The sequence below is a fragment of the Pinus tabuliformis genome, chromosome Q (assembly GCF_031772625.1).
Source record: "Pinus tabuliformis cultivar Carrire ecotype Pingquan chromosome Q, CPIR1, whole genome shotgun sequence".
NCBI classification, from domain to species: domain Eukaryota; kingdom Viridiplantae; phylum Streptophyta; class Pinopsida; order Pinales; family Pinaceae; genus Pinus; species Pinus tabuliformis.
The window spans coordinates 1012570695-1012714873 of record NC_142296.1 but is presented as its reverse complement, the minus strand read 5'-3'; positions in this window follow the sequence as shown (position 1 = coordinate 1012714873).

Below are 144179 nucleotides of genomic sequence, written 5' to 3'. Positions count from 1 at the left end.
GGGTGGAGAGTCCTTGTACCAGAATCAGGGTCCCTAAAAATTCAAAGATTAGTATCTGCTTATGCTTGTCTATCTGTTGATGAATCATGATGCTTTTATGATTGTATTAGTTTTGGATTGGGACTGCATTTGCGTTGTTAATGTCTGAACATGTGGTTACACCTCCATGGGGATATGGCAATGATGGATATGTTAAATATACCTATGTGTGTGTCGCTACTATGAAATGAATGACACTGGTAAATAAACTAAGCCTGAGCTTTTGAACAAGAAATAAAATGTTGTGTGAATAGCTTGCTTGTGTTGCTCACAAAATATCTAATGCACAACTGTGTAATAAACCAAATGACAATAATGAATAAGATATAACATTGAGTTGAATTTTGTTCTGCATGAAATGTTAAACTATGTGGGAAACAACACTTAAATAAATAATATATAGGAATCAGGCCATGTTACAGGTCGTAGAAGAATCCATGAGAACTTGGAATGAAACTTGGAAACCATAGGCTCAGAGGCCCTTTTATTAATATGAAATAGTTACATGGAGGACCATCTGCTTAGCAAGGTCTACATTCACTTACATTAACTTATTTGCTTGAGTTACAAGTTGTTGTGCCGCATGACAAGAGTTGCATTAACGTTGAAGGGTTTGTTTCCCTTGGGGTTGTTCAAAACCCATATGCTTTACCCAAATGGCCTCTCATCCATGTATCAACAGTGCCTGGATATCTTCTCGCAACACCCTAGTGTTGATGGTTATGCACTTGAAGGCTCTATGTAGCACCATAGGGCCGCTTGTAGGCTTGACATGGATTCTGGCACCGTTGGCATGTGGTAGGCAAGGTGGGAACCTTTCAAGAGTTCATGCCAAGCCTTTGGTAGGTAAGGGTCACAAAAGCACCTATTCCTCCATTCATGGAATTCCTTGTATGAGCATGGGGAATGTAAGCAGGCCAAGAACCCATTGGAGAATCTATTTCCCAAGCTTAGGAAGGGTAGCACCACAGAGCACCTTAACGAATCATTGGCGTTGCTATGGATTTGTGGTGTCAATATGGAGGTTTGATGAACCTCCTAGCTAGAGCCCCGGTCCAAATGACCAAATCAAGGAAAACTATGTAGAAAAAAAACATGTTGTTGGGATGATCACGAAGATCCCCATATGAAACATCGCATAAGGCAGGGTCAAAATCCCTTAGTCAATCCATGGCAGAGAACGAGATAAAAACTTGTCACAACATAGAGGGGTTGAGCCCTGAACTTATAAGAAATGATTAAGCAACCTTTTCCTTTCATTGATCAAAGCCTAATTGTGGAGGCCTTCCATTGGCGTGGCCAGACTTATCGCTAATGTCATCGAATGAGGAAGGTTGATGTGGCCCAAAAGGTTCATCCAAGAATATTACGAGTGTGAAGGATAATGAGGGAGTCATGTTGGAGTGTCAGGATGATATGACATGTTGACGAGAACTTGACATTAACACCATTTTCCAGAAGGGTTGCACACTAGCCACGTGGCCTAGAAGAATAGAAGGGAGGCACACTAGGAAGTTCTAGGAGCACAAGGGTGAGATGATGTAAGGAGGGTATGTGGCTGGGCCCGCACCATTGTCATGGTGTTATTGGTCAGGGACTGGCCCATTTTCCAAGTCAACTTGATGAGTTCACCCTGATAGGTTAAAGTGGGGAGATGATCGCAATTGCTAGAAGGAAGCTTGGCGGGATGATATAATTCATACCACGTAGTTAGTATGCACATACCTAGTTGGTGGAGCAAGGGTTATGCTAGCTAGGTCAGCTTGATGACATGGCCCGAAAAAATAAGGAGGAGCCACAAAGGAGGCTCCGGGGTAAAGGAAGTAGGATGAAGAGGCATAAGTTGTGGTGGTAGCTGAGAGTTGTCACAATGGACCAATAGGAGAAGGGACCATATAGTCCCACCATGCACACAAGCTTGGTAAGAGAGCCCCAATAGTTGATAAAGAGTGTTCTCTAGAATGCGTCGAGAAGGACTTGATGAAATTTCATAATCTAGTTGTGCTGGCCATACACTCAAGCCCAATGGTGTTCTAATTGGTGGGAGGTGGGACCACTACTAGGTCATCCCAACGCTGTGAGCCTGGAGAGATAAAGCGATGTCATAAGAGAAGGCATTGGGTTATTATGACCAGAATGACGTTGGCCATAACAACGGTAATTGGTAGCTAGATTGCAGACCAATGAGGAGACAAGGAGGAGCCCAATCTCCATGTAAGCCTGGTATAAGGAACCCGACAAGAACCAAGCACGCAATTTTGACTACGCCGAGAGATGGTAAGTGGAACCCACTCGGAAGGCATTTGGTTAATGCGGGGAGTGAAGGCTCGTTGGGTTTTCGACAAGCATAGTGAATCTCTCTCTCTCTCTCTCTCTATATATATATATATATATATATATATACATATATACACCCCATTCCTTCCTAATGACAACTTGAGGGGTCGGGTATGTTACAAATTGGTACCAGAGCATCCAAGTTCAACATTGGGCTTGGATGGGTTTCTCGTAAGAAGGAAGTCAGAGCCATCATTGGACTCTATCATGATCAAGAAACAATAAATACTCCCTAGGGGGGAGGGCGTCATAATGAATTTTACAAAATTAATAAAACAAATGTTTAGGTGTTAAAAGCTAGTTGTAAATGATTATGACATGCATGATTAATGCATTTATATTCTGATCTAGTAATGTGGCATGTTTGAGTATATGATTGCTTTCATGTATCGTTGTTGTTAGTCATATGCCGAGCATTTTATTTCCTGGTAGAATATGTATGAGACTATTAATATGATGCAAGGAACCTTAGGAAAACTCCCTGTGTTGCTTGCATTATGTATATTTATGAAATTTTGTATTTATGTGTATGTTAGCTAATCGAGATGTGTGTGCATGTGAATGCTTGCATGATTCCGTGATTGCTTGTGTTGCATAGCATGGTTGCTACTATTGATTTCATATATATATATACAGATATGATAATTAGATGGGAACATCCAATGGCCTGTATACGATATAGTGCCTCAAGAGATCAAAGGTATGATGTTATGCAACTTCTAGAAAGCAAAGTGGATGATAACTACTTGGTTACATGTATTTGTTATAAAAACAAGTATCATGGTTAGTTATGGAGTAGTCACATGAGCATAGTGCACACTGACTAGGACAATGTTATAAATGTGTTAACTTGAGTGCATGCATGATCAAGTGCTAAAAAAATAGCTCAAAATTCAAAGTTGTCAGATTAGTGTGGAACCTGAATGACCACGTAGTGCTCATTATCCTGAATCTGACGCAACTCTTTTCATGCAAAACAGACACTGTATGCTCCCAGAATCATGTTCTGTTCACTTTCCCAAATAAACAATTTTTTGCAAAATGTGACAGCCCAGTCAGCAGTCCGTACTGATGATGTGGCGCTAACTGTTTATGATGACGTGGTAGGGTTTACTAGTCAATGAGATCCTTCAACGAATCTCCTTCGGCGAATCATTTGGCAGAATTTAATTGGTTGGAAGGTGGCCAACCCCAAGTTGACATGTGTCCCAGCTAGAGGCCGCCACATGGCAACCTAGTGGCCACCAAAAATTCGGTCAAGGTGTGGGAAACAGTGACAAGGGTCGAACCCGTGACCTCCAAGTGACAAGCCAAGCCTCCTACTAACACACCACACATATGGTTCTTAATAACTATGGGTGTCAACATGTATTTAAGGCTGAAATTGTGTGCACTCCGAGGAAAGGGCCAACCACGAGGTCCAGCCCTAGGGCACGTGCCACCCCATGGGATCACCATCGGAGCGGAGTGGGGGCCCGTCCAGCGGTGGCAGGCCATTGGGCTTAGCCCCAGGCACATGGCCCCCCACATGTCCTAAATTATTAGATTTAAGGGCTTATTTGAAATTTTACGTGTCCAATAATTTCGCTCAGAATTAGGTGAAATCGGTGCTCGGTTAGCACAATTAAGGGTAGATTTGTAGGATGGTGCTGGAATTTGGGGAAATTGAGGTGTCATTAGTAGAAAGACTTGGGGAAGCCATCACTTCTTCAATTTTTGACCAAATGAAGAGCATAAAAAGGCTAGACAAGCATTTTTGGGCATTCTGGAGCCATTGGAACAATTTTTAGAGTTATTTGAGTATTGTAAACTAATGTATTCACACTTTTGAGAATAATAGAGAGGTCCAAACCATTGGAGGTTGGACCAAGGAGACGTAGCCTAGGCGGGGTGAACTCCTTCATCATGTGCTATTGTGATACTGTTTTGGTGATGTTCATGTCTGTTATATGCTACTGTTCAGTGATTTGTTTATGTTAATTTTTACATGAAATTTACATAAAAACACTCAAAAATGCATGTTTAAACTTGCAATTAACCTCATAATTACTTAAGCACTTTTACATATTTTGAAGAGGAATTTAGCACAACAAAACTAATTTTCCCATTCATATTAAGTTTAGTATCATAGCTCTTGGTTTTCTTTGTGCAAAGAGGATTTAACTATTTACAAGTGAATCTGATTTTTACAAGGTTGAAGCTCACGAGAGGAGAAGGGAAGTTGGTTGAAAGTCTTGAGTTGGGTCAAGGAGAAAGAGTGCAATATTGCCACAATATCCACCACCAGTTCTACCTCAAGTTATAGTTGAAGCTTCAGTGAACATGTCACATGAAGGAGAGCCTACAAATATGACATAGGATGAGAAGGTTTTTAGGAAGGCTTTCTTTCACATGAAAGAGATGGTGAAAGTCCTCTATGAAGAGAAGAATACAATACTGCAGGGTGAAAGCTCCAAGCCTCCAAAAGGAGAAGGTTCTTAAGGAGAAGGAGGTAATGGAAATGGAGGTAAACCTACAAGGAAATGGAAATGGAGGTAGACCTCCACCCTCTACACCATCATATTCATCTTCATCTTCACAGGCATCTTCACCCTCTTCCACTAATACAACCCTTACTCATACTCATCAATATACCTCAAAAGGAATTGGTAAAACACCCTTGTTAAAACTTGATGCTAAATTTGAACTGCCCATGTATAATGGTGAAGTGAATGCAGAGAAGCTTAACATTTGGCTTCGTCAGTTGGAGGTTTATTGCAGAATTCAAAACCTTCAAGATGATGACATAAAGATTTAGCTAGCTTTATTGATGTTGGAGGGTGAATCACTAGTATGGTGGGAATCGAAGACAAAAGAAGAGATAAAAAAACATGTTAAGATCTCAATATCTTGGTCTGATTTCATTGCTATAATTAAAAGAAAATTTTACCCTTTAGCATATATGCAGAAATGCATCATGAATTGGCAGAACTTTAGACAACTTAAAGGTCAAAATGTGTAATATTACACCCAATAATTTAGAATAAGGTCTCTAATGTTAGGTGTAGATTTTCAATCACAAGGCACATTGTTGAAGTATATAGGGTTTACATAGTTACCTTAGGCATACTATCCTTATGTTTGATCCCAATAATCTAGATGAGGTGTGTGTGCAAGCCACTCATCTTGAGGCAAGAGGGAAAAATACTCCAAAAAGGGTAGTAAAAAGCCATTTAAGGGTAAAGGAAAAGAAAAGGGTTTCCAAGGAAAGAAAAATGCATCCATTAAAAAGGAAGGAGAGAAAACAATATGTAAACATTGTTCCAAAGAGGGTCATGATGAAGCTCATTGTTGGAAGCTTCATCCTGAGATGAGGCCTAAGAAACTCAAAAACAAAGGAAAATAAAAGATAATTGCAATCATTCAATAGGATTTGGGATCCAATTCGGGTGATGAAACTAAAATTACAGCCATGGGTATAAAAGGAAAATAATCCATTGCTAGCACTAGTATATCAAATTGTCACAACAACACTCCAAATGAAGAAACAAAGATTGAATTATTTCATTTGAGGGTAATCTCAAAACATACAAAAATTGACACACTATTTGATGGTGGGTCTCAAGCCAACTTGATATTTGAAGACTTAATCAAGAAACTTAATCTTCAGTTTGCAATCATAACAAACTTCATTGACGAAGTTGAATTAGATGTTGTACCGCTTGATATTTCAGGTATTTTTTTGGGTAGTCCTTACCTCTATGATAGAAAAAAATATTCTATCACCATGAAAACAAGTACCACTTGTTCAAAGATGATGTGGAGTATATTGTGAGAGCTCATCACAAGAAACACAATCTTTCATTAGTTGATGCAGGGAAAATGAAAAGACTAGTGAATTTAAGCAAGAATTTAGTGCTTCTTATGATCAAATCCAATATTGATGTTGATTATGAAGCGTTTGATGGTTGTAATTCAAAATTGAAAACTGATTTGGTTGATGTAGTTAACCATGATGACGAGGTGTTTCAGAAAGCAAAGGGATTTCATCCCAAGAGGAGAATCGAACATGAAATACCATTGCAACCAAAGTATCTTCTTCCTAACATTGACATGCACCGGATGTCAAGAAGGGAAAGTGCAGAAATAACAAAGCAAATCCAAGGGTTGTTGAACAAAAGGATCATCCAACCATCTCCTTCACTATGTGGTGCACTTATTTTTTTTCTGCCCAAGAAGAATGGAAAGCATTTCATTAAATGGGACTCAAGAAGTGGCTATCATCAAAGTAGAGTTGTTGAATAAAACATATGGAAGACAACATTTAAAACCAAGAAAGGTTTGTTTGAATGGCTTGTGATGATTTTTGGTCTTTTTCATGCTCCTACTACTTTCATGGATATGAAGAAATATGTATTGAAGCCATTTATAGACATGATAGTATACTTAGATGACATTTTCATTTTTAGAAAATTTCATTATGAACATGTCATGTATAAGATAAAAGTACTTGATGTCGTAAGTCAAGAACATTTGTTATTGAAGATGTCAAAGTATGAGTTGGGTAAAACTTCTTTGATGTACTTGGGCCAAAATATTGGAGAAGGTGAGTTGAAGTTAGACTTTTCCAAGATTGATGCCATTATGGATTGGTCAACGTTCAAGGTAGTCATCTGGATAAGAGGTTTTTTGGGGGCAGCCCAATGTTGGAGGAAATTTTTTGTTAATTTTTCTTCTATTAGCTCCTTTGCATTCATTGGCAGTTGTGCAAAAGGTCTTCCAATCGGGAGGCAAACAATAAGAGGCATTTGATGCTTTGAGACAAAATCTTAGTTCAACCCTGTTGAAGTCTCGAAAATTGGGTCTACAACAAGGGGGATACCCACCCGGTCCAGACCTTGGTTGGCAGCTCCTTTTCCGTTTGGTATAGTGGGTCTGACTAGGGATATGGGACCAGTTTCCCAATTTAAGTGTGTGTGTGAGAAAGATTGATATTTCTGATATAACGGTTTCTAAATGGAATACTTCTACTCTAATTCTAATCCAATAATAAGGAAATTATATTCTAATAAGCAGAAATATCTAAATCTATACTAACCCGGGGTGTAATCTTTCTTTTATGCGATCTAAAATGATTTCAAATAACAACTGGTAATAAAGATCATTCAATTGTTATGAGAAAAGAATTCAATAAAGATGAACCACTTCGTACAAAAAGTTAGATGAAACAGTTGTGAGAAACATATCGCATAGTAAGCTACTCATACATTAAGCATAAATAAATAGCCATCATCGTACAAAAGTGCCAAATGATAACTTAGGCATTCATACATCAATATATAAATAACTGAACATGAAAATCACTCTAACACAAGGGCAAAAATAGTTAAGAGATAGAAATACAATTTATAACTAGTTCTACTCATGAGCTTCAAGCGATAAAGATTTATCTCTTCTTGATCAAATATCCACTAAGAGTAAAAAAGTGCAACATCAGTAGCAGATATCAAATGAAAACATCAATAAATCATGTTCCATTCATTCATCAAAACCTCCTCATAGGGTACAGAAGTGCATGTTCTTGGGATAAGTATTTGATAAATTTCAGGACCCTTCTCTAAATGCATGAGAAGGGTTTAAATACTACTAACTAAATCTAAAAATAAATTATTACAAAAATGTAGGATGCGGTTTAAATGAACATCCTCATTTCAGGAAAATAAAACAAAATTAAAACTAAAATTGAATCTAAAATTAAAACTACTTCTGTATTTGGTCCTTGAAATCGCACGCATGAAACATCTGTTTGAGAAGAGTCGAGTATTCGACTTCCGATTTTAGCCGAGCTGAGAAAACATAATCGAAAAGAGCTGGTGCCATATTTTTGGCCGAATTGATGATACACTTAAGAGTCATCCACTGGCTATGGGGCTTTACCAAGTATGCCCAGTAATAATCCCAATTCAACTTGGTTAACCCTTGGATTTCTGGTGCCTGCTTCCATTCTTTCTCTATCGTTGCTTTCATGCAATTTTTGGAACTTGTAGGTGATTGGGCAACTAACAGCTTGCCATTTCAAGAAATTTTCCTTAGCGATGCGTGATTAGCGCTAGGCTCTAGGTGCTAATCGCGCATCGGAAACTGCCTCCGTTTCTTGGTCTGGATTTCCTTCATGCATTTTTCGCCTTTTGTGCTTTTTTCTTCCAGGAGATATAAAGTTCAAAATTTGTAAAAATAATACTTCCGTAAGCTCTTGACCCTGAGTCTTAAACTATCTATTTTTGATATCAACGCTATTCAGTATCCACTTGACCATGTCCATGTATGGGAGAATTTTGGGTCTTGCTGCTATTCGGTGTAAGAATGAGCAAGCTAGCTCTGTGATGGATGCCTCAGATGAACTATTTGAGCTCGCAACAGTAACAACTTCCATTACTCTTGGATTCTCCTCTTCAAGTAGATTATACATGCCTTCCCACGTAGCAATTCCCGCGTCTCTGTTACAGGCCGTGTCTGTATACAAGGGTGCCATTTCTTTTTCTTTAGAGCTCAGAGCTTTGCTTTTCTTTCCCATTTTAACCTACATATTGCTTTGTATCGTCCTCTGTTCTCCGTTCTCGCAATTCACAAGTGAAGTGAAAATAATGACAAGGACGAGTGATGGGAAAGTTTTAAATGTCGAAGATACATCAAATATACCACCTTACGTGAGATGATTTTTCGATAAGAACAAACCCATATTCCATTAATAACTGGCAACTACCTCATTTATTAGCATTAAAGCGCATAACCAGGTGTCAGCTTATGGAAAATACTTTTCTTGAATAACGCGCCCGAAAGATCTGCGATGGAGCGATTTTGCGATTTGCTTTGCAATATTGCTAATCTCAATATCACGAAATGACAATGTCGCAGAATCGTAACATCGCATTATCCCATTGTTGTTGTATCGCGAAATTGCAATATCACAGATCGCAGGAATGTTATATATGATAAGCTTTGTTAACTTGTTTTTTGCGAAATGCGATTTGCGATCGGTGTCATCGCATATCGGCAAATTAAAGTGTTTCAATGTAAATTGTGCTTGATGTATGCGATGTGATACTTTATTATCGCATATCGCGATATCACAATATTGGAATTCGGTTTGTAAGGAAGTCTTTTGTCATCTTTTTTGCGACGTGATTTTCCTAAGGAAAGATTTTGTCTTACCTTATCATAAAACTTAGATTTTTTAGATTTTCCAAGGGGGGCTTCCTAAGCTTATGATGGTAAGATTATTCAAAAAAGGAAATTTAAACACTACTTTTATTTTTAAATTTTTTGCTAAGGGTCCCCACTTATTTAGTATTAGGAATTACACTAAATAAGAAGGGGGGTTGTTGCTGGCCACAACAATTGGTGATTCACTTGGAAGAACCAGTTATCTTTGCTGCTCTTTTGAATTTTCAAAACTTCCAAAACAGAAAATTTTCCAGAAAATTAAACTTTACTATAGAAAAACTAAGTATATTATGCTTTTTCCTATCAATGATATTTTGTTTCTTCTTTATCCCAACTTTGATTATTTATTTCCTCAAGCCAGTCCTTGTATCTACATCAGTCATTACTTTGTTTATAAAGATAAAAACAAAGTCTTCTCTGTAAATCAGTTTGAAATATGCTCATTTGTCGTAGGTAGAGCCTCTACTGCCAGCAAGCGTTTATAGCTTCGACAGGGTTACCTATTATCCAGCAATGATCCTGTGTCCTACTTAGAGAAATTTAAAACTTTTCAAAGAAGAATCCATTTCCACACTTTTTGTTTTCATTTTATTTTTATTCTTAAAGAGCCATGTCTTGGTTTGGTAGCCAATTCATGACACAGTCATTCACTGATTTATAACTTTGCTGAACAAGCTGGCTCGTGATGAGACCCCTTGTCTTTTGATTTTAACAATCTTGAGTCATTTCCCTGTTGTGGTATGCAGTATTGGCAAAGTCAACAAGCTATAGCATCTATGATCATGATAAGTCGACTCGTGATGAGACCTCTTACTCTTTAAGTTAAAGTGTATCTTTGGTTTGTTCTCTGAATATTGTAGTTTCGTAGGTGGGGAGGAAGTCATTGTTTCCTTAAGATATCTCTGGACGACAATGATAGAGTTTTTGGAAAGAACCTTTCTATAGCGAATCTTCATTTTGTTATTGATACCTTTCATTGGACTGATATAAAACAATTTCTAACTAAAGGTGTTTTTTCATCAAAGTTTATACAGTTGAAACTAGTATCATTTCTAGGCATATAGTCTTTAACTGTATCTTTCAATAGTAATGATTAATTTTTCAGAAAGAATTCTATTTATACAAGTGAAAAACAAAATCTAGAAGAGAATTTGTGTCTTTTTCATGAATCTCAAAAGTAACCATTTACAACCGGTGTTATTATGAAAAGAAAAACAACTATTCTACAAAAATAGAAGAATGATCTTCTATGGAAAATATTTCTTAAGAATCTGACCATTAACAGGTAAATAATCTCTTCTTCCTGTTAAATCTTGTAACATGAAGGTAGATGGACCTATGACTTCTATGATCTGAAAAGGACCAAGCCACATTCTTTGAAATTTTGTATGTTTTCCCTTTTCCTCATGAGCCTTGTCCCATTTTAAAAATAGATCTCCCATCTAAAAATCTTTTCTGGATATCATATTGGAATCAAAAGAGGCTTTCACCAATGCTTGATGATGAGCGTGAGTTATTTTAGCATGTTCTCATTGTTCTTCTAATTTAATCAATTCCAGCTGCCTAAGTTGTAAAGAAGAAGTTGGTGCTTCATCAATATATTGGTTGGTGTAGGATCCTTCAGATGTGAGGAAACTCACGATATCAGGATTGTCATTGAAAATCCTCCAATTGGTAATGTTATCAGGAATAGATGGTCTAAAAATTAACTCAATTGAAAATCGGTCAGGGCTAAAATCTTATGAAGGAATGAGCTTGGAAGCTATGTTGGCTAAGAGGTCTGCACTAGCATTCTGGAGTCTGGGAATTGATGAAATATTAAATGCTATAAAATGTTCAGTCAGATCTTGGACTAAAGATTGGTAATGCTTTAAATGACCTGATAAACAATGTATAGTATTACGTACTTGTCTGATTACAATTTCAGAATCTCCGAAAACTTGCAGGTATTTGACGTCTAATCCGATTGCTTTGTATAACCCTTGGACTAGAGCCTCGTATTCTGTGGTATTGTTGGTGCACTCAAATTCGAGTCTGCAAGTTAGCATGGTTTTATCTCCCTCTGGGCTTACTAATACGCATCTTGCTCCTGCTCCTTCGTTAGACTTAGAACCATCAAAAAATAATTTCCAAAACAAAGATTTATTTACAGGACTATCTATAAAATTAATGCATTTAGAACTATCTGTTTGAGAAAAAATTTCTACTTGAGATAAAATAGAATGTTCTAAGTAAGGTGAAGTATGAGCATTAAAATTTCCTAGGAAAGAATCTACTGAATAGTTGCCAATGATGTTAGAATTATATTCTATTGGTTCATTTTCTCCCTCGAGTTCTGTTACTATGTATTTCTGATGTTTTTCGCACTCAACTTTTATTCGGTTTGGCTTACCATTGTAAGGCAGCCACATGTGCGACCAGTCAGTTGCAAAGTATCCATGAATTTTTGCTGACCAATCTCTGCTAAGGATTAAGCCATAAAATTTAGGAATATCGGCAACTAAAATGTCAATAACTTGACATACCTTTGGGTTGGATGACAGCCTTATGGTAACCTGATTTAATTCGCTAATCACTTCGACTTGCGATCGATCTAGCTGGACTATGCGTACAACAGATTTCTGTGGTTGAACGTTCAATTTTGCACAAATTGATCTTGGTAAAATATTTGATGAAGCTCCAGAATCAACTAAGCAATTATGCACATTTGTATTGAAAATTTCATAAGGAGAAATGGGGGAATATGCGATCTCGACCTTCCTCCAATTAATGCGATATCATTTGAATCAACCTTATTCATCGTATTAATTGGAGGTCTTCCCATATCATGGGAAGCTTGAGAGATTACAGTAGCTGGTAAAGGTGCAATTGGTACAACATGTAATTCCTTCAAAAGTACTTTCTGCTGGTGTTTTAACTTGCTCAATTCAAAAAGAGTAATATTGGCCCTAGTCTTTTTCATATCTTCTATGATATTATACTCCATTTCATCCAAAACAATTAGTGTTTTAGATGGAGTTGATGTGTCTGTTTGGACTAGGCTAGTTTGAGTCGCTTTAGGTGATGTTTTCTTGGCTGCGACTTTATCCTTAGTCATCGAGCTTGCACTATTTGGCTTGAGTGTAGGCTGAGGAGGATCAAGTTGATTTCTGCTGCGAGTACTAACCGAAAATGCCTCTTGATCCTCTTCATCTAGGAGATGAAATCCCACATACCTTGTAACTCTACAACTTCTTCTTCATCAGTATGTTCTTCAGTAGCGTTTTCCTCTTCTTCTTCTTCTGATTCAGCATTTGAAATAGTGTTAGGGGGTTTGGAATTAGTTGAAGTAAAAGGTCTGTATGGCTTTTTAGAAGAAGTTTCTGCCACTTGTTTTTTAATGTCTACCATTTCGTTAGACATGGTCTTCAAAACTTTTTGTAATCCTTCTAAATCAAATGGATCTTTCAATTGTTCTTTCTTGGGATATTCTTTGAAAGATACCTTCTTAGACTTTCGTTCCTCTATCACGTTTTTCTTTTCTAGAGCCATAATTTTCTCTACTGCTATTGCTTCTTTCATATTTTCAACTAGGGTTGTTTTGCTAGCCCTATCAACAAAGATTGCTAAGTTTGATGGTAAAGCAGTAATGTACCATTCACTTCAGACTTCTTCACTAGGCTGAGAAGCAGTAGGTATTTTGTTTAAGATTTTATTTAAACGTAAATTGAAATATTTGATAGGTTCTCTTGACTCGGCCCTAAGGTTAGACAAGTCATTGATCAGTGTCGCTGTAGACCTGTCATCACCAAACTTGGTCAGAAATTGTTCTTGGAAGATGTCCCAACTAGTAATAGATCTAGATGGTAATGAGAAATACCATGATTCGGCTATTCCTTGCAGAGTATAAGGAAAAAGTCGAACAACAACATTTTCATTAACAACTCCATTGAGATTTATGGATAACATAAAGTTATTTATATGTTCGTCCGCTAGCATGCCTGCCTCAGGATTAAACTTAGGCAACCATTTTTCAATGGGCCAGTAACTGACTCAAGGGTGATGGCATTAAGACTGCCCCTGGGTTATTCCATGGAGATTGGGCCATCGCTGCACTACTAACAGAGGAAAGTGTAGAAGATGATCCTTGCGGTTGAGAGGATGAGGATATTATGACTCCAGATGGTTGAGAAGGAGTTGAGGAAGTTCCAGTAGGCTGATGGACAATGATCTGAAGTGGAGGAGTGGATGGTTGACTTCGCGGTGAAGAGGTTGAGATGGATGATGATGATGAAAGAGTCTCACTATCAGATTCTTTAGAAGACTTCCTTGCTCTCTTCCTAGTACGTAGAGGTAATTTGGTTGGCTGAACACCAAAATTTTCACTCTTTAACCTGGTAATAGGATGAGCAGGGTTATATTGCGAAGTCATGCTGCCTTTAGATTTATCAGATTTTTGAGGAGATATAGAAAATCGCTAAAGTTTGTGAATCAAAGATTCAACTTCAGGAGGTTCAATAGTAGATTGTTCTGAAATGTCAGGGTTTGTAGCAGCGGCTGTTGATCCAATGGCCTCTGACTCTGGATTTAAAGATTCTAAATGCAATGGAGAAGTCGGGGGAGATGGTGAGGGCGATTTACTCTCCATATGGTATTTAGATTTAGATTTGCTTGCCATTCACAGTTCGGGGCCCTCCTTCTAGTGCCAAATATGTTGAAGCCCCGAAAATCGGGTCTACAACAAGGGGGATACCCGCCCAGTCCAGACCTTGGTTGGCAGCTCCTTTTCCATTTTGTATAGCGGGTTTGATGGGGGATATGGGACCAGTTTCCCAATTTAAGTGTGTGTGTGAGAAAGATTGATATTTTTGATATAACAGTTTCTAAATGGAATACTTCTACTCTAATTCTAATCTAATAATAAGGAAATTATATTCTAATAAGTAGAAATATCTAAATCTATTCTAACCCAGGGTGTAATCTTTCTTTTATGCGATCTAAAATGATTTCAAATAACAACTGGTAATAAAGATCATTCAACTGTTATGAGAAAAGAATTCAATAAAGATGAACCACTTCGTATAAAAAGTTAGACGAAATAGTTGTGAGAAACATATCGCATAGTAAGCTACTCATACATTAAGCATAAATAAATAGCTATCACCATACAAAAGTGCCAAATGATAACTAAGGCATTCATACATCAATATATAAATAACTGAACATGAAAATCACTCTAACACAAGGGCAAAAATAGTTAATAGATAGAAATACCATTTATAACTAGTTCTACTCATGAGCTTCAAGCGATAATGATTTATCTCTTCTTGATCAAATATCCACTAAGAGTACAAAAGTGTAACATCAGTAGCAGATATCAAATGCAAACATCAATAAATACTGTTCCATTCATTCATCAAAACCTCATCATAGGGTACAAAAGTGCATGTTCTGGGGATAAGTTTTTGATAAATTTCAGGACCCTTCTCTAAATGCATGAGAAGGGTTTAAATACTACTAACTAAATCTAAAAATAAATTATTACAAAAATGTAGGATGCAGTTTAAATGACCATCCTCATTTCAAGAAAATAAAACAAAATCAAAACTAAAATTGAATCTAAAATTAAAACTACTTCTGTATTTGGTCCTTGAAATCGCACGCATGCAACATCTGTTTGAGAAGAGTCGAGTGGGTGATTTCCGATTTTAGCTGAGCTGAGAAAACAGAATCGACAAGAGCTGGCGCCATCTTTTCGGCTGAATTGATGATACACTTAAGAGTCATCCACTGGCTATGTGGCTTTACCAAGTATGCCCAGTAATAATCCTAGTTCAACTTGGTTAACCCTTGGATTGCTTGTGCCTTTTCTTGGGCCTTCTGCTTCCATTCTTTCTCTATCGTTGCTTTCATGCAATTTTCGGAACTTGCAGGTGACTGGGCAATTAGCAGCTTGCCTTTTCGAGAAATTTTCCTCAGCGATGCGCGATTAGCGCTAGGCGCTAATCGCGCATCAGAAACCGTCTCCGTTTCTTGCTCCGAATTTCCTTGATGCATTTTTCGCCTTTTGCGCTTTTTCTTCCAGTAGATATAAAGTTCAAAATTTGTAAAAATAATACTTCCGTAAGATCTTGACCCTGAGTCTTAAACTGTCTATTTTTGATATCAACGCTGTTCAGTATCCACTTGACCATGTCTGTGTATGGGAGAATTTTGGGTCTTGCTGCTATCCGGTGTAAGAATGAGCAAGCTAGCTCTGTGATGGATGCCTCAGATGAACTATTTGAGCCCGCAGTTGCAGTAACTTACATTACTCTTGGATTCTCCTCTTCAAGCAGATTATACATGCCGTCCCACGTAGTAATTCCCGTGTCTCTGTTACAGGCCATGTCTATATACAAGGGTGCCATTTCTTTTTCTTCAGAGCTAAGAGCTTTGCTTTTCTTTCCCATTTTCACCTGCGTATTTCTTTGTATCGTCCTCTGTTCTCCGTTCTTGCAATTTACAAGTGAAGTGAAAATAATGACAAAGAAGGGTGATGGGAAAGTTTTAAATGCCGAAGATACATCAAATATACCACCTTACGTGAGATGATTTTTCGATAAGCGCGAACCCATATTCCATTAATAACTGACAACTACCTCATTTATTAGCATTAAAGCGCATAACCAGGTGTCAGCTTATGGAAAATACTTTTCTTGAATAACGCGCTCGAAAGATCTGCGATGGAGAGATTTTGCGATTTGATTTGCAATATTGCAGATCTCAATATCACGGAATGACAATGTTGCAGAATCATAACATCGCATTATCGCATTGTTGCTGTATCGCGAAATCGCAATATCGCAGATCGCAGGAATGTTATATATGATAAACTTTGTTAACTTGTTTTCTGCGAAATGCGATTTGCGATCGGCGTCATCGCATATCGGCAAATTAAAGTGTTTCAATGTAAATTGTGCTTGATGTATGCGATGTGATACTTTATTATTGCATATCGCGATATCACAATATTGGAATTCGGTTTGTAAGGAAGTCTTTTGTCATCTTTTTTGCGACGTGATTTTCCTAAGGAAATATTTTGTCTTACCTTATCATAAAACTTAGAATTTTTATATTTTCCAAGGGGGGCTTCCTAAGCTTATGATGGTAAGCTTATTCGAAAAAGGAAATTTAAACACTACTTTGATTTTTAAATTTTTTGCTAAGGGTCCCCACTTATTTAGTATTAGGAATTACACTAAATAAGAAGGGGGGTTGTTGCTGGCCACAACAAGCCCTTATACTTTCTCTTTTAGAATTGAAAAATTCTTTTGAGTTTTAGGTTGATGTATGTGACTATGCCATGGGTGCAGTCCTTATGCAACATGGTAAGCCCATTTCATTTCATTCAGAAATTTTCAATGGTGCAGTGATTAAGTTGCAGCAACAAAGGAATTTTCATTGGATGAGTTTTCTTCTACTATTCCACTTGGTCAAAAACAATAAGAAAGGTATAAGTGATAAGTTTGTTGATATGCTTTCTAGGCCTATTTTTTGTGTAACTACTTTCCTCAAGCATCATTTTGTTTTGCATGAAAGTTATGATCATCAAAATACATACTTTCAAGATGTACATTCAAGCTCAAGTCAAAGAAATCAAGTAGAGGAATTTGTTTACCATTTGCATCATAATATGTTCTATCATGTTGGTAAGAGGGATGTTGTTATTGATGGTAACATGGAAGAAGCCAAGGAGTTCATTGAACGACTCCAAATGGTACATCAAACAGTGCAAGATTAGCTTGAAAAGAGCAAAGGCAAGTACAAAACAAGGCATGACAATCATCGTGTAGATCACAAGTTCCAAGTTGGTGATGAAGTTTGGATTCACATTAGCAAAGAGAGGCTCCAAGGAGAAGGTAAAAAGCTGAAACCAATTAGATATTTTCCATTTATAATTCTAGAAAAGATTGGTGAAAATGCCTTTAGGTTGGATTTGGCTTCGTATAAGAAAATTAATGCTGTTGTTAATGTTGAGAACTTAAGATTGTATGAGCCTCCTTTAATTGAAGATCAAGGATAAAATGTCCAGATTCCTTCCATTGAGGATTTTTCTCCTAAATACCTTGATGAACTACATCAAGATACCATTCTTGACTGAAGAACAAGGTCTTCAAAACGAGGGAGTGTGGACTACCTTCGGGTGGGGCTCAAAGGAACTAATCCTTCCAAGGCCAAATGGATCGAGATTGGAAAGGTAAGGGAACTGTACCCTCACCTACTGAACAACTAAAAGTGATCTTTTGGTGTCTAAAAGGCTTCCAGTGGGGAGGAATGATCAGGTGCTAAAAAAATAGCTCAAAATTAAAGGTTGTCAGTTCGGTGTGGAACATGAACGACCGCGTAGTGCTCATCATCTTGAATCTAGGGCAAATCATTTCGCGTGAAATAAACACCGTATGCTCCCAGAATCATGTTCTGTTTGATTTCCCAAACATGTGATTTTTTGCAAAATGTGACAACCCAGTCAACAATCCATACTGCTGACATGGCGTTGACTGTGTATGATGATGTGGCAAGGTTGACTAGTCAACAAGATCCTTTGGTGAATCATTTGATTTTGAGTGGCAGTTTGTCATTGGGTGCATTTGGCGGAATTTAATTGGTTGGAAGATGGCCAACCGCATGCTGACATGTGGCCTAGCGAGAGGCCACCACGTGGCAGCTCGGGGGCCACGAAAAATTCGGTTAAGGTTCAGGCAATAGTGGCGGGAGTCGAACTCGCAGCCTCCAAGCCTCCTACCAACACACCACACATATGGTTCTTAATAACTATGGGTGTCAACATGTATTTAAGGTTGACATCATGTGCACTTCGGGGAAAGGGCCAGCCATGGGGGCCAGCCCTTGGGCGTGTGCCACCCCAAGGGACCACCATCGGAGTGGAGTGGGGGCCCGACCGATGGGGGTGGGCCATTGGCATTAGCTCGGGGCATGTGGCCCCCCAAATGTCCTAAATTTTTGGATTTAAGGGCTTATTGGACATTTAACGCGTCTGACAATTTTGCCCAGAAGTAGGCGAAATCGGCACTCGGTTAGCACAATTCAGGGTAGATTTGTAGGATGTTGTCGGAAATTTGGGGAAATTGAGGTACAATTAGTAGAAAGACTTGGGGAAGCCATAAATTCTTCAGTTTTTGACTAAATCAGGAACTGAAAGAGGTTAGACAAGCATTTTTGGGCATTTTGGAGCCATTGGAATAGATTTCATAGATATTTGAGCATTGTAAATTGATGTATTCACACTTTTGAGCATAATAGAGAGGTGCAAGCCATTGGATGCTGGACTAAGGAGACGTAGCCCAAGCAGGGTGAAATCCTTCATCATGTGTTGTTGTGATACTGTTTTGGTGATGTTCATGTCTGTTATATGCTGCTGATCACTCATTTATTTATGTTAATTTGTACATGCACATAAAAAAAACTAAAAAACTCATGTTTAAACTTGCAATTAACCTCATGAATCCTTAAGCACTTTTACATATTCTGAAGAGGAATTTAGCACAACAAAACTAACTTTCCCATTCAGATCAATGCATGCCCTATAATGCATATTTGTGAACATGAAAATTACAAGTATGATAAATATTAATATAATCTGAGATTTCTCTAATTAATCCTTTTAAATTGCAGATGCCATGACTGCTATTGACCTTAATAAGAAGGATGAATTATTCTTGTGTTTAAAAGTTGATTAAAAACAATAATGTGGCCTTAGTAGAAAGGATGATTTTAAATAATGTTGTTAGTATGGTCAAAGATTGAACTCTAATTGTTTCTTTGGCATAATAATGATCATGAATAATATTAATACACATGTGTTGCTAAGTTTTGAAAACAAGCTTATGTATGTGATAACTGGTGTCCTGGTTTATGACATGTGGATTGATGATGATCTTAAGGATGTGTCACAACTGCAGGATTCCATACTTGGCCTAATATGTAAAAGATGACAACTAACATATGTGTCGTTAATTTACTTTATGAACTAATAGCTGAGTGTATATGGCAACACATAGCAAGACTCAGTGGAAGAGGAAGGAAATAAGTATCATGGAATTGTGCAACAGGATATAGACCAAGCCCATTGAAAACGAGAAGGAGGGAGATTCCTCTAAGAGAAGAGAACCTTTAAAAATATGGAGGTTAAGCTCAAGGACTTGGAATATGAGTTAAATATCTACAGGGTAGAACTTAGAAAACTCACCAGGAAACAACAAGAACTAGCTGAGTGGAATACTGAGTTACAAAGATAGTTACGAGAAAGGACATACCAGGCTGAATCCTCCAAAAGAAAGGATGGTAAAAGCAAGAAGAGGCCTCATGAGGCTGAGAAGGAGGAGAAGATAATATCCTGTTGGAACTGTGGGGAAGGACATCAAAAAAGGGACTGTCCCCACATGCATGAGAAGAAAGGAAATAGCCCCTATGAGCCATGGGGACATGCATCAACGATGCAGGATGCCAAGAAGGAGGAGGGGGAATTCCCTCAAGCTCCTTGACATATATATATATATATATATATATATATATATATATATATATATATATATATATATATATATATGTGTACATGTGTGTTGAAAAGGGTCCCTTGTGAACTTTTGGGGAATATAATACTTCAAGGTTGCTGTGAGACTTGTGAAGAAGTCTTGAACTGATTTTGGTACGTGAATGTGCATATGTACATATGTACCTATGTGCATTATATGATGGCTAAGAGTGCCATGAATGTTGGACTCATGGAGATTGAGTTGATTTTAGGGACTGTTTATTTTATGCTTATGTTCTATGGCTTAAATTATCGAATTCATGATTTGATATCATTTTGTTTTAGACTTGTGCATGGTGATACCGGTTTTGGTCTTGTTGTTATAGACATTTTTGTGCCTTACAGCATTGAGCATGAAATGTCAATAATCCAAGGGATCCAAAGTCCCTAAAAGATTTGTTCCTACCCCTAAAGGAACAAGGTCAACCAATGACAGCTTCTCCCAGAAGTTCTCCACCAAAAACTCAGAAACAGTCAATTCAGGATCAATTCAGATGCTCTACTAGCTGCCTGCGTTGCAATGCACCCCAGTACACTATCTAGGTGCGTTGCAATGCACCTAAAAGCACTACCAGGGTGCGCTGAGCCGGAAATGACAAATGGCAAGCTCATTCAATGAGGTGGAAAGACCATGGAAGCTTCCAGAATCTTCTCCAATGACACTTGCCTCAATGAATTCGACTAGTGATGAGTAAGAGGCTCTCAACCTCCAAGTGGAAGCAAGAACTGACAGAGAGAAGCCACAAGTCAAAACATAAGCTGACTCATCCTCTCTGCTTAAATCTATATATGGATCCCTCATCCCAGAGATCCAGAGGCTGGAATTTTGTACTTTGCATAGAATTGCTGTTGGTTTGAGATTGAGATTAGCACATTGGGTGATTTATGCTTTGTTGGAGGAGAGGAAGGGATTCCTTTGCTGTGAGGTAGATGCTGGATCGGGACTCACTTGGTTGTATCTACTCTTGGACTTTCTTATCATATCAATAAAACTATCTGAGTTTCTCCTATATGCTTGTATATCAATGATGCTTTGTTAGATTTGCATATTTAGTTTATATCTGATCCTAAACTAGTTATGAATGTAAATCTATGTCTTTTGTGTAGTTTTCCTCTCTTGTGATCTTGCAGGAACTTGGTGAAGCTGGACCAGTGAAGGAGCAGGCAGCGGGAAGCGAACAAAGGAGAGAGCGATTGGATCGACAAACTAGCGGAAGACACCGGTTAGTTACATCCTTCTTCTCTATTTACATTTCATAAAGAAGAATACGAAAATAGTTTTCCTTGTTTGTTGCTAAGGCACTATCACACCTTAGAGTGGGATAGGGGCATTCCGAATGGATACTTTTCCCAACAAAAAATTGGCGACTCCGCTGGGGATCGTATCTTGTTAGTTTATTTGTGTTTCTATTGTTGTTCTTCTCATAAACTCAGGAGTGCCGAATCGAACTGCATTTGCCATTCACAAATGCAAAGTAGAGATCTACTACTCTAGTCCATTCGCTGGGCTTGTTTATGATCTAAAAAGCTGATCCACAAGTGCTCTAACAGCCCTTTGTGATAGATCTTAGTCCTCCTTTAAATCATCCCTCTAATTGTACCTTATTGATAGCTTTTATCCGGCCAAAAACCGTAGATTAAACTGCAAACCGTGACCCAGAACCCAGAAACAATTCTCGTTTCTGCTTCAGCGCAAGCTCTGTGAAGAGGTTCTGCATTTCAACGCAGGTCCCGAGAGGGCTACCTGCGCTGAAGTTCAGTTTCTCTGTGCTGAGGGTGCGCTGATCAGCCTTTGCCTTGTGCAGCTGTGGTTCTCTGCTTCTTTTTGCTCAGTTTTCTCTCTGATTTTTGCAGCCTGTTATCAGTGTGTGTACATATCTGAAACCCCTTTTCTTTGCCTCAATTACGCCTCAGTTGTATAAAGAAACTGTATTTGTTTTTGTGTATTTGTTACATCATTTGCAGTTTCCCATTACAAAAGTAAACTAGTCATAATGTCGCCCTTAGATCTAGACCTGTCGTAAGTGTTGTTTTGATCTTAGGAGTGAGTTTGTTTGCTGTTCACAGTTGATTAAGATTTTACTTTTGTCTTTTGGTTTGAATTTATGAATTTCTAAGTGTCGAAACAAGTAAATAATAAAGTGTCGTAATCGTCTTTTTGATTTCGAAAGAAGCTTGTTTTTGTTTTTCACTTGAAATCGAATTCAAATTTGTACAACAGCTTTCTTTTTAGGCATCAATATTAAGAAAGTGAAAACAAATACATGCATATGTGCATTTGCATTTTGACAGTTTGTATGTTGATTTAGGAAAAGTGCATTTACAGTGTGCTCTATGCTCTTTGAGAAAAGATGGTGTCTTTCTTTTCCCCTTGTAGCTAGGATTTTCATTGTTGAAAAGATATAAAAGCTTGCTTATCATCTTTTAGACTGCATTTAGGAATTGTATCATACATCTCGTGGTGATCCAAAAAGGCAAACTTCTAAGAAAGATCAACCTAAAATAAATTGAATGAACTTAACAACGCTTTGTAACTTAACGCACAACATAGAGGTCTAGGCTAGAGACGTGTTCCGGCGTCGTAAAACCTGGTCACTGGTCGCCTCACTGATGGTTGGGTGATTCCTCCTGAGAGACGATAAGTGCCAGTACGGATTGTGCTCCCACGTACCGTCGAGTATATATTGGGAGACCCCTATAGGCATAAAACCTTTATCCATAGGAAGCCGTGTCGGCTGCCCTACTGATTGCAATGCACTGAACACAACATTCGGGAAGATTGACCGCCCGTACCCTAAAAAGTATTCTGCAGTTTTGCGAAAAGTTTGGCACACCCTCTACCTAGAACTCTAGAGCAGTCCCTTTCATTCCTTTTCAGACTCCTTAACGAAAAGGTCCATCTGAGCACTTGTCACTTCAGGCTCATTAAAAACGAAGGAGACTAGAGTCATCTTTTGCTTTTTCTCGACTCTTTAAAATTGAAAAAGCAAGTTGTGTCTAAGCGTCGTTAAAATTTATTTTAAACGGAATATTCATACCATTTTTCCTGCATTGATCTTTAGGTTGAGAAAATGGAGCCTAACAACCAAGGATTTCCCCTTGGTGGAAATCCTAGTCCCTTCTCCTCTTGGGGAGATGTTGGTGCGCCCCATATGGCCACATTGTCGCTTCCAGGACTGACAATTCGCCTGCCGGTCTGGCTCTTCTCAACCAATGTCGTTCAGAACACCACTACTCCTGAACAGTCGAATCAGCAGTTAGACGAGTCCATAATTTCCCACCAACCTTCTACTTCCTCTAATTCTTCCTCTCTTCCTTCCTCTTGGCGTGATGGAACTGGTAAAGCTAAAAACCAAGTTCCTAAGGAGAAGAAGGAAAAGAAGAAGAAAGAGAAAAAGAAGAAGGAGCCGAAGTCAAATGAGGGAAAACAAGTGGCGTCTAATGAAAATCCACACACAGCACTGACTAGGCCTAAATCGCCATGTGTCATTTGCAAGGGAGACCACTTTCACAGAGATTGTCCTTGCATCCCTCGGATACTAAGGGACTGGTCTCCCCGTTTGCACAATCCGGCGTCGTCAACCTCTGATAACCATGTTGAAAGTACACCGTCAACTAGCGAAAGTGAAGTCCCAGGACAAAAAGGGAGGGCTAGACTTCCCTGTAGACTGTGGGAAGGCGACCATGCCCTCCACCATTGTCCCTTCTTAGACGAGGCTAAAAGAGTCTTGGAAGATCGTCCGGTTTCACCGTTACGACTTCCTCCTGGATATAAAAAACTCTTGCCGAGTCCTTCGTTAGTTGAGAATCCAGCTGGCCCGCTCAAGTGGTCAGCTGAAGCGCCTGTCATTGAAGATGAACCTACTGAATCCATACCCGATGAAAGTCAAAAGGTCGAGGCGACAGTTGATCCAGTCTTGCCTTCAGAGGTTTTATCTTCTAATGATACAGTCACTGAAGAAGATAAGGATGACACCATCCAGATTCTTTTCATCAACACAGACTCCGACGAACACGGGGGCAATCCACCCATTCCTTTATCGCAGGAAGGAAGTTCGTCAGAGCAATACCCGGCCGTCTACTCGGTCCCACCACCAAGCAACCTAGTTGTATCCTTCGACTGGAATCAACTAGGCAGACCCCGTTTGCCAGCAAGCATACCATTCCAAATTATCGTTCAAATATACAGAATGGTCATGGCTGGCACCATCATTAATGAGGGGGCATCTGTGAGTATCCTTTCCTCTATTGCTTGGAAAGTGCTTGGTTCTCCATCGCTTTTGCCTGAGATGAGAAATATGACAGGCTTCGATAAAGGAACCAGTCGACCTTTAGGGATCCTCCCCAATGTGCCCATAACATTGAAAGGGAAGACCGTTCAAATGAACGTGATGGTCGTTCAAGGACCCTTGGATTATAACCTACTCCTTGGATGAGACTATATATATTGCATGGGAGCCATCGTCTCCTCACTCTTTAGAGTAATGTGTTTTCCGCACGAAGGAAGAGTGGTCAAGCTCGTGGACCAACTTTCATTTCCCGGATCACGCATCGCAAATAGTCATATACCATCCCTAAATGGTCTCTTCACGCAAGAAATGTCTCAACCTACGGTCCGTCCTCCCAATGAGCGCGAGTAATTCGGAGGGATATGATTGGAACTCAGGGGGCATGCGTCCTAGTCTGCTTCGGCAGGAAAACTTTGGGTGTAGGGTAGGTTTCCGCGGGAGAATATGACTAGTCCGTACCCGGTCTGTGATTGGAAGAGGGGTTATTCTAGAATAAGATTCTTTTGTCAAAGTTATGTGTTTGATAGAACATAGTCACTCACCTTTGTCTATCTCGGTAGATATCGCCGAAGAAGTGTTTTTATTTGCTGTGTGATTAGAACAATCTTTGGGTAACCTGTAAGAGGTAGTACCCTTCCTGATAAAACGAATGTTTTGTCAGCTCGAATAAAGGGTGACCCTTCCTGATAAAACAAATGTTTTGTCAACTCGAATAGAGGGAGACCTCGAAACTCTGTTTTATACCTGGGGGCATGCAAACCTTTTGGAATGCAAGCAAAGAGCGGTTATTTATCCATTTTTGGGATTAGTCGTTTCCTAACTTGTATAAAGAAAGGATGCGGGGCAAAGCTTTATAAGGTGCAAGCTGCATAAAAAATGGCATCTTAAATGAGACATTCTTATCATATGACTGGATTAATCGAGCAGTTTTAGCACATAGTTCATGCTCGTTAAAAAATAAACATAAGATCGAGCAAGTGTTTCAATCCGCGTTTAAGCTCGTTAAAAAATGAACTATCCTCCGGTAAATAACCACCGTGAATGTAAATTTATCAGCCATTAAAGCCTTGGTCGTGTTTGCACCGTCACCTCCACTTTTCCATTGGCCGATCGTTCACCTCCATTTGATTGTTTACCCATTTTGAGGAACAGCTGCGAAGAGTGATTTCACTAGCCATCCTTGTGACACTGCCGTGATTGGAAAATTCCAACCCTTACCTGGAATCAACTGCTACCCGTTTATCACTTGTTCCTCAAAAGACGAGTCTTCTTTAAGCTCTTTTCATCTGACTCGTAAAATATGAAAAGATTGCCAAGTTTTGGCCTTCCAGCTCGTTAAGCGACCGGAAGTGCTATCCCTCCTCTAGATTTTAATCTTTTTGGACCTGAGGGATTATTGCACAAAAAGATCGAGCGCTTGTTTTGTTCGGCTCGTTAAAACTATCGAAAACTCATCCCTTCTGTATTGTTTTATACTTTTTCGGACTTAAGGGATTAGATGTCGAAAGAGGACTTCCGGAGTTATCTTTACGTACCTTTTTAGACTCTCTAAAAATGAAAAGGACCGAGTTATCTTTGTCGTTAGACTCGTTAAAAAGATTAATAGCGACAAACTTGTCTTTAGAAGAGAACGAGTTTCACTATCGCTAGGCTCGTTAAAACATAGCGATGGGTTTGCCCGAAGGGAAAATTATAGAACAAGCATATGTTATCCTCCTCAAGCTTGACAAAAATAAAGAGGTACTGGTCAGCAATGACTGGGGAAAAATTGGGAAGAAACTCAAAGAACTTTTATTGGTACCAAGTCGCTCTTGAACATGAAACTTCCACTCCGTGCCTGAGTCGGGTTGGGTTGTTTCATTCACTGGTTACATCACCATGGTCTCGTCATACCATCCATCTTTGGGGTAAATTCTACCAATCCATCACATAAGTGTCACCGATATGTTCAAGAGAAGTCATCCAGAGAAGTCAACCGTGTCCCATCCACTACCATACATTATCCTTCATTCTTTCATGACCGCCAACCTGAACCATATATCATCAGATTGTTTTCACCTCCATCAAAATCATTTGCTCCGTTTCGTGTCACTGATGTGGGATACATTAAGTCCCTCCTTTGACGGATCGCTTCTTGTCGACATCAGCTCATTATCCAAGAAGTTGATCTAGGAACACCCCCTTCAGTACTTTGAAGCTTGCATGCCTCAATGGCAAGTTTCTCACTTCCGGCGACAGGTATACATCAATGACCTTCGACCGAAAGATTTGGCGTGGTGTTCGATGCTAAGTCCTTTATTCAAACCACGTGAATTGTACTGTAGTACCTTGAGGGTCATTAGCATTATCGGTGATTCCTCTCGCGCTTTTTAACAGTTTACATCATTGACTGGTAATCAAGCGATGTCTTTCCATGTTCGACTTCATAACATTTCTCACATGGATCGACTTGTACTTAGAGTGAAGATCGGACGAGATTGAAGACCCCGGATCTAGTTTCATCCATCCGGGCTGCGATATATATTCAGGAAAAATAAAGACATTGACATGTACAGCGTTGCAACACAGATAATCATCCTACCAAAAGGATGATGATTTCATCAAAATCATCAGTCTACCATCAGACGATTGTCTGTTCTATGTACAGAAAAATGAATTTATAACGCTGAGCATGGGAATGCCCGCCTCAGCTAGATCATGAAAACAGTATGGAAAATAATGTATTGTATTGTATCTTATTACAGGTCTCCTCCCAGCATTGAAAGAACTTCGGATCCTCCTAATAAAGCATTTCACCCGATAAACGGCCTCATACTTTAGGGGGCAACTGTTATAGACATTTTTGTGCCTTACAGCATTGAGCATGAAATGTCCATAATCCAAGGGATCCAAAGTCCCTAAAAGTTTTTTTCCTACCCCTAAAGGAACAAGGTCAACCAATGATAGCTTCTCCCAGAAGTTCTCCACCAAAAACAACTCAGAAACAGTCAATTCAGGATCAATTCAGATGCTCTACTAGATGCCTGCGTTGCAATGCACCCCAGTACACTAGCTAGGTGCGTTGCAACACACCTAAAAGCACTAACAGGGTGCGCTGAGCGGGAAATGACAAATGGCAAGCTCATTCAACGAGGTGGAAAGACCATGGAAGCTTCCAGAATCTTCTCCAATGACACTTGCCTCAATGAATTCGACTAGTGATGAGTAAGAGGCTCTCAACCTCCAAGTGGAAGCAAGAACTGACAGAGAGAAGCCACAAGTCAAAACATAAGCTGACTCATCCTCTCTGCTTACATCTATATATGGATCCCTCATCCCAGAGATACAGAGGCTGGAATTTTGTACTTTGCAGAGAATTGTTGTTGGTTTGAGATTGAGATTAGTACATTGGGTGATTTATGCTTTGTTGGAGGAGAGGAAGGGATTCCTTTGCTGGGAGGTAGATGCTGGATCGGGACTCACTTGGTTGTATCTCCTCTTGGACTTTCTTATCATATCAATAAAACTATCTGAGTTTCTCCTATATGCTTGTATATCAATGATGCTTTGTTATATTTGCATATTTAGTTTATATCTGATCCTAAACTAGTTATGAATGTAAATCTATGTCTTTTGTGTAGTTTTCCTCTCTTGTGATCTTGCAGGAACTTGGTGAAGCTGGACCAGTGAAGGAGCAGGCAGCGGGAAGCGAACAAAGGAGAGAGCGATTGGATCGACAAACTAGCGGAAGACACCGGTTAGTTACATCCTTCTCTATTTACATTTCATAAAGAAGAATACGAAAATAGTTTTCCTTGTTTGTTGCTAAGGCACTATCACACCTTAGAGTGGGATAGGGGCATTTCGAATGGATACTTTTCCCAACAACACTTGTTTACGATGTTTCTTTAATTTTTGTTTTGTGAACGAATGTTGTTGTGAATTTCATGTCCTTTTGAAATAATTGCCTTTGTTTTCCTCTTGCATTGGTTTTTAATTTTTAAATTTTGAAATTGCATGCTTGGGGATCATGGACTAAGGAGGTTGGAGTAGCAGGAAGGCCACACAACCCTGAAAAAGGTCAAGTGATTGATAGGAAAGAAGGGGAACATGCTGAGTAAAGTTCCAGGTGAGATGGAATGCTATTGGGAAATGGACATGAACATAACAACAAGAAAGAATGAAAATAATAACATTTTGAAGAGACTATATAAAACATGCTTGGCCTCAATCAAGGAGTCATTTAAACCTGGGATCTATTTGGGCACAAGAAAATGGCTACTGTGAAACCTTGGATCTATTTTGAAGAGACTATATAAAACATGCTTGGCCTCAATCAAGGAGTCATTTAAACCTAGGATCTATTTGGGCACAAGAAAGTGAATTTGATGCTTTATGATGGGAAACTAATCTAGTGTGTGTATGTGGTCAAAGTGAAGAGAATGCATGACATGCTTGCCGAAGGTCAACCAATCTGGTGTGTTTACATGGTTAAAGTGAAGAGAAGGCACTTGATTCTTGCCGACATGCAACCAACTGGTGTGATGTACATGGTCAAAGTGAAGAGAAGGCACTGGATGCTTGCCGACGAGCAACCAATCTTATGTGTGTATGTCGTCAAAGTGAAGAGAAGGCACTAGATGCTTGCTAACGGGAAACCTATTTGATGTGTGTACATGGTCAAAGTGAAGAGAAGGCACTAGGTGCTTACCCAATGGGCTACAGATTAAGTGCATGCAAAGAAATCAACAAAGAAGCAAACCAAGATAAGTATCAATATTTCATGACTTTTGAGATTTTGTTTTATGAATCTAAATTCAATGATTTGATCTATGATGGTTTGGGTTATGATCTAACTTGGTTTTCCATGACAAGAATTAAAGGAGAATTCCAAGTTCACTTCATGAACGAACTATTGGTGAGGTATGATTTAAAATTATTGCATTTCCTTAATGATGGAACTTATGGAGGCATATGTGATATGATGCAGGAAAGCATGAAATCACCTAGTTGGGTGGATGGAATCAACTACAAGATAAATAGTTTCAGTTGAAAGATATCAAATGTGCAGTGGTACGTTGATTAAATATTTCAAGAATGGGGCCATTGTGATACACTAACATTGATGATGTCAATTGATTTCCATGAAGCATGCTATGACCATATGGTAGTTTTGAAGGCAAGGATGTGCCTTGAATTTGAACTCCTTCCGATGCGAGGAAGCCTTGCTAAGGAATGGATCGCCCGAGGGACTAAGAAGCAGAGAAGGGGATGCCTGAACTTGGAAGGTGAGTGACTGCACGGAACGAGAGTAACCAGATTTCTCAAGGGACTGAGAAGTAGAGAAGGGAAGGCCAAAATATAAAATTTGGGTTTCTTGGTCATGAGCATAGTTGATTGGAATCATAAGCACATTGGGGTTGTATCAGGAAGCAATGAGCTGGGAACTATTCGCTAATGGAAAAAGAGTGCAAAGAAATACAATGTTGGATATTGGAGGCATACTACCCTTCAGAACAAAGGAAAGAATCTCGGCTAAATTTTGTGCAGCAAAAGCACTAGGAAATTACAAAGAGTCATAGAAAGTGGCTGATCTAATGTAATTTTTCTTTTATATTTGCTTAGCTATTGGGCACACAACTATGAATGTGTGACATGTAAATATATGTAAATTCTTTAAAGAGTTATAAATATAAATCTCTAAATACAATACATTATTGTTTCTCTATTTAGCATGTTTCCTCTCTGTATATGGACAAAGGAACACTGAGGGCAGTGTTCCTTCAAGGGGGAGGGATATGTGACAACACCATCCATGGATCCCTCATAAAATGCATTGTAAATATTTTTCCAAATATGTGAAATTTAAAAAGGGGGTTGAGTCAAAGGGACACATATTTTAGAGTTGGGGATGAGGTCCGATTACTTGCTTGGGATGAGTAAAGTTTTCCTGTGCAGAGAAGAAACTTCAATGGTTTGGAAAACCATTAAAGGCTAGTGGGTGAATAATTTTAAGGGGATGGTTCTTCAATTAAAGGAGATGCAACAAGAAAGTACTCAAGCCCATGTGCTTTAGAGCCTTAGCAAGGAAAGGAGGACATGAAAATTTATGGAGGATGAGACTAGCCACAACAACAAAGACGACGAAGGAAAATCCATGGAGAACAAAAAAAGAGGGCAGTAGAGGCATTCAAATGCATGTTGTTAGAGACGAGAGGGGATACCCATTTGAGCATTAAATGGGGAACATTCATCAGAGGCCGAGCATAACCAAAGTGAAGAGAAGGGGATTGGTCCTTGGGTCCCTTGGAGGCTGAGGTGTTGGTGGAAAAATAATAGAAGGGTTAAGACACCGGGTTCAAGCACAATGACCAACAAAATATTTGTTTTATTCTAGCACAACATTGACATTTTCACCTTATCTTGGATAGATAAGGCATTTCACAGAGGCATGTCACGACCATAGTTAGTTAAGGGTTGGAATTCGGTATCAGGAATAATCATATTAAATAGATCAATGCCAGTGAATCTAGAACTATTCCCATGAGGAACTTCATCGTAACAGATCAAACACATGAAGAGAAAGAACATAATACAAATGAAACCATATTAAAAATTTTAAAAGCCACACAAACTCACATGCATAGTACTAGTGTATCCCTATAATATCTTCTTCCATTAATATCCATCATCATTACAACATGACATCTGACTCGCAAGCCTCATAGACAAAACTAAATGCTAATATGAAAGAGAAATACACAATCGAGATCATGAGAATTAGAGCAAGCTCGAATGTCTCCACAACAACATTTCAGTATTGTCTCCCTCTCTTTTTTTAAAAAATTTCCTTCTCAACCTTCTTTATATCCCTATGCTTGCCTAGATTGCCACTTCTTCCTTGGATGCTCCACATTTTTCCTCTTTCGACTGCTTTCTGTTGCTTGGTTGTCAATATTCCTTTCCACTCGGCTGTGGCTGCCTAAGTCCTGACTTATTTGGCCATGTTTCCACAGTTATTGGTCTTCGACGGATTCCTTTCTCTTCTCTAACTATATTCTTCATAGCTTCCCAATGGTTATATTTTGCAAAATGTGGTAATTATTCCAACCAGTCACCGTGTTTCTCAAAATGAATTGGTGCTATCGCTGCTGCTAGTGCTACTGGCGTTGCTTCTCCTAAGATGAATACTTCACCTTGATTAGTTACTTGAAAAGAAGGACCCAACTCAGGGAAAAATTCGATTGCTGCATTCTAGAACTGTGTGTATGCGTCAAGATCCTCCTTCCATGTACCTATGAGGGTGCCCGCATGAGCAAGAAACTATGTCATAAGTTTGATAGGTGTTGGGCCAGGGGGTAGAGGTCATCAGTACAATATTCCACTGTGTGTCTGTTTCTTTAGTGCTATGCTACAATGTTTCTAGATGAGACTTTGCAGGTGATTGAAGGTCCTAGAGTATCTGTTTGATCTTGGCTGATTCTTCTTCCATGTGTTAGATTTGGGTTTCGAGGTTGTCTATTTGTGCCAGAAGTTCCTTCCTCTAGGTCTTATCTTAGGTACCCATGGTTTTATTAAACAATTGATTAGCGTAGTTGCACATAGGGTAAATAGGTTGATTCTTTCTTGATATCCACCCAGACCAATCATGAACTTGTTACAAAAGGCCTTGGGATTCTTTCACAACCTTGATGATCGAGGCCTTTAGGTCAACCACTTTTGCCAATTTATGCTCAATTTCACTTGCATATTGGGTGGTAGTATCTGGAAGGGCACTATGAGTGGCATCAATATTTCTTTTAAGCTCCTGATTTATTGAGTCTAGGTCTGTGCAGGCTATTTTGATGTTATCACAACATTCAACAAGGGTACAGTGAAAAATATTATGGTGCATCGTTCATAATATTGACTACTGAGGGCCATAGTACCTAGAAATTTTTAGTAATCTGGTCAAGTTGACCCTGAAGGTTCTGCTTCTCCTGGAGAAGATGGTCACGTTCTGCTATAAGGGTTAGGATCTGCTGTTGCTACTGCTCGATAGCTAAGACATTGTACAACGCCTATGCTTGGTGTGCAACCAGTTGAATGAAATTAAATAATTAGGCTAAGGACCAACCCTATAGGTCATCAAGATTCATTAAGAAGGGTCCAGGAAACTGACTCTGCAATGGATTTGCACTGGAAATTGATTTCTTAGAGTGCCCCTATGGAGGTGCTGCTCTCTCTGAGGGTTCCACTATTTGTGGATCAATGTGAACCGTGGGGGAGTGTGGTGGTGATGAGATAATAAGGTCAATGTGTAAGGGTACTATGTAGAATGTGGTGGGGTAGTAAATTGCTCAGTGATTGTGAGTGGACCAAATTCGAAAAATAAAGACAACATGGACATTTGAACGGTTTCCGTAGTTACAATTTGGGCTATAAGCGCCCCATTCGTATTTTCAACATTCAATTAGATAATGGAGTCGACCTCCATTTCCATCTCGGTACCGATCATAGTCCCATATGGCAGAATGTCAGAGATGGTGGCGGAAGTGGAAGTTGTGTGAGGTGATGGATTTTGCGACTACAGTGAGTTGGCACAATGGAGGGTGGGTTTTCTTCTGTGATGGGTGTGGTAGCATGAGAGTGGGGCTCTTCGTCAGTGAGATCAACAACTTGGGTGGAGGTGGCACTAAATTTTTTATTGGGACCGGATGGTGGCTTAGTGGTAAACGGGCGAGGATTTGGAATTGCAGGTTCCGACTGAGAGTGGGGTCGAATTTAGGAATTGAAGCAACTAGATGATTGAAAATCAAAGAAAGAGGGAGTATTGAACTATGAAATTTTGAAAAGGTTGGGAACGGACTTAATGAGGTGCCAAGATTCACCATTGTTTCTTGTAGGGACTACATTTGCATCTCGAGATTTTTGATGACTGGGTTCAGTGTCTCCTCGACCATCCACTTCCTTGATGCCATAAGGGTTTCTCCTGTAGTGGTGGGGGGAACCATTCCTCTAAACAAATAGATATGCCTCCCCTATTGAATATCTCCAACAATTCCCGTACCAGAAGAAAATTCAATATGGAATGCTTCTTCAATTAAAACAAACTTTTGCGCCCACAACTAAAATGTGTCTAGATGAACACACTTTGGCCGTATCCAGGTGGTGCCATGACTGATGCTGAACCAAATATCCTATGAATAGTCATCAAGTAGTGACTTCAGGATCCTTTATGTAGCCTTGAAAGCTTCCATCATCTTCTTGTATCATTTGGAAAAGGAGGCCTCATTGATTTCTTTGTTGTTGGGGTCCCCGAAATTCCTCCAAGGTACATACCTAAGAGCAAGTGGTTGGTCTTCAGTAACCATTTCCATCTCTCGGCCCTTGGGTGGGAACCATTTCCACATGGCCAATGTCACTACGATATATCCATAAATAAAGTGGGTGGCTATTTTATACACATCCTCGCAGGCATCAAAAAGTTCTTGTAGGAGAAAGCTACACCAATTCAGCTACGTGCCCTGCATGCAAGCCTATGCAACTGAGATGGTGTTTAATGTGCATTCACCTTACGAAAAGTGTCAAATAAGCTTCCCAATGACCATGTAACATGAAAACTTGATGTTAGGCTTATTGATAGGCTCTATCAGAGCACCCTTGCCTCTTCGCTGGGTTCCATATTTGTTAGAGTAATTATCGTCACCTATTTTATTTCCTCTCTTGGATGCAGTCTAGAAAGCAGTTGATACGGTAGATTTGGTAGCTAACAACCCTGTAAGCCTCTGAATATCGACAACATGGATGGGTATTCCTTATCTATCCATAAAAATTCGCCATGCATCCTATTGATGATAAGTTTTGTGCATGACATTGCTGCTCCTTATGTGTTGAAGAATTCTTAAATTCAACAACGTCGACTGATGAATTCCCCTAATCTTCAATGAATTTCATGGACTGACTCCCATCAGCTTTGGTAACAGGCATTGTGTAAAACTGTTAGGTCCCTATACTACTACTGTAACCCCTTACTGTTATTAGTACAACCCCCTTATTATATTTTTGTGCCCATGTAGTCCCCATATTGTTATCATTGTGCCCCATAGAAGCCCACTATTGTTATTATTGTTCCCTTACATTATTATTGTTATGTTAGCTCTGATTATATTATGACCCCTTAGAATCCTATATATCGAAAGGAGGTATTGTCATTTATATCATCTAAGAATTGTTGATTTGTGTAATGTAAAGGAGGTTTCCCCCTCAAAGAGGCTTATTTCCAAGGCATTTATCTATCTTTTCTATCTTTTTGTGAGTTGGTTTCATAACATTTGGTATCAGAGCTTTGGATTTTAGGGTTTCGATGCTCCAAATAGGTCATCATGGAATTTTCTCTATAACTTGTTTTCTACGACATTTCAGAAGCTAAAACAAAAACCCATTTGAGATGAAATCTTGCTAAACCTCGGCTCTGAATTTTAGATCTTGTATAGCTATATTTTAGGACATATGATCTGAAGAAGTTAGGGTTTTTGCAAGCTCCAAAATTTAATCTAAAATAGGTCATCATGGAATTTTCACTATAACTTTTTCACTATGAAGTTTTACAACCTAAACAAAAAACCCATTTGACAAGAAATCAGTTTGAACCTCGGGTCTGAATTTTAGATCTTGTCTCGCTATATTTTTGGATATATGATTTCAGGAATTTAGGGTTTTTGCAGACTCCTGAATTACATACTATAGAGGTGACCTTGGGAAAATCATCATAAATTTCTCTCTGAGCATCAAATTGAAATTTCATAAGATGTTACAGAAAGAGGACGGACTGTATTTTGTTTCGGTATAATTTTCAGAACCTAAGGTTGAAACAATGACATGTGGCACGCCGTACAAGTTCACTCTACTAAACTAGTATATAATTAGGTCATTGCGGGAGATTGGGAATAAATATTTCTTCAGGAATCCAATTGAAATCAGACTTGTGGAGTTAGAAAGAGGACTCAGAGGGCTATTACAAATCAAAATTTCAGAACTTAAATATCTTAAAGTACAAAGTTACGGTTGTTTCAAGATCGAGATCCTAAAATCAAGAAAAGCGAGATGAGGAAGTTTGATGGCAAGAATCCGGTAAATTGGATACTACAGATGGAGAAATATTTTGATCTACATGGTGTACCACTGTTACAAAAGGTACGTATTGCATCTAATTATTTAGAACCAAATCAATTTTTATGGTATAAAGGACTTTGTTCTCGTAAACCACTTGTCACATGGTCAATTTTCACGGAGGAAATGATAGCACATTATGAGGATACAAAAGAGAAACACCTTCTTTAGCCAATTGATAAATATCAAACAAAATGGTTCAATGACAGAGCACATTGAGGGCTTCTGAAAATTGAATATAAGGGTAAATGATATTCTAGAGAATAAAATGGTTGATGTCTTCACAGGGACTTTAAAGGATAACATTCAACACGAGGTTTGTCTTTGGGAACCTAATTCATTGGAGAAGGCATTCAGGTTGGCAAGAAAAATTGAAAGCGAAATTATGGAAACAAGGAATGCCACCACTCACAACTATAATTATGGAAGTTATTTTTCTCCTAGCCTTCCACAACCTACAATGTTTACACCACAGCAATTGGAAGAAAAAATAGAAAAAGGGTTTTGTTACAATTGTGATAGAAAATACACTAAAGTTCATAAGTGTGCTGAGAAGAAATTATTTTACATAGATTATGAAGAGGAGGAAGAAAAGGATCAAGAAACATCAAAAGAAGAGGATATACACCAGGAACCCACCCCAGAGAAAGAATAAATGAATCCGACCATATCTTGTAAAGAATTGGAAATAATTACCACTCCTCAAACTCTCAATATAGAAGGACATATCAAGAAGAAAAAGGTTCAAGAAGTGAAAGATCACATCGAGAAAGAAGAAATGAATATGACCATATCTTGTAATGCATTGGCTGGAATTGCCACTCCTCAAACTATCAATATAGAAGGACATATCAAGAAGAAAAATGTTCAAGAAGTGAAAGATCACATCGAGCATCAAGAAATGAATCTGACCATATCTTGTAATGCATTGGAAGAAACTATCACTCCTCAAACTATCAAGATAGAAGGACATATCAAGAAGAAAAAGGTAATAGTGTTGATTGATTCGGGCAGTACCTAGAATTTTATTCATTGTAAGATAGCCAAGGAATTTAATTGCTTCCTATATCTAGCACCAGAGTGTCAAGTGATGGTTGCAAGTGGAGGAACCATAAATTTCTTTGGAAAGTGCCATAATATCAAGCTATCCATGGGAGAATATGTATTGATGTTGGCATTATGAGACAAGTGTTGTCCTTGATGGCAAATCACACAGATGACAGATCATAGTACAACAAATCAATAGCAAGGATTTGATGATCAGACTACAAGGATGAAGAGAAAATATATATACGTAGGTTCATCATGACCAAGCCGCGTATACACGCGGGTTAGATATTACAAAGGCGCGTATGCGTATACACGCACTTTCATGCAAGGAAAAGCGCATATATGTTGGAGAACTTACTTTTGGTCCGTGGTAGTTAGTCCTTGGTATTTGAACCTATGGTTTTGGACCATAGTATCTCGTCAGATGTGTTGATCCCAAGTATTGGGTCCATGGTATTGGTTTGTTATGGTTTTGGACCATGGTATTGAGCAAGGCCTAAGACTATAAAAGGAGAAGAAGATCATTAGGCAAGTGTATCGAAAAAGTCTTGAATATTTGATGAAGTATGAGATCCAGTATGCAGGTTATGGGTTGATGATGCATTGCTTTATCTGAGCTAAGGAGGGATCTCACCGGTTGATGGAGAACAAGATCTAAGGATAGATCGGGATCAAATGGTTTGAAATAAACTATCTCTATATGATTGATTATGTTTATTCTAGATCTGTATACTGACGCATGTAATGATCTGAACTGGGTATAACTTAAGTTTGAAATCGTTGCAAGTCATGATTGAATATTTATAGATCTGTACGCGGGTTGGCTTTGATGTAAGAGCGTATGTACACGGGTTTGGTTCATTGTAGTAGCGTATACCATTTGAGCTATGATGTTTGAAGTTACAGGTGGTTCTGGTTGTTTATGAGTTCTGATGACAGTTTAATGGTGTCAATATTCTACATATCCTGGTTGGTTGATTGTGTTTAGCTTTAGTATTGATGGATGAGAACTAATATTGGATCAGGATCATAATGACTCATATTTATGTGATCTGATGGACTAGATCTGGGTGCTAATACTCATATTATCCTTATATATGTAATAATTTGGATATGTCTAAAGTCAGGAAGTACATTAAGTTATAAGTAAGTAATTGATGACATATACACTGGTTCACCTTAGTGAAGTTGCGTATACACGCAGGTTCAGCACTTCCAAGTAGCGTATGCACTCTGATGCATGATTTTGATGATACAGTCGGTTCTGAATATTGTTACAGAGTTCAGTGTTCTGCTCTGTGTTCTGGTGATTGTGTTGTTGACAGGGTTTTAGTGTTTCAGTGATTCAGAAATTGATGATGCTAGTACTGATTGTTTTGTGCTTCAGTGATATTTACGGGTCCAGTATGAAAATTTGATGAAACGTGGCCTTCATATTATAGTGTTGTGCTTCAGGAGTATCCAGTCTGAAAATGTATGAAATGTGGTCCCTGGAGGATGAAAGGAGATTGTAGGCGGGCGCCTATGTACTAGTACATTAGCTAGTACAAGTGCAAAGGGGGTGGTAGCTCCCTTCTAGTAGCAGTGAGAGAACAAGTGAAGATTGGAGCATTCAGTAGGTAGGCACCTACGTACTAGTATATGGATCAGCTAATACAAGAGCTAAGGGGGTTGTATATCCCATCCAGGAGAGTTTGGAGAAGGAGAGAAGGTTGTACTTCTGCAGGTAGAAGCCTGTGTACTGGTATAAGACCGCACCAGTACAAAAATATTGTAAAATGAAGTTTCTTATTAAAGGAAGATAGAGATGACTTGCAGCAGGTGGTTTTCACCCACATTGGGTTTCCACCTTATATCATGGTGTTCATGTGTGCTTCTTGTGTGTGATGATCTGTTCTGTTTTACTGCACCTGCTTACTGTTTATGTGGTTAATGAAGTTCTGATGCACTAACTAAAGATAAACATTTAATGGATTAACTGAATCATAAGTATTCTAGATATACGCTAGTTGCATTAGACACAATTGTGTATACACACGAGTTCCATTAACTGAAGTAGTGTATATGTATCTAAGTATGGAAATGAAAAAGTTTTATTGATTTGATAATACTGATTCACCCCCCCCCCCTCTCATTATTATTTCCAACAATTGGTATCAGAGCAGGTCCTTTGGTAGAAGCTTGATCACTTGAAGGAGATCCGTGGAACTATGGGAAAGAAGCTTAAGAAGAAAGCACCTAAGAAGAAGAAGACATCTCAGAAGATCTATGACAGTGGGTGTATTGATTGGGGAATATGTGGAAGGAGCACATCAGATTCAGAATCACTTCAGAATGAAGATGAACAAGATCTATCAGGTATGAATTTGTTATCCTCTGGTGATACACCTATTTATCCTCTTAAAGATGATGAATGTGATAGCGAAACAACTGAATTTTCACTTATGGGTGAGCAAGAAAGATATCAAATAGAGGCAGAATTTAAAAGGCTTACAGACAAAATTAGAGATCAACAAGATCTATTGAACACAAAGGAGTGTGCTTTCAAAGAAGAAGCTACCAAACTAAAAGCTCAACTAGAGGAAGGAAACAAGGTAAGGAAGTTGTTCAAGAACAAGGAAGTTCAATGTCAAAAGTTGCAGGATGAAGTGACATCATTAAGAAATGAAGTCAATGAAAGAAGCACAATCATCAAGAAACTCAGAGATAGATCCAGTTATTATGAAAGACTTGGAGCTACGATCCGCTTGCTAAAGGAAGATCTTGAAAAATCAAAGAAGCAGAATAAAGATCTAATCCAAGCTCTTGAAAAACAAGAAAATGAAGTTCTTGAATAAGGCATCAGTTGGAAGAAGGAAGGAAAGCTGAAGAAGACATGAAGAAGCACTATCGTGAAAAGGAAGAGCATCTTCAGGTTGAGGTAAATATTCTAAATGATAAATTAGAAGAAAAGGATAAGCTCTTACGATTTCAAGATAGTACTAAGATCTTGGATGATATTCTTAGTAGTCAAAGGTCTCCTGCTATCAAAACTGGTCTTGGTATTTATGAATCCACTGAAAGTGAATCTAGCTCACAAGGAGAGGCAAGAAACTCTAACGAGAAATCTGAAATGCACAACGAAGAGATGAGAAGAAAACCCCATCAACAGCCAAGGAAAGAAATTCTTCAAAGGGAATCTTTTACTCCAATGCATAATGTTGAATTTTATGTATGTCATAATCTTGGACACGTTGCAGCTAGATGTAGAAGAAGAATGGTTCAAGATCATCACACAGAAAGATCATCACATTCAAGGTACTTTCAGGGATATTGTTTTTCTTGCAATATGTTTGGTCACAAAGCTGTTGATTTCTACAGGAGGAATATGAAACATATGAGATGTTATGCATGTAACAAGCTTGGACATATAACAAAGGAATGTAGGAAGAAGGTTCGGGCACCACAACAAAAGGAGAAAACATCATCACACTTGAAGATATGGAAGAAGAAGGAAGTATAGTCAGAAAGATGTGACACAACACAATATACTCAGACACAGCACAACACATACATAACAAACTCAGGGGGAGCTGAAAGTGTAAAACTTCAGTGTCCTAAATCTCATACGCAAGTTTCATAAAGTGAAGTCACGTATATACGCGAGTTAGACACTGCAAAGTCGCGTATATGTCAGTCTGAGGAAAATCAGTAGAGATAGGCTCAGAAAAAGGGTCTGATATGACTTAGTCCATTATATGCTCTATTGGTTAAATAGTTACAGTCTACTGAGGATGTGTGGAAATGTCTTGATACTTATAAGACGTCTAGAAGTGTTTTGATCTTAACTTAATGATGATGATGTCTTGATACTTATTGCTGAGATATGCATGATCAGATCTAACAGTAAGCAGATGGCACAGGTTGAGGGGGAGCATATGCCTTCAATAATGCATTGTTGGCATTATGGTTAATAGTCCTTGGTGATGATGCTTATATGGCTAAATTATATATCTTGCTATGATATGGTTATGAGTTGTCCATGATAAAATCTCATATGATTCTTGGGGTTACATAGTTGATGTTCAGATCATAGTTGTGGATTGATTCTCGGATGGTGCATATATGATGCTTACATGGTGATCTTCATAAGGATAAGGAAAAGTACAAAGATTGAATACACAACTTCATTACTTGATGATGAGTCTCTCATATGCTGCTGTCATCATGTGCATAAAGATAATCTAATATAGTTATGATGCAGGATTCCTATAGTTCTTGGTGCGCATGTGGATGAGGATTGTTGGTGTTGATGATATTGAAAAAAGATCTTGAGCTCAAGATACATAGTTGCATTGTTGGAGACATGATGATGATGAGTTCTTACTTATATGTTGATAGGTCAATACTTACATATGTTAATTGATTCAGATATTCCCAAGTGATGATACATGGATGATCTTGTTGATAAGATGGCTATGGTGTTTTACACATATGATATAATGTGAATGATTTTATTATGATGAGTTGATATCTATATGCAGACATACCCTGTCATAGGACATTTATAGGTTGCTGATCTGGAAATGGTTGTATGCGAGTTTCATAAGTAGTATCCGCGTATATACGCTTGTTTCTATGGATACAGTCGTGTATATGTTAACTTGAAGGAAATCAGTGGGCCAAACTCAGAATGAGAAGAATTTGATATGGGCTGGATAGAAACCATCTGGCACAGATGGAACAGGTACAGAGGGAGAACATGATTGCTGGTCTAAATGTTGTTGAAAGATGCTTATGGAGCAGATCATACATTATGTATGATAGTTTCTAATGACTATCATGGTCTTATTTAGATGTTTGGTCTCATGTAAAGGTCATATCAAGACTCATGATGTAAAAGTGTGTCTCTATCTATTGTAGTCATTTGATGATGAAATATTTAAGTCATGTATCAAGGTCATGTAATGGCCTATGTTGGTTTCCCCACTATGCCTGGGATGAATGATGTTATACTCTTATTATCATGTGTAAACTTTTGGTATATCCCCACTTGGTTGGGAGATGGATGTATGCATGAGTCTTTGGTGCTAGGAAGGTCACTTATGATGTATAGAGTCATATTCTTCTTGTAGAACATCTTTTTGCAGACCTTGCTTACAGTCAGGAGGAGCACGAATGACACACTTCAGCAGAGCAGAAACTTCAACATGTACTCAGAGGGAGAATCGTCAGATTGGTACACCTTGGCATATACAAAGGGGGAGATCACTCAGAGATTTCAACAGGTACTCAGGGGGAGTATGAACAATGGAATGTTTACTAAAGAAAGAGAATATCTTGGTCCGTCCTTTGCCCTTGATGTCAAAGGGGGAGAGTGATTTGGTGTTGTTGCCATCAAGTCCAAAGGGGGAGATTGTTGGCATTATGATGCATGTGTTGTACTTGATGGCAACCCACTCATAGAAGAACATCTCACTTAGTTATAACTAGATGAATCTTCAAAAGAGATATCAGATGTGACTGAATGCATGGGATGCAGGACAACTCAAAGGAATCAAATGATAGTTCTAAGTGTGACAAGTTAGCTTTACCATCAAGTCCAAAGGGGGAGATTGTTGGCATTATGAGACAAGTGTTGTGCTTGATGGAAAATCACACAGATGACAGATCATAATACAACAAGTCAACAACAAGGATTTGATGATCAAACTACAAGGATGAAGAGAAAATATATATACATAGGTTCATCATGACCGAGCCTCATATACACGCAGGTTAGACGTTACAAAGACACGTATACTTATACTTGCACTTTCATGCAAGGAAAAGTGCGTATATGTTGGAGAACTTACTTTTGGTCCGTGGTAGTTAGTCCTTGGTATTTGAACCTATGGTTTTGGACCATAGTATCTCGTCAGATGTGTTGATCCCAAGTATTGGGTCCATGGTATTGGTTTGTTATGGTTTTGGACCATGGTATTGAGCAAGGCCTAAGACTATAAAAGGAGAAGAAGATCATTAGGCAAGTGCATCGAAAAAGTCTTGAATATTTGATGAAGTATGAGATCCAGTATGCAGGTTATGGGTTGATGATGCATTGCTTGATCTGAGCTAAGGAGGGATCTCACCGGTTGATGGAGAACAAGATCTAAGTATAGATCGGGATCAAATGGTTTGAAATAAACTATCTCTATATGATTGATTATGTTTATTCTAGATCTGTATACTGACGCATGTAATGATCTGAACTGGGTATAACTTAAGTTTGAAATCGTTGCAAGTCACAATTGAATATTTATAGATCTGTACGCGGGTTGGCTTTGATGTAAGAGCATATGTACGCAGGTTTGGTTCATTGTAGTAGCGTATACCATTTGAGTTATGATGTTTGAAGTTACAGGTGGTTCTGGTTGTTGATGAGTTCTGATGATAGTTTAATGGTGTCAGTATTCTACATATCCTGGTTGGTTGATTGTGTTTAGCTTTAGTATTGATGGATGAGAACTAATATTGGATCAGGATCGTAATGACTCATATTTATGTGATCTGACGGACTAGATATGGGTACTAACACTCATATTATCCTTGTATATGTAATAATCTGGATATGTCTGAAGTCAGGAAGTACATCAAGTTATAAGTAAGTAATTGATGACATATACGCTGGTTCACCTTGGTGAAGTTGCGTATACACGCCGGTTTAGCACTTCCAAGTAGCGTATGCACTCTGATGCATGATTTTGATGATACAATTGGTTTTGAATATTGTTACAGAGTTCAGTGTTTTGCTCTATGTTCTGGTGACTGTGTTGTTGACAGGGTTTTAGTGTTTCAGTGACTCAGAAATTGATGATGCTAGTACTGATTGTTTTGTGCTTCAGTGATATTTATGGGTCCAGTATGAAAATTTGATGAAACGTGGCCTTCATATTATAGTGTTGTGCTTCAGGAGTATCTAGTCTGAAAATGTATGAAATGTGGTCCCTGGAGGATGAAAGGAGATTGTAGGCTGGCGCCTACGTACTAGTACATCATCTAGTACAAGAGCAAAGGGGGTGGTAGCTCCCTTCTAGTAGCAGCGAGAGAACAAGTGAAGATTGGAGCATTCAGTAGGCAGGCACCTACATACTAGTAAATGGATCAGCTAGTACAAGAGCTAAGGGGGTTGTAGCTCCCATCCAAGAGAGTCCGGAGAACGAGAGAAGGTTGTAGCCTTCTGCAGGTAGAAGCTTGTGTACTGGTATAAGACTGCACCAATACAAAAATATTGTAAAATGAAGTTTCTTATTAAAGGGAGATAGATATGACTTGCAGCCGGTGGTTTTCACCCACATTGGGTTTCCACCTTATATCATGGTGTTCATGTGTGCTTCTTGTGTGTGATGATATGTTCTGTTTTACTGCACCTGCTTACTATTCATGTGGTTAATGAAGTTCTGATGCACTAACTAAAGATCAACATTTAATGGATTAACTGAATCATAAGTATTTTGAATATACGCTAGTTGCATTAGACACAGTTGCGTATACACGTGGGTTCCATTAACTGAAGTAGCATATATGTATCTAAGTATCGAAATGAAAAAGTTTTATTGATTTGATAATACTGATTCCCCCACCCCTCTCAATATTATTTCCAACAATTGAATCGCCCAATGCTTTCCATTCTAATGGGTGATGGTGATGTTTTACTAGGAGTCCAATGGCTACAATATTTGGGTACGATAGCTTTTAATTTTCAAGAACTTTTCTTGAATTTTTTTTGGGAAGGAAAGGAAGTTGAATTGAGGGGTATCGAAGGGAAACCGAGAAATATAATCAACTCTAATAGAATGACAAAGCTTCTAAATAAAGAACAACGGGGCATAATTGCACAATTATGTTCACTAGAGGATCCCACCATGAAATCATGTATTTCTCCAGATCTACAAAATGTTTTGGGCAATCATTCCAAGGTATTTGAGACTCCCAAAGGCCTCCCACCTATTCGTGATCATGATCATGCTATTTATTTGATTCCGGGAAGTGTTCCTCCAAACATCAACCCTTATAGATATCCATATGCCCAAATGAGTGGGAACTCATTCAAAAGTTGTAGAAGATCCCAGTTGAAATAGTATTGTGAGAACTTGACAAGGAAGGAAAAATCATATTGGAACCTGAAGCAGTCACAGAACCAAGAAATTGACAGCTACAAAATAGGTCAATTTCAGAGTATCTCATCAAGTGGAAGAACTTACCCACTGAACATTCCATATGGGAGGATAAGAATTTATACAGAAGCATCAAGAACTACTCAAGCATTGAGGACAACACTTTTTGAAGGAGAGGGGTATGTTAGGTCCCTATACTACTAGTGTAACCCCTTATCGTTATTAGTACAACCCCTTTATCATATTGTTGTGCCCATGTAGTCCCCATATTGTTATTATTATGCCCCATAGAAGCCCACTATTTTTATTATTGTGCCCTTACATTATTATTGTTATGTCGGCTTTGATTATAGTATTACCCTTAGATTCCTATATATAGAAAAGAGGTCTTGTCATTTGTATCATCCAAGAATTGTTCATTTGTGTAATGTAAAGGAGGTTTCCCCCTCAAAGAGGCTTATTTCCAAGGCGTTTATCTATATTTTCTATATTTTTGTGAGCTAGTTTCATAACAAAAACTCCCACTTTAGTGATGGAAACTGGAATGAGTCGGAGAGGTCATTGTCGACAAGCACAATTTTATCATATTTTTCGTAGAGAGGCTCTCTCTTTGTAACTATGGAATTTAGTTCAACTTATGGAATAGAAGTTATGGTTGTTTTCGTTGTGGTAGAGTGATTTTGGTATACAAAGAAAACAGGGGGCTTGGACTTGGGATTGGAATAAAGAGAATGAGAGACAAACTCCAAACTTGGAAATTTGACCACCTCAGATTTTGGTTCTGAGAAATTTATCATTGCCATGTAGACTAAATAGAAATACTTGACATGATGTTTTTGATTAGACCACTTAACTAATTAATATGGTAAATTTCCCCACTTGGTCTCAACCATGGTAGCAGTAAAGGCGATTGAGCTAGACCTGACTCAGATCACTCAAAACTGAAAAAGGAGGGTGGAATAGATGGGTAATTATGATGAAATGATGGCAGATGCCTAGAATTTGATGACAGATCATGCCAGGGGTATTACAAGAAAGATTTAGCCCAATTCTAATTGACATAAGGAATTATTTCTTGATTATGGAAGATATGACTGCTGACATGTGCGACTCCCCAACCATAAGCAATTGCGAAGGGGTGGAAGTAATTCCACAACTAAAAGACCTGATGAAAGTTTATTCTTAACTGACTCTGACTAGAAGAACAAACCAACTAATCTTAACTAGTGCAACTGATATAATAAAAGAACTAACTGACTCTACCTAAACCTACCTACAATCTCCTTACGAAGATTCAATCAATTTGGTGCATAATTTCTCAAGCCATGGAAAGGTTTCAGGTGTGCACCATTTACCCATCCTAGCAGTAGGACACCGTCCAATTGTGCAAGCTTGAAAATTCTTGATTCCTTCACTTCTACAACAATAAAGGGCCCCAACCAATCAATTTTCAACTTCCTAGGAAACTTTAATAATTTACTGTCATATAACATAACATTTCCTCCAACTGTAAAGGATTTCTACTTGATATGCCTGTTGTGCCATGCCTTCTGCCTCTGCTTCTCGATAGTTTTGTGGAAATATTCCAAAAACCTCACCTCGTCCAGTTCACAGATCTCTTCCAACTACTTTGCAATTGAGTCTTCCTCCGTCATGTGAGTGGCCTGCGCGATGAAGAGGTCGGGAATGGTAAATTTGACAGGTACTACAACTTCTCATCCATATACTAACTAGAAGGGTGTATATTTTTGTAAATGCTTGACAATTGTAAGATAAGCCCATAGTGTTGTTGGAACCCGTTTATCCCAATCATCTTGATTTGCCGAGAAGATCTTAGCGAGTCCCCTCTCTAAGATTTTGTTGAAGGCCTCTACAATACCATTTTCTTGAGGGTGATACAGACTGCTCTTATGGTGTTGTACCATGGAGTTCTAAAGTAATGAGGTGAAAATTTAATTTATGAAATGGGTCCCCCGGTCATTGGTGAGGCTTTGGGGGCACCCAAACTAGATGATGATATTATCAAAAATGAATTTGGTGGTAGTGTCTATAATGAAATCCTTAACTAGTGTTTCTTAAGTCCATCTGGTAATATACTTTGTAGTAGTAATAATTTACCGGGTGTATGAGTGCCGTGCCGGTGGGTTGATAGGTCCTACAAATTATATTGCCCATTTCTTAAAAGCATGTATTTCTTGCATTGGTTGCAATGGTAACTCATCCCAGTGAGATGGCTTTCAAACCCTTTAACATACATCACACCTCTTGGCATATTCCTTTGCATATAAAAAAACTATGAGCCACTATAGTGCCGTTTGAAATACTTTCCTTGCGGTGGCCTTCTCGCTAATGTGCCCACCCACAACTCCTAAATGACACTCCCACAATACATCTCGTCTCTCATGCTCAAGGACACATTTGCGCAATATCTGATCAAGGCCCAACTTGTACAATTGTCTCGCAATAAACTGGTAATCTACAACACGAACCACCATGTACCTTCACTGTGTCGTCATGTACTCCTATGGACATTTACCTGTGGCTAGATAAAAATGCAATATCCTCCAAGTAGTCTGGTATGGCTTCAAATCGAAACAAGTCAACATCCGGTAGTTTATCATTTACTAATCCCCCAATTTTTCCTAAATCTAATCAAGAAAGGTGATCAAGCCCCACATTCAGTCTTTCAGGTTTGACAGTTACTTCAAAGGTGAATTCCTGGAACAATAGAAGCCATCTGCAAATCCTCGCTTTAAGTATAGGCTTATTTACTAAGTATTTCAGGGCATAATGATCAACGAAGAATTTGAACAGATCCCCTAGAGATAGTGCCAAAACTTTTGTAAAGAATATACCATCGCAAGTGCTTCACGCTTAGTCATGGTATAATTATTTTCTGTTGTGGACAATTTTCTTCATGCTCAGTCATGGTATAATTCTAATCTGTTGTGGATAATTTCTTGCTAGTGAAGTAAATGGGGTGGTCAAGGTTTCCATATCTAGGCTGAGCCAGGACAACCCCCAAAGCGAAACCTAAGGCATCAATTTGGACATGGAATTGGTTGTTCCAATCGAGATAAACTAATATTGGTGCACTTGCTAATTTTTGCTTGAACACATTAAAAGTAGCTTCACATTCATTTGACCAGAAAAACTTTTCAGCTTTCTTCTGTAGCTTCTCTAGTGGATCTTAATTGTTTCATAGTTGTTGGTGGCTCCATATTCAGGATTACTGTGACCTTAGTGGGATCAACACATACTTCGCCCTTGCAGATTATATAGCCCATAAGTGTCTCGAAAGGAACAATGAATATGCACTTCTTCAGGTTTAGGGAAATTTGCAGCTGTCTACATCGGTCAAACATCACTCTGAGTAGACTGGAGTGCTTCTTCAACAAAATATAGATGGCCGACTCATCCATGTAAACTTCTAGAAACTAGTGAATATAATCTCTAAAAGCAGAAATTAAAATCCTGGAGAATACTGCTCGCACATTTTTTAGTCCAAAGGGCATAATGTGGTATGCATAGGATCCCCATTCAGTGGTGAATGTGGTTTTCTTCTTGTCCTTCTTTGCGATCTGAACCTGGTAGTAACTAGAGAATCCATCTGTAATTGAGTAAGCATCATTTATGGCCACATTGTCTAGGACTTCATAACTGAACATGGTAGGAAAGGGGTAATGAAAACAGGCATTGTTTAGGCTTTAGAAATCTACACATATCCTAATCTCTTTAGTGTCCTTCTTATTATGTATGACAATTGGGCTGACCCATTCGACCTCACCAACTGGGAATATAAGCCCTGCCACATACATTTTATCTATTTCCTTCTTCACTTTCTCTTTGACTCTTGGATTCAATCTATATGGCCAATGTTTCACCGAATTTTCAGCTAGTTTAAGCATGATTTTCATCTCCCCTAACCCCCCCTTGATCCCCTTAAGTTCTGCAATAGACGTGGGGAACAAATATTCACACTCCCTTAGGAGGTTGAGGATTTCCTTGGTAGTTTTCTCATCCCAGAAATCTCTGATTGAGGCCAGTTTTGACTTTCAATTAGTGCCGATGTTATGTTTCTGCAACTTCAGAGGTAATAGTCATGAACCATTAGTTACAGACCCATCTTCAACATTTGATTCCCCCTCAGTTTCTTTGAGCTTCAGTTGTCTCAATTCCTCCATGTCACGCTCATATGGCTCCCGTTTGATCTTTCCATAGCCCACAACTTCATAGAATCTGGATTCATATAGATGTTCAAGGGTGTCCTGGTCTATACATCCCTCTATCATTTGTCCGACCATGAGCATAACCCATTTAAGGTCTTGCAAAGTAGCCACAATTTGTTCTTCATTATCAATAAAAGAAAAATATGTTATAAATTCTTCTTCCATACAATCCCAATTATCGGTCTTCCTCCTTATTTCCTGCTTCACATACCATGCCTTCAGAAATGGATTTAAGACTTTCACGCAACTATCCAAGCATCTAATCCCACTAAGGTCATGGTAATCCTGAATATGGAGCCACCAACAACTATGAAACAATTAAGATCCACTAGAGAAGCTACAGAAGAAAGCCGAAAAGTTTCTCTGGTCAAATGAATGTGAAGCTACTTTTAATGTGTTGAAGCTACAGTGGATTTAAGACTTTCACGCAACTTTCCAAGCATCTGATCATCATTCACAATTTGAAAAAATAACTTGAACCATTCCAATATGAGTTGACCATTGGACGGTGGTAGGTCTATGCTACCAAATTTTGAAAATATTGGTTGTTCTCTAAGAGGTCCATCGATTGAAGTCAATTTCTTAAAGGTCTCCATAGCCTCTTTATAGTACCACTTTTGCTGTTCAGAGTCATATGAGCATTTTGGTGAGGCCGATTTTATGATTCTGGGTTGTTACGTGGCTCCAATGTCGGTACTAGTCTTCTTTCATCCATGGATGACAATGTTGATGTTTGAGAGGGGATTTGTCTCCAACAACCTTGGATCAACATTAATTAAATTTTCTCCCCTTTGTCGGTTGTGCTCTTCCCATATAGCGATTAACTCTGGACAATATTCCATTGCATTTGTGTTAACTCTGCATTGAGAGTACCAAGGTCTCCTTGGTAGTGGGAAATCCCTTGTGACATGCCCCTTCTGATCATATTTGTACAAACAGACAAGACCTCTACCTCTTATTCTTCACCCCCTTGTTCCTTCACCTCCTCGTACTTGAGGAGTCTCATTGATTTAGTAGGTCGATCGAGCCAATCGATCTGCTAAGGCATCCAACATTATACACTAATCTATATAGTGAGTTGGCGAAGCACAAAATTCACAAAAGGTGTTGTTTGGACCATTGTAATACTTATGAAGTATTGGACATAGATGAGGGAGATGAACATACGTTCTGTATATTTCACAGTTCTCTGATGATGTTGTACTCTGCTGGTTTGGAAATGCATGAAATTGAGTGCGTCCTATGTATAAACCTTTCATATCTATCTACGCAACTCCTACAACTGGTAGGGATGTGGATGACCCTGTTGGTGTGGGAGTACTTGGCACCTGCAATATTAGGCATTTTATTGGATGATCCCCCTCTAAAAGGAAGTTGGTGCACCATACATGTGACCACGTAGGTCATGCTGGTTGCAAGTCCTTTAGATTCTTTGTTAAATATGCGATTTGATGCTATAGACCTAATATAGAGAGGTCATGCGATGCTTCTCCCCCTAATATTCACATGGGTATCCTGCCACAACCTCAATCCTAGTCGCTTTCTCTAGGGCATCCTACAAAGTATCAATTTTCTGTTGAGTCAACAATGTGCAAGTAAGGAGTAATAATGATTTAATGAACTAATCCCGTTGATGATTTGGGTCAAGCCAGTACCTCAATTTACTAATCACATCCTTAAACTTCTTTGCATTAGCTTCCATGTAGTTTCCCCTCCTCCTTGCTTGATTTCTCATAATTCAGACAATCCCTATTGGTTAGTTTGGGGAAGCTTAAATTCCTGAACAAATTCCTGTTTGACTTCATCCACCATTGGGTTTTGTTGTAAGGAAGACCATTTGATGAACCATCTCAATGCCCTCTCCTGAAGAGTGCTTTGGAACTCAATCAAATTTGTGGCATCCGGGTTCTAGCAAGCTCTCTAGATGGCTTCGCATAAGTACAAATGTTGTTCTACATCCTCAATCCCTCTTCCAAAGAACCCGGGATATCAAGTAAAGGATACCACCATGCTTGATTGACTTTGTGGAAGGAGTATAAATCCCTGCGACCCTAGCTGTGATGAACCTTGGAGACCTAAACTATTATTACTATTTTTATTACTACTAGCATCGACCTTGTAGCTAGCGTGCACACTGTGAACTTCTATGAATTTGATTAACTTAGATAAAAAATTATCAGTGTTGAAAATGCAACAAGATGATGGAGCTTAGTGGAAAGGAGTCGTCTTCACTAAGTGGCCCGCAGGCTATTTTTGGCGCAAAGTCTATTTTTAGACATATGGATCATGTTATATGAGTTGTAGGATGCTATTTGTGGATGATTGGTCATGTTGGTAAAAATATATGGACTTCTATTTTTAGACATATGGGCGGTTTCTATTTTTAGACTGTCAGGCTAAAAATAGAACAGTCGAATATTATTAGCTCATAATAATATTTGGACTATAAACATTATCTTATCCTCTTGGAGCACTTCAATTTGAGCTACAAATGTGGCACATGCAGCTGTCAGAAGGAAATCCACTTTTCTTGTGGGTCAGTTGAGCTATTGCATGGTGGACTTCAGTTAGAACTCAAGTGGTTGAGTTTTGGTGGACTTGATTGTGGAGTTGATGGAGTTGTGTTCAGTTTGACTTGGTTAAACTAGTTGTATTTAGTCTAACTGCAAAATACACTAGTGATGAGTGACATGAATTTATTTTTAATTAATTCACTAATTATTAACTCATAAAGCAACTAAAGAATACATCAGTTAACTCAGTGCATGGACAGTTCAATGGAGACAGGTGTTAGAGGTTGAGATTGCTATTAGTTGTGCATTAGATCTTGCACAATCAATGAGATTGAGTAATGCCAATGAGGAATGCGTGGTTCAACCAAGGAAATATGATTTTTCTTCAGCAATTCTCATTCATTCTCATGCAGGATTGCGCAGTGGAGGCAGGAAAGCAGCGGAGGAGATTTGAACCTGTGATTGATTCAGATCTGAGCTAGTTTTGTGTGTAACAGGTGGAGATAGTACTGAGTACTTGTGAGGAGTATTGTACTATGTATTGTTACATGTTCTCAATCATTATAATATACAGATAGTGTGGGGTTTTCAGCTGTATGCTTTCCCCAGGTTACATACTGTGTTAATGTGTGCATGCGATTGATGTTTCATTGTTTTTAATGCTGCTAAATTGATGATAAACGTAGAGGAGGTTATGTATTATGCATGTATTCTGAAATAGTGTATAATCGGGATAATATCTGTGAATAAGTGTGATATTATTCAAAATTTCTACATGGTATCAGAGCTGTTGATCATCAGATCTGTTATTCAGAAAGTGTTTACATTTATTTCTTCAGGCAGAGTATGTAATCGGGCCAGGTAGCCTCTGGATTTATCCTTCCTTTGGAAGGTGAGATATTCGGTAAAATCCCATACATTCAATCTCTATACGAGAAATACTTTGTTCTCACGAATTTTATATCAGAAGCGGTTGAGTTTTGAGCTGGTGGAATTCGAATTTGCAGCAGTGTTTTCTTGGTGTCAAAGTTGAAATGTCTTTCAACGGATTGCGATTGGAGTATGCTCTTGAATGCAGCTCGAACTATATTGCATGGAAAGACAGGATGGAGGCGGTGTTAGATGACAATGGGTTGAACGATTTCATAGAGGCTGAAGTCCCAAAACCTACTGATGCTGCTGAAGCTGTGGTTTGGAAAAAGAAGATAGCAAAGTGTCGAAGGATTCTGTTGGAGGGCGTGAAGGATCACATTGTGTCCAGCCTACATGGAAAGGCTTCTCCATACTTGATGTGGAAAGCGTTGACAGATCTATTCCAAAGAAAGAGCGACCAAAGGAAGTTGGCGCTCAAGGATAAACTCAGAAACATTAAGTGTGAAAATGGAGACAGTATGCCCAGGTATCTCACGAAGTTCACCCAGTGCCGGGATGAGCTGGGAAGTGTGGGGGTGACTATCGATGATGAGGACTTGGTGAGCTTGGCTCTCATTGGTCTTCCAAAGAGGCATTCCTATCAAGACTCTATCAATGGTCGGGAGAAATTGCCAAGATGGGAGAGACTTTGGTCGGATCTTGTGCAAGAGGAGATCAGACGGAGCACCAGAGACAGTTATTCATCCATGCATGATGAAGAGAACTGTGCCTTAGCGAGTAAGGTGAAGAAAGGGAAGGAGAAGGGTTCTATTTCTGAATCTAGTTCTTCCAATGATGGGAAGAAGGTTGACAAGTCGAAGGTGAGATGCTTTCATTGTCATGAGTTGGGCCATTATGCTACTAATTGCCCAAAGAAGAAATCCAAGAAGGGATCCGGGGAAGGATCTGAAGGTGAGGCACTTACTTCACAGTTTGAGTTGGATTTCACACTCTTCGCATGCATGGTTTCATCCATGGTGGGAAGTGGTTGGTTTCTTGACAATGGAGCTTCTTTCCACATGACCAGTGACAAAAGTTTGTTCAATACTTTGGAGGAGAAAGATCTCCAGATACTCATAGCGATGGGTAATGATGAGAAGTATAGTGTCTCAGGTGTAGGCATGGTTATTTTTTAGAGGGAGCATGGAGCTTGCCTTACCTTGCCCGATTTCAAGTATGTACCAGAATCGAAGAGAAACTTAGTGTTGATCACGATGTTGGAAGACAGAGGCTATGATGTAGTCTTCAGTAAGGGAAAGGTTTTCCTTAGACACATCATCACTAGATAGGTGAAGCAGATTGGTTCATGGGTCAAGAACTTGTATGCTCTTGAGGTTCAAGATGCATGCAAAGCCTTGAGCAACAAGACAACTGATGGAGACTTGGTGGTTGATAGGGAGCGTATATTACCTCTCAACATGCAGAGCCAGAAGAAGTCTCAGATGATTGTGGAGGAGCCACGATTGGTGCAGCAGCTTTAGTTGGTTGTGGAGAAGCCACAACAAGGAAAGCTGAGAGGAGATCAAGTAGAGACATCTACTCATGCAGAGACCTCTAGTAGGGGGAAAATTCGAGCCAGGTGGGTTGAGGGATCACATGCAGCCATACCTCCAGGTAGGAGGTGGGGTGATGTGGATTGATTGTCCCAAGGAGGAGGGGTAGGATCCTTGAGGTACCCAACCTCTTGGATGAGACCTTGCTATGGGAGCCCCGATGTGGAGTAGCAGGAACTGACTGATTGGGTAGAGACAGATGTGGATGGAGTAGCAGAGAGAGCGACAGTGTAGGGAATCCTAGGACAGCGCATAGCTAGCAGGCTGCAACAATGCAAGAGGCACAAGTGTTTTGCACAGTGCTAGGTGGCACAGAGATGTGTTCAATGGTACAAGATGCATGGAGATGTTTCAGTAGCACAGATGTCAGAGAGGGAGCACTTTTCAGCAGCAGGTAGAGCTTCAGCATCAGAGTATGTTCCTAGCCCAACAGAGTGGTCAGTTGGGAGTGTTTTTGTTCCAAGTGTTGTTGGAGCAAGTGGACCGGGCAAATGTGTTGCATGCAGAACATTCCAGATTTGCAGGATAGGGGTTGCAGATAATACATATCTTGTTGAGAGGGAGTGTTGAAAATGCAACAAGATGATGGAGCTTAGTGGAAATGAGTTGCCTTCACTAAGTGGGCCTGTAGGCTATTTTTGGCACAAAGTCTATTTTTAGACTATGTCTATTTTTAAACATATGGATCATGGTCTATGAGTTGTAGGATGCTATTTTCGGATGATTGTTCATGTTGGTAAAAATAGATGGACTTCTATTTTTAGACATATGGGCGGTTTCTACTTTTAGACTGCCAGGCTAAAAATAGAACAGTCAAATATTATTAGCTCATAATAATATTTGGACTATAAACATGATCTTATCCTCTTGGAGCACTTCAGTTTGAGCTACAGATGTGGCACATGCAGCTATCAGAAGGAAATACGCTTTTCTTGTGGGTCAGTTGAGCTATTGCATGGTGGACTTCAGTTAGAACTCAAGTGGTTAAGTTTTGGTGGAGTTGATTGTGGAGTTGATGGAGTTGTGTTCAGTTTGACTTGGTTAAACTAGTTGTATTTAGTCTAACTGCAGAATACACTAGTGATGAGTGATGTGAATTAATTTTTAATTAATTCACTAATTATTAACTCATAAAGCAACTAAAGAATACATCAGTTAACTCAGTGCATGGACAGTTCAGTGGAGACATGTGTTAGAGGTTGAGATTGCTATCAGTTGTGACTATAGTTGTGCATGAGATCTTGCACAATCAATGGGATTGAGTAATGCCAATGAGGATTGCGTGGTTCAGCCAAGGAAATACAAGTTTTCTTCAGCCATTCCCATTCATTCTCATGCAGGATTGCGCAGTGGAGGCAGGCAAGTAGCGGAGGAGATTTGAACCTGTGATTGATTCAGATCTGAGCTAGTTTTGTGTGTAATAGGTGGAGATAGTACTGAGAACTTGTGAGGAGTATTTTACTATGTATTGTTACATGTTCTCAATCATTATAATATACAGATAGTGTGGGGTTTTCAGCTGTATGCTTTCCCCGGGTTACATACTATGTTAATGTGTGCACGCGATTGATGTTTCATTGTTTTTAATGCTGCTAAATTGATGATCAACATAGAGGAGGTTATGTATTATGCATGTATTCCACAATAGTGTATAATCGAGATAATCTCTGTGAATAAGTGTCATATTATTCAAAATTTCTACAATCAGGGCTGTGATAAAATACCAAGGGAAGGTTGGGGAAGATACTACCTGAGTTGCGGGGAGGCGAATCATTACTCCTGGTTGAGCTTTGAAATTACACCTCTCCTAGACATTTTCCCAGACTTTTTCCTCTCACCAATACTCCATAAGCTATCAGAAATCATTGCATATTGATTCTAAAAGAGCATTCAAGTGGTTTTCTAACTATGTTTTTGTGTTTGCTGTTTGAACTAGATTTTGCTCATTAGCTGCGGAATCCAGTCACTTTCCGCAGCTGATTCAACTTTTTGCAACTGTTTTTGTTAAACTCTAGGTTGCAGGTGTCATCAGGAAAAACCAGCCACATGGGAAAGTTAGAAATGACCTAGACATGGATCAGGTCCTATTGGTTCAGACAGATTCATCAAAGAAATCCGTGGTCAACGGTGGTCAAGCGGTGGTCAAACAGAGGAGTCCTACAACAACAAGACTCCGTTTTCAAGCACATGAATGATTCGTGGCCGTTCCTAGATCCCTGGGGACATGCTGATAGCTATAGACTGCCCCACGATGTGAATCCAACAACCACAGTTGATAGATTTAATAGTCTCGGCAACCATTATGCTAAATCCATGGATGCTGTCTTTTACGTGTCTTCTGTTGATGTAGTTTCACAGGAAAACAGTTATGAAGTTTTTGTTATAAATAGCGCGTTTCTATACGCATAGAAATTAGTTTTTTGTGAATGTATTTTCGCTGTTAAAGTTTATTGTGCCATGACATTAGTCCCACTTTGGTAACGAGAGGATTATTCCTCTGTTTTGAATTATAAAGAAGACTCTGTTTTTATATGACTGCGTGAGCACGATTTTAGACTGATAGCCTGTTGACCAAGGCCGTGTAGAGGGCCCCTGCACGTTGAGGTTTTGTTTCCTTTTTGCTATACAATTTTTATGCACTGTTTCCTTATTTCCATTGCACATGTTTCATAGTTATCCACCTGTGTATATATTTCATCTGTTATGGTACTAACATTTCATTCCTGTTTATGATTTTACAAGCTTTGTATATTGCTGTTAACGCTGATCAGTGTGTGTATGTTTGAGGATAGAGTAGGCCCGGGCATTTTCATATAATTTTCGTAATAACTAGTGACATGGAATTAGCCTCTCTGCTGACTTTGCTTTTCTTAGTTTTTTTTTTTAAATTCCAGTTCTGTTTTGTTGATTTCAGTCTTATTCACTTGCTTTGTTAGTTAGCTTAGATATTAAATTTCTCATATCATTGACAATTATCTCCGAAAGCCATAGCTTAGACTAACTGGCGAGGAATCGGATTATGAATGATGTAATTTGATTTTAGTTTTACTTTTATGCAATTAGAGATCAACTTGCTCATATCATTGACGATTATCTCCGAAAGCCATAGCTTAGATTACCTGGTGAGGAATCGGATTATGAATGATGTGATTTGATTTTAGTTTTACTTTTCTGCAATTAGACATCAACTTGCTCATATCATTGACATTATCTCCGAAAGCCATAGCTTAGACTACCTGGCGAGGTATTAGACTATGAATGATGTGAATTGATTTTACTTTTACTAGATTCCAATTTTTGATTTATTTGAGTGCAGTAGCTTAATTCATTTTTCTGTATTTAGACAGCAGTAGAGATAATGGTTTCATGATCAGTAGTTCATTATTTTCTTGATTTGAATAGTAGTACATTTTTGTTCAAATATTAATTTGATCACTAGTATGTTCTAAGACCCTCTGAAGTGTTAAGTTCTGGAAATCATTATAGAGGACATAATTGCCTTAAAATCTATATCCATACTTGCCTTCAAGAGTATTTTTAAAACTCAGGGATAGGATTTCCATTCATATTAGAAAATAAACGAAGATAAAAACCACCAAAACAAAATAAAAAATTGAAAACAACAAAAAGGTAAGAAAGAGGCTGTATGGCACATAGAGTGCGCCACACTTCATCAGTCTACGACTCCCAGATTGATAATTAATGTAGCAATTTAGGACACACTAAATTGACTAAACATTTTGGCGCCGTTGCCGGGGAAGTGTAACAAGGTAGTCAATCTCTTAATAAAAAAAGAAAGAAAGAAGGGAAAAACTGATAACTTCTTGAAGTATGCTCTCCTCTTGCACCTAGTGTGATCTGGAGGATCAGAAAAGAGAGTTGTTAGTTCAATAATTTCTTGATTATGCTCTCTTCTTACACCTAGTGTGACCTGGAAGATCAGAAAGAGAATTATTATCCCAACTTGAAAAAAAAAAATGACATGCATAGAGCAAGAGATTCTAGGGGAAGGTTTATAGCTAGGGCCAAAAGTTTGATTTTCACAACTCCAACTACTTCAAGGCATAGACAAGATACACCTCCATCATCTCCGACTCACACTCCCAGCCTTAGGATTCCTGGAATTCAAGGGGAAACAACCGAATTAGGAGACTCTCCCACACTATCCATTAAATCTGACCTAGGAGAAGAACCTTTCTTCACTTCTACAGGGGAACATATTGTAATCAAAGAAGTAGAATCACCTGAAGAAGAGGAGGGAGAAATTCTTCCTCATTCACCATTAATAGAAGAACCAGAGGACTCTGAGAACTCCGAGGAAACTATCATGACAGAGGAAGTAGTGAATGGATTTGGAGGGGGGGTAGAGGCAGAGATAGAGGAGGAGGTAGAGGTAACAATGGGGGAAATAGGGATGGAGATAACTCATTTGGATCCCTATAGCCGATGAGGAAACCCATACAACAATGAAAAAATTTCACCATATGTCCCCCCAAACTTTTATGGGTTGCGAAGTGAGGATCCTAAAACATTTCTATTTGAGTTTGAAGTCTTGTGCCGAACCTATGACTATATGGAAGACTCTCAAAAACTCAAACTGTTTCCTTCAACATTGAAAGGAGCTACTTTGAAATAGTTCATGGGATTAGTCACTCAATCCATTAGGACTTGGAATGATATGAAACAAACATTCTTGGATAGATACCTGGATTATTGCATGCCCACCAATCATAAGGATGAGGTATTCAAGATGATGCAAAAATAAGATGAAAACTTGGAGGATTTACTTGAAAGATTTCAATACAACTTAAAGAGAGAAAAAATGAGTAATTTAGATGAGGAAACCTTGAAAGCCATTCTATTGAAAGCCATTACAGAGGAATGGATAGATATTTTAAACATGATGGGGAAGGGAGATATTTCTCAACTCCCACTCCATGACATAGCAGAACTATGTGTCCATCTCTCAAGGGGAAAATCTAAAACTGGAAAAGGGCCTAGAGATCCTTCTCTTCTTAGAGCAAACAAATCTGCAACTGGATCAGTAAGTAGGGCAGATATTGGTAATATGCTTGATGAGTTCAAAACTGATATTCTAGGGAGCCTTAGTGAACAACTAGACACCCTTAAAATAAAAAACAAACAAAAAGCAGAAGTCGAAGCCTTATCCATCTTTTGTCCAAAATGTATAAAGAAACTTGCTTTAAGGGAATGTCCTTTGGATGCAAAATTTGTAGAGACATGTGTGATTTGCTCAAAAAGCCATGAGACCAAGGATTGTCCTTCAATTCCTGGGCTCAAAGCTGTCTTTCAAGAAGATCCAAATTCAGTTGAGTCCCTTTGTTTTGTTTCAAGAAGACCATGGCAGGGGCCACAAAATCAAGGATTTAGCAATCCTATGAACTTTCAGCTCCCACCAAATTGGAATTCTTGGCAACAACCTTGGCCCCAATCTCAAAATCCATATCAATCATGGGCACAAGGGATGCAAAATCCTTATGGGAGATTTTCTCAATTTTATCAATATCCTCCATCTTTTCAAAATCAACAAAATCAACAACTTCCAAATCAAAACCCACAACTTTCATTACTATGTCCGCAACAACAACCTTCTCAAAAAAATTCAAATTCTCAACTCTTGCTTCCATTTCAACAAAAGATAAATCAACTACCAGCCCAGCCATTGCCAAATCCCAATAACAAAAATCCTCAAAATTCTTACATGGTAGAAGGACAACAATTTCATACCTATATGATTGTTCCTCTCAATGATGTACAACTCAGGTCTAGTAGAGTTTTAGAAAAACCTTCTATAGATGTTCAAGAGCAAGATACCTCTAAGGAGGATTCTCTTAAAGCCAATAAAGGTTCTAAGGAAGCATCTCTTCAAAACCCAAACATTCAAAAAGAGAAAGAAAAAGAGTCAACCCCCACAACTCCTGTAGTTGAGCAACCTGCATCTTCATCCACACCTCCTTTCCCTAAAAGATTACAAATTGACAAAGGGGTGGAAAAACAAATCTTGTTGCCTGACTATGATTTTCTAGATGAATTAAAGAATGTCTGTATCAAGATTCCCTTGCTACAAACCATTAGAGAGATTCCTATTCTAGCAAAAACAATAAAGGAGTTGAGTCTCAAAAGACCAAGAAGGAAACCAAGAGATACAAGAAGAATCCACCTGGTAAGAAAAATTGCAGTTATTATGATGGGAAAAATTACCATGCACAAATATGTAGATCCAGGTAGTCCAATTGTCAAGACACATATAAATGGGATAGAAATTCAAAATACTTTGATTGACTTAGGGGCTGCTATCAACATTATGAGTAGACAGACTATGGAACAGCTTAAACTCCCTAATCTTCTTTTTACACCCACCTTACTGCAACTTGCAGACAGATCAATAATCAAACCAGTTGGTGTATTAGAAGATATTTCAGTCTCCTTAGATTCTTGGGAATATCCAGTAGATTTCATGATTTTGACTCCCAAGAGTAATTTAGGAGGGCACCCACTCATCTTAGGAAGACCTTGGCTAGCCACAGTTGATGCTTTCATTAGTTGTAAATCTGGAGATATGTACATTTCTGATGGTAGTTCGACAAATAAATTCAATTTGTATCCTCCAGCAAAAGCAGTTATAGAAGTAGGAGACAATGAATAGGTCGATGATGAGGACAATATACAACCCGTCTTTACCATTTCTGAAATTAGTGAAGATAGTCAAATTCTAAACACATTAGAAAATTTTGAAACACCTTCAGAATATGACCACACACAATTTCAGTTAGAATCTGATATTGAGTATTTATCATCAAGACAAATGTTTCTTTACTCTATGGAAGAGTTTGATAGTTCTACCATTGAGATTCTTCCAGGTAAAACATTGAATATCAACAAAAATTTGAAAAAATCACAACAGGAAGAGCTGACCAAAATCTTGCAAAAACATTCTACTGCATTTGCATGGGAGTATACTGATATGAAAGGTATTGACCCTAAGACTTGCATCCATCATATCTATATCGAGAAAAACAATAGACCAATCAGAAAACCTCAAAGAAGGATGAATCCAAATCTTAGGGAGATAGTGAAAGAACAACTCCAAAATCTACTCAATGTAAACTTCATTTATCCAATTTCAGATAGCCGATGGGTTTCTCCTTTGGTTATAGTACCCAAAAAGAATGGTAAATGGAGGGTATGCATTGATTACAGGGAATTGAACAAAGCAACTTTGAAGGATCACTTTCCTTCGCCCTTTATCGATCAAGTATTAGATACATTAGCAGGCAAAAGTACTTTTCATTTCTGGATGGTTTTAGTGGTTATAATCAAATTCGGGTAGCACCTGAGGATCAGGATAAGACCACATTTACCTATCCATGGGGAACTTTTGCTTATCGAGTGCTTCCTTTTGGATTATATAATGCACCTGTAACAATCCAAAGAGCAGTGCTAGGAATTTTTTCTGATCTAATCCAAGATTGTGTAGAGGTTTATATGGATGATTTTATAGTTTATGGTGATTCATTTGAAGAGGCATTAGAAAATTTGGAAAAAGTCCTTATAAGATGTAAAGAGACAAACCTTTCATTCAGCCATGAAAAATGCTTTATGATGTTTACTGAAGGTATTGTTTTAGGACATCATATTTCAGGGGATGGGATTAAAGTTGATAGATCAAAAGTTGAAGTCATCTCCAAATTGTTAGAAATAATACTGAGAGGGGGGGTGAATCAGTATTATCAAGTCAAATATTTTCTTTTTCAATTCCAGATGATATACGCTACTTCTGTTAATAAAAACCACATATATACGCAACTACAGATAAAGAAACCCGCGTATACAAAGCAGACTTATAATTTGATTTATCTTTCAGATGTCAGTTATTAATCTATGTATCAGAAGAAAATAAACAGTACCAGAAACAGAGAAGAAGACAGTCACACACAAGAACACAAGATATAAGGAGGAAACCCAATGTGGGTGAAAACCCCCTGCTGCAATCTGTCTCTATCTTCTTTTTAATTAGAAACTTCTCTTTACAATGTTTTGTACTGGTGCAGTCTTTACCAGTACGCAGGCTGCAACCTGCGGAGAGCTACAACTCTCTCTCATTCTCCAACTTTCCTGGAAGGGAGCTCCAACCCCCTAAGTTCTTGTACTAGCTTGAGATACTAGTACGCAGGCTCCTACCTGCAGAAGGCTGCAACCTTCTCTTTGCTTTCAGGGACCTCATTTCATTAATTTCAGACTAGATCCACAAGTAACATTAATCAAACATCAGGAATTTCTGCATAACCCAAACTCCTTTTCACCAATCAAAAGCTGAACCAAATAAACACTTCTCTGATCGCTGTACCCAGAACACAGTAATTGTAATCAAACACCAATTCTGAACCCAGAACACTGCAGTAATAAAATAGAAGCAGCTAGAACATAAATCAAGATATATACGCTACTTCACTGTTCAACAACCTACGAGTATACGCCTCAGTACCACAACCAACCTGTGTATACGCTTCTTTCACTCACAGAAAAAGCGTGTATACGCACCTACAATTCACTGAACCTGCGTACAGATCTATAACGGATAATTTATTCTTTTAAGCATTCAGACATCAGTTAACCCAGATTTCTTCGAGCAGACCTGTGGGGTTGCGATGGGCTCACCCCTTTCCCCTGTTGTTGCGAACCTTTTTATGGAGGATTTTGAGTCCAAGGCTCTGAAATCTTCCCGGCTCTTGCCCAAACTGTGGAGAAGGTATGTGGATGACACCAATGTCATTTGGTCTCATGGCCAGGATGAGCTTGATCTCTTCTTTGATCATCTCAACAAGCAATCCTTAACCATTAAGTTCACTAAGGAGCAGGAAGTTGATGGATGCCTTCCATTCCTTGATATTCTTATTTCAAAGAATAGTGATGGTTCCCTCGCCCATCAAGTTTTTCGAAAGAAAACTCATACGGAATAGTATCTTCATGCCAGTTCCCACCATTTCCCGGCTCAAAAGATGGGTGTTCTCAATACCCTTGCTACTCGGGCCCTGAGGATCTCGGACAAGAAGAGATTTGAGAAAGAAAAATCCCATTTGCTTGATGTCTTTGTTGAGAATGGTTATAGTAGATACATGGGTCAGAGGGCTTTCCTTAAAGCTTCCAAGAATTCTCTGTCTAAAAGAGAACCGAAAGAACGAATTCCTGGTGTCCATCTTCCGTATGTTCAGGGGACCATCGATAGAATTGGAAGGATTCTCAGGAAGCATAGTATCCCTGTGACCTTTAGGCCCCTGAACACCATTCGTATGTCCCTCAATTTTGTGAAGGATCCGATCGACCCTAAGGACATGAAGGGAGTTTATCTGATCCCTTGTTCCTGTGGGACCCCCTATATTGGGGAGACTGGTTGCTCCATTAATCAAAGGATTAGCGAGCACGCAGCGGATCTTAGGCATAGGAGAGCTAAGTCTTCCGCTTTAGATGAACATGCTGAGAAAACCAATCATCATGTTTGTATTGAGGAGGCTAGTGTTATTGCTAAGGTCTCGCATTTCCATCATCGAAAATTTAGGGAAGCGCTTGAGATTGAAAAGAGACCAAGCAATCTCAATAGAGAGGATGACTGGAAAGTCAGTAGGTGTTGGGTCCCTACACTCTCTACCTAGTCGTTTTTCCGCCCTCCTCTTTAGGTTTTTTCTTTTATCTTTATTTTTAATTATTATTACTTTATTTCATTTTTACTTATTTATTTATTTACTTATTTATTTATTATTTATATTTATTTATATTTATTATTTTATTTTTATTTATATTTATTTATTATTATTATTATTTTTTAATTAATTAATTAATTAATTATTTATTTATTTATTATTATTATTATTATTATTTTTTTAACTGACATTATTTTGCACTGTTTTTATTTATTTAATATTATTTAATTATTGTTCCCTTTTATTTATTTTAAAATTTTATTATTACTTTTTTCCAATTTGCTTTTAACTTTGATAGTACTTAGAAATCAGCTCCCTTTTCAATTAATTATATATATATTTTACATTACCTTAAGGTCCTTTATGTAACTAATTTTACGTTGAAATTCTAATCTAATTATTTTTAACTAATTTTCTAACTAACGTAACATCTTTTGAATAAACTAACCCTTAAATTATGATTGAATAAAAATACTCGTCAACCTATTATTATGATTTTAAGTATAAAAATATTTATATATATATGTATAATACCAATATTAATTATTAAATAATTTAAATAAATAAATAAATTTTCTTTTCTTTTCAAATCAACCATTGAAATGATTAATCCTAACTTTTAATAACCTAGTATTATAATTATATTTATTAATTTTTATAAATAAATTCCTTTTTAAAACCAACCATTTACCTAATTTAACTTATTTCCATAGAAAAATAATAATAAAAATAGTAAAAATATTAAATTAATAAATTATAATTTTGACCTGGCTCCTAAGGTCAAAATTAGCCGTTAATCAATCTAGCCGTTGGAGACTCTACTCAGGCTATTTATCATGCTAAGCTGGATCTGTTCTTCAACTTGTCCTGACGATGAACCACACTAGTTGGTTCGAAACGCGTCGACAAATGATACTCCATGTGATTTTCGCTAAAAAATCTCTCACAATCTTGATATGGATCACAAAAGCCTGAACTCTATAATTGAATCCCTGCATGGAGATGCCATCGCACACAAGGTTTGTCGTTTTGAACGGGCTCGCTTGTAGGTTTCAAGGTTGAAATCAGATCTAGCTTTTCTTAAACGTTGCAGAGACTCCTCCATCATTCCTATCTTTACCCAGATTAAGCACCGCCTTCACACTCCACGAAACCATCAGGTTTTCCTTAAGGCGAGTTTGGCATTAATAAGGGCGGAAATCAGTAGGGTCAGAAGATCCTTGAGTCAGCTTTCTCGGGTCCTTTTGGATTTGCATCTGGATCTTGGAAACTTATTTTCGGCCTCCCTTTGGGCCAGAATAGATGCCTGTTCTGCTTTGAAGTCTCTTCGGTTAGAGGAGATTCAGAAGCAGAAGCAAGCTTCTAAGTTTCTAAGACTAGCTGGTAATTCAGAGTCTCTTGATAGAGCCATGGGCGCTGCTTCCCATAGCCGTATCTCATCTGGGCAAATCTCTGCGTTGAATGACTGGTTATCTGGCCGCTCAGATGGAGTCTCTGGTTTCCAATCTCTGGATACCTCAGCGCACGTTGATGAAGCCGTTTCGTTCTCTACAGACCTGCATTCAGCTGCAATAGGTTCTGTCTTACCGGATGGGAGTAAGCAGGGTCTTCTCTGCGCAGAGCATGAAATAATGTTTGTCTCTCAGGGCAGCGTTATTCCTGGGACCTGCGTTACGGGGAAATGCTTCGATCCTGTTGCCGGGGATCCTAAACACGTTTCTTTAGGTAGCAGCCGTGGTGTTGTGCCTGATTTCGACGTTTCGGATCCAACTGCGATATCGACCGACGCATCCTCCGCCTCCCCAAACCGGTTGAGTTTGGTTAACGTGGTGCCTTTTGATTCGAGGTCGCCATTGGATAATTCCTCGTCCCCGTCGCCTGGTAAAACCGTGTTCCCGGTAAGCGTTAGCAGGTTTGATGCAGCCAGCAAAGGAGAGGCTATCGATGATTCGATCCCCATCCCGTCCCCGGCTCTTCGTTCAATTGTGGAGATCCCACGGGGGTTGCTTCGCCTGAGGACAGCGCTGGTTTCGTTGATAGGAATCTTAATTTCATAAATAAGCGGAGCAGCTCTTATTATAAGAGTTATAATAACAGTAATGAACGCGTGATGATTAAAGATATTAATGTTATTAAGGATAACAATGATATGAATAGCACTCATAATAATGATATTGATAAGAATTTTAATATACGTAATAAGAATTATAATATTGACTGTAATGAACGCGTGATGATTAAAGATATTAATGTTATTAAGGATAACAATGTTATTAATAACACTCATGATAATGATAAATTATTTAATATTGATAAGAATTTTAATATACGCAATAAGAATTATAATAGTGACATAAAAAGTAATGAACGTATTGGTAATAACTTTATTAAGGATGATAATAATAATAACACTTATAATAATGGTAAATTCATTAAGAATCGTAATAATGGTGTTATGAATCATAATAACAATATGAATAATAAAAGTGACATTATTACTTATAATAATAATTATAATAGTTATTGTGTTAATAATAATAATACTCATTTTAGTAATAATGATATCAATAATGATAATATTTTTAATAATAACTGGATGGACAAGACTAACAGAAGCTTCTTGAAAAATGATAGGAATAAAAGGGCTGCTAGTATTTCTCCTTCTAGTAACAAGGTTATTAATCTTTCCAGTTTTGTTTTTCCCCCTTCTGTTTTTGAAGTTTTGGGCAAGGGCTTAAATTTTGCCTTAGCCCCTAGAAAAATCCCTGTGGAGGACATTATCTGTGATATTGAGTTTGGGATCCGAAGTTTACCTGATAGGATCAAAGATACTATTAGGCAGGATTGTGCAGTTGCCTTGAGAAAGGCTAAGCCGCCTAAGAGTAACATCAGCAAGGAAGAATCTTTAGCTCTCAGATCCTTAAACCAAAACAAGGATATCATTGTTCTTAAGGCAGACAAGGGTGGGGCTACCGTCATTCTTAATAGGGATGATTATCGCAGCAAGATGTTGGATCATCTTCATAATAGTGGTAGCTACAAAAAGCTTCCCAAAAATCTTTTGAAGAAGGTGGCTCGAAATGTGGCTGTGGCCATTAAATCCATTGGCTCATTGAGTTCCTTGCACCATAAGCTCATTGAAAGCAGCCCTATTACCCCCAAAATCTATGGCCTCCCCAAGATTCACAAGGAAGGTGCCCCCTTAAGGCCCATCGTCAACACCATTGGAGGCCCTACCTACCTTCTTGGCGAAGTTCCTTGCGTTAAAGCTTAAGCCCTTAGTTGGTCGTACAGAGTCCTTCGTAAAAGAATTTGCTTCCTTTATTGAAGAACTAAAGGACATTAAGCTTGATCCTGGGGACATTCTTGTTAGTTTTGATGTTGTCTCCCTGTTCACTTGCATCCCTATTAATGAGGCCTTGGATGTGATCAACCGCCTAACAGATCCTGACACGGCCAGGTTGGTTGAGATCTGTCTCACTTCCACTTTCTTCAGTTTTGAGGGAGAGTTCTTCGAGCAGACCTGTGGGGTTGCGATGGGCTCACCCCTTTCCCCTGTTATTGCGAACCTGTTTATGGAGAATTTTGAGTCCAAGGCTCTAAACTCTTCTCGACTCTTGTCCAAACTGTGGAGAAGGTATGTGGATGACACCAATGTCATTTGGTCTCATGGCCAGAATGATCTTGATCTCTTCTTTGATCATCTCAACAAGCAATCCTCAGCCATTAAGTTCACAAAGGAGAAGGAATTTGATGGATGCCTTCCATTCCTTGATATTCTTATTTCGAAGAATAGTGATGGTTCCCTCGCCCATCAAGTTTTTTGAAAGAAAACTCATACGGAACAGTATCTTCATGCCAGTTCCCACCATTTCCCGGCTCAAAAGATGGGTGTTCTCAATACCCTTGCTACTCGGGCCCTGAGGATCTCGGACAAGAAGAGCTTTGAGAAAGAAAAATCCCATTTGCTTGATGTCTTTGTTGAGAATGGTTATAGTAGATACATGGGCCAGAGGGCTTTCCTTAAAGCTTCCAAGAATTCTCTGTCTAAAAGAGAATCGAAAGAGCGAATTTCTGGTGTCCATCTTCCGTATGTTCAGGGGACCACCGATAGAATTGGAAGGATTCTCAGGAAGCATAGTATCCCTGTGACCTTTAGGCCCCTGAACACCATTCGTATGTCCCTCAAATCTGTGAAGGATCTGATCGACCCTAAGGACATGAAGGGCGTTTATCTGATCCCTTGTTCCTGTGGGACCCCCTATATTGGGGAGACTGGTCGCTCCATTAATCGAAGGATTAGCGAGCACACAGCAGATCTTAGGCATAGGAGAGCTAAGTCTTCCGCTTTAGCTGAACATGCTGAGAAAACCAATCATCATGTTTGTATTGAGGAGGCTAGTGTTATTGCTAAGGTCTCGCATTTCCATCATCGAAAATTTAGGGAAGCGCTTGAGATTGAAAAGATACCAAGCAATCTCAATAGAGAGGATGGCTGGAAAGTCAGTAGGTGTTGGGTCCCTGCACTCTCTATCTAGTCGTTTTTCCGCCCTCCTCTTTAGGTTTTTTCTTTTATCTTTATTTTTAATTATTATTACTTTATATCATTTTTACTTATTTATTTATTTACTTATTTATTTATTATTTATATTTCTTTATTTATATTTTTTATTATTTTATTTATATTTATATTTATATTTATATTATTATTATTATTATTATTATTTTTTATTTAATTAATTTATTTTTTGTTATTTATTTATTTATTATTATTATTATTATTATTATTTTTAACTGACATTATTTTGAGCTGTTTTTTATTTATTTTAAAATTTTAATATTACTTTTTTCCAATTTGCTTTTAACTTTGATAGTACTTAGAAATCAGCTCCCTTTTCAATTAATTTTATATATATTTTACATTACCTTAAGGTCCTTTATATAACTAATTTTACGCTGAAATTCTAATCTAATTATTTTTAACTAATTTTCTAACTAACGTAACATCTTTTGAATAAACTAACCATTAAATTATGATTGAATAAAAATACTCGTCAACCTATTATTATGATTTTAAGTATAAAAATATTTATATATATGTATAATACCAATATTAATTATTAAATAATTTAAATAAATAAATAAATTTTCTTTTCTTTTCAAATCAACCATTGAAATGATTAATCCTAACTTTTAATAACCTAGTATTATAATTATATTTATTAATTTTTATAAATAAATTCCTTTTTAAAACCAACCATTTACCTAATTTAACTTATTTCCATAGAAAAATAATAATAAAAATAGTAAAAATATTAAATTAATAAATTATAATTTTGACCTGGCTCCTAAGGTCAAAATTAGCCGTTAATCAATTTAGCCGTTGGAGACTCTGCTCAGGCTATTTATCATGCTAAGCTGGATCTGTTCTTCAACTTGTCCTGACGATGAACCACACTAGTTGGTTCGAAACGCGTCGACAAATGATACTCCATGTGATTTTCGCTGAAAAATCTCTCACAATCTTGATATGGATCACAGAAGCCTGAACTCTATAATTGAATCCCTGCACGGAGATGCCATCGCACACAAGGTTCGTCGTTTTGAACGGGCTCGCTTGCAGGTTTCAAGGTTGAAATCAGATCTAGCTTTTCTTAAACGTTGCAGAGACTCCTCCATCATTCCTATCTTTGCCCGGATTAAGCACCGCCTTCACACTCCACGAAACCATCAGGTTTTCCTTAAGGCGAGTTTGGCATTAATAAGGGCGGAAATGAGTAGGGTCAGAAGATCCTTGAGTCAGCTTTCTCGGGTCCTTTTGGATTTGCATCTGGATCTTGGAAACTTATTTTCGGCCTCCCTTTGGGCCAGAATAGATGCCTGTTCTGCTTTGAAGTCTCTTCGATTAGAGGAGATTCAGAAGCAGAAGCAAGCTTCTAAGTTTCTAAGACTAGCGGGTAATTCAGAGTCTCTTGATAGAGCCATGGGCGCTGCTTCCCATAGCAGTATCTCATTTGGGAAAATCTCTGCGCTGAATGACTGGTTATCTGGCCGCTCAGATGGAGTCTCTGGTTTCCAATCTCTGGATACCTTAGCGCACGTTGATGAAGCCGTTTCGTTCTCTACAGACCTGCATTCAGCTGCAATAGGTTCTGTCTTACTGGATGGGAGTAAGCAGGGTCTTCTCTGCGCAGAGCATGAAATAATGTTTGTCTCTCAGGGCAACGTTATTCCTGGGACCTGCGTTATGGGGAAAAGCTTCGATCCTGTTGCCGGGGATCCTAAACACGTTTCTTTAGGTAGTAGCCGTGGTGTTGTGCCTGATTTCGACGTTTCAGATCCAACTGCGATATCGACCGACGCATCCTCCGCCTCCCCAAACCGGTTGAGTTTGGTTAACGTGGTGCCTTTTGATTCGAGGTCGCCATTGGATAATTCCTCGTCCCCGTCGCCTGGTAAAACCGTGTTCCCGGTAAGCGTTAGCAGGTTTGATGCAGCCAACAAAGGAGAGGCTATCGATGATTCGATCCCCATCCCCGTCCCCGACTCTTCGTTCAATTGTGGAGATCCCACAGGGGTTGCTTCGCCTGAGTTTAGCGCTGATTTCGTTGATAGGAATCTTAATTTCATAAATAAGCGGAGCAACTCTTATTATAAGAGTTATAATAACAGTAATGAACGCGTGATGATTAAAGATATTAATGTTATTAAGGATAACAATGATATGAATAGCACTCATAATAATGATATTGATAAGAATTTTAATATACGTAATAAGAATTATAATAGTGACTGTAATGAACGCGTGATGATTAAAGATATTAATGTTATTAAGGATAACAATGTTATTAATCACACTCATGATAATGATAAGTTATTTAATATTGATAAGAATTTTAATATACGCAATAAGAATTATAATAGTGACATAAAAAGTAATGAACGTATTGGTAATAACTTTATTAAGGATGATAATAATAATAACACTTATAATAATGGTAAATTCATTAAGAATCGTAATAATGGTGTTATGAATCATAATAACAATATGAATAATAAAAGTGACATTATTACTTATAATAATAATTATAATAGTTATTGTGTTAATAATAATAATACTCATTTTAGTAATAATGATATCAATAATGATAATATTTTTAATAATAACTGGATGGACAAGACTAACAGAAGCTTCTTGAAAAATAATAGGAATAAAAGGGCTGCTAGTATTTCTCCTTCTAGTAACAAGGTTATTAATCTTTCCAGTTTTGTTTTTCCCCCTTCTGTTTTTGAAGTTTTGAGCAAGGGTTTAAATTTTGCCTTAGCCCCTAGAAAAATCCCTGTGGAGGACATTATCTGTGATATTGAGTTTGGGATCCGAAGTTTACCTGATAGGATCAAAGATACTATTAGGCAGGATTGTGCAGTTGCCTTGAGAAAGGCTAAGCCGCCTAAGAGTAACATCAGCAAGGAAGAATCTTTAGCTCTCAGATCCTTAAACCAGAACAAGGATATCATTGTTCTTAAGGCAGACAAGGGTGGGGCTGCCGTCATTCTTAACAGGGATGATTACCGCAGCAAGATGTTGGATCATCTTCATAATAGTGGTAGCTACAAAAAGCTTCCCAAAAATCCTTTGAAGAAGGTGGCTCGAAATGTGGCTGTGGCCATTAAATCCATTGGCTCATTGAGTTCCTTGCACCATAAGCTCATTGAAAGCAACCCTATTACCCCCAGAATCTATGGCCTCCCCAAGATTCACAAGGAAGGTGCCCCCTTAAGGCCCATCGTCAACACCATTGGAGGCCCTACCTACCTTCTTGCGAAGTTCCTTGCGTTAAAGCTTAAGCCCTTAGTTGGTCGTACGGAGTCCTTCGTAAAAGACTCTGCTTCCTTTATTGAAGAACTAAAGGACATTAAGCTTGATCCTGGGGACATTCTTGTTAGTTTTGATGTTGTCTCCCTGTTCACTTGCATCCCTATTAATGAGGCCTTGGATGTGATCAACCGCCTAACAGATCCTGACACGGCCAGGTTGGTTGAGATCTGTCTCACTTCCACTTTCTTCAGTTTTGAGGGAGAGTTCTTCAAGCAGACCTGTGGGGTTGCGATGGGCTCACCCCTTTCCCTTGTTATTGCGAACCTGTTTATGGAGAATTTTGAGTCCAAGGCTCTGAACTCTTCTCGACTCTTGCCCAAACTGTGGAGAAGGTATGTGGATGACACCAATGTCATTTGGTCTCATGGCCAGAATGATCTTGATCTCTTCTTTGATCATCTCAACAAGCAATCCTCAGCCATTAAGTTCACTAAGGAGCAGGAAGTTGATGGATGCCTTCCATTCCTTGATATTCTTATTTCGAAGAATAGTGATGGTTCCCTCGCCCATCAAGTTTTTCGAAAGAAAACTCATACGGAACAGTATCTTCATGCCAGTTCCCACCATTTCCCGGCTCAAAAGATGGGTGTTCTCAATACCCTTGCTACTTGGGCCCTGAGGATCTCGGACAAGAAGAGCTTTGAGAAAGAAAAATCCCATTTGCTTGATGTCTTTGTTGAGAATGGTTATAGTAGATACATGGGTCGGAGGGCTTTCCTTAAAGCTTCCAAGAATTCTCTGTCTAAAAGAGAACCGAAAGAGCGAATTTCTGGTGTCCATCTTCCGTATGTTCAGGGGACCACCGATAGAATTGGAAGGATTCTCAGGAAGCATAGTATCCCGGTGACCTTTAGGCCCCTGAACACCATTCGCATGTCCCTCAAATCTGTGAAGGATCCGATCGACCCTAAGGACATGAAGGGCGTTTATCTGATCCCTTGTTCCTGTGGGACCCCCTATATTGGGGAGACTGGTCGCTCCATTAATCAAAGGATTAGCGAGCACGCAGCAGATCTTAGGCATAGGAGAGCTAAGTCTTCCGCTTTAGCTGAACATGCTGAGAAAACCAATCATCATGTTTGTATTGAGGAGGCTAGTGTTATTGCTAAGGTCTCGCATTTCCATCATCGAAAATTTAGGGAAGCGCTTGAGATTGAAAAGAGACCAAGCAATCTCAATAGAGAGGATGGCTGGAAAGTCAGTAGGTGTTGGGTCCCTGCACTCTCTACCTAGTCGTTTTTCCGCCCTCCTCTTTAGGTTTTTTCTTTTATCTTTATTTTTAATTATTATTACTTTATTTCATTTTTACTTATTTATTTATTATTTATATTTCTTTATTTATATTTTTTATTATTTTATTTTTATTTTTATTTATTTATTATTATTATTATTTTTAATTAATTAATTAATTTTTTGTTATTTATTTATTTATTATTATTATTATTATTATTTTTTAAGTGACATTATTTTGAACTGTTTTTATTTATTTAATATTATTTAATTATTGTTCCCTTTTATTTATTTTAAAATTTTAATATTACTTTTTTCCAATTTGCTTTTAACTTTGATAGTACTTAGAAATCAGCTCCCTTTTCAATTAATTTTATATATATTTTACATTACCTTAAGGTCCTTTATATAACTAATTTTATGTTGAAATTCTAATCTAATTATTTTTAACTAATTTTCTAACTAACGTAACATCTTTTGAATAAACTAACCATTAAATTATGATTGAATAAAAATACTCGTCAACCTATTATTATGATTTTAAGTATAAAAATATTTATATATATGTATAATACCAATATTAATTATTAAATAATTTAAATAAATAAATAAATTTTCTTTTCTTTTCAAATCAACCATTGAAATGATTAATCCTAACTTTTAATAACCTAGTATTATAATTTTATTTATTAATTTTTATAAATAAATTCCTTTTTAAAACCAACCATTTACCTAATTTAACTTATTTCCATAGAAAAATAATAATAAAAATAGTAAAAATATTAAATTAATAAATTATAATTTTGACCTGGCTCCTAAGGTCAAAATTAGCCGTTAACCAATCTAGCCGTTGGAGACTCTGCTCAGGCTATTTATCATGCTAAGCCGGATCTGTTCTTCAACTTGTCCTGACGATGAACCACACTAGTTGGTTCGAAACGCATCGACAAATGATACTCCATGTGATTTTCGCTGAAAAATCTCTCACAATCTTGATATGGATAACAGAAGCCTGAACTCTATAACCCAGATTTATAGATCAAGAGTGCGCCACATATAACAGATCAAAATCATACATAGATACCAATGTTCAAGCCTTGAGATTTTGATCCATCAATAGTCCTTATCCTTCTTGCGTTCAGGTTCCTCCTCATTCAGATCTAGATCTGCACCATAACCCAATCACCAGTATTCCAGATCTCATACATTATCAGATATTCAATAATAATTCAGATGATCCCTTGTCACATGATCTCCTTCCTCTTTTATAGTTTTAGGCCTTCCACAATACCACGGTCCAAAACCATAATAAACCAATACCAAGGGCCCAAAACCCGGGATCAACACTTCTGATGAGATACCATGGTCCAAAACCATAGGTTCAAATTCCAAGGACTAACAACCATGGACCAAAAATAAGTTTCCCACCATGTACGCGCTTTTCTGTGCATAAAAGTGCGTGTATACGCATACACGACTTCTGAACGTATAACCCGTGTGTATACGCGTGTTTGGCAAGGTGAACCTGCGTATACAAGATTTCCTTCATTCTGAGCGCCTGAACTGAGATTTGTCACCAAAAAGAGTTGCCATCAAGGACAACACCTGTACCATAGCACCACTCCTGTGCCAAAATGCCAACACAAATTGCCTATTCCAAATTTTCAAAAAGATGTTAGAAGTTTTCTACGATTTACTGGATATTATAGAAGATTTATAGAAAACTTCACGAAAATAGCATCTCCACTCTTCAAACTGCTTACAAAAGATTGTGAATTCAAATGGGATCCTAATTGTCAATCAACATTTGAAACTTTGAAAACAAGAATATTTGAAGCGCCTATCTTGAGAGGACCAAATTGGAAACTTCCTTTCCATATTTCTACAGATGCTTCAGATATATCTTTAGGAGCTATGTTGGGTCAAAAAGATTTAGTTCCTTATGCCATTTACTATACCAGTAAAAATTTAACTCCCACTGAGTTGAACTATACAATGACTGAAAAAGAGTTCTTAGTTGTTGTTCATGCAATCAATAAGTTCATACATTAAATAACGGGCTATGAAATTTTTATTCATACTGATCATTCTCCAATTAGATATCTAATGAACAAACCTATTACTAATGGTAGAGTTACAAGGTGGCTCCTACTTTTACAAGAATTCAATATTACTGTGTTGGATAGACCAGGGAAACAAAATACAATAGTTGATTTCTTGTCTAGGATTCAGAATACTAAAGAAGACTCTCCTGTAGAGGATAAGTTCCCTGATGAATATTTATTTGCAGTAACTAATAAGACCCCTTGGTATGCAGATATAGATAACTATTTGGTTAGAGGGAAACTACCTCCACATTTATTTCCTGGTGAAAGAAGAAATATTATTCAGGAGAGTTCAAAATATTCATGGATTTCTAACTAATTGTTTAAAACAGGGCCGGATCTTGTGATCAATGTGTTAGGGAAGATGAAATGCCTGATATCCTCAAAGAATGCCATGATGAACCATGCGGCAGACACTTTGCTGACAAAAGGAAAACCTATAAAATCCTCTCTTTAGGATATTATTGGCCATCCCTCTTCAAAGATGCAAAACAATATGTCAAAAGGTGTGACAACTGCCAAAGAGTAGGGAAACCTACCCTTTCAAATGAAATGCCATTGCAGCCACAGGTACTCATCGAACCCTTTGAAAAATGGGCTTTATATTTCATTGGACCTATTAACCCACCATCTAAACAAAGAAAGTATATATTGGTATGTACTGATTATGTCACTAAATGGGTAGAAGCCAAAGCATTATTTTCTGCTACTGAGTATTCAGTTGTTAGTTTTCTTTATGAGGATATTTTTATTCGCTTTGGTGTTCCAAGAGAAATTGTGACAGATCAGGGAAGTCAATTCACATCCAACCTGGTGGAGACGCTGATGGAAGACTACAAAGTCAAGCACAGAAAATATACTCCTTACATCCGCATGCAAATGGTCAAGTGGAGTCTACAAACAAAGTTATTGAAGGCATCATCACCAAGGCTGTTCATATACACAAAAGAGATTGGACAAAAAGGCTTCCTGGAGCCTTGTGGGCCTACAGAACTACATGGAGAAATACAACAGGACATTCTCCCTATGAACTTGTTTATGGGAAAGAAGTCCTGCTTCCCATTGAGTTCCAAGTCAAAACTTTCAAGATGGCAGTTTAGTTTGGAATGGATCTATCAGAAGCCCAAAAGCATATAATGGAGCAGTTGAATGAGCTAGATGAGATCAGACAAGAGGCAATCCTAAGAACTGATCTAGTTCAATATCAAAGAGCTAAGTGGCATGACAAATACATCAAGGAGAAAAAGTTTCAAGAAGGAGATTGGGCATTGCTATTTGATTCCAAGTTTAAAGATTTTAAAGGAAAATTTCATACTCATTGGCTTGGGCCATATGAGATTGACAAAATCTTTAGCAATGGAGCAGTAAAAATCAAAACCATTGATGAACATAAAACTCCTCTTATTGTGAATGGCGACAGATTAAAGATCTATCATAAGCCACTCTCACAAGAGGAATTTATCAGAATCTTTCAAGATAGTTATGTAATAAGGCTGGTGAAGAAGAATCCTTCTTCTCCACCAGCCTAGCTTTTATTCTTTTCTATTTAAAAAAATAAAAAAATCTGTATAATCCTGAAAACCAATTATTGATTGGCAGTCTTATACAGAAAATACAGGGCAAAAATCAGGAACTCTTGACGCCCTATATTTTCCAAAAAAAATAAAAAAATCTTCTCTCGTTGTATTCATAGTTTTATGACATCTCACTTCACTTCATTTCACCTCACTTCACTTCAATTCATTTCATTTCATTTCACCATCTCATTCCGCCAATAAAATTCCTTTTATGACCATTTTCATTCATCCAGTCATCATTTATCCATCTCCATTCGGTCATATGATCACTATGTCAGTTTCCATAGCTGAACCCAGTTTCCGCAGCTAGAAGTTGATTCCGCAACCACCACTCTATTTTTCAACACTGACAATCAGATGTTAGTTAAATGATCATGAAAATCAAATGCAGGTATGGCAAAAGGAAGATATTCTGAAGATATAAAGAAACTAGAAGCATCATCAGGAAGCAACTGATCAAAGGTTAATGGACGAAAAGTGAAATTTTTTTCCAAGGTATGAGTAATATTTATTTCAAATAGCATTTAGAGCACATTTTATATAGTTATGAAACCAAGACTCCCTTATATGCAATGATTGGCATTGATAGCGTCCATAATCATTCCACGACCTATGATTCCTCCACGAACCTTGTATTTATTTTTCAAACAGCCTCATGATCATGATCAAGCCTCCAAATTTAACTCATGTTTGGTTGTACTTTGACACTCCACCTATAATTATGGGGACGTGGTTGATTTGATCACGGCTCTTCTCCGCTGCACAAATTCTGCAGCCATTTCGTGAGCATGTTTACGTCTACTTCGTAGCCATCCAGTTTAAAACTCTGCCAGGCTCACTTTACTCCCCTACTATTCTATTGAAGTCACGTTTGCATTCCTACCCTGTTCACATAAGCCTCCGCTCCGCTCCATGAACTCACTTCCGCTACCTGTTCTCTGTTTTCCATTTACAGTCACTGGTTTTCCTCCATAAATCTTGTCCATTCCCCGCTAACCCAACCGTCTCACCTCCGTTCATCCAATACCCACAAAGACGTGTTTAAGATAGGAGGAAAGAATGGGTCTTTTGTTGAGAGCAGAGCTGGAAGGACCCAAATTTATGGAAGGGTATCCGCAATTGAAAAGCATGCTAAGGAAGGCATGGTGGCTACAATTTATTCAGAAATTCAGAGGCTACAACAAGGAAGTTATGAAGACTTTTGCGAGGTCTTTTAATGGCGTGGAAGCTGAGGTGGGAGACCTTAAATTCACAGTCACAGAGGCATCTATAGCAACCGCAACAGAACTCCCATAGGAGGGAGAACGGTGGTTCAAAAATAAAATCTTTGACGAGAGAGCATGGAGGGTTATCCTACAAAATCCAGGTATGGATATAACTATTTTCAAATGAGGAATCCCTGTCTCTGCTTTAGAAGGAAAGTGGGCTAGTTTATTATTAATAATCCAGAAATTCATTACCTGTGAGGGACGATTCGGGTCAATGTACATGTACCACACCCGATTGCTGATGAATTTTCTAGAAAACCAAACTATTAATTTGCCCTACCTTTTTTTAAATAGCCTGAAGAAAATGTCCATCACCGTCCAAAAGAATCTGGGGGACGTAGAACCCCACTTGTATCATCACAACCTTGTGAAAATTTTGATTGAAAGACAATTAAAGGAAAATAAGGACACCTGGGAGCAGTTTTTAGTTAGAAATTTCTTTCAATATCTACAAGAAACCCCTAAAAGCAGCTCATCAAGGACAAGCAGATGAAAAAAAACAAGTGTTAGAATTCAGGACACTCCTACTAACATAGTTAAAGAAACTAGTAGGGAAGAAAAACAGTCTGAAGGTAGGAAGGAAAAAACTGAGGGTAAGAAGCCAAGAAAACCAAAAGGGAAAAGAAATATTGAGGCTGTCCATCAAACCCTAGAACCTTCTTCAGAAGAGGACCACCAAATACTGTTTGAAAGACTAGTTTACCTTCAGGAACAGTCAACCGTAGCAAAGAAGAAAGGAAAAGAAAAACAGAGTGGGGAGAAAGAGGACACTAGCCCACAAAATTTGAGGAGAAGTTCCAGACTTAAAGGGAAATTGAGGAAAATACAAATTAAAGGGCCCCACTTTATTGATTTAGGAGGGGAAACACCGAAACAACCTTCAGCAATCCCTCCTGGCCGTGGCCCCCACCATACTCCTATTTCTCAGCCAGATTTTGACATGAGTCCTTCTCGGCCAGATTTTGAGATCAGTCCTTCTCAACAGGATTTTGGGGTCAGCCCAAGAAAGACTACACCTGAGATAGACCCGAACCAGCAAGAAATGTATGATTATATAGAGTCCTTGGAGAAAACAACCATAGATCTAGGCACTTCATCTACCCAGCTTAACACAGCACAGGAAGCTCTAATCCAATCATTAAACAGGAAGTTTTTGAGCTGGAGGTCTTAAATAAACACATAAAAAGAGAAAATTAAACATTGAAGGAATAGGTCTGGTTAGATAATAATATTCATGACAACACCATGTTGCATCTTGGGCTATGGCAAAAGAAAAATAGAAAATTAAAGAAAAAGAACAGGAAGTTGAGTAGGGATCTCATCAACCTCAAATTCAAGTGCCTAATGAGGAAGCCGAGGATTACAGTGGTCCCAAGAAAAAAGAAAAGAAGGATGGATGTATTGGCAGAGGTCTCAGAACACATGAACTGAAAGGAGGATGATCAAAGTTTTGGTTGCATGGGGACATGAAACACCTTCACAGTGGGGGTATGTTAAGCTTTGAAATTACACCTCTCCTACACATTTTCCCAGGCTTTTTCCCCTCACCAGTACTCCATAAGCTATCAGAAATCATTGCATATCGATTCTAAAAGAGAATTTAAGTGGTTTTATAACTATGTTTTTGTGTTTGCTGTTTGAACTAGATTTTGCTCATTAGCTGCGTAATCCAGTCACTTTCCGTAGCTGATTCAACTTTCCGCAACTGTTTTTGTTAAACTCTAGGTTGTAGGTGTCATCAGGTAAAACAAGCCACATGGGCAAGTTAGAAATGACCTGGACATGGATCAGGTCCTATTGGTTCAGCCAGATTCATCAAAGAAAGTCGTGGTCAATGGTGGTCAGGCGGTGGTAAAACAGAGGAGTCCTACAACAACAAGACTCCGTTTTCAAGCACGTGAAGGATTCATGGCCATTCCTAGATCCCTGGGGATATGCTGACAGCTGTAGACTACCCCACGATGCGAATCCAACGGCCACAGTTGATAGATTTAATAGTCTCGACAACCATTATGCTAAATCCATGGACGCTATCTTTTACGTTTCTTCTGTTGATGTAGTTTCATAGGAAAACAATTATGAAGTTTTTGTTATAAATAACACATTTCTATACGCATAGAAATTAGTTTTTTGTGAATGTGTTTTCGCTGTTAAAGTTTACTGTGCCATGACATTAGTCCCACTGTGGTAATGAGAGGATTATTCCCCTGTTTTGAATTATAAAGAATACTCTATTTTTATATGACTGCGTGAGCACGATTTTGGACTGATAGCCTATTGACCAAGGTTGTGCAGAGGGCCCCTGCACGCTGAGGTTTTGTTTCCTTTTTGCTGTACAATTTTTATGTACTGTTTCCTTATTTCCATTGCACATGTTTCATAGTTATCCACCTGTGTATATATTTCATCTGTTATGGTACTAACATTTCATTATTGTTTATGATTTTACAAGCTTTGTATATCGTTGTTAACACTGAGCAGTGTGTGTATGTTTGAGGATAGAATAGGCCCGGGATTTTCATATAATTTTCGTAATAACTAGTGACATGGAATTAACCTCTCTGCTGACTTTGCTTTTCTTAGTTTTTTTTTTTTTTTAATTCCAGTTTTGTTTTGTTGATTTCAGTCTTATTCACTTGCTTTGTTAGTTAGCTTAGATATTAAATTTCTCATATCATTGACGATTATCTCCGAAAGCCATAGCTTAGACTAACTGGTGAGGAATAAGATTATGAATGATGTAATTTGATTTTAGTTTTACTTTTCTGCAATTAGACATCAACTTGCTCATATCATTGACGATTATCTCCGAAAGCCATAGCTTAGACTACCTGGCGAGGAATCGGATTATGAATGATGTAATTTGATTTTAGTTTTACTTTTCTGCAATTAGAAACTTGCTCATATCATTAACGATTATCTCCGAAAGCCATAGCTTAGACTACCTGGTGAGGAATCGGATTATGAATGATGTGATTTGATTTTAGTTTTACTTTTCTGCAATTAGACATCAACTTGCTCATATCCTTGACATTATCTCCGAAAGCCATAGATTAGACTACTTGGCGAGGTATTGGACTATGAATGATGTGAAATGATTTTAATTTTACTAGATTGCAATTTTTTATTTATTTGAGTGCAGTAGCTTAATTCATTTTTCTGTATTTAGACAGCAGCAGAGATAATGGTTTCATGATCAGTAGTTCATTATTTTCTTGATTTGAATAGTAGTACATTTTTGTTCAAATATTAATTTCATCACTAGTATGTTCTAAGACCCTCTGAAGTGTTAAGTTCTGGAAATCGTTATAGAGGACATAATTGCCTTAAAATCTATATCCATACTTGCCTTCAAGAGTATTCTTAAAACTCAGGGATAGGATTTCCATTCATATTAGAAAATAAACGAAGATAAAAACCCCCAAAACAAAATGAAAAATTGAAAATGACAAAAAGGTAAGAAAGAGGCTGTCTTGCACATATAGTGCCCCACACTTCATCAGTCTACGACTCCCAGATTGATAATTAATGTAGCAGTTTAGGACACACTAAATTGACTAAACACTCCCCCTATTAATGGTATTTTAAGCTGCCATATATGGGTTCTGGAACACCAACAAGCTTTCTTCCACCATCAACACCTTCATCCACAACGAGATTTCTTTTACTAGTTTACCCCACAACCTCGATTTGAACACGACTTGAGCTTTAGAGAAGGACTAATGAACTTCTACAACAAACTCAATACTGTGTTCCTCTAATGTAGTTTGCACCCAAAAATCCACAGATCGTGTCAAATCAAAGTAAAGATGATGTAGCACATCAAGATTTGCTTGAGTCAAAGTACGACAAGACTGGTTTTGTCCACTGGTCTTTCCTTTTACTTGCAATCTTCGTAACCAATTGTAGATCTCCTATGTGAACTTGCACCAGAAGATCTCGTATTGGTCACTTGAAGGTTTTAAGTACAATATTTCTTCCTTCAAGTGTTTCGCACTTCGTCGATGAAGTTGAGCTTGTTGAGAAGTGAATCGTTCTATTTGTTCATGCCACCAATCTTACAGTTCCTTCTTAAATATCTTCGACACCATATTCCAAAACCCTTTGGAAATTTTCAGGTCCCAATAACGTAACCATTGGTGGAAAAATAATAGAAGGATTGAGACCCTGGGTTCAGGAACAATGGCTAACAAAAGCTCCATTGTAGTCTCGCACAACGCCAACATTTTCACTTTATCTAGGACAAATAAGGTGTCTCACCCGAGGCGTGCCGCGACCTTAGTTAGTTAAGGGTTGGAATCCAGTATCAGGAAGAATCATATTGAATATATCAATTCCAGTGAATCCAAAACTATGCCCATGAGGACTCAATCATAGCAGATAAAAAACATGAAGAGAAAGAACATAATACAGATGCAACCATATTGAATTTTTAAAAGCCGCACAAACTCACATGCATAGTACTAGTGTATCCCTGTAATATCTTCTTCCATTAATCTCCATCATCATTACAACATGACATTTGGATCGCAAGCCTTATAGACATAACAAAATGTTAATATGAAAGAGTAATGCACAATCAAGATAATGAGAATCAGAGCGAGCTTGAATGACTTTGCAACAACATTTCACTACCGTATCCCTCTCTTTTTTCACTTTTTCCTTTCGACCTTCTTTTATATCCATTCGCTTGGCTGGACCACTACTTCTTCCTTGGATGCTCCACCTTTTCCCTCTTTCGACTGCTTCTACTTCTTGGTTTCCAGTATTCCTTTCCACTCGGTTGTGGCTACCTGAGTACCGACTTCTCTAACCATGTTTCTGCAACTGTTGGTCTTCGGTGGGTTCCTTCCTCTTCTCCAAATGTATTCTTTGTAGCTTCCCAACAATTATCTTTTGCAAAATGTGGTCATTCTTCGAATGTGTCACCTTGTTTATCAAAACAAAGGACCCAACATGAGGGTTGAGATAGCAAACTCTAGAGCTCTGGATAGCTCTGGAAGAAGCCATCCTGAAGCAGCATCAAGGGAAGACCAGAATGAATACCCTTGGATAATGCATTACAATTACAGTGGATTATGGACTCCTTAGAAGAGGGTGAATCACTATGGGTGCACTTAGGGATGAGGTAGAGTACCTTCGGACTCCCTATGTTGAAAAAATAAGTGACAATCAACTGGTCAGATTGAGGAAGTGTTGTGGTAAATTCACAACCACCCCATTTTAACTTATTATCTTCATAATAATAATAATGAGGGCCCTTTACATAAATTTTGGCTAAATCACTTTTAATATTTTCTTTTGGTTAATTGTGTGACATTTTTGAGAGATTTTTGTTTTCTTCGGATTTCCATTATGATTGCTTCATTGCGTTCAATTTTTCACTAGTTTTCTGTCAGTTCACATTTCATCGCATTTGGGATCACAATTTGCAAACGATGTTCATCTGAAGTTCAGTGATTTTTACCACCTAGACTAAAAAAATACATAATGTGTATTACTTTGATTTTTGTAAATTACTTAATTTTATGTAAATATTAATTTTTATTTTATTTTACTAACTTTCCTACATAACGACCACATTTGAGAACTAATATATATCATAATTAAAACTATCATATATATATATATATATATATATATATATATATATATATATATATATATATCTATCTATATATATTTGGAAATCTCAAAAGTTTATTTCAATTGCAATTTTAAAAAACTTACTAGATTTGAGATCCCAATACTCATTAAAAGTAACTATAGTTTTTTTAGTCATATGAATTGTTGTATCATCCATTGTCATTTAAATTTCATTTTCAATTTTATCGCAAAAAATAAAAAAATAAAATATTATGTTCTAACAAAATTAAAAGAGACAATGAGGGCGAAATAATGGTGGAGATTAAGTCACATCATTGAAAATGGAAGATCGACATCATATAAAGAATTAAAACAAAAAAGAACGGGAACTGTCAGATTGGCCAGATCAACGAATAATAATGGTTGAAGAGAAATGGCAGAGGAAACATCATAGTCATCCGATGGAATAAGATCCATAGTGATCGTGTGCTAACAAGCACGGACGTTAATTCAAAAAACGGATGCGATAAGGTTTTATATAACAGGCTTAAAACCTCGTTGGGTTCTAAAGGATCAGACCGTCCGTTGAATAGGGACACATATCAGGTGCTAACAAGTGTGGACGCTAATTTAAAAAATAGATGCGATAAGGTTTTATACAACAGGCTTAAAACCTCGTTGAGTTTCGACCATCGAGACCGTTTGTTGATTGAATGATTGGACGATAATCGCGCTCGAATGTGCACGTGGGATAACATTTCTGGTGGACCCAATATGTTATGAACAGGTGTTTATTTTGTAGGAATTTACAGGGTAAGTTCCTCAGAAAGAATACCAAAAGGACACCGCTCACAACCAGATCACAGATCAATACACCAGTATTTTTGACGTGGTTAAAACCCTCAAAGAGGGAAATAGTCCACGGCCTGTCCCAACGTGGGTACTACAGGCAATTTATTAATCAAAGAATGAAAATTTACATAAGCTTCTCTCATGCACGGATTACCCGAACAATGACCCTCCATGCGCTTTAAATAGAACTCATGGACCAATCGGGTGTCAAGCCACGAATCAAGTGTCGGTAATACCGAGGAGAGAATGAGCCGTCGGATCACTACATATCATGACCGTCGGATTATAAGTTACAATATGTACAACGGTAAAGAAACACACTTTACCTAACTCTATACCTAACTCTAAACTAGACCAAGTTGTACTTAACTATTTCCTATGTGTCGGAATATCCTAACATCCCCCCTTAAGAACAACTTGGGATAGGATTGAAGGATTTACAAATATGACACAATAGGAGAAGGAAGGAGGCACTAGAGCCTATCCCCCCTTAGTGACAACTTCCTGAACTCCAAGCATATATCGAAGTTTAGTGAACTTCGACTCTGTGAGAGCCTTTGTGAAGATGTCTGCAACCTGATCATCTGTTGAACAATATTGCACTTCAAGAACATGGTCATGAATGAGCTTTCTGATGAAGTGCATGTGTAGTTCAATGTGTTTACTGCGCTGATGCTGGACTGGATCTTTGCATAGCCGAATGGCACTTTGATTATCACACCAAAGTGTGGTTGGATGCTGCTGCTCAAAGCCAAACTCTGATAGGATCTGACGAAGCCACAAGGATTCCTTACTAGCTTCCATGGCACCACGATACTCTGCTTCTGCTGACGAAAGAGAAATGGTAGCCTGTTTCTTGCAAGCCCATGTAATAGGTCCTGAACCAAGAGTGAAGACATAACCGGCAGTAGACTTCCGATCATCAGGGTCACCAGCCCAATCAGAATCAGTGAAACCAACTAATAGAGGAGCTGCTTTGGCACTGTAATGAATCCCAAACTGTACTGTACCTCGAACATAACGAAGTATTCTTTTGGCTACATTCCAATGACTTTCATGGGGGTTTTGCATAAAACGAGCAACAAGGCCAATAGCAAAGGAAAGATTAGGACGAGTATGGGTTAAATACAAGAGTTTTCCTACAAGTTGACGGTATAATGTAGCATCAACTTCAGGAGAAGTACAAGAGACTGAAAGTTTGACTCCAGACTGAAAGGGAGAAGGGGCTGGCTTATAGTCTTCCATGTGAAAATGATGAAGAATATCACAAGCATACTTGGACTGGGAAAGGGAAATACCCTCCTTGGATTGCAAGACTTGAAGACCAAGAAAATAGTGTAAGTGTCCTAAGTCTGTCATTTCAAATTTCTTTGTAAGGCTGGACTTCACATGGTTGATAAGGTTGGGATCACTACCAGTAAGGATAAGATCATCAACATAGAGAACAAGGATGATAAGAGAGTTGCCCACTTTCTTGGTGTAGACAGTATTGTCAGAATGACACCTAGAAAAGCCAGATTCTAAAAGAAAGCTATCCATTTTGGCATACCAAGCCCGAGGAGCTTGCTTGAGGCCATAAAGGGATTTCTTAAGTCGACAAACAAGGCTGGAGTCTGTTTGTATGAAGCCAATGGGTTGTTCCATATAGATTTCTTCCTGCAAGTCCCCATGCAAGAAGGCAGATTTGACATCCATCTGATGGACTTCCCATTTTAAAGAGGCAGCAAGGGAAAGAAAAAGGCGGATAGAGTTCATTTTGGCAACAGGGGAGAAGGTTTTAGTGTAGTCAATGCCTTCAACCTATGAAAAAACCTTAGCAACAAGACGAGCTTTATGTCTATCAACTTTCCCATCTGGTCCATACTTGGTTCTGTAAACCCATTTACATCTAACAAGTTTGCATCCCTTTGGTAGAGGAACAAGATCCCATGTATCATTTGTCATCAATGAATGATATTCTTCATTCATAGCTGCTTCCCAATGTGGATGGCCTGAAGCTTCTGCAAAAGTGTCAGGATCATGATTTACTGGAGCTTAAGCCAGTAAAGAAGAGGCTCTTTCAAACTGAGAACGTGTACGTCGCTGATCTGTAGGATCACCGGCAAGATCACCTGCTGCATCCCGAGTAGCACGAACCCATCTTGGAAGTTGAGGATCCTGAGAAGGTGGGGGAGGATTATCATCCTCACTTTCATCATCTGAAGAAGAAATGTTTTCAAAAGTAGAAGAGATAGGAAGAGGTGGCACATCCGCCGGACTAGGCTCGCAGGCCGATTTATTTTCATCAAATTTTACATCTCTTCTAATGATAACATTTTTGGACTTAAATGGAATAAGTCTATAACCTTTTACATCTTCAGAATATCCAACAAAAGTACATTTATCACTCTTAGGTTCTAAAGCTTTATGCTTTTCATCTGGAATATGGGCCCATGCTTCACTTCCAAACACACGAAAGTGACTTACATCTGGTTTAATGAAACTCCAAGCTTCTTCTGGAGTGATATTATTTAGAACCTTAGTAGGAGTGAAATTGATTATATAATTTGCACAATTAATTGCTTCGGCCCAAAAACTAAGACTGAGTCCTTTAGATTGCAGCATACAATTAGCCATTTCCTTTAAGGTGCGATTTTTCCTTTTAGCTACACCATTTTGTTGTGGAGTGTATGGAACAGTATGTTGCATTTGAATTCCATTTTCGGTGCAAAAGTTGATGAATGTGTTTTTAACATATTCTCCACCATTATCAGTTCTTAGCTTAAGAATTTGATGTCCAGATTGTTTTTCAACAAAGGCTTTGAAGGCCAAAAATGTGTTAAATACTTCGCTCTTGAGTTTTAAGAAGTATACCCAAGTGCGTCTGGAGAAATCATCAATGAAAGTTAAGAAATACTTGCAGCCAGAGAATGAAGCAACAGGAAGTGGACCACATAAATCACTGTGCACAAGCTGTAAAGGGGCTGAGGCGTGCCAAGAGGCACGTTTGTCAAAACTGTCCCGATGATGTTTTCCGAGTACACATCCAGAACAAACACCATCTCTGCAAGATACCATAGGAAGACCTGTCACCATATTTTCTTTACATAGATGCTGAAGGGAGCGATAGTTAAGTGACCAAATCACTCATGCCAAAGTTTGCTCACTTCATCATTATGAGCAACAAATACTGAGGGAAGATTTGATGACCCAAAGTTGTGAAGCTTATACAACCTTGTGGAATCATCAGCAATACCAGTAGCTAGAATAGTCAAGTTGTACTTAACTATTTCCTATGTGTCGGAATATCCTAACATATTTCCTTTTGGGTTCCAGCCATAATCGTTTAAGGAAGGACTTGTTATCACTCCAGGAAACTCTCTTAGGTTGTAGCTCGGAGATTCCTAATAACATATAATCGTCAATATTGTTCTCGGAACTATTGGAATGGATGATGGTTTGGATCAAGCCAGATAACCATTTCAACTCTGTTTTCACTCCAGACATGCATGAACACCCTCAGTTTGACAAGGATTTAGACCACTAATGCTCAATATTTTATAGATTCGATGGATAGATGGAGAATACTAACTGTACCGGCAAATGCATGCATAAGCATATATGATGGCTAGCTACATGAAATAAAAGAAGCGTGCAAATCTAATTTATCAATGCAGAGATAAGATGACATTTATTTGGCATTAGACACAGAAGAAACATGAACAACCTATTCAATTGCAAGTCCAATTTATCAATGCAGAGATAAGATGACAATTATTTAGCATTAGACACAGAAGAAATCATGAATAGACTATCCAAGTGCAAGCTTAGAATAGAATAGAAATGGATATTGAACATCTAACAACAAAATAAGCTTGTATTACTAGAATGAAGATGAGACGCTACAAAGAATAGAGTAGCTACAGTCTCCAGAAGTTGAACCCTTGTTACATCTTTCTTTCAACCATTTATAGGCCTTTTACAATGCTCCTGATCTCTCAAAGGCTTGGAGTGTCTTAACCTATCCTCCCTATTTTTAACAACTTGATGCCCTAATTAGGCACACATGGGCTCGAGGGTTTTCTTCCTCTAACAATAGAGTAACAACATTCTAATATTTTGGTTGCGTTGGCAGGGAGCTCTCTCGTGCCAGAGATACCCCATGATCGTTTTGTTTGTTTGGATGAGCTACGCTGTTCGCTCCATGATCGCTTTTGTTTGTTTGGATGAGCTGTGTTTCACTGTGGCCCTTGTTTTTCCCTTTCCGGTCTCTATTTCACGATCTCTGTGTCGTGGCCTCTATTAGGTGGTGGAATGGGTCTGTGTGCCTTTTGGAATCCTTTCAATTGCTTAACAATGATTGTTTTTTGTTTTATGTAGAAAACACTGTAACATTATAAAATCCCACCCATTTCTGTTTCTTTCGGACTTCAAAAGTCCTCAAATATGGTTTATTCATCTATCAGGTCCACCCTTAAGGTCGCTATCATAAATCGCAAGTGGCCTGGTCCCTTGCTTCCCTTTGTATTTGGAAATATGTCGAAAACACTGGAAATACATTAATAATCTTCTTTGGTGGACCTGAAATATTTTATATTTCATTTCTGAACCCTTTCGGGTCTGGACCTTATCGCATCGGCGCTGCTCCTTGGTTCTCTTTGTATTTCATTATATAATGAAAATACACAAAATGCATTAAAAATGGCCCTTCCTGTGGACCTGAAATGTTATGAAATATCATATATATAACCGTCGGGTCCAGTTAATCGTGCCTCTATGAAACTTCGATAGTGAAACCTCGATGTAACGTGGGTCATTGATCTGTGCGCTTGATTGAAGGCCCATGTTGAATCACCAATCGCCATCGCAATGACCACATGATCTTCGCCGATACCCACCGATTGCCTCCGCCGATTGCGACCCGTTGATCCGATCATGAAAGATCACTGATCGGGGGTGTCCTCTGTCGATCCTTAAGTCCTATGTGTTTTCTGATTTGTGATTTGCCGCTTAGATCTGGGCCGTTGATCGGCGAGTTCTAACAACTACTGTGCGTTGGACTGTTTAAGCCTGTGATACATGGTTTTTCACTGTTTTTGAGTGTTTTAGCCTCCTGATAGTGTTTTTCTGCCCTTTTAAGGGCTCTTCTCCTACGCTGGTTTTCATCTTTGGCAGGATTTTGCTGTCTTTTGAAGGCTTAAAGGGCATATTTGGATCCATTTTTGGGCCATTCCAACAAGGCTAACAGTGGCTCCTTTTGGGGATGAAAGCCTCCCTGTGAGGTTTGAAGAACTACAAAAGAATGCCTTTCTTGTAAAAACAAGATCAAATCTTCCTCCTAGTGTTCCATTGGACATGGAGTCTATTATGCAATGAAATAAAAACTGGAAAAAAACATATTTACAATATCGAGGCTTTAAATCCTTAAATGAAATAAAGTTTCAAAAACCGCCCATTGACTAGGCCATCAAAGACTTGTAAAAGCCTATTAATTTGATAATCCTCTTCAAAAACTTGCAGCATTTGACTTTGTGAGGAAGAGATGGTCTATATTTCACCTCATCTCTGTATGCTTTCAGCCTTGGATGTTTTTCTTGTAAAGTTTTGTTGACCTGAAAAGTTAATATAAAATATGAATCAATGCATTCCTGTGTGGGGGACACAAGGACTACACCTGCCCCTGCAGCTTCCTTAGAGCAAGCCCCATCAAAGAACATATCCAATATTTGTGGGCCTTCTTCCTCTATGATCTGAAAAACTGGTTTTTTAAGCTGCGTGGAGGCTGATTGAGATTCTTCAATCTGAAGAAAACAAGCTCCAAAATCAATGTCTACAACATATATGCTATTTTTAGTGGGATTTCTTTCATTGCTGATAATATAAGCCAACTGAGCCTCTCTGTACAATCTCCTATTTTCACCTCCAAAAACTAGAACAGTAGCATAGGACATATCATTTTGCAATGTTACACCTAATCTCTTGATCTAGCCTCTGGAAGGCAACATGCCAAACTTGGGAGGTACATCTGCTACCACAATATCCATCATCATGCTCTTCATGGGCAGCTGAGGCAAAGTGATGGCTAGGTCCTTGATTAATCCCAGAAATTTCACTTTTCCAGAGTAAAAATAAAACGGGTAAAGATAAGGCTTGGTAATGTCAAGACCCAATTTATCCGTGACAGCCTTGGGCATTAGATTATGGCTGGCTCCAGTGTCTAGAAGGAAATTGTGAAGGATTTTATCATGAATAGATAGAGAAATATAGAATGATGGGGAGCTATCTTCACAATTTTCAATCATTAAGCTGAGAATAACAACTGGTTTGTCATCTTGCATATAGACATAGTCAGTGGAGGCTTGGATGGCTTTAGGCTCAAGGGCCTCGAGGATATATTTCTTGAAGTACTCATTCTTCACTATTTCAATCAGAGGTATAGGTATTCTTAGCTTCTGGATTTATGATTCAAAACTGAAGGGAGAAGGAGACTTGTGAAGGCCTCTTACCTTGTGAGTTGGAGCTTTGAGGATGATGGGATTAACTGCTGGTTGCTACTGCTTATTAGCTTGTTGTTCTGCAGGGACAACAACTCTTTGAACATGAGTTTCCTTGGCATTATTCATCTTCGACCTCAGATTATATTTGTGTTGATCTTCAGTTTGTAGAACAGCTTCACCGTCCCACTCTTGGCTGATCTGGTCATTGAATAATGACTTTTCATAGGCAACTAAGGTCAAAAAAGGGGCACTACCTATGTCTTCAAAACAATGGATCACATCATCTTCTTCAAACTACTCTTCTTCCATGACTATGTTTTGGAAAGGTGTCTTCACCCTTTGGTATTCATTAGCATCTTTGCTTCTTTGCAAAATATGCAACTGCTCATTTACTCTTCTATATGGATTTGGATTTGGAGGAGAAAAGATGTTAGGAACTCTTCCTTTCCCATGGTGCTTCTCAAATTTTAATTTGGGATTTCAGAGGCTAATGACTCTATCATCTTGGTCATTTTATCGATCTTGGGATCTGAAGATGATGAAGATTCACCCCTCTGTCTTCTTCTATCAATATTTCCCTTGAGCTTGTCTGCATCCATGATGTTTGATTCTACTTCCAAGGCTGCATCCTGCATATCAGCCAAAGTAGCACATCACCTCTCCCTCAATAGTAAGCAGAAGTCAGAATCAAAGGCACTAGCATAGATGAGTCTAGCAGAGGTAGTGGTGGGTTTTACTTCAGTTGGTATCTTGTTGTACATGTGATTAAACCTCTTATTAAAATCAGACAACAACTCACCATTTTCCCTCTTTAAGTTGCCAAACTTGGTGTGGTAGTAGAGTAGATCCTTCTTATGATCCCAATGCTTTAGGAATGCATCATATAAAGCCTCAATATCTGCTATATATCTTGGGGTTAGTTCTCTGAACCATTTTCTAGCCTCTCCATCTAGGCTTTGGACAAAGACTCTCATCCAGACATCATCTTCACTAATGTCCATGCTATCAGCATAGCTAGAGAATGATTCAAGATGTTCTTCAACTATAACACCTTTAGTCCCAGTGAACTTAGGCATATACTTCTAATATTCTCCAGTAGGCATGGCATTCAAAGGAGTGGGCAGTGCTAGAGGTCCATACCTAGCAGCTATGATTCTTTCCATTTTGGTAGGTGCTTGTGGTCCTGCCATAGCTATGGTGGCTATAAGGGTACTGAAAATCTGAATGATAGAGGGTTGAGGAGTGATTGACAGGATTAAATGAGTATGATGGATAGGAGGTGAGGTTCCCTTTGGGCTTACAACAAAAGGAGAACCTAAAGAATAAGGAGCTTTATGAATCTCTGAGAGTTTTTCTTCACTGCTAATATTAGATGCTATACTCTCAACATGTATTTGTTCTATTGCAGGATTTTCTTGAAGAGATATAGAATATTGTTTAGGTTCACCTGAACCTGATGCTCCTTTCTGCAATACCTTTCTTTCAATGATGATTTTTTCAAGATCAGGTATTGGGTCAGCTTGTGACTTTTGAGGATTTATCCGAGTATGCCTCACAAATTGAGCCAAAACTATGAAGTGGAGTTGCCAAAAATGTTCGGCCTCCAGTAGAGTCGCCAGATAGATGATTACAACCAAAAATGTGCCCAGACTTTGTCTATCATCAAATCTGGATCTGTGTCGTCTCTCAGGGAAGCTAAGCTTCAGTCTCCTGTCCCCGGCAATGACGCCAATTATGTTATCACTCCAGGAAACTCTCCTAGGTTGCAGCTCGGAGATGCCTGGTAACATATAATCTTCAATAATGTTCTCTAAACTATTGGAATGGATGAAGGTTTGGATCAAGCCAGATAACCATTTCAACTCTATTTTTCACTCAAGACATGCATGAACACCCTCAGCTTTACAAGGATTTAGACCACTAATGCTCAATAGTTTATAGATTCAATGAATAGATGGAGAATACTGACTGTACCACAGATGCATACATAAACATATATGATGGCTAGCTATAGGCAGTAAAAGAAGCTTGCAAATATAATTTATCAATGCAGAGATAAGATGACAATTATCTGGCATTAGACACAAAAGAAACATGAACAACCTATTCAATTGCAAATCAAATTTATCAATGCAGAGATAAGATGACAGTTATCTAGCATTATACACAGAAGAAATCATGAATAGACTATCCAAGTGCAAGCTTAGAACATAAGGGAAATGGATATTGAACATGTAACAACAAAAGAAGCTTGCATTACTGGAATGAAGATGAGACGCTGCAAGGAACATAGTAGCTACAGTCTCCAAAAGTTGAACACTTGTTACATCTTTCTTTCAACCATTTATAGGCCTTTTGCAATGCTCCTGAGCTCTCAAAGGCTCGGAGTGTCTTAATCTATCCTCCCTGTTTTTAACAACTTGATGCCCTGAATAGGCACACATGGGCTCAGGGGTTTTCCTCTTCTGACAGTAGAGTAACAACATTATGATATTTTGGCTGCATTGGCAGGGAGCTCTCTCGTGCCAGAGAAACCCCATGATCGTTTTGTTTGTTTGGATGCGTTGTGCTGTCCACTCCATGATCGATTTTGTTTGTTTGGATGAGCTGTGTTGTGTTATGGCCCTTGTTTTTCCCTTTTCGGTCTCTGTTTCATGATATCTGTCTCCCGGCCTCTATTAGGTGGTGGAATGGGTCTGCGTGCCTTTTGGAATCCTTTCAAATGCTTAACAATGATTGTTTTTTGTTTTATACAGAAAACACTGTAACACTGTAAAATCCTGCCCATTTCTGTTTCTTTCGGACTTCAAAAGTCCTGAAATATGGTTTATTCATCTATCGGGTCCGCCCTTAGGGTCGCTATCACAAATCGCAAGTGGCCTGGTCCATTGCTTCCCTTTGTATTTGGAAATACGTTGAAAACACTGGAAATACATTAGAAATCTGCTTTGGCGGACCTAAAATATTTTATATTTCATTTTTGAACCCTTTCAGGTCCGGGCCTTATCGCATCGGCGCCGCTCCTTGGTTCCCTTTGTATTTCATTATATAACGAAAATATACAAAATACATTAAAAATGGCCCTTCCTGCAGACCTGAAATGTTATGAAATATCATACATATAATCGTCAAGTCCGGCTAATCGCGCCTCTAAGAAACTCTGATAACAAAACCCCAATGTAACGTGGGCCATCGATCTGCGCGCTTGATCGACGGTCCACGTTGAATCATCGATTGCCATTGCAATGCACACATGATCTTCGTCGATACCTGCCGATTTCCTCCGCTGATTGTGACCCACCGATCCAATCATCAGAGATTTCTAATTAGGGGTATCCTCCGTCGATCCTTAAGTCCTATGTGTTTGCCAATTTGTGATTTTCCACTTAGATTTGGGCGTTGTTTGGCCAGATCTAACGACTGCTGTGCATTGGACTGTTTAAGCCTGCAATACATGGTTTTTCACTATTTTTGAGTGTTTTAGCCTCACGATAGTGTTTTTCTGCCCTTTTAAGGGCTCTTCTCTTGCGCTAGATTTCATCTTTGGCAGGATTTTGCTTTCTTTTGAACTTTAAATGCATATTTGGATCCATTTTTGGGCCATTTACCAACAAGGCTAACAGGACCGACGATGATTGGTGGGGTTTCTTTGTGATTCAACCAATTAGAATGCTTCCGATATATACGTGGGCCCATAACCCACAGGTCCACATAGGAAATTTTGTAAATATGTAGCTTTGCTACGTTAAAGAAGTTTAGTTTTCATCAGAACATCTACAAGGATATTGCTCAGAAGAAGATAAAAGAGATGAAGGAAGTAGTTTCAAAGGCCACAGATTAGAATAGTGAGCAACAATCACCAATCATACTTTGATTTCTGTTACTTCTTGTTATCATACTTTCTTGAGAAGAATGAGGTGTCTTTTACCCTCCAATGTAATATTTTGTAATGACTTTTACTTTAGATAGTTACAAGGTAGTTAAGCAGTTTTGATAGTTTTGGTAGTTACCAACTGTCCCATGATGTATAAGAAGAGGCAAAATTATAGAAAAAAAGGTCCGAATTTTGAAGAGCCTAGAGACTATGCTATTGCATTTTTGATACGCTGATGATTAATGAAAGAATCGGGTGTTTTCCATACATTGTTGGGTATGATTTTGTAATTTCTCTGTTATGTGTCATCATGTGTCTTCCTTTCTTTGAGTATGGTAATGAAGCTACAGGTCTTTGTTTACTTTTGTGAATGAAGTTAAAATTCCTTAAAAGAGTGCTCCTATATTTAAAGTCCCTACTTCTACATTTTTTCTAAGTTATAGATAATAGTTTCTGTGAAAAACATCATATTGTCTCTAACTTCTTAAAGTATTCCTCACTCAGCATTCATATTCAACATCCTATGGCATTTTGAGACTTTCATATCAACTAAATATCAAGGGTTAAAAGTCAAGTTCTTCAGGCCCTTCATTTGAGGATACATCATACAAATAAGTGACATGAACAAATAAAAAAGAATGTCTTAAGCACAATTTCTACACAGCCAATAAATTGGTTTCATAAGGGAAAACATTAATTGGCACCATTGTCGGGGAACGAAATCAAGAACATTTTTCCTGGGGTTTTCAATATTTCCCTCTGGTTGTTTAGCGAGGATGAATATTTGTTTGTATTGAACAGAAAAAATTAACTCTGGCTTCAAAAAGGCCTCATACGAGGTCAGATACCTCATAGCAAAAAGCTCAAGCCCTTTCAGATCCTGAGAGACTAGTTTCCAAGAGGGTTGGAAGGCCAAAAAATCCATTTACACCAAGTCCTACACTATCTGCACCTTGAAGCAATTCAACACATCTTTCATCCAAACATTCACCTTTTATTGACCAAGAACTACCTTTTACATCCACTTCATTTCAAGAACCCAACTGTTAAGAACAATCTTTAGAGTTTGTCTCTTTCTCAGTATTCAGAGATATATCTGCTATAGTTGTTCAACCTGAACCTATAACTACATTGCCACCTTTTCATACTCCATTTACTTCTCAGATAGGTTTTACATCTGCTGGTACTCAAGGTTCAGTAAGTTCAGGAGTAAACATGGAAGCACCTGCATTCTTATTGAATAGATATGCACCTATTCAGTTGCCACAACGGTTGAATCCAATGCCTCAAGAATACTTAAAAATTCTTCCTTGTTTCTCAGGGGATTATGAATAAACATCGGAGAAGCATATATCAATGTTTTGTAATTTTGCAGAAAATCTCAATGTTGAACACCTGGATGTTGTTTTAAGACTTTTTGTGCAATCCTTGGATGGTGAAGCAAGAAAGTGGTTTAAAGGGCTTCCTAATAACTCTATTCCTACATGGGAAGAGATGGAGTGCCAGTTCAACCAGATATGGGGAGAGAAACGAGACCATGGGTATTCACTTACAGAGTTTAATGCTATTAAAAAGAATTCTGATGAAAGCATTGTTGATTTGATTAGAAGGTTCAATAAAATTTACAACATTCTTCCAATGGAGATCAAGCCCCCTCCTACTGGTGAAAAAATAAGTTTTGTAGGGGCATTTGAATCAGATTTTGGGTTCACATTGAGGGAGAGAAGATCCATAACCCTTGTTTAGATCCAAACTGATTCTTTAGAAATCGAAGCAAATCTGGTGGCTGCAGGTAAAGCACTAGAGGCACAACCTACTCAAGATAAGGGAAAGGTTAAAGTGGAATCCTCTCAAAGTCAAACATTAGAGGATATGAATAATGTGATTAAAAATTTGTCTAATAAATTGATTAAATTGGAATTGGAGAGTAAGAATTCTCAGAGGCAAGTACAACAAAACATAAACTTTAATCCTCAATATAGAAGACAACCTCTGCAAATTTTGTAGAAGGAGAGAAAAGACCAAGATCAGGTTCAAGCACCACTTTACTTAGAGGAAGATCCTTATGAAGTACCAGAGCATTCCAAGGATCATGGTGATCATATTTTCACATTGTATGCAGGAGATGAAGTTGAACTAGGTGTTTAGGGAGAAGAATATACCAAAACAGATGCCATTTATGATGAGAATGAAATTGATGAATATTGGAAGCAGTTTACTGATTTTATGCAGCCAGAATTACATAAGAACTATGACTTGAGATCAAGAAAAAGATCTAGAAATCAAGAAAATGAAGGTGAGCAGCAAGTTCCAGTTTCCCTACAAAAGGCGACTCCACAAGAACCATAGCCTACAAAGAAATTAAATAAAGGAAAGCAACAACATAATACAAATAGCAAAACTCAAATACTTCAAGGTGAGTCTTCTCAAGATAAAAGTGATAAAATTCCTTTAGATAAAATTGTTTCCATTCCACAAGAGATTTCAGTGATGAAGAAAAGTGAAGATGAAAATGAAAGGAATCCTAAACAGGTTCATGTATTTAGTCTCACTAAAGAGTTAGAAAAAATTAGAATTCAGGTGCCCCTCATAGAGTTGGTCAAAACACTAGTTTATCAAAGAGAGATTGCTTATAAATGACACTGTGAATTTGCAAGAAGATAAACCAGTAGTGGTTTTTGGTCAACATGTGGGGGAGGTATATTCTTCAACACCTCCTTTCTACATTTCTTTATTGATTCATGATTTCCTCTCGCATAATTGTATGTTTGATTCAGGAGCTTCACATAACCTTATGCCACTATTAGTAATGAAACAACTAAACCTACAAGTTACTAGACCTTACATTGACTTGTATTCTTTTGATTCAAATAAAGTTGAGTTTCTCGGGGTCATTAAAGATATGGTGGTATCATTAGCCCAAATCCCAGCTAGAAGCATGGTAATGGATGTAGTGGTATCAGATATCCCTGCTAGGTTTGGAATGTTTCTATCTAGGTCATGGGGGGCTAAATTGGGTGGTGTCCTAAAATTGGATTTTACTTATGCTATTATACCAATTTTTGGTGGGGAAGAAAGAAGGTTGTACAAAGAAACAAGATTTGTTAAAACAATCACAAAGAAAGAAGCAAGAAATTCACCTATATATAGCCAACAAAAATATGACTTTTCTTGATTCATGCTGCATGACAATGCAAAATTAGCTGAAGATAACTAGAGGCAGCTCACTTCAGCCTGTGTAAATGCAGAGTTGTAAACAGAAAGGGTGTGGAAGTGCTTCTTTGATGGAGCCTATTCTAAAGAAGGAACAGGTGCTGGTTTCCTTTTAATTACACCTTGAGGTAATATGATCCCATTTTATTTTAAATTGGAGCTCGAAGAAACTAATAATGTGGCATAATATGAATCCTTGATAATTTCCCTTCAAACAACAAAACAAATGGGAGTCTAGTCAATTTACATTTTTGGAGATTTAGAGCTGATTATAAAGCAAATAAAGAACCATTGTCAAACAAAACACCCTAGGCTCAGGGCATATAGAAATGAAGTGTGGGATTTAGTTGAGAATTTCTTTGAGGCTTTTAACATACAGTTCATTCCAAGAGATGGGAACATATTAATAGACTCCTTGGCTGTGGCTGCCAGTACTTTTAGGCCTCCTATAAATCCAAAGCTAAGATATGAGGTTGAAATGAGGCATAGGCCTTCTCTTTTAGATAATATAAAACACTAGAAGGTTTTTGAGGATGATCAGCAGATTAAGGAATTCTTGACTATGATTGAAGATTTTCAGGGCACCGAAATTGATCAATATGGAGATGAAACAACAGAAGGTGCAAAAGTAAGTGGTTTTAAAAATTCCATAGTTAATCAAAAAATTATTCAATTGAAAGATAACATTCTGTCATAGCTATTAGTTCAGAGAAAATTCCACAGGATGAGCAGATTCAAGATCACAATATTGGAACCCAGAACGAGCCCAAGTTAGTCAAATTATTTAATGGAGTTCCACTTAATTATAAGGAGATATATATTTAGCTTTTCAGGAAGTACACTGATGTTTTTTCTTGGTCCTATGAGGATCTAAAGACATATGATGTAAGCATTATTCAACACAAGATTCCATTGAAAGAAGGGATTAAACCATTTAAGAAGAACTCACGCAGATTAATCCTTTACTTTTACCATCGATTGAGAAAGAAGTCAAAAAGATGTTTGATGCAAAGATAATAGTTCCACTCCGATACTCTGACTGGGTGGCCAATCTAGTACTTGTAAGGAAGAAAAATGGAGAAATAAGATTATGTGTGGATTTTAGAAATCTAAATAGGGCTTCCTTAAAATATGACTATCTATTACCTAAAATGGATCATGGGCTGCAGAAGGTAACTGGATCATTCAGAATGTCAATGCTAGATGGGTTCTCTGGGTATAACCAGGTGGCTATTGATAAAGAAGATCATGAAAATACCGCATTCACAACTTTTTGGGGAACCTTCATGTATGCTCGAATGCCTTTTGGGTTAATTAATGCAGGTGCAACATTTCATAGGGCTATGGACATTGCATTTGTGGGTGATAAATTTGCAGTGATATACTTGGATGACATCATTGTTTTCTCTAAGTCAGATGAGGAGCATCTGAACCATCTTAAAAAGACTTTTGAGAAATCTAGAAAATTTGGGCTTTCTTTGAATCCTAAGAAGTCTATTTTTGCTCTAAAAGAAGGAAAACTGTTGGGGCACATTACTTCTAGAGATGGAGTGAAGATAGATCCAACAAGGGTGCAAGCTCTGCAGAAAATACCCCTACCCAGGAGTAAGAAAGACATTAAAAAATTTCTGGGAAAAATAAATTTTCTGAGGTTTGTGTCCAATTATGCTGAAATTATAAAAGAGATTACGAATATTTTGAAGAAGGAAAATGAAGTACATTGGACCAAAGAAGCCCGAGAGTCATTCTGTAGGATCAAAAAAGCATTACAAGCATCTCTAGTTTTAATTAGCCCTGATTATGAAAATCCCTTTCAATTTTTTTTATTTGCATCACTTAATTCAATAGCTGTTATTTTGTTACAAAAAAATGATGAAGGAAAAGAGCAGCCAGTTTCTTTATTTAGAAAGATTCCCAGAGATGCTGAACTGAAGTACAATATCCATGAAAAATAGGTATATGCTTTGTTAAAAGGCCTAAAGGCCTTCAAGACTTATGTATTGCAGTCACAGATCATTTCTTACGTGCCAAACACTGTAGTAAAGGATGTTTTAGTCTAGAGTGATGTGGAAGGCAAAAGAGGAAAATGAAGAGCCAAGATCCAAGAGTATGATTGGGAAATAAAGCCCACAAAGCTAGTGAAAGGGCATGGATTAACAAAGATGTTGACAGAGTCAAATTTTCAGGCATTGAGAATCAACTAGCTAACACCTATAAATGAGGAAATAATTGAAGAAGGTGAAGAAAAATGAAACCCAGGTATGAAGATCCAATATAAATTTTTATGTTCAGAATGGTACAAGCTCATAGTTAATTATTTATGTTTTCTCTCTTGTCCCCAATCATTAGATATAACAAGATATAGAGCATTAAAAATCAAAGCACAACCATATGTGATTGTAGAGGGTAGATTGTATTGGGAGGATCCTATGGGAATTTTATTGTTATGTTTAACAGAGGATGAATTTACAGAGTCCATTAAATATCATCATGAGAAGTTATGTGGTGGACATTATAGTTGGAAAGCTACTACAAATAAAATCCTCCAGGCATGATTTTATTGGCCCACCCTATTTGGTGATATATATAAGTTTGTCAGAAGCTGTCAGAAGTGTCAGCTTTTTGCTGAGAAGAAAAGATTAGCTCCCTTGCCTTTGATCCCAGTCTTCATAGAAGAACCATTTAGACAATGGGGACTAGATTTTGTTGGAGAAATTAACCCACCTTCAAGTGGACAACACAAGTGGGTTCTCACAGCTACTGATCATTTCACCAAGTGGGTAGAAGCTATACTTACCAAAAAGGAAAATGACCAGGTGGTGATGAAATTTTTAGAGGAAAACATTTTTAGCAGATTTGGATGCCCTGTCAAAATCATAACTAGCAATGCTCAAGTGTTCGGTTCAATTAAGTTTGTTTCTTTTTTTTCAGAAATATAATGTCATTTTATCTCATTCAACAACTTATCATCCTCAGGAAAATGGATTGGCTGAATCCACTAATAAAACATTGATGAAAATTCTTAAGAAAACTATTGTAGAGAATCAGAAAGACTAGGATTCGAAATTAAATTTTGCTCTATGGGCTATCCAAGTGGCTACAAAAAGGTCTACAGGAAAATCACCTTTTGAGTTGGTGTATGGAACTCAAGCTCTGTTCCCTAGTCAGCTTGTGAAGCCTGTGATTGCAATGATTCATGAGGAAAAAGAAGAGCCCAATGCTCTAATAAGAAGGATGCATAAGGTAGTGGAGTTGAGTGAAAGCAAGGATAAGATGAGAGATAATTTGATTATGTACCAATAAAAAATAAAGGGGATTTTTGATAGAAAAGCCAAAGAAATTGATTTTAAAGTTGGAGACCTAGTATTAAGGTGGGATATTAGAAGAGAAGATAAGAGAAAACATGGGAAGTTTGATCCTCTTTGGTATGGCCCATTCAGGATCATAGAAGTGAGGGCAAATAATACATTCTTCCTGGAGAATCTTGATGGTGAAACTTTATAGCTGCCTGTAAATGGGCAGTACCTCAAACATTATTTCCAATTCAGAAGCACACGCATCCTGTCATTGCAGATACCAGAGTGAATTCATTGTACAAATTCCATAGAATTTAAATTGGCTAAGAAATATATGACTCCATGCCCGAGGTGAAGGCACTGATCTGCGGTTCTTAGTGCTTATGTGGCAAAAGCACTATCCCTAGGTGGAGCCAGATGTTGTAGCATCCATTGTCATTTAAATTTCATTTTCAACTTTATCGCAAAAAAAAAATTCAAATATTATGTTCTAACAAAATTAAAAGAGACAGTGAGGGCAAAAGAACGGTGGAGATTAAGTCGCATCGTTGAAAATGGAAGATTGACAACATAGAAAGAATTAAAACGGAAAATAATGAGAACCATTGGATCGGCCAGATCAACGGATAATAACGATGGAGGAGAAATGACGGAGGAAACATCATAGTCGTTCGGTGGAAGAAGATCCACAGTGATTGCGTGCTAACAAGCACATACGTTAATTAAAAAAAAGAATGCGATAATGTTTTATACAACGGTCTTAAAACCTCGTTGAGTTCCAAAGGATCAAACCATATGTTGAATAGATGATTAGATGCATATTGCATGCTAACAAGCGCGAACGTTAATTCAAAAAAGGGACGCGATAAGGTTTTATACAATGGGATTAAAACCTCGTTGAGTTCTGACCATCGAGACTGTTCATTGATTGAATGATCAGACGGTAATCGCGCTCTAATGTGCCAGTGGGATCACATTTCTGGCGGACCCGATATGTTCTGAACTAGGGTTTATTTCCTTTTGGACTCTGGCCATAAGAGTTTAAGGAAGGACCGATGGTGATTGGTCGGGTTTCTTTGTGATTCAGCCAATTAGAACACTTCTGATATATATGTGGGCCCATAACCCACAGGTCCACACAAAGAATTTTGTAAAGATGCAACTTTGTTGCGTTAAAGAAGTTTAGCTATCATCAGAACATCTACAGGAATACTACTGAGAAGAAGATGAAAGAGATGAAGGAAGTAGTTTCAAAGGCCACTGATTCGAACATCAAGCAACAATCACCAATCATAATTTGATTTCTGTTACTTCTTGTTATCTTATTTTCTTGAGAAGAAAGAGGTGTCTTTTACCATCCAATGTAATATTCTATAATGACTTTTACTTTAGATAGTTAGAAGGTAGTTAAGCAGTTTACATAGTTTTGGTAGTTACCAACTGTCCCATGATGTATAAGAAGAGGCAAAATTATAGAAAAAAAGGTTTGAATTTTGAAGAGCCTGGAGGCTATGCTATTGTATTTTTGATAAACTGATGATTAATGAAAGAGTCAAGAGTTTTCCATACACTGTTCGGTATGATTTTGTAATTTCTCTGTTATGTGTCATCATGTGTCTTCCTTTCTTTAATTATGGTAATGAAGTTGCAGGTATTTTTTTACTTATGTGAATGAAGTTAAAATTCCTTAAAAGAGTGCTCCTATATTTAAAGTCCCTACTTCTACATTTCTTCTAAGTTACAGATAATAGTTTTTGTGAAAAACAACATATTGTCTCTAACTTCTTAAAATATTCTTCACTCAGCATTTATATTCAACATCCTATGGCATTTTGAGACTTCCATATTAGCTAAATATTAAGGGTTAAAATTCAGGTCCTTTAGGCCCTTCATTTGAGGATACATCATACGAATAAGTGACATGAACAAATAAAAAATAATGTCTTAAGCACAATTTCTACACAACCAAGAAATTGGTTTCTTAAGGGACAACATGAATAACACAGTGGCTGTAAATTAAGGAGAAAGAGTACCACTCCATGTGGCCCTCCTCCTCTCCTCTCCTCTCCTCTCACTTTACCTCGGGCCCTCCCTATCTCGGCACATCTATTTTATGGTAATTTTTTTATAAACATCTCTAAGATTTCCCATCCTTATTCCTCCGAGACCCACATGCACCTTATGCTTCCCACTTCATATATGTAAGTCCTCCTCATATGTAATCTCGGGACTCTTAAAGGAGATTCCAAAAGCCACTTAATTCTTAATTATTTTTATTCAATATATTTTAATAAATATTTTTAAATGGATTTTTAATTTAACAAATATGTAATTAAGTTAATTAATTAAATTAGTTAATATATATAGTTTTAATTAAATCAGTTTGTAAATAATAATAATTTTATTTAATTGTTTAATTTAGCTTATGTAAATATTTTTCAAATTAGAATTTTATTAATAATTTGTAAATAAAAAAAATTGCCTAATTTTAACATGTGCATGCATTTTTTCTGAATTATTCTCGCCAACATTCCGATCATTTATTGTTGACAGGTCAATAGCAATTATTTGAATAAAAACAAATTAAAACCATTTGTAAATTCAAAATAACTTCTACCAAGTCCATTGTTCCTCAGTCTTCTATAGTCCACCAGAGCACTCAGTGACAACCAAATTGGCAAACTGCATCAATTAACCATTGCTACAAGCCGCAAATCCACTGGGTATTTTCCTTAATAATTCTTTGTTCTTTCATTTTCTAAAATGGCAAGTCACAAATGTAAATCCAAATTTATTGTCGAAAGTCCAACTTTACCCCCCATACCCAATTTATATGAATTTCCCCTTATTGATACCCAGTTTAAGATAGCAGAAACCTAGTGTGAATTTGACATTTATGAACTCCATAATTGGGTATTTCAGAAATTTGAAGATGCTGGTGATGAATTCTACTTCTGGGAGTCCATGTTTCCCCAATTATGTTTTCTCAAGCCCATCACTTCCCCAAATTCATCACCTAGTGTGAAAGCAAATATTTACCAAGTCGAAGGGCCATATTTGCCCAAAATAATGAAATATTATTTTCTGCAACCCCAGAGTCAATTTGTCAAGCTTTAACAATAAACCCTCAGAGACATCTTCATCCCTTTTCAGCTAAATCTTTGATGGAAATTTATCAGAAAATTACATTTCAACAGTGAGCCCATATTTTTGAGTCTTTTCTTCTTGAAAATTCTGAATTACCTTGAATAAATCCACCATACTCTTCTGTCATTTTTCCAGAAATGTTTAGCCAGGTTGTTTCCATGGTTTGTTGTCTTTTAGGATACCAAAATAATCAGTGGGTGGGTGAAGTCATTTTAGGATTCCTCTCAGTGTTTTCATCTAGCAAAAATCCTTCAGTTTTACTTAAATTTGTTCAATTTTTATCAAACGTTATCCATGAACAATTTCTAAAGTTTAGTGTTGAGGGGTCTTTTAAACATTAGTATATTTTGGTATATCTATTCTTGTATCACTAGTAAAAAATATTCAAAATTCCATTGCAAAAGTTGGATTCATAGGGAAGGACACAATTAGTTATCCACTGGACCTCATTGAACAGGAAAAATTCAGAGTAATCTTTCAGTGATTTTGTTGATCAATTTTTATACATTTCATTGTGCCTTCTTAGCACTGATGTAGTTCACAGGATGTCAACTGAAATAAAAAGGATTTTACATCTCAATGAACAATCTAAAGTAGTAGATTCATATATTTACCAAAATTTTATACAAATCTGAGTTTATGGTTGTGAGTTGCCTCCATATAAGTTGCCATTTTTTGTGCCAATGAGAATTTTCGCTCTTGAATTTATTAGACAAAGGATGAATATGCATGAAATTCATTTTGTTTCTAAGAGGAAGAAGGCTCAATTTAATTTAAAGGCACAATTGGGTCCATTTATGGTAAATACCAGAGCAACAGAAAAGGAAGTTCACAATTTACTAAAATAGATGAAATTTAAGTTGAGTTTCAACTCGACTTATGACCCTCTGGGAATAGTTTCATCTATGAGAGTTGAAAAAAATTAACTCCTTATACCCATATGTATAAACTAGAAATTGAGCAGTATGTAAATCAAAAGATATGGGAGGAAAGCACCTTGCTGCAGATGGAGGAGCAAATTTCTAGCCAGACAGCTCTAGAGACCCCAAGGTTGAAAGAAAAAGAATTAAAAAGACCTAGTGAGAGTATGTATCCTACAAGTTCAAGTCATAGACTAGTGGGATTTAAAGTTTTCAAAAGGAGGAAAACAATGAATGTAGACAAAGAGTCATCAAAGGTCAGAAATCCAGAGGAAGCTGCTATAGTAATACTATCAAGAAACCCTGTGTATTCTCTACAACAAGTTGAAGAAATACTTCTAGATTCCCCTGCTTCACCTTCTTCAGATCATCAAATTATTTTGAAATATTTAGAGAGATGAAGAAGAAAATTAAGGCATTGAAAACTTCTACATATTTTGAGTTCTGGAAACAATATTCCACTACTCGAACTAGAATATTATCTACACTTGACCCTGACAGAGGGCAGTTTCAATTAACATTCCTTGAGCCAAAGGTTACAGAGCCTAAAAGTGTAGAGGACTACAAGACTTTTGTATTTTATTTTGACACAAAGAAAATTAATCCAATAGATCAAATTGATCTTCATAAGCAAGCAGGTGAGATGATCTATTCCACATTGACAAGCTATGTTATGGCTGCATCAAAATTAGAGGCTTCTTTAAAAAATATTCATTCACAACTCAAGCTAGAAAAGATGTCTTCCCTAGCTAAAGATACAAGAATAAAAGCATTAGAATATTTGGTAATAAAATTAGGATTAAATCTTAATGATGTTAATGTTTCCAGAGAGATCATAAAAAATAGGAATGCATACATTCAAGCACTCAAAAAGCAGCTAAAATTACCAACAACATAACATCCCCAAACTCAAGAAGTGGGGCAGCTAGAGAAAGAGAAAGAAAACATGTTGAAGATGATAGTTGAACAAAATATTCAGATTCAGAAAATGGAGGCAGATTTGGAAAATCTCTTGAAAGAGAAGGAACAACAACTCAGTGCAAGAACCTCTATAGTGCACATATAATCAATCAGTGAAGAAGCCAATGAGAATTTATCAAATACCATGGGATATTTATCCTTAAGAAATGTGGAAATAGAGAATTTGAAAGCATCCCTGCAGAGAATGGAAGAAAACAAAATTAAGGAAGATAATGCATATATTTCAGAGGTGCAGAATAATTTCAAGCTAACTAAACAACTTAAAAAGTACATGGATGAGTCAATTAGTGCATAGAAATTATCTTAAGGAAAGGAGAAAATATGGATAGATATAAATTCAACTATTTTAGAGCTGTTGACATCCATTGAGATAATTTTTGAAAAGGAGTAACTGGTACAGAAAGAAAAGGCAACAATAACAAAAAATCAAAGAAGAATTGGATCACAAACCAGGAGAAGCACAAATAATCGTTAATTTATAAATTCAAAGACCAAAGATGAATTTGAAGCATTGGGAATCGAATATAGGATAGACACATTCCTAGAGGCCATAAAAGTATTGACAAAAAGAAACTTAATGTTGCAACTAGAAAATATATGTCAGAACTTGGAAGCTCAAATTAAAAAGTTCCATAGGAAATTTACTATCCTCCAACAAAAAGGACTTCCACCTTTAAGGGATTCTAGTGGCCAATTGATTCCACTTTAGAATTACCAATATAAATTACATGACATAGCATCAAATAAGTTAAGATTTTCTAAGGTAAAAGGAATCATAAGTGGCAAAGCTTTTATAGAAGGTTTAGAATATGACTTATTTGTCTTGCATTAAGTCCATCACTTTTTCATTACTAAGCCAACTTTTGAGAAGTATACAGAAGTCGATGAAGCCTACAAAAAAGGTCATTAAATTTTCATGTCAATCTGATGACAAATGGGATAAGTTCCTCGAATTTCTAGAGTAAACCGAATGCAAAATTTCAGGCAACAGAACAGAAAAGAAGGAACAACATGCATTTTTTTAGGCGTCAGTACAGAAAATATAGGAGCATAAAGAGAAGATACAGATTTTGAGAAAATAGTTGCAAACAACACCCTCAAATAGTGTGTTGATTTCTTAGATTCAATTTCAGATTTCTCTTTTAAAATTTTATTAATTAGATATATCCAAATTATTTTGGATAAGACTTTATTTTTTGTAAAGGATTGTATTAAATTAGATATTTTTGAATTACACTCTATATATACATTGTAATTCGAAGTAAAGAGGGTTGAACCTTTGTGATAGCTAAGGAACATCATTGTACTTCTTTGGAAGTTTTTGAATATAATCAAAGGATTTTGACTTTAGTTTTAACAAAAGTGTGTTCATGTGATTTTTTATAGTCTATTCATTTCTATTTTTCATCATATGTTTAAGGTAACATAAGAGTTAGGATAAGGCTAAGTTAAATATTAACTTCCCTAACATCCCGTTGTAAATTTATCATCATCACTAAGACTCGCTAATTGAACAAGATGTTTAAATTAGTACATTTTCATTATTTAATTGCCTTCTGTCATCTCTTGAATGTATATGTGTTGGCTGTAGATATATTTCTACTCGCATCAACTATATTTGATTGATTAAGTATTCATAATGAATGTTTAATTATCATATATATTCTCCTTTCCTATGTCAAAATCAATTGAAGGATTATATGTTGTTAGAAGTGAAAAACAATACTTTGAAAATCTCAAAAGATTTTAGGTTGTAAAAATGTTAACGGTTTGATTCATTGGTCTTAAAATTAAATGAAATCCATTACTTAGATTCTTTGGCACATTTCCCGATCCTAGAACTTCCTCCAAAGACAACATCAAATTGGCACCATTGACTAGGAATGGAGTTTGAAGTTTATTTACTAGGGACAACGATAAAAAATTACCTCTTAACGGTGAATAATAGGTTAGTAGGCTAAAATCCTTCACCTGGTGACTTCATAAATTAAATTTAGCTTCACGCATGCATACTAGATCTCACTATGGTCCTAATATTTTCACTCCATTATCAGATCCATAATGACTTGTGAGAATTTCCTCTCTTAGATGTAGAATTGAAGCTTCCACTTCTACCCCTCTCCCTCTTGAGACAGTTTCATAGTATGATCCTTTTCAACCAATTGTTATCCCTTTTGAATTATTAGATTTACCACCTAAATTATTTGAACTCCTTTTTAAGGGAGTAGATCCATAATATGCTTTGTTAGTTCATCAACTTGAATCTTTTGACCTTCATGTTCCTCTTTCATAATCATCTGACATGGAAGCAAAGCTTGAACTTGAGTTTCCCAAACTTAAACCTATTGATTTATTTCCTTAGTCATACATGCTTATCCTTCTACTTTTTCCAAGCCCGAAGAGGAACTTAAAATCTACACAAACCCTTTAGCTTTGAAGACCAAGAAAATATTCTTCATGAAGTACAAAAGTTAATCGTTCACCTTCAGTTTCTAAATAATCCTTTAATCCTATATCAATCATCTCCTGGTAAATCTTTATCTCCCAGAAAGATAGTTTTTCCCTAACAACAGATGGCAGAATTTAGACGAATTGTGACAGCTTGGTATGCAACACTAGTACTTCCACGAGAAAATGAAATTCATGACTTTCGAGAAGGATATTTGAAACATCTACTAAGATTTAATGTAGAAACAGGACCACCAACAGAAGATCATTTGTCTACATTTCTTGATTTTGCAGACAATATGAACATAGGGATTGAAGATGTTTATATGAGACTGATTTTCCAATCATTAGAGGGAAATGTCAGAATTTGGTTCAGGAAGTTACATCCAAATTCTATAAATTCATGGGCATAATTAACAACCATATTCATAAACCAATGGGGAATTAAAAAAGATCATGTTTATTACCTGACATAATTTGAATATTTAAAAAGGAATCCTGGTGACCCTATTGCAGAATTTATCAGAAGATTTAATAAGATTTACAATAAGATGCCAACAGAATGAAAGCCTCCAGTTACTACATCTAATGTTATACTTTCTAAAGGATTCAATGTTTATTTTTCTTTAATGTTAAGAGAAATAACATATAAAACTTTAGCATATATGAAAACTAATGCAATTTAGGTAGAAGCTAATACGGCAACATCAAGTAAATTGAAAGTGTTAAATTTGGCAACTAGGGCCAAACATCACTTTGGATAGCTCTTATGAGACAATTGATATTTTTCTTGGATTCCTCTTTCGGAGAGGTGTAGGATTGATCTAAATATCATCCCATTCTGACATGTATAAATGAAGTTATGAATTTACTTTGATTATGGACAAATTGTCAAGGTCGCCCAACCATCAAATTAGCCTCCTCCAACCTTCAACGTTGCATATAAATATAAGGTGCCTAATCATTTTGGCATCTCATCTAATTCATATTTCTCTCTCTCATCTTGATTAGGTATGGATTTTTGGGCCTCTCTCTCTTCAGACGTGCGAAAGGAAGAGTGTCTTTTCTAGTTATTGCGTTGACAATATTTGACCGAAATTTCAAGAGGCCGAAATTTCAGGAGACCGAAATTTCAAGAGGCTGAAATTTCAAGAGGCCTAAATTTAAAGAGACCGAAGTTTCAGGAGGCCGAAATGTTAGGAGGCTGACTTTGACCAACTGATCTGTTTTTGATTGTTAGTTTTTTCTATGCTAATATCAATTACAGATTTATAAACATGTGCTTGCTTATTGATTCTTGTACTGAGGTTTCATTAGTTGTTTGTGTATGTAAACAGGTAAATTTCCTTAAGTTTAATATGACATTCATGAGAAAAAAAACTTAAATGATTAATGCTGAACAACAATAGTGAAAATTACAACAAACTATCAGATAGACACATAACACAGAGTTTTGATGAAGGAGTTCACCCCTCCTAGCCTACATCTCCTTGGTCTAGCTTCCATGGTTTAGGCTTCTGTATTAGCTCAATATGGAAAAAATGTTGTTTTACAAATCTCTATTGCTCATGATACCTACACCAATGTGTTCAGAATGTCCAAATTATCCCAAAACACCTCTTTCTGAGCTCAATTGTGTCGAAAATTGCCCAAATTATGGCTCAAACAGTTTCTTCCTAGAAAATCTCCTCTAAATGTAGAATAAATCCAGTTTACCCCACCATTTTTGGAGTTCCCGCCGAATTAGGAGGCCTACCAGAAGTGACGCCAATCTAACTGCACATTTAATTAGTGTTAATCTCTTATTAACTATGAGTTAAATAGTATTAGCGCACTAAGCACGTTTACTGGTGCGATTACCGTTTGCGGTTTTGTACAATGGTCACATGGGACTAATCGTTAGGTTTTGGAGTGTTGAATCTACTGGGTTAATGTTTGCAGTGACTGTAGTTGTGTTCACATGGGGAGGGTTGGCTTGCGGGATGGCCCTCCCCTAATTTCCATACCATAAACTGTTACATTTTAAATATAAGTGGAGAGCTAATAGGGTAAGCAACACACGATAGTGGAGGCAGATAAGGCTTGTGGATTGTATAGCAGAGGTCGCGGGTTCGCCCAAGATCTCCACACAAAATTTTTCTCCACTATGCCGAAGAATGTCTAGGCCATTATGAGGTGCCACCTGGTGGCCTCTGGGTTTGCCACATGGAATTTTATCATTGGTCCAAAACCAACCAATCGATCTATGCCACATCACCACCTGAAACCCAATGAAAATATGCCACTTGTCCAACTGTGATTTGCTATTGACCACCATTAACCCTACCTAGTCACTTTCCACATCAGCAGTACGAACCACTGACTGTGTAGTCACTGGGCATTTTTTTTTCAAAATTTTGCCTATTTAGCAAATCGAACAAAACACAATAAATTTCTCATACGAGCTCAGTTTTTAGCGAAACGAGTTGCATTAGGATTGTTTTTCTGAGAAAAACACGATATTTTAGGTTTTGAGCCATTCTGAGAACTTTTATTTTTGAGCTAAATACTGAGCGCCTCATTTTTCCTCCCCACTAGAAGCCTTTTGGACCCCAAAAGATACTATCAATTGTTCAGTAGGTGAGGGTATAGCTCCCTTACCTTCTCGATATGTAACCATTTGGCTTGAGAAGGCTTTTGTCCCTTGAGTCCCACTCTAAGGTATTTGACATCCCCTCTCTACGAAGTCCTGATTCTTCTGTCAAGTATGAGATCTTGTTGAACATCATCTAGATATTCTGGTGAGAAATCATCTATTGATGGCAGCTGAACATGCTCTCCTTGATCATTAATCAAAGGAGGCTCAAATAATCTCAAATTATCAACATTAACAATAGAGTATATTTGCATATAAGGAAGCAAATAAATCTTAAAATAATTATTACCAATCTTTTCCATAATTTTAAAAGGACCATAACAGATTGGCTTAAGATTTTTAACTTCCCCTTGAAGTCTCTATTTTCTAATATATAACCAAAATTCGTCGCCAAATTGAAATTTGTGATCAACTCGATGTTTTTCATGCCTTGCCTTGTAGCTACTTTGACTTTTCTCAAGTTGTTACTGCACTGTATGATGTATCAACTGAATTTTCTCTATGAACTTCCTTGCCTTATTGATGTCATTGTGACCATCGACGAAGACATCTTTCTCAAAGATGAAGTCCAACTAATCTCTTTTTCTTAGCAAAAAGCTGACACTTCTGACAACTTCTAACAAACTTATATGTATCACCAAATAAAGTAGGCCAATAAAATCCTGCTTGAAGGATCTTATGTGCAGTTACTTTCCAACTGTAATGTCCTCCACAAAACCCCTCATGATAATCTTTGATTGTTTCTGTAAATTCATCTTCTGTTAAACATAGCAATAAAATTCCAGCAGGATCCTTCCAGTACAATCTGCCTTCCACAATCACATATGGTTGTGCTTTGATCTTTAATGCCCTATACTTTGTTCTATCTAAGGATTGGGGACAAGAAAGAAAGCACAAATAATGAAGTATATGCTTATATCATTCTGAACACAAAAATTTATACCTGATCTTCATACCCGGATCTTGCTCTCCTTCACTTTCTTCAGCTTCTTTTTCATCCATAAGTGCAAACAAGTTAATTCCCAATGCCTGAAAGTTTGATTCTGTCAACATTTTTGCCAATCCTTGTCCTTTCACCAAATTTGTGGGTTTTATGTCTAAATCATATTCTTGGATCTTGGCAATCCACTTTCCTCTTATGCCTTCTACATCTCCCTATACTAATACATCTTTCACTACAACATTTGGCACATAAGCAATGATTTGGGACTACATCACATAAGTTCTAAAAGCTTTCAAGGCTTTTACCAAAGCATACGCCCGTTTCTCAAGAATATTATATTTCATCTTAGAATCCCTAAGAATCTTACTGAAGAATGCAACTAGCTGCTCTCTCTTCATCATTCTTCTGCAGTAAGACAACAACTATTGAACTTGATGATGCAAATGAAAAAACTTGGCAAGGCTTTTGGTAATCAGGGTTGATTAAGAGTAGAGCTGCCTGTAATGCTTCCTTAATCCTAGAAAATGATTCTCTAGCTTCTTTTGTCCAATTCAATTCATTCTCCTTCTTTAGCATATTAGTAATTTCTTTTAAAATTTCTTCATAGTTGGATACAAATCTTCTCAGGAAGTTTATCTTTCCCAGAAACTTTTGAATATCCTTTTTACTCTTGGGAAATGGTATTTTCTACATAGCTTGCACTCTGGCTGGGTGTATCTTCACTCCTTCTCTGGAAGCAATGTGTCCCATAGTTTTCCTTCTTCCAGAGCAAAAATTGATTTCTTGGGATTTAAGGAAAGTCCAAATCTTCTACATTTATTAAAAGTCCTCTTCAAAGGATCCAAATGTTCTTCATCAGACTTTGAGAAAACAGTAATATCATCCAAATATATTACTACAAATTTATCTCCAACAAAAGCAATGTCCATAGCCCTTTGAAATGTAGCACCTACATTCATCAATCCATAAGGCATTCTGGCATACATAAATGTTCCCCAGGGGGTTTTGAACGTTGTTTTCTTCCGATCCTCCTTATCCACATCCACCTGGTTATAACCAGAAAACCCATCTAGCATTGACATTCTAAAAGATATCATTACCTTTTGCAGCACATGATCCATCTTAGGCAATGGATAGTTATCCTTCAAAGAAGGCCTGTTGAGATTTCTGAAGTCCATGCACAACCTTATTTCTCCATTTTTCTTTCTCACAGGTAATAGATTAGCCACCCAATCAGAATACCTGAGTGGGACTATGATTTTGGCATCAAGCAACTTCTTGACCTCCTTTTCAATTGATGGTGGAAGCACAGGATTTATCTGTCCAAGCTTCTGCTTGTAGGGTTTAACCCCCTCCTTCAAAGGAATCTTATGCTAAATAATATTTACATCATAGGTTTTGAGATCTTCATAGGACCATGCAAAGACATCAACATAATTCTTGAAAAGTTTAATATATATTTCTTGAAAATTAGGTGAAACTATAGCATATAATTTGACTAACCTGGGATTCTCCTGAGTTCCAGTGTTATGATCCTGAATATGTTCATCCTGTGAGATTTTCCCTGAGTCCATAGCTACATCATTGGAATTAAGAAGCCTTTCAAGAGGAACAAGTCCCTTTGGTGGAATATTATCTTTCAATTTAAAGATCTTCTGATTTTCTATTGAATCTTTTAAACAACTGGCTCCTGCAATTTCTGTTGTCTCTTCTTCATCCTGATCAATTTTTGTGCCTTGGAACTCTTCAAACATAGTAAAAAACTTCTTAATCTGTTGTTCATCTTCAAAAACTTCCCAGTTCTTAACATTATTAGGAACAGAAGGTCTGTGTCTCATTTCTACCTCATATCTTAGTCTTGGATTAATAGGAGGTTGGAAAGTGCTAGCAGCCAAAGCCAATGAATCTGCCAATCTATTCTCATCTCTTGGAATGAATTTAATGTTAAAAGCCTCAAATAAGTTTTCAATCAAATCCCATACCTCATTTCTGTATGCCCGGAGCCTAGGATGCTTTGTTTGGCAGTGATCTTTTATCTGCTTAATAATTAGCTCTGAATCTCCAAAAGCATAAATTGACTTGACTCCCATTTGTTTGGCTGTTTGTAGAGCAATAATCAAGGACTCATATTCTACCACATTGTTAGTTTCCTCAAACTCTAATTTGAAAGAAAAAGGGAACATATTACCTCTAGGTGTAATTAGAAGAAAACCAACACCTATTCCTTCCTTGGAATAAGCTCTGTCAAAGAAACATTTCCACACTTCTTCTGTTTGCAGCTCTGTAATTACATTGGCTGAAGCAAGTTGCTTCTGATTATCTTCAGCCAGCTCTGCATTATCATGCAGTGTGAAACAAGCAAAATCATCCTTCTCCTGACTATATCCAGGTGAATTTCTTGCTCTGTTTTTTGTAATTGTCTTTATAAACCTAGTTTCTCTGTACAATCTCCTCTCCTCCCCACCAAAAACTGGTATAATATCATACGTAAAATATAGTTTCAAAACACCTCCCAATTTAGCCCCCCAGGACCTATATAGAAGCATTCCAAACCTAGCAAGAATATTTGCTACTACAACATCCATGACCAAGCTTCTAGCTAGAATTTGGGCTAGTGACACTGCCAGATCCTTAATAACCCCCAGACACTTGACCTTGTTTGAATCAAAAGAATACAAATCCCTGTAAGGTTTGGTCACTTGTAGATTTAGTTGCTTCATCACTGACAGAGGCATAAGATTATGTGAAGCTCCCGAATCAAACATACAATTATGTAGGAGGAAATCATGAACCAATAGGGAAATATAAAAAGGAGGTATTGAAGAATCTACTTCCTCTACATGTGGACCAAAAACCACTATTGGTTTATCTTCCTACAGATTTACAGTGTCACTCTCATTTTCTTTTAAATTAATAAACTCAGCAATCTCCTTTTGATAAGTAGGTGTTTTTGCCAATTCTGTAAGGGGAACTTGTATTCTTACCTTTTCCAACTCCTTGGTAAGACTAAACAAGTGACCCTGTTTAGCAGTCTTTTCATTCTCATCTTCACCTTTCTTCATGATTGGAATTATCTTGAGGAATTGAAACAAGTTTCTCCAAAGGAATTTTTCCAGTTTGATCTTGAGAAGACTCACCTCAAAGTATCTGTGTCTTGCCATTTGCATTTTGCTGCTGCTTTCATTTATTTACTTGCTTTGCAGGCTGAGATTCATGTGGAGTCGCCTTTGGTGAGGAAGTTGAAACTTGCTGCTCACTTTCATTTTCTTGATTTCTTGATCTTTTCCTAGATCTCAGGTCATATTTCTTATGTAGTTTAGCCTGCATAAAATCAGAGAATTGTTTCATCAATTTCATTTTCATCATGAATAGAATCTGCTTCATCATACACATACACTTCTCCTTCAATGTCGAGTTCATCTTCTTCAACTGCATATACTATAGAAATTTGATCTTCAGGTTGTTCTTCACCAAGATTTGCTTCTATATATAATGGTTCTTGAATTTTATTTTGATCTTTTCTTTCCTTTTGCAAGATTTGCAAAGGTTTTCTTCTGAATTGGGGATTAAAGTTCTTATTATACTATGTTTGTCTTTGATAGTTCTTATTCTCTAACTCTAACCTATTTAACTTATCCGACATAGTTTTAATTAGATTACACATATCCTCCAATAATTGACTTTGAGAGGATTCTATCTTTTCCTTTCCCTTGTCTTGTGTAGACTGTGTTTCTGGTGCTTTTCCTGTAGCCACTAGATTTGCTTCTATATCTAAAGAATCTGTTTGGATTTGATCAAGGGTTGGATCTCTTCTTTCCCTTATTGTGAATAAAAAATTTGATTCAAAAGCCCCTGCAAAAGTTATTTTCGCACCAGCAGGAGGAGGCTTAATCTCTGCTGGGAGACTATTGTACAATTTGTTAAATCTTCTAACAAATTCAGCCACAGTTTCATCAAACTTCTTCATTATGGCATTAAAATTTGTTAATGAATACCCATGGTCCCTTTTTTCTCCCCATATCTGAATAAACACACGTTCCATCTCTTCCCAAGAAGGAATGGTATTATTGGGAAGTCCTTTGAACCATTTCCTTGCTTCTCCATCCAAGGACTGAGCAAAGAGCCTTAGAACAACATCTAAATGTTCAACATTTAGGCTTTCTGCTTAATTACAAAATACTACTACATGATTCTCTGTTGTCTGTTCAACTCTCCTGAAAAATGAGGAAGAGTTTCGAGGTAATCCTGTGGCATTTGATTGAACGGTTGTGGTAGTTGAAGAGGTGCATACCTTTGTTTAGATAACCTTCGGCAAAATCACATAACCAATCTTTTTTCGATGCGTTTCGAACCAACCAGTGTGGTTCATCGTCAGGACAAGTTGAAGAACCAATCCGGCTTAGCTTGATTAAATAGAGTGTGCAGAGACTCCAACGGCTATATTGCCAACGGCTAATTTTGACCTAATGATCCTAGTCAAACCACTAATATTCTAGATATATTTAATTATTATTATTCTTATAAAATAGCTAAATCAGGTAAATAATATATTAAAAGAATTCATTTGTTAATTTAAATAAATGTATATGTATATCTAAAAACAAATAATATATAATTCATTATTATTAGAAATTAGCTAAATCAGGTAACTTATATATTAAAAGAATTCATTTGTTAATTTAACTAAATGAATTCATTTAATTTCACTAAGAATGTAGGTGCTGCCATGTTTACTGAACTTTGATTACCAACAAATGTGGAACTTGATTGAGAGGTAAATAGAATGTGCAAAGGAGGTAATGTGGTTATTGGTTGAGGTTGAATAATTACAGCAGGTAAATGAAAAGTAATAGACTCAAAGGATTGGTCTTGACAACTAGGTTCCTGAAATGAAGATAATGAAAAAGATGACTCTCTATCAGATGAATGTTCAAGTGAATTGCTGCCTGATGCAGACAATGTAGGAATTGGTGTAATTGGAATCTTAGACCTTCCAACCCTCTTAGAAAATAGCCTTTCAGGATCTGAAAGAGCTTGAACCTTCTGTCGTGAAGTGTCTAATCTTGTATGGGGTCTTCTTAAAGCCAAAATTATTACTTTGATTCAAAACAACCAAATATTCCTCCTCACCGATCAACCAGAGGAAAATATTGAAAACCCAAGGAAAAGTCTTCTTGTCTTCTCTCCCCGGCAACGACGCCAATTAATATTGTTCCTTAAGAAACCAATTTCCTGGCTGTGGGGAAATTGTACTTAAGACATTAATAAATATTATTTATTATCACTTATTGCTTGTTGTGTTTTGAAATGAAGGACCTGCAAAACTTGGTCTTTAACTCTTAATACATGTATGACCAGAACATCTCAGAATGCCATTTGTTGCTAGATATAAATGATGAATGAATAAAGCTTGAAGGAGAAGTTAAAGATAATATGATGATCTTTCACAGAAACTACTATCTGTAACTTAGAGGAACTATGATAATGAGAACTGAATCATAGACAATATGCTGGTATTTCACCAAAACTATTATTTATAACTTAGAAGGGAAGTGAAGACTTCAAGTATAAGAGCGCTCTTTTAAGGAATTTTAACTTTATCTACATAAGCAAACAAAGACCCACAACTTCATTACTATACTTGAAAAGAAGAAAACACAACATGACACATGACAAAGAAGCTTACATAATTATATGCGACAACTCATGGAAACTTCTGATTCTTTCATTAATCAACAATGATATTAGGAATACAGTGGCCTAGTCTCCGAGTTCTCCAAAGTTCGAACATTTTCTTAGTAAATTTTCCTCTTTTTATACATTGTGGAACAATTGTTGATTTCTAAAACTGCCCAAACTATCTAACTTCTTTTCTAACTATATGAAGTAAAAACTATTATAGAATGTTACATAGGGTAAAATACACCTCAAAGAACATGAAATAACAAGAACATAACTGGATTTAGAAGGGGATGATAACTGCTGGGTTTCTTTGTTGATACACTACCGAATTCCTTTGTAAATATCCTAATGATGCTTAATTCATCTTAGTCCTAATGAAATACATTTAATTTGTGTAATCCTAGGCTTACATGGGCATTCTGATTGGCCAAAATGAAAAGAAACATACCGGATTGTCTTCCTCTTCAGCTTCAGCTCTAACCCTAATTTTCCGCTTTCCACAGTGAAATTAACGCGACCCTTGATTAATACAGAACTCAAAAAGAATTAACCTTGCTTTATAAACCTGTCAAATCCACCTATTCAGCGCTCCGTTGACTTCCATCGCAAATCGCAATTGGCCCGATATATCACTATAAAATCCTTAGGCCGCATAACTATGGAAGTGTTGGACTTATGCGTAAATCCCTTATATCTGCGCTTTTATATCGTAAACCTTTTATAATGAAAATATATGATAAAACATGCTTTTTCTGCTTCCAATACAGGCTTCGCACAATTTCCGAGGTATGTCTTTCCACCGATACATCCCTACTGTATATCTATGCCTTTTAGATTGGATGATCTATAAAGGTTTTGGGCGAGACATAAGCCCGGAGAATACCCGCCCGAAATGGGTGGTTTCCTCTCTCCACTTGGCTGCCACGTGTTGAATGACAAGTGGAATCAGATGAGTTTCAATAAAAGCCATCTACCACTTTTTCTCCACCTGAAAACCTACCTTATAACTTGAAAACTACCTTTTCGCATGCCTTGTGGACTTGCCAGACTTATATAACATAATATATATCACTATCGGATCCAGCCTGCAATCGGCATCTCATGTATATGTATATATATATATATATATATATATATATATATATATATATATATATAAGTGCTATGGGATGACCGTAGACCTGTCGGGGCTTTAAAATATAATATATATGCTTCAGGTCCAACCTTTCTATTATAATCCTTTATAATAGAAATTCATATAAAATAGCGTAAGAAAAATATATATGAATATCAATAAAAATCTTTGCAACCCATGATAAGATGGGTGCGCTGAATTATAAAATATAGCACATAAACTGTTGGGTCCGGAATCCCCATCGCTCATCGCAATCGGTAAAGGAACCTGCATAAAGGATTTTCGGACTCGCCGAAGTTATTTACTATATCTATATATATATATTCGTGTCTGGCCCGTATCGCAAATTGCGATCGGTGGGGTCATATACATATAATATAACTGCTCTATGTTGTTTTAGACTCACCATCATTATAAAATATGGCATATAGAATATCGGGTCCGAAACCCAATCGCAAATCGCAATCAGCGCTTGTCTGCGGAACCAACCATCCATAACCATTGCGGACCCACCAAACTTTAAAACGCAACATATATTATTTCATGTCTGATGCTAATGCTTTAACACTTGTTTCCCTTTGTAAAATCCGATATATTCCTTCATTTATTTTATGTTTTGATTCCGATATACAACTTATTACATCTCCCTCTTGCCTTATCTTTTCTCAAAATATTTTTAAGTGATTTTTTTTTAATGAAACAATGAATGAAACAAACAACAAAATACATGTTACAACAGTGGCCACCACCAAGATCTAGAAGAGGGGGAACGCCTATTCCACTCATAGATGTGGGTGAAGGGTTCTCCGCTACAGTTCATTATCGATAACGAGAGCCAAAAGAAACTCATTTCAACATAGGCCGTGAATTAGCTAGGTTTACAGACTACAACACATCTACAGTTGTACATGATCGGGTGAGTTCACCAAGGATGAGATCTCCACATCAGCCAGCAGTGCTACCTTCCCTACTGTAGGTTTTAACCCCATACAAAAAATTACCTGCATATGAATTCTAAAACACAGAAAATAAACAATTCGAGAGCATAACACATAAAACACATATACAGAGATTTTCCCCTGGATCCAAAAACCGAGACTACCAACTTGATTTTTCATTATGTTCCTTTTAATGTTACAATACATATTTATACATGCCGAAGAATCCAATACCATGGACTGAAAACCATCACGTCCAAATCCATGGACCTAAAACCATCGCATCTAAAACCATGTGCGAAAAATCATGCACAAAACCATAGGTAGGTCCACCCAACCTCATATAGGGTCCAAAAACAAAATTTTCCATGGTGCTACCCCGGACCCCATAGAGTGGGGTTACCTGCACCCCTCAAACCCCCTGTGACTCGCCCACTACGCAATCGGTGCAACGAAGGGGGGGCTCTGCCCCCCCTCTAACCCCCCAGTTAACTACATGGGCTAGTCATGGAAAGAATATAACAAACCAAACATTCTCCCACTTGTTGTTTTCTTTCCACAGAGGGCCATAAGAAAGCTTAGTCATTTATCCAGCCCTGCAACACCCTTTGTTTCTATACACCAAGAGAACTTCTCAGAGCTCACAGATTTTGTCAATGCATCTGCAGTATTCTTCAAACTGTCCACCTTTACCAGCAACACCTTTTTGTCTTCTATCATGTCCCTCAAAAAGTGATACTGAACATCAATGTGCTTTGTCTTTGAATGATATGTAGGGTTCTTTGCCAAGAAAATTTCACTTTGGCTATCACAGTCTATCCTTATAGCTCCTTGTACAAACCCCATACTTGAGCACAATCTCTGCATCCAAACTACTTGCTTGCTTACATGAGTGGCTGCCATGTATTCTGCCTCTATAGTTGATAGTGCCACTATAGATTGTTTCTTACTCATCCAATTGATTGCACCTCTAGATAGGTTAAACAGATACCCCCTTGTAGATCTTCTCTGATCCAGATCTCCAACCCAGTCTACATCAATAAAGCCATGAATATCCAACACTTGGTCCAATCCTGGTCTTCCTTGATAGCATAAACCATAATCACTAGTGCCACGCAAATACCTAAAAACTCGCTTAACTACTGTCCAATGCTCCTTCCCTGGTTTTGACATAAACCTGCTCAATACTCCCACTGCATGTGCAATGTCTAGTCTAGTACAAACCATTGCATACATCAGGCTACTGAATGCACTTGCATATGGAACATGGGACATGTCGTCTTCCTCTTCTTGTGTCTTGGGACACTGTTCAACAGATAACCTCACACCTATAGGAACAAGAACCTTCATCGGTTTACTATCCTGCATATTAAACCTCTACAGTATTGTGTTAACATACTTCCTCTGGTTTAACCAGAGCTCCCTCTTTTCCCAGTCTCTTTTAATTTCCATGCCCAAAATATAGTTTTGCAGCACCAAGATATTTCATCGAATTTGGAGGACAATTGGGTCTTCAAATCTTGGATAATTTCTTTGTCATTTCCAACCAGCAACATATCATCCACGTACAAGACTAGATAAATAACACGATCACCAATTAATTTAGAATACACACAGTGATCTGCTTTGCTTCTGGTGAAGCCAAGTCCCTGTATAAGTGTATCAAATTTCTGATACCACATCCTTGGTGACTGTTTTAACCCATACAGAGACTTCTTTAACTTGCATACCGGTTCTTTCTTACCCTTCACTGCAAAGCCTTCAGGTTGCTTCATGTAGATCTACTCTTCTAGATCCCTGTGAAGAAATGTTGTCTTCACATCCATATGTTCTACCTCAAAATAAAAAGCAGCAACAACAGATAAAATTAATCTAATAGAAGTCACCTTGGCAACAGGAGAAAAAATATCACCAAAATCAATTCCCGACACCTAGGAATAACCTTTTTCTACCAACCGAGCTTTGTATTTCTCCACCTTTCCTTCTGCATTTGTCTTCTTCTTGAACACCCATTTGCTGCCAGTGGGTTTCCTTCTATCCAACAACTCCACCAGATCCTAAGCCTCATTTTTGTGCAAAGATGACATTTCATCAACCATGGCCTCTTTCTAGAGTTTTCCATCCTCTGAATCTAATGCTTCCTTCACAGTTTTTGGATCATCATCAGTAATAGATAAAGAAAAATTTGAACAGAAAGTAGATGGACTATACCTTTATGGATGCCTTCTTTCTCGAACTAATCTGCTCACACCTAGAGTTTGTGGCTCTTCATCTTCTGATTCCTCCTCTGCTATAGAGTTTGATTCTTCCTCCTTTAGCTCAAACTCTATCTTCTCAGGTTCCTTTGGTTGGACTTCATGTTTAATAACATCTTTCACCTCTCTGAACACAACATATCAGCTATACACAACCTTCCTTGTTACTGGGTTCCAAAGCTTATAACCCTTTAAGCCATCCTTATACCCAATAAAAATTCACTTTTCATATTTACTATCCAAATTGGTTCTTTTCTCCTTTGGAACATGTACATATGCATCACATCCAAATACCCTCAGATGTTAAAGAGAGGGTTTATTACCAGTCCATACCTCTTGTGGAGTCTTATCCTCCAACATTGATGATGGTGATATGTTGACCAGGTAACATGCTGTCTCCACCACCTCTGCCCAGAATTCCTGTCCTAACCCAGCACCATTGAGCATACTTCTTACCCTTTCCATCAATGTCTTGTTCATTCTTTCTGCAACTCCATTTTGCTGAGGTGTATATGGAGTAGTCTTCTTTTGTGCCATACCACACTTCTTACATAATTCTTCAAATTCCTTACTGCAAAACTCTCCACCGTTATTTGTCCTCAACACCTTTATCTTCTTCTCTATCTGGTTTTCCACCAGATCCTTAAATTATTTAAACCTGTCAAAGACTTTAGATTTCTTCTTAAGGAAATATATCCATGTATTCCTTGAGAAGTCATACATAAATGACACATAGTACACAGGCTTACCCAGTGATGGAACCTTCATAGGTCCAAACACATCATTGTGCACAAGCTCTAATATCTGTTTCGCCCTCTTACCACCAAAGGGGAAACTCACCCGATTCTGCTTCCCATATACACAATTTTCACAGAAATCAAAATCCAGAGAGCTATTACTCATAACTTCTACCATACCTTTACCATGAAGTATTCGAAGGCCCTTATCTCCAATATGTCCAAGCCTTTGATGCCACAACATGGTCTTCTCTCCAGAGACCACTAGATTTTCTGCTCCACTTTCAGGAACCACGGAACTGTTTCACCCATCAACAACAGTGCTACCTTGCAGCTTGTACAAAGTTCCAATTCAACTCCACGCATTAATACTAGTGCCCCTCGAACCATCTTGCAGGTATCCTCCTTGAGCATTGTTTTTACACCTTCATCATCCAACTTGCTTACAGAAATAAGATTTCTTGCAAATGCAGGAATATGCAGAACACGCAGAAGTGTTCTAACCCTTCCACCTTGCAACTTCAACTTTACTTTTCCACGACCAACGACTCTAGCCTTCCTATCATCCCCCAAGAAGACATCACCACCATCATATTTCTCATACTTGCAGAACCACTCTCTATGGGGAGTGAAGTGAAAGGATGCACCTGAGTCAATCAACCATGCCTCATGATTTACATGTGTACTTGAGAAAGCCAAGTACACATCCCCACCTTCATCTAAGGTGGTTTTCACCTCTGCAGAAGGAGCATCATCAGATCCCTTTCCTTTGTCAGAAGATTTAGATTTACGATCCCTTTTGTAGTGTCCTTCCTTTCCGCATTTCCAGCACACCACCTTTACAAGTTTTCCTGGAGATTTAGATCTCCCTCTAGATTTAGATCTCCCACTCTATGACTTATTTTTGTTTCTGTTCTGAGACCGTCCTCGTACAAACAAGGCATCACCATTCTGTATCTCCATATTTTTCCATCTCATCTCCTCCGTTAGCAAGGATGAGACTATTTCATCAAACTGCAAGGTAGTTGCATTGCTAGCTATTGCAATAACCATACTATCCCACGAATCTAGTAGATAACACAACAAACCGATGCACTTATATTCATCTAAAATTTTGATATCAACAGATAATAACTGACTTACCACAGTATTAAATGTGTTCATATGCTCTGTCACCGAGTCGTCTTTCATCCTCAAGTTATACAACTTTTTCTGCAGGAATAGTTTATTCACCAGAGACTAGATTGGTACAAAGTCCCTAAATTGTCCCACAAAGCCTTCGCTGTAGCTTCCCCTAATACATTCAGCAATATTGAATCTAAGACACACAATCATATTGTGCTCTTTGCCCTCCAATCCAACTTCTTCCATTCTTCATCAGACACTCCCGTTGGTTTAGTACTCGGATCTACCACAATCCACTGATCTTTATCCACCAACAGATCCCCCATCTTTAGTTTCCACAACTCAAAAATTTGACCATTAAATTTCTCGACCTTTATCTTTCCATTGCTCGCCATCTTCTTTTACCACTAGAATCAATATTGTAGATCTCCAACTGAACAGGGTCTACCACAGGCCCGAGCAAAACCCCTCAGCAACAAAGGCGTCCCCTTTAAGCCAAAACAACTCCAATACCAAATGTAGGTTTTAAGCCCGTAGAGAAATTACCTGCATCCAAATTCTAAAACACAGAAAATAAACAATGCAAGAGCATAACACATAAAACACATATACATAGAGATTCCAAAATTGGGACTACCAACTTGATTTTTCATTATGTTCCTTTCAATGTTACAATACATATTTATACATGCCGAAGCATCCAATAACATGGACAGAAAACCATCACGTCCAAAACCATGGATCGAAAACCATCCCGTCCAAAACCATGTGCGAAAAATCATGCACAAAACCATAGGTAGGTCCGCCCAACCTAATATAGGGTCCAAAAACAAAATTTTCAGGGGCGCTACCCTAGACCCCATAGAGTGGGGTTGCCTGCACCCCTCAAACCCCCTGTGACTCCCCCGCTACGTAATCGGCGCAAAGAAGGAGGGGCTCTTCCTCCCCTCTAACCCCTTGGTTAACTATGTGGGCTAGTCGTGGAAAGAATATAACACAACCTAACAACTACAATGTCAAGCCCTTCACGAATGAGGTATTGTGTGATGTTTCTCCTCTTGAAGTTTGTGATGTATTATTAGGAAAACCATACTTATGGAAGCGACATGTTGTATATTATTCTAGACCTCGCTCTGTTATTATTTCTTTGGGTAGTAAGTTATACAGGATACTGGAGGTAGCCCCACCTACTACCACCTCCTTGATCTCTGCTAAGCAATTTAGTAAGGTCATCCCCGAGAATGGGAAATTTGTTTTCTTTTTTATTCACTCTCAAAGTAAGGGAAGGTCATAGTCACATCCACGGCCCTCGGTGTTATCACCAAAAAATTTATCATCTAGCCTAATTTACTAGATGGATCGACGTACACCATGTAAGGCCAATTTTACCATAGTAAAATTGCTTTCACTATGAGAAATTACTTAATAAACCACATTTGTTAAGTAATTTATAATTAAACCCATGAAGAATAATTAAATAAATCACTATTTATTTAATTTTCTTCTAGGAATAATTAATTAAACTATTGATTAATTAATATTCCTTGTCATATTTGACCCAATTATGAAAAATAAACAAATAAATTATTAATTATCTTATTTTTATCTAGGAATAATTAATTAATCACTAATTAATTATTATTCCTTATCAAGTTTGACTAAATCCCTTGGGAATAATTAAATAAATCATTATTTGTTTCTTATTCCTTAACGATATTTCTTGAGATGATAAATAAATCATTTATTTATTTATTATTTCTAAATAAAAGTTTAAATATTTTTTCCCTCCTAATCAAATATAATAAAATATTCCAAGTGGTTATTCCTAGAATGGGGTTAACAATATATTATTATTGCTCATTATTCAAGAATAAATCAATATTTTGTTATATATAGAAGGGTTTTCCATTCATTATTCACTTTTGATTATTTTCATTGTTGCACACACTGTTGTAACTTTGATTATTATCACTGTTGCACACCATTTTTCTTCCATTTGAGTTCCCATTGACCTCAAACATTTTATTTACTAGGTCTACACATTATAGAGGAGAGAGACTCTACACAAGCTAAAGAGGTTTGAGGATAGCCAAGAACCCATGCCATAAAGGGGGACTAATAACATCTATTTGTTCCCTTCAAATGTGTTATTTAATAAAATCTATTCTTTGTATATCTGGTTTCCATTGGATTATTGGAGTTAACTGCATTTATTACTATTTCATTTTGTTGTTTAACTATGATTGTGGCATAGATCAGGACTTTGGAAGGTTTTATTTCTATCATTTGCTACAAATCTAGAATCTTTAGTAGCCATTTATATTGTTGAGATTGTTTGTCATCCACAACCTTAGGTGATCTCTTTCCGTACACCTTTGGGAAGAAAGCACTATAATAAAATTGGTGACTCCACCGGGTTTTCACTTCAAATCCAGAAACCTGAGTGACCTTCACATTTCAGCTTAGGGTTTCTTCTTTTCTTTCTTCAGTATCTTCATGTTTTTTACTAGCTTTCTAGCCCTAAATCTGTCAAATTTATAACTTCTGAAAGTTTTATGGTATTTTCCACAGGTCAAAGGAACTAGCTACGAAAGAGACGACAAAATTTTTCGATACTTTCCGACTTGAAATAAAAGAGAAAAAATCACAATTTTCTTCCCAAAAAGTGCGATCTAGAGATCTATAGCACACATTTCAACCCCAAAAGTGTGATCCCCCTGAAATCAATTCAATACCTGCGATTTTTAGGGTTTCCGGGATTTTGTCAAATCTGTTTCTGGTTTTGCCGAGAGCTGTCTGATGGGTTGGTTAACCACTGTCCTATCCCACTTAGGCCTTGATCTACTCTGATTTACTCATCGAAGTGGAATTTAGCCCCTTAGGGCTTCTAGTATGCTTCCACCTTTATAGGAAGAATTTAGATGAGTAATAAGTCTAAGTTTCTGCAGTGCTTTCAGCCATATTTTCCAAATCTGTACCATTTTGTTTTAGATCTTCAAAGATAGGTTTTTTCCATCCAATGTTTCATTTTAAACCTTGTTTGGTCATTTTCCTTAGGGTCACATCAGTTGCCCTAGGTTTTACACCCATCTCCCTATCTTTTAGCAATGATCTTCCTCTCTTCTTTTAGATATGAACTAATTTATGTGCAATTCGGTTATGTCTATATCGTCATTCCAGACCTCCCCCATCCTGGAGGTGCCAGTGCACTAGGGCATCTCACACCACCGACAGTATCATTGGAGCCCTTTCACATCCTTCACCATATACTCAACAAAGTTATGGCTATCCACAGGGGGGCACCAGTTCCTCCAACACTTAAGCCCCTCCTGCTAGAAACATGTTTTCAAGTCCAACCAATGCTCAACCTGTCTACCAAACAGTTGCTCCTACCTATGCACAACTGAGTGTTCCAGCCCTTCAAGCATTAGTTCCACAACCTCCCATGAATCCTTAGCCCCAACAGCTACCGCCCCCTCAGGGTCGCACAATAGAGTGTGCCCAATCCCCAAAATTTTAAGCAAAAGAATAAGGGGAAAGCTAATAAGGGTAACCAGGGTAATCAAGGTAATCAACCTAGTGGTCCCCAGGGGAACTAACCTAACACCAGAAACCAGCAACAAGGTAGTCAGCCCAAGCAGAACAATGATATTCGTACGAACAAGCCTTGTGCATGTCTTAGTGTACATGGCCATTATACACATGAGTGTCCTCTCTTACCCCAGATGCACCAAATGTGGGAAGCTCAAGCAACTTCTAGAGGTCAACTGCCCATCCAATGATCACCTCAGAATCATGCGCCATCTCAACTGGCAGTTCTTACAAATCATTTCCCTCAGCAAGGATTTGTTGTTGATCAACCTTAGCCAAGTCAAGCAGCCCATCTCCCCAAACCCTGGTGACTATTAGATCCTCATGATGAGTTCTGATGAGGTTAATCCCTCTGATATCAACCTACAAACTCGGTCGCATCAATATGAAAATCCATCGACTTCATCTACCACTGAGTCCAAAACCAAAGCATCTACTGAGCCTCTTATGACACCAAATGGTTCGCTACAAATCCCTCAGCCTAAAGTTGAGGCAATTCTTAAGATCCCAAAGGGACCATTACGCCATAACACGACTTATAACTAAGCTTCCCATACATACAGTATAATAAACAACTTGGTGCAATCACCTACCACCATGTCGATGATGGAGGTACTCCAGTCGTGCCCATCTCAAAAGAAATATTTACTAACTGCTTTGGGCGTAGTAGATCCTTCCAACGATCGTTTGATTGTCTTCCCATTTGATACATTAGAACATCCCCCATTACCTTTATCTATTGCTTTCTAGATACCAGTCTGAGTCCATATTCCATCATCTCCTGATGCATTATTGACGAAGGTGAATCCACATGTGTGATGCCCATTTCCATTTGGAAAAAACTTAAGTCACTTGAGTTGTCCCCATCCACCATCACTTTGCGTGCTTGGGATGGTCACCCCTCCTAGACTCTCTATTGCAATTGTCCCATGACTCTTGAGGGAAAGACTGTCTATTTAGACATTAAGGTTATTAATGCCCCTTTAGATTACAACATTCTCTTGGTTCGTAGTTAGACATATGCCATGTCATTCGTCGCATCTATAGTCTTCCCCAAGATGTGCTTCCCCCATGAAGGCAAGACCGTCACCATCAATCAATTGACATACTACGAGCCGACACCCGTAACCTCCCTTAAGTCCATTATCTCATCAATTTCAGATAAGAAGTCTTCAACTCCTCTCACCGGTGTTTCACCCAAAGTCTATAAATATTCCTCATTGTTGGGTACTTTTCGTGGTCCTTCCCCTCTCATCTCTGAGCCTAACTCTTTGAATGTTTGCATGTTAGAAGCATCATGAGTTGCTCTCAAGAAATCTGGTACATCTGATCAACAACTAGCTCCTCAGCACCCTTTTGTTACCCTCTTAGACGAGCCATCTGGATCCAGCCCCCCAGGACCTCCTCCATTTGTGGGTGCCTCTCCTAGGACCTCCTCCTTCAGGAATCTTTTCTATCCCTGTCATGGCTCCATTGGTCCTCCCTACTATGACTTTTGGGATTCTAGTATGGTACATTGATCCCCCTACAAGCACTCCACCTACTCAACTGAGACCTTATCATGCTTTGACCCTGTTTAGTTGGTCCCTATGGCCCTTGCTGCTACTCCAGTTACATCACAACCTCAATAGGAACCCGCTCTTGTTACGAAAGCATCTGGACAGTGGGGGAAATCCAAGAGGAAAGAACATAAGGACAAGGCCCCCCAAGCTCCTCCAGCCCCCAAGGCCCCAAAGACATCACCTCCATGCACTTTGTGTAAAGTTGTTGGGCATGCAACCAATAATTTTCTTGAACTCCCTCATCTTAGACCTTTGGTTCATGAAATGTTCCCTGAGTCAAATATCCCTGAGGTCCATGTCACCTTACAGGCTCCAGCCAAGAAACTTTGAACGTTATGCACAAATCACCGTTGTGCATTGTGCGATCATCATGGTCACTATTCCCATTGTTTCCCTCGTCTTAACGAATTTCATGATTGCCTTGAGGTGCTTCGCAAATACGAGACCACTCGTAGTGGATAACCTACTCCTCTACCCATGGATTTTGGTACCACTAGTAAACCCGAATAGGGGGACTCTGGTCCCAGCATCATGATCCCTCCCCCCAATGTCGAGATGGTGGACTCCATGGGCCATGTCCTTTACTTGTCATCATCCTTGAGTTCCTTGCAAGAAAACATTTTTGAGGTTTCTATGCACACTTCTATTGGACCTCTTTCGACGGAATCCCAGGTCTCAACATCTGTAGATCCTCCATCTACCAGATTTTCGTCTGCCATTCTAGATGATGTGTATGTGAACCTTCTCTCTCAAGTTGGTGCACCAGGTACCATCACCGCATCATGTAGTCAGTCTTCCTCTCATCCACCCATCTTCCATTCGGATAAGGACATCATGGAAGCTATGTCTACCCATGATTACCCTTACACCTAGGCAAGGGGGTATATTTTTTGAGGATTTTGAAGGCCATCTCCTTCCTAAATCCTCCCAATGCACTCAACCTCAAGAAATATTTCTCATAGCATATCCCTTTTATTTGTGTCTCTCTATTTCTATCATGAAGTTAGGTAGGTTACATCATCTCATCAATTATATTTTTCACCTTTCATATGGATCCATCATCCACACCATATATAATCGGTCATGCTAACGGTGCGAGTCACTTCCATAGGAATCTAGCCATGGTAGCCTGGGCCATTTTTACCCTCTTGCATATGTTATTCTTTTCGAACGACGTGTGCACTGGATCTGCCACCAATAACCAAGATGAATATGATGCAATGATAGGTTTGTTAGTCGATGGCATCACTCATCGCATCCTCCATCTTCATGTTCGTTTGGATTCCTTGTTACTTTTCATGCAATTGAATGGTGTGTATCATGTGCATAACCAAGTCCTATTTAGAAAATACCTACGAGTGAAGTTGTTGGTATGTGAATTTGAAACCATTACTTTTAGTCATGTTCCTAGAGCGCAAAATAATTATGTAGATATCATTGAAAATAACAATCTAGATTGGAATTTATCACATGTATACCACAGAAGACAACCATAAAACACAACACATGGTGAACCATCATCATCTTATAAAAATGCATAATCATATTATGTATCACATAAAACATACAAGCGTTTTGAGCCCATAGCTCTAAATACATTAGACATGCCCATAGCATGTTCCAAAAATAAAAACCAAAGGGACCCACATGTCCCCATATCTCGTCATTTTCTGGCGCATCCCACGCCAAAGGCTCTGTTCCACCTACACGTAGATCATATACTACTTGACCAACCATTGCCATGCGCCGAGTGATAACTCCCCACTCTGAGGGAAGGATGGTACACTCATCTATGTATCGATAGTCTAAATCATGCCATCTGCACTCTAAAACTTTGGTCAAGAGTACCTCACACCTACGGTGTAGATCAATGAGTAGTGCACTATCCTCTGGACACTAACGTGATAACTATGTTCCTTGATCTACAACCCTTGGCACTGCGGCTCGTCCTGCATATCCTGTCGTTTTTACCGGTTCTATGTCTTCATACCACATAGTTTACACTTAGTACCATATACATGTGATAAAAATATGAAATGCAGCATAAGAATAACAACTTAACACTTACCGTATGGTCCCCATGCTTGCCCAGGTGGATGTGGTAAGTCAGGATCACCCTGATAGTTCATCCTGCTATAAGGATAATCATCAATGTAGAGGGGCATCTGATCCCAATGTGTGAAAAAATCATGTCAAAACACCCATCCAACTCCACATCCTCCTCCTCTTTGTAGTAGCTGCCTCCAGTGGCACATCCTAGGCTCCTATGGGCCCCCATCTCTGATCTGTACATGAGGACGGATGGTGAGTATCTTCTCAAAGAAGAATGCACACAACATTGTACCAAAAGAAAAGTCACGGTTTGCCTGCTTCCTGCATAGACTTAACTATTGTTTCACCGACAACAACATCATCTAGGTCAACCCATAGTAGGTCTTGGCTAAAACACTCTCAACCAACATCATCTGCCCACTAGTGATGTGGTGGAACACATGGCTACCCAAGACTTGTAGCACTGCTGTGATAATAACCCGTGTCTATAGATTGTCTAGATCACCAATCAGGATGGTTGTGCCCTTCACATGCACATCTTGTGGACAATGGCGCTCCACAAAATCTGTAATGTTCCTCCCATGAGGCAACACCAGATGTATATCCCCATCCACCCCTAGGGGAGGGAGTCTGGTTAAGAAATAGATATCTTGTAATGTGAGCTCAATCTTATGCCCTTGCACTACAAAGACCTCCTGGTCTAGATCCCAATAGCTAACAATCCTTGATAGCAAGGGTTCAGCTACCCTGATCAATAGGTTCTCTACCAACTTGAGAACCTCATAATGAGCTAACGCCCCTCGAACCCCCTATTCCCTTTGAATTTCGGATTGAATACACTTGCCTACACTGATCAACCTACAACCCCCACCAAGCCAATAGACCACCCATCTTTTCAGCCCCAAATCATAGTTTTCTGCCCAGAAAGTGTGAGCTCATAGGTTTTCAACTGTTTGCTGTGAGCCAGATCACATTTCTGGGTGCAAAAAGTGTGATGCAGCCGTGAAGAGGAGCATGGGTCTCCTAGGGAGCTGCAGGGTGCCAAAAATAAGGAAATAAACCACTGAAATTGAAGATATTAGTAAGGCCACCTACCTGAAAGTCGCATATCTTGATTCTGATGGTCGATTTGTCTACTACAATCTCCACAAGATTTACGGCCTCTTCCTCCTCTCCAAATTCACCACAGATCACTTATCAAATGAATTCAAATTAGAGGCAAAATGTCCTTTCATAGAAGAACCCACAGTTTTTCTGTCACCCATTGCGACCAAACCGTAGCTCAGTTTGATGAACTGTCAACAGCATTGGAAAGTCCTCATCGAGTACTAAAATGGGTTTTTTTAGTTTTTGATGAATTGACACTTCACCCGGAAGTCATTTTTACAAGAAGGGTCACTTCATTGCCTCTTGAAATCGAATTTATTCATATGCGATGGTTGTACTTTGGGGACCACCTTCCCTTGGTGCTTGTCATCTCATGTGTCAATTTTTTTCATGAGTAACCATCATTTACTCATGTTTTCATGGTCCCTATCGAGCCTATTCTGTGTGGTAGTGTCATTGCAACACCCTTGTTCAGAGCATCTCCGATGAGTCACCTTTGCATCCATGGAGTCAGTTTCATGTCCCATTATAGCATGTCACAATATTCCATCCATATTTGCATCTAATTCATCATGTGTTTCCCATTTTAGCCTCTACTCATATTGCCACCATCCCCTCCAGAGTCGAGTCAGTCACTGCCAGGTCAACCATGCACTTTATGCTCTGACAAGGGAAACCATTTGTTTGTCCCTCAGTCCCACTTTTTCCACTGTACCTGGTGTCAGTCCATCAGTCACTTTATTATTTTCTCTCGTTCCTTAGTCGAGGATCCTCATTGCCTCACCTATCGCGGGCTCTATTCTATCGAAATCAACTCATTTATTCCAAAAGAATGACCCAAAGGGAGGTGTATCTTGATTCCAACTTCCATTCTTGTTCGGTACCTCACATAGAGAAGAGGGACTCATTATTCCCCTTTAACTTGGTTGTTTCACACTCTTGATTCATACACTTGATGGTCCAGTGATGCAGCAGATTGTAATAGTGATTCCCGGGTGTGTGTGAGATGTTTCAGACCCCATGAGGGGGTGGCCCTTCAGGTAGCCCCCCACATGCCCAGATGCATTCATATTATGCTACAACCTTAGATGCAATTCCACATATTTGATGGGTTCGGTTCCTACTGATCACAATGCTCATAGCATGCATGTCTCCTTCAGATGATCCATTCTGTTTTGTAGAGTCATTCCCTTTTTCAGCAGGGCTTCCTTGGTTGTTCTACCCTCCCTCCCACCCATTTTTTAAGGGAAAGGCCATTATATCTCATGTAATTAAATGATATTGTATTCAATCCTGGCTCATGTTTTTTCCAGGTGCATTATGTATATGGGACACATTGTATTATTTTATGGCTCAGTGATGCCAACGTGTCATGTACCATTCATCATGTACTTCATTTCTCAGTTTTATGTTTTTGGGCGCATCATTATTTTTTTACTAAGTTATCTCAGAAGGTATAGGTGTGCCTCCCCCACCTCACTCAGAGCTGGTACCACAACATAAAAGGAAACTTGCATTGGTCTCGCCCCCTCTGTCCCTATCCTCTTTCGGTTCAGCTCTATTGGTCTCTCTCTCTCTCTCTGACTCCACTTTGTTTTCTAGTGATTGTGTCTTTACAATGTACTTCAGTCATAGACTTCGCTCCTAACACTTGTACATTCGGGTGCAATCTATTATCACCAAAAGATTGATCATCTAGCCTAATTTACTAGATGGATTGAAGTACACCATGTAAGGCCAATTTTACCATAGTAAAATTGCTTTCACTGTGAGAAATTACTTAATAAAACACATTTGTAAAGTAATTTATAATTAAACCCATGAAGAATAATTAAATAAATCATTATTTATTTAATTTTCTTCTAGGAATAATTAATTAAACTGTTGATTAATTATATTCCTTGTCATATTTGACCCAGTTATGAAAAATAAACAAATAAATTATTAATTATCTTATTTTTATCTAGGAATAATTAATTAATCACTAATTAATTATTATTCCTTATCAAGTTTGACTAAATCTGTCAGGAATAGTTAAATAAAGAATTATTTTTTTATTATTTCTTAATCATATTTCTTGAGATGATAAATAAATCATTTATTTATTTATTATTTCTAAATAAAAGTTTAAATATTTTTCCCTCCTAATCAAATATAATAAAATATTTCAAGTGGTTATTCCTAGAATAGGCTTAATAATATTTTATTATTGCTCATTATTCAAGGATAAATCAATATTTTGTTATAAATAAAAGGATTTTCCATTCATTATTCACTTTTGATTATTTTCATTGTTGCACTCACTGCTATAACTCTGATTATTATCACCGTCGCACACCATTTTTCTTCCATTTGAGTTCTCATTGAGCTCAAACATTTTATTTGTTGGGTTTACACATTATAGAGGAGAGAGACTCTACACAAGCTGAAGATGTTTGAGGATAGCCAAGAACCCATGCCATAGAGGCCGAATGGTAACATATATTTGTTCCCTTCACAACTGTTATTTAATAAAATATATTCTTTGTATATCTGGTTTCCATTAGATTATTGGAGTTACCCGTATTTATTACTATTTCGTTTTGTTGTTAAACTATGATTGTGGCATAGATCAAGACTTTGTCAGGTTTGTTTCTATCATTTGTTGTAGATCTACAATGTTTAGCAGCCATTTATATTGTTGAGACTATTTGTCATCCACTGTCTTAGGTGATTTCTTTCCGTACACCTTTGGGAAGAAAACACTATAACACTGGGGAAGGGTTCCTCCAAGTAGTAGAAGTAGGTGGATACAGTCATGGAAGAATATAGGGATATATTCTCCTCACCCACAGGGGTACCCTTGCATTGTCAGGTCAAGCATTCGATCGATTGGACTCTTGGAACACCTCTACCCAATGAGCCTATATATCGTTGCTCCATTCTGGAAAATGAAGAGATCAAGTGGAAAATAGAGGAGTGTCAACAAAAAGGGAACATCCAACCAAGTTCCTCGCCTTGTGGGAGCTTGATTGTACTTTTACAGAAGAAGGATGGAACCTAGAGGCTCTACATCGATTATCAGGCATTAAATAAAATCACTGTCAGGAACAGGTATCCAATCCCATGGATTGATGACCTGTTGGACCAACTCAAAAGGTCCAAGTATTTCAACAAGATCTATTTGAACTTTGGTTATCACCAAGTTCCAATAGAGCCCACAAATGTATGGAAGACCACCTTTAAATCCAAGGAAGACCTTTCGAATGGTTGGTTATGCCCTTTGAGTTGACAAATGCCTCTGCTACTTTTATGAGGATAATATATGACACCTTGTGGATCTTCACCAACTTGTTCATGGTTGTTTATCTGGACGACATCCTCATCTTCAACAAGAGTTGGGACAACACTTGCAACACATTTGACAGGTCTTTTTACCCTTCGGCAGCACAAACTATGTGCCAACTTGGAGAAATGCACCTTTGGCATGAGCTAGGTCCAATACTTGGGTTACATCATAGATGAGTCTGGCATGCATGTGGACTCAATTAAGATCCAAGTCATTTGGTATTGGCCAGCCCCGACCAGTCTAACGAAGCTTCGCAACTTTTTGGGCCTTGCAAATTTTTGTTGGAGGTTCATGTTGGGATTCTCCCATATTACTTAGCCTTTGAGTTAGATTACTAAGCGCAGGGTGAATGAATTTTTTTTCCTGGTCGGACACCCAACAGAAGGCATTCATTGATTTGAAGTACTGCCTCCACTCTGCACCGGTACTCACACTACCAGGCCTCCAACAACCATTTGAAATCAAGAAAAATGCCTCAGACATTGGTGTAGTCTTGACCCAACATGGGCATCCAGTGGCCTATCATAGTGAGACACTTTCTGATACAATTCGAAAGTATCCCAATTTAGTTTATACAGACACAGGGAAGTTGTAGAACGATCACCATCAGAAGTAGTCTACATATCTGCAACAATTCAACTTGAATATTAAATACAAAAGGGGTAGCACCAATCATGTTGCAAATTGCCTCAGTTGGCCCCCTGTTGCAACACTAACTATTGTTCTCAACTCTTTTGGTCATGAGGCCTTTGGATGGCCTTAACTATAGAAAAATGATCCATAGTTCGCCTCCATATACCATATGCCAGTAGATGGAAATAAAGTTCCTGATTTCTACCTCCAGGATGCATTATTATGCTACCTAGGCCACCTTTTTGTTCCTTCAAGTGAGTGTGCCAAGATGATTTGGGATGCACACTACAGTCGGGTCACATGACACTTTGGTGTGGAGAAAATTGTGGTTGTGCTACAAAAGTAATTTTATTGGCCCAAACTCTGACTGGATGTTGGGAAATATATCATGTAATGCACTTCCTACGTCATCGCCAAGCCAACCATCAAGAAGCAAGGCCTGTACACTCCTATAGTTACTCCCAACCAGCCATGGGAATCCATATCCATGGACTATATGTCTGCCTCCATTCTACTAAGAATTGTAATGACTGTGTACTTGTGGTCGTGGACAAATTTTCTAAGATCGCTATATTGGCGGCCTACAAGAAGAATATCACCACAGAGGACATGGCCAAACTCTTGTTTAACTGAGCATGAGTACATTTTTGGATCCTGAAGACCATTATATAATATCGGGATAGTAGTTTCTTGAGCACATTTTGGTCAAGCCTTTGGACACTATTGGACACCAAGCTCACCAAGTCGACTTCCTTCCATCTCGAGATTGATGGCTAGATGGAGGTCGTCAATAAGATGATAGTGCACATACTTCGCATGTACAAATCCAAGCATCCTTGAAACTGGGATGAGAGTCTTCCATATGTACAACACAATTATAATAGAGCTCTCCATAACTCGACTAATCACAGTCCCTTTCAAGTGGGTCTATGATTTCAACCATTGTGTCTAATTGATGTTGCCATGCCTCAAGCGACTACACACACATAATCCACACATGTATTGTCTGAGGATAATAAAGCAACCAGATTTATTGAACACATCCAAGACATCTTCCAGTAGGTTCACAACATCCTGGAAAAGTCAAATTCTAAGTACAAGAAACGACATGATCAACATCAGGTGCCACACAAGTTTCAAGTGGGTGACAAAGTTTGGCTACATTTGTAGAAAGAACACCTTACTGTAGCCCATTGGAAGCTCGGACCACTCTGATATGGTCCTTACACCATTACCAAGGCTATGGGAGACAATTATTTTGAGCTCAACATTCCCACATTCCTTGGCCTACACCTAGCGTTCAATGTGGAATGCCTTCGACCATACTTCCCACCATTACTGGACACATCAAACATTGCAGAACAACTCACACCAACAGAGTTAAACCTAGATTGCACATAACAAGCCATAAATGATTGTATTATGGAAACACAAGTCAAGAACACTTTCTAGTAGAATATCCAACTATACCAAGTTGTAAAATTTGGCCAACTCCTCCACCAAGGCAAGTGGCTCACCAGGGATCAGGTTCAACATAAATTTCCTCACCTCATGGAGACTTTTCACGCAATGGAGACCATTGCTTGCTAAAGGGGGAGGAATGATCCAGGTGGATATTGGTGTCCACCGACATATTCTACTTAGACCTCCATTTGGTTTCATTTGTTTCTTTGTTTATTTTAGCATTTACTATTTTTAGCAGTTTTTTAGGTCCTGAAAATTCGAAGTTGTTTTGATCCCCTAAAAAATGTTTTTTTGAAGTTTATTGTAGGCATGTATCTATAGGAAGGGGTATGCAAAAAATCATATAGTAATCATAGATACCTTTCCAACAAGGTATCATACGCACCAAATGGAGATAATATGACCAAGTTATGACCCTAGGAAGTTGGCTGCCTAACTAACCCCAACGGGGCCCACAAACTCTTGGTGTTACATCTCCCCGGGTTAGGGTTTTGGTTGTTTAGGGTTTTATCATGTTTTTCCATAATAAATAGGCCCTTGAGCCTAATTGTAACATATTTCAAAGACTGTTGGCTTGATGGGGCCTGACCCAGGTTTAGAGTTAATTAGCCAAACAAATCCCTGTACTACTGGCCCTCTCAGCAACAGCCCATGAAGCGTGGACTGAGGTCTCATCCGAAGCAGTATGGGGGGATGCTGGAACCAAGTTTCCACACCCTTGAGATGTTTGAGGGGTAGGTTTAGTCCAACTGTGAATACCTTTGCATAGGTTACTTCACGCACTTTCCTGGCCTGCGAGGCCTTCACACTCTATTATATTCACCTTCACGTAGCCCTAATCAGGGGTTGAGGTGATTTCACGCTGCTAAGGCAACGATTTGTGCTCTTTTCCTAAGTTACACTACGAATCTTACTTATCTTCTTATAACTGTTAATTAATTTCGCAGAAACAAATACTTATCTTATATTCAGTTATTCAGCATATTCATATAAGTTCACGGAGCATATAAACAGTAAAATTGTACTTCATACCCAAACTTCAATGCATAAAATAGGAAAAGGACACATAGAATGATAAGAAATTTATCTTTTTTAATCTCTCCATGGTTATAGACTCCACTCACCCTGCGGACTCAGCTGCAGGGGTCCGCATACTCAGTTGCGGACTACTAGGCCTTTATGCACTTAGCTGTAGAGCCTTCTCCTATTCTACGGCACAAAACACGACTTTGTTCTTCCACCAAGACTCAATTCATCATCATTAGATCTTACCTGCATCTTTCTCTTTACACTTAGAGCCTTGCTCTATTTATATAATCCCATGGTCCACGGACCATGGGTAGAACTCTCAAGCCGACATTACATTACAAAAAGTAAGGGCGGACAACCCTGTGACTCAATTACAACATCGCACTCCGCACCCATACTTTGCGGAGTCTTTACATCAGACATAGTCAAAACTTGGGCTCTAAGCCCCAAAACTTGCCTTGGGGAATCCCGCACCCAATAGAGACATGTAGACACCATGTTGCTTCTCAAAGATAAGCTACCATCGCCCAAGCTAGTCTTGTTTCAATTCCGTTTGTAAGCATATCTCAGTATTTGATATTAATGAAATGATGTGTTATTTCTGCTGCATCTTTGTATTTATGGTTATATCTATAATTTTTTTTATTCTTGTTTAGGTTCAGATCATGTAGCCCTTCCTATTTCCATTTCTTTGATCTTTGCTAAGCAATGTAGTAAGGTCACCTCTAAGAGAGGAAAAATTGTATTCTTCCTAATTCACTCTCAAAGTAAGGAGAATATTGTGGTAAAATCCATGGCCTCCACATAGGGTTCCTCCACAAAATAGAGGTAGATGGGAAAGGTCATGGAAGAATACAAATACATCTTCTCCTCACCCACTCAGGTACCTCTACATTATCAAGTCAAGCATTCAATCAAATTGACCTCGACACACCTTTACCCATTGGCTCAATCTACCATTCCTCTCTTCTAGAAAATAATGAAATCAAGTGATAGATGTAGGAGTTGCTCCAAAACGGGCACATCCAACTAAGTTCTTTACCCCATGGGAGCCTAATTATACTTGTGTAGAAGAAAGACAAAACCTAGTGAATCTGCATTGATTATCAAGCCCTAAACAAAATAATATTGAGGAAATTATACCTTATTCCCTAGATCGGTGACCTTCTTTAATAGATTAAGGGGGTCAAGTACTCTAGTAAGATTGATTTGAAATCCTGCTACCACCAAGTCCCAATATAACTAATCGATGTATAGAAGACTGCTTTCAAGTCCAAGGACGGTCTTTTTGAAAGGTTGGTCATGAATTTTAGTTTGATGAATGCCCCAACAACTTTCATGAGGTTGATGGATGATATCTTGCATCATTTCACCAACTCTTTAGTGGTTGTATATTTGGATTATATTCTCATCATCAATAAGAGTTGGGTACAACACTTGCAACATATTTAATAAGTGCTTCACACTCAACAACAACACAAGCAATGTGTGAACTTCAAAAAATATCCTTCAACATGAGCAAGGTCCAATACCTAGACTACATCATTGATGAGCAAGGTGTGCATGTGGATATAGCCAAGATACAAGTCATTCAAGATTAGCTAGCACCAACGACTCAAAAAAAGCTTCACAACTTCTCAGGCCTTGCTAAATTATACAAAGTTTCATGTTGGGGTTATCTTATATCACTTGGCCCTTATGTCAGAGACCAAGGGCAGAGCAAAGGTATTTTGTTTTGGGTCAGAGTCATAATAGAAGGCATTCGATGAATTCAAACATTTCCTTTTCTCTAAACCATTCATTAACCTGCCAAACTTGTAACAACCATTGGATATTGAGATAGATGCATCTAACTATGCTATTTGTGCAATCCCCATTGAAAATATACAGCTAATGCCCTATCACAGTGAAATACTCTCTAATATTGTTTGGAAATACCCCACTTATGATAAGGAAATGTATCCTATTGTGTAAGCATATTGGCAATGGAAGAATTATATTTCGAGGAAGGAGATGATAATCCACACTAATCACAGGAATTTACAATTTATGTAGACACAAGGGAAGTTACATAGTGACCACCATAACAAATGGTATGCATACTTGCAATAATTACATTTTAACATTAAATACAGGAAGGGTAGCATTAATCATGTCACATATTGCCTAAGTTAACCCTTATGTTTGGCACTAACCACGGTTCTCAACTCTTGTGGGCACGAGACCTCTGGGCAACCACAATTATACAACAATGACTCAAAATTTGATGCCACATACCAGATGTTGGTGGTAGGAAAGAGAGTTCCAAACTTTCACCTCCAAGGTGCACTTTTGTGCTATTTGTGCTTTGTGCTATTTGGTTCATCTTTGTGTTTCTTCAAGAGAGCATGAAAATATGATATGAGAGGCACATTATAGTTAGGTGGTAGGGAAATTTGGCATGGAGAAGAAGGTGGCAGTACTGAAAAAGTACTTTTATTGGCCGAAACTTCAATAATATGTTGGAAAGTATATCAAGTCCTGCATTTCCAGTGCCATTTCCAAACCAACCATTAAGAAGAAAGGCCTATACACCCCTATTCCTTCTCTTGATTATCCTTGGGAATCCATATTGATGGACTATATCTTTGGCCTTCCTTCTACGAAGCATGGAAATGATTGTATGTTTGTGGTCATTGATAGATTTTGTAAGATGACCATTCTAACTGCTTGTAAGAAGAGTATCATGATAGAAGACATTGTTAATATCTTCTTTGAATAGGTGTAGATATATTTTTGGATCCTTCATACCATCATATCATATATGGATAACAATTTTCTAAGTGAAATTTGGTCGAGAATCTAGTCATTGTTGGACACCAAGCTCAAAACATCAATTTCCTTCCACCCTTATACTGATGGATTTATATAGGTTATCAATAGTATGACAATGCATATTAGAAAATGTACAACTTGAATCATCCATGGAAATCGGATGTCTCCGCATTCTTTAGCATAGCTGCAATAGAGCTCTCCATAGTTCAACTAGACACAACCTGTTTTACATAGGACTGGGATTTCAACCATTGGGTCCCATTGTTGGTGTGTAGGGGAATGATCTAGGGTTCATATTGTTATAAAACTAGATAATATTCAGAGCACGGTGAATCAATATTATAGCCAATTTTATAAAAATTCTAAACAATAATCCACATTTCTATTTATTTAGAAATCAATTATATAAGAAACACATAGAAGCTCATAAAGACACCAGATGTATGTGGAAACCCATAAATGGATAAAACCACAAAACTTATATTTGAATATTGTTGTTACATCAAATTTTTTGGATCCAACTAGAAGGAGACACCCATCCATTGAATTTATATGCACCTACTTGAAGGAAGCACCAACTCCCATATTTTTTACATGCTCCAATCTCAAGGAAGCACCCACTCCCTAATGTTTTATAAGCTCCAACCTGTTTTACCAAATAGATCCTTCTTTCATAAAATTTTCAAAATCAGATCCAAAAATGCTCTTTTTTTTGTATAACTTCCCTATTCTATGATTTAATTGATGTTCCAAGTCCTCTTCTTGGATTCATAAACATTCTATGATAATTCTATGTAAGTACACGTCTTCAACATACTTCATTTCACTCCTTACTTTATTCCTTCATGCCAAAAAATACCGCAAACAATCATGTTCATGAACTTCACACATGATCGAAGATTTTCTCTTCAAACTACTGATCTCCTTGGATTTTTTATACTCTACCGGATCAATCAAATATGGTAGGGCCAATGATCAACCTGTTTTATTTTATTTTTTCCTTGCTAGAAATCTAGTTCAGATGAATGGGATATAACTTTTTTCCTTGACTCTTTGGGGATTAGATATGAAACTATATGATATGATTGTATTCCAGAAAATCCAGATTCGAGACCTTGTGAGCATGGTGAATTACGGTACTCCTAGATTCTTTTTGAACTGGATTACAAACTTTACCACTAAGAATTAATTATTTATTACATATGACTAGGCGCTAGGGCTACAAGCTAAACACAACTAGATACTGTATCTAGGATTTGGGTCAATTAAGGAAGTTGAATACTCGTTGTTGTATTAAGGGGTCCTGACCCAGGTTCGGATTTAGCTGCGCCAACCAACAAAACCATACATTATTGTCCCTTTCGGAAGAAACTTGCGTAACGCGGGTCGCAGTCTCACTCGAATCAGTATTGGGGGATGAAAGAACAAAGTTTCTGCATCCAAAGACTAGAGTGATGTCTTTCAGTGCCTTAGATATGCTTCCCTGCATATCCAGCCTTCCAATAGAGTGAAGACTGCTAATTCAGCCCTAAATACCTTCAATTATTTGCGGGACTAGCCAATGACGTTAATCAGGCCCTAGCAAGATATGTCTTCTACTTTCATGCAATTGAACAGGTCTTCTAGGGCTTTTGAGATCTAGATTTGTTGTCGCGCAGACCTATCTTCCTTATCTGAAACTAACCCAAACTAGATTTAGATCTTCACGAATATCATTCAATCATCTTATTAGGCATAAACATGTTCAATTAACCAGATTCACGTGGAGAAAACACATTGAATTATAGAAACAACAATGAAAGTGACATAACAATTAAACATATAGATGCAAGTATTTCCAACCCAAAATAATTCTTTATTAATCAGAATCAATCTAGTACAGACTTCTACTACCCTGCACACTCAGCTACAGGGGTCCACGCACTTAGATGTGGACTCTTCCAAGCCTCTGCACACTCAGCTGCAGATCCTTCCTTTCACTATTAACATGAACATACCTTCCTACCTATCAAACCCTTAAAATGTCATTCATTCTTTCATCTCTCTATTCTTATCTATTGAAAATTATATCTAAGACTCACTATGACTCAACTATTTATAGATTTTCTAATATAATACCATGGACCCCAACTCATGGGTGAGTCTTCAAAACTACCTATCACTTACCCAAACAAGGGGCTAAGGCCCCTGTGACTCTTGACTAGCTACACTCTCTTCATCCATATTTTGCAGATAATTTACATTCTTTACAAAATTCTTATGAAAAATGACTAAATTAATTCAATTCTATCCCTGGGGACCCCATCCCAACAGGCCCCCAACACAAAGATCGTGAGTCGCCTTAGAGTCACTCGGCTAGTTTTTCCACTTTCTAGCAGAGTTCGCTAAATGCCTTGGTCAATGTTTGAAGCTCCGTGGTACTTTTTTCTTCTACTTGTTGTACCTCCTGGACCAATTTATCTGTGGTTGTCCCATCCACTACAAGTTGCGTAGTCCACTCGGTCTGCTGCATGGGCGTCAGATGTTTATGAATATTCTATGAAAGTTGGATGGCTTCCTCTGTCCAAGTCCGAAGTTAGTCTCTTAGCAGGGACTGCTTTTTCTGTAACTCCTGG